General features: G+C 48.3%; 1 pseudogene; it reads right to left on the minus strand.

The window, feature by feature from the left end:
• Positions 1–23,733: 23,733 nt before the first annotated feature.
• On the minus strand, positions 23,734–24,828 carry LOC149345743 (uncharacterized; annotated as a pseudogene).
• Positions 24,829–144,179: the final 119,351 nt, after the last annotated feature.

Genomic DNA, 144,179 nt, shown 5'->3' on the forward strand with positions numbered 1-144,179 from the left:
CAATTTTGATCTATCTCCTAGACCATTGAGACCACGCGGCAGCTCCGCGGGCCGCAGACCTTTCGCGTTTTCCGCACACATGTATTATTATTATTTTTAATTTGTTAACCTTTGTATAACTTCTTGTGCTCAATTTTATATTCTCCATGCCATTTTTATTTTCATTTTTCTACATATTCCTTGTCATTTGTTATCTACTTACACCAACATCGACTCAACTCGATAATATCGGAATGATTTAACCTGCGCGTGCATCCAAGTCTCTACAACATGAACTGGTGGGCGAGTTGGTCTGACATATCTAGTGAAGCAGCGCAACGGCGCGGGACCGGGGGAAGAGGAAGACGAACACAGCGCTGAGCATCGGCTCCATCCGGGACGCACCTGGTGGCATCTGGTTCATCGGCTCGTCGGGGCGCGCGCCTTGCCATTGCCAGTGGTTCCAGTGGCCTCAACTTGGGCTCAGCAGCGCACTTTGGGCCGGGGCGTGCGACTCGTTGGGCATCCTCCGGAATGTGGACTCCATCCGCATTGTGCAGTTGGTTGGGCATCCCTCCAGGTTTTCTTGGGACGGGTCCTCGGAGGCTTGGGAGAGGCTGCTGCCGCGGGGGCTCGGTGGTGCTGTTGATGATGCGGCTGGTTCCGTGCCGCTGCCGTGTCCAGGCGCCCGGCTCGTTCCGGAACTGTGGAAGAAGCTTTCGATGATCCTTGCACAGCCTCACTTGTCGTTGCCATTCAGTCCTTAGAAATTTGCACATCATCATGCCGTCGCTAACAGAAGGCAAAAAGCCTCCAAACAACGCCAGCACTTCAGGAGGAAGGATCCGCTTTCGAATGCAGAAACCAAGCATTCGCGATTTGCATGACGCATTAGCAATGGCTGGGACGAAATGGGACGGTTCAACAACAGAGGACGAATAGATAGAGCCCCTTGTACAAGAAATAAAGTTGTACAACATGAACTGGTGGGCGAGTTGGTGTGACATATCTTAGTGAAGCAGCGCAACGGCACAGGACCAAGGGAGGAAGAGGACAGGCACGGAGCTGAACATCGGCTCCATCCGAGACGCAAATGGGAACGACAGGTGAGGCTGTGCAGGGATCATCTGGGGCTTCTTCTGCAGTTCAGCGGCGGGCCGGGTGTCTGGATGCGGCAGTGGCGCGGAATTGGCCGCATCATCAGTGGCACCACCGAGTTCTTGTGGCGGCAGCTTCTCCCAGGTCTCCGAGGGCTTGTCCCGGGAGGGCCTGGAGGGATGCCCGACCGGCTGCACAGTGTGGATGGAGTTTGCATTCCGGAGGATGTTCGGCGAGTCCTGCGCCTTGGCCCAAAGTGTGCTGTTGGGCCTGGGTTGGGGCCACCGGAACTGCTGGCGGTGGTGGGGCGCGTGTCCCGACGGGATGATGAGCCAGATGCCGGCGGGTGCGTTTCGGATGGAGTTGGTGTTCAGCGCTGTGTTTGTCCTCTTCTTCCCTTGGTCTTGTGCCGTTGCGCTGCTTCACTAGATATCCAAATCTCGAAACCACATGCACTGCGCCAAACTTTATCAATGTACTCTCACCATGTCATACTTGTTTGGCGCCACATTTAATCAGTAGTTTTTCTCTTTTTCTCTTTTCTCTTCCTGTGTGTGCGTTAACATTTTTTGTGTTACATTTTCTTTAAACATGTTTAGAGCTAATCTTTTTCTGCTCTTCCCTTCTTTTGTTTCGTTCCCCCAAATTCATCTTTGCCTTCCCATTACGCGCTCGGGCTAGCTCAGTATTTTAACCGACGGACGCTGTTTTTTCACGGGAAACTCACTGCGAGACACGGGTTTGGACAGCCTAGTATATTTATGGGAAAAGGGGAGCCAGATTGTCTGGTAGAAAGGCCCGACAGGAGAGCAAAGCGACGAAATGAAGCAAAAATACGCAGAGGGCACAGTCGCAAGTTGCCGTTGCAGCGGTTAACAAGTAAGTGTTGGCCGTCTCTCGAACGCGTCCCTTGCAAGCGTCTCAGGAGACCTGATACGGGCCGCCCGCTCGGACCAGGCGGCGTCTTGCGGGGGTGTGCGCGTATTGGGAGGGGGGGGGGGGAGGTAGCGGCTTCCGTGTGCGCCGAGAGCCGGGTTTAACGCTCTTTTTCCCCTTCTATCGCTGTGCTCTTCAGGCTCGTTCTTTGTTACTACTTTACCATTTCCACTTCCCCGTTTGTTTTTCTGGTTGTTGTTCAGCCGCGGCCCGTGTGAGACTTGTCGTGCTGCCTACTATACGGTCCCCTGCCGTAATTCTCAAGTTTGTTTAGAGGGCGGAGATTATACCTCCTCCCTTGTCCTGTGTCCTTATACTGACGAAACGGATTCATTGTAAGCCTGCCCTGACGAAGGGAATACCATTTCCGAAACTGTTGGCAAAATAAACGTTAAAAGAACAGTCGCGTTTGTCGTAATACTCTACCTAAACTAATAAACTGGGCCATTGGACCCCCTACTGAATACAATATATATATATATATATATATGTATATAACACTAGTTTCAAAAATATGGTTTTTGTGGCGAAGAGAAGTTTTTGCGGCGTAATAATACCGGTTTCGCGGACGTCAAAAAAAGACGAATCATTGTAGCTACAAAGCGAACAACTAAATTCGAATAGGTGTTTGTAGCCGGCCATTAGTAATAGTCATATCACATTCAGGGTTTTTAAGACGCGTTTACCCTCGCGGCTGTGGCTCCACTAATTTCGGCCATTTCTCGTGACAGTCGAATGCAGCGCGCTTGCGGAGGGCGTAGAGTGACGCTAATCATATGATACTCTAAGACGCACGTATAACGTGACATTCTCTGCCTCACCCGCGCAGGAACAGCGAATTGGCGAGCTGCTGCACGCGCTGGGTTGAGATGTGACAGCCTGTCTTAGGAATCTATCCGATTGGTCTCGAGAGATCATGTGACATTGTGACGTCGTAATCTGACTGAGATATTGTTTTGCGGTCAATCTGGACACCGTCGCAGGTGTGAATCAAAAAATGGCTGGTAGAGAGAGGTCGCGTAACTTGGAGACATCATCACTAGCTGCCATAGGCAGAACGAGAAGCAAGAAACAGAGGACTAAGTGCAGGAAAGAGAATATCAGCGCTCAGCCAATCGAATCTCATCTGCTGATTCAGCAGTATGATCGTAGTTGACCTCTTGACTGCTGATGAGTGTGTCAGGAGGAACTGGGAAACCCGTAACAAATGACACCAGCCCCAAAATAGCAACAATAGCGATCTCCAGTGCTTTCGCATTCCACTTTCAAGGTGTGTTAAGTGTTGCCGAATTTTTCTTTCTCGCTCACTCCTGTGCTTGATATTGTTGATAAAACGAAAAATGTCATTAGTCGCCGATATCTGTTGTGCTACATAAACTTTATCGAAGTATATTTGGAGAGAAGCGCGGGTCATAAAATATCGCAGGTGTTTTAGGCAAGCCCGGCACTTATTTCTAAACATAGGTTTTTTTTAGGTTAGCAAATGCTTCTGTGGCATATAATACACATTATAATACCTCTGGCATATAATATTGTCGCGAAGTTACGAGGACGGGAACGGGATTATTTACAAGACGGGATCGGGGACGTCACTGGATGGTCAGCGTCAAGCGGGCGCCACCACAGTCTCGCGCACACCGTGTTCATCTTCTTCTATCCACTGCACTGCAGTGCGGCAGCGCCGCAGCGCGGCGTAACACTTCGCCCGGGGCAGTCGAAGCTCGTCCTCGAGCGAGTTAGTCAGCGTTGTGATTGCAGCATTTAAGATGGGCGACGTGAACGACCTGGACCTTGCGAGAGCGGCGATTCCCTGGGCTGACTTTGGCGAGTGTGTAGTTAACGTCACTGAGGCGATCCAGAACAACAAAAGGGCCGCAGTACTTTGCGAGGAATTTCTGGTAGAGGCCCCGTCAACGCAGTGGCGTCCACAGCCTCACCGAACTCATACGTCACCGCAATGTGTCCGCTGTCGTAACGGCCCTTGGTGCGAGCTTGTGCACTGAGTGTTCGGAGGCCAGCTAGTCGTCGCGCTTCCTCCGCACGGCAAAGAGTCTGCGAAATGGACGGATCACGATTGTCAGAAAAGGAAAGAATCGTGTCCAGAAAGGTGCGTGGTATGCGCTCGTAGAGCAGAAAGAACGGGGAGCATCCAGTGACGTCGTGTGTTCTGGTGTTGTAAGCGTATGTTACAAATGGTAGCACGGTGTCCCAGTTATTATGGTCGGCCGCTACGTACATGGACAACATGTTCGTGAGGGTGCGCTTGATGCGCTCCGTCAGGCCATTCGTTTGCGGATGATAGGGTGTCGAATGACGATAGTCACAATTGCAGAGCCGTAGGAGTTCTTGCACAACATCGGCAATGAACTAGCGCCCACGGTCGCTGACTACGACACGAGGAGCTCCGTGGTGAAGGATCACCGAGTGTAGCAAAAAGGACGAGACGTCTGTTGCTTTGGCGGACACAAGAGCACCTGTCTCCACGCAGCGAGTCAAGTAGTCGACGCAAACTATAATCCAGCGTTGGCCCGTGGTAGACTTTGGAAGCGGTCCAAGCAAGTCGACCCCGATCTACTCAAAAGGGGAGTAAGGTGGTCTGATCGGTTTCAACAAGCCGGCGGTCGAGGCAGTGCGATGCTTAAAGCGTTGACACTGCAGACGGCCTGCAACGTACTGCTTAATTGTCTTGTAAAGTCCAGGCCAGTAAAAGCGTTGCCGCGTCCTGTGTAACGTGCGAGAAAACTCTTGATGTCCGGCAGAAATATCATCATGCATGGCATGCAGGAGAATGCCACGAAGACTGGCAGGGACAACCAAAACCAGACGTGCACCCTCCACGGAATAGTTCTTCTTTAGAGCACGCCCTCCGATATGACGAAAGGCGTTACAGGAGCAGACGTACTGGCGTGATCAAACAACGGCTGGAGGCTACGATCCTTGAGTTGTTCTTGCTTAAAAGTCGCAAGGGTAGGAAACTCGGTAGAGACAGGAGATAAAAAGTCATCGAAGTCCTCTACGCAACTTGCCGTGTCTGGCAGAGGGAAACGAGACAAACAGTCGGCATCAGCATGGTGGCGACCGCTCTTATACGCCACTGTAAGTAATATTCATGGAGGCGTAAGGCCCAGCGCGCGAGTCGACCGGAAGGATCGCCGAGGCAAACAAGCCAACACAACGAGTGATGGTCTGTAACAATCTTGAAGTGACGTCCGTGTAGATATGGTCGGAACTTTTGCACAGTAAAGACGACAGCTAGACAATCGACTTCCGTCACGGTGTAGCTGCCTTCCGATTTGGTCAAAGTGCGACTTGTGTATGCGACCACGTTCTGGGCGCCGTTTTGGAGTTGCATAAGCACTGCGCCGACGCCTTCACCGCTGGCGTCGGTATGGAGCTCTGTCGGCGCCGCCGGGTCGAAGTGGTGCAAAACAGGTGCAGAAGTGAGCAAAAACTTCAGCTGCTGGAAGGCAGACTCACAGGCAGGCGACCACACAAACGGGGCGTCTTTATGAAGGAGGGAAGTCAAGGGACGAGTGAGCTGGGTGATACCTTGGATGAAGCGGCGGAAATATGAGCAGAGGTCTGCCCATAAAGCTCCTAAGGGGTTTCAAGAGCATGGCTGTGGGAAATCCCGTACGGCAGCGATCTTTTGTGGGTCTGGCCGGATACCATCCTTGTCGACAAGAAACCCAAGGACAAGGGTTTGCCGTTCACCAAAGTTTCATTTCTTGGAGCTTAAGACCAGTCCAGCGCTTGCGAAGCAAGCCAGCACCATACCTAGTCTTTCGTTATGCTCGCGAAAGGTCTTTCCATAAATGATCACGTCTCGAGGTAACACATACAGACCTCCCACTTAAGCCCACGCAATATTGTGTCCATAAATCGCTCAAAACTAGCGGGGGCATTGCATAACCCAGAGGGCATGACATTAAATTCATACAGTCCATCAGGCGTGATAAAAGCTGTCTCCTCCATGTCCGATGGGTTCATGGGGATCTGCCAATACCCAGAGCGCAGGTCAACCGACGAGAAGTACGACGCAGATTGAAGACAGTCCATAGCATCATCAATACGCGGGAGCGGGTAGACGTCCTTCTTCGTCATAGCATTTAACCGACCGTAGTCTACGCAAAAGCGCCAGGAATTATCCTTTTTGCGTACCAGTATAACCGGAGCGGCCGATGGGCTTGACGATTCTCGGATGACGCCTTTCTGCAGCATATCCTGCACTTGCTCGTTGATTAGCTTTCGTTCAGCCTGGGGCACACGATAAGGCTTCTCTCTGATCGGATGAGCGGTACCGGTGTTGATGTGATGCTGCGTGCGAGAAAATGGCAGCGAAGGTGGAATGGCTGGCTGAGCGAAATCAAACACCGACGCATACTGGGTAAGAACAGTCTGTAAAGAGAGCCGTTCGGACGACGGAAGCGACTTGCTGATCATGCGCATGATATTGACGGAGAAGTCTTCTGCTCGACTGGAAGGCTCGCACTGAGACGCGGATCGGATAGTAAGAATGTCATGAGTATGAAACCGAGCGAGTTTAAGCCCCGATGGGATCAAAACAGGTTCTGACGGAGCATTTACTGTGTATAGTTGTGCGCAACCGTCGACTACGGCAACAATGGCTCGGGGCACCAGAACATTCTGTTTCGCGGCGTTGTGCACATCTGGCTCAACGAGCAAATCGAAAGTGCCGGTGCGGTTTTCCGAAGAGCGAACAGACACGAACATTGCTGCCATGGCTGGTAAAAGAACATCTTGCGTGACACTAAAGACCTCATCACTTACGTCGGATGAATCCTGCACAAAAGTAGATAGCATATTGCGCTGGAGAGAAATTTTTCCAGCTCCACAATCCAATGTGGCCCCGCATTCACGTAAAAAATCAATACCTAATATGACATCATGCGTGGCATGGAGTAATACGACAAATTTTGGTGGAAACTTCTCGCCAGCAATGGTGGCTGATACGAAGCAGATGCCAACTGGGCGCAAAGTTCCACCCCCAACACCACGAAAACTGGCACTCTGGTCCCATGCAAACATCACTTTGCTTCCAAGGCGCTTTTTGAAAGAAAGGCTCATCACCGACCCAGCGGCACCGGTGTCCACTAATGCGAGAGTGTTTAAGCCACCGACACACACAGACACTTTGTTCTTCAACATAATAACCGGCAGATGAATTGTTGATGACGACTGTTCCGCGACCTCACCTGTATCGGCCGCAGGAGCTAGTTTCCCGGCGGTGGTGGGGAAGGACGACGACGAGGCGATGGTGAACGGCCACATCGCGGAGACGGTGGTGTGAGGCTGCGGTCGGAAACTGGAGAATCGAGGCGGAAGAGTCGGTCTTGGCGTGGCTGCCAGTCACGAGGAGGTTTCCAGGACTGGGGGACACGGAAAGCCAGGGACGGCCGGGCCGAGGATTGTGTGAAGAAGCGGGGTGGTTGGGCGCGACGCCGACAGTTACGGGAAATGTGCCTAGGCCGACCACAACGGTAGAAAATTGGGGCCGCACGTCGAGAGTAGGAAACGGGGAAGTCACTCGGAGGGGGGTAGGAGTTCCGAGGCGCAGAATAGTGCTCTTGCTCGGAGCGGGGGTAGGACCGGTGCGTTGGAGGTTCAGAGACGCGACCTTGGTCGGTATTAGTGCGTGGACCATGGTAGGCCTGTCTGGCTCAGGAGACTTATGGTTCAAGGAGTGGAGGCTGGAGCGAGCATGCGTTGTATACGGGATCAGCGGCGTGGCGTTGAAATTGCTGGCTCAGCTCTTCATGGACGATGCGTCGGACGATTGAAGCAAGGTCGTCACTGCCAGCAAAGTCCACGCTGGCGACGATGGACACGTTGGAAAGACGGCAAAACTTGGGGGAAATGCGGTGGGTCTTTAGGGCCTCAAGCGTTCGGCAATGACGAATGACGTCGGACGAAGTGGCGAGGTCGTCCTTCGTTACCAGGAAATGATAGACGTCTTCAGCGATACTCTTCAGGAGGTGGCCGACTTTGTCGTCTTCAGTCCTGGTGCGGTTTACAGTGCAGCGCAGCTTTAGGATTTCCTCAATATACGTTGTACAAGTCTCATTAGGTCGTTGAGCTCGCTGGGCCAGTGTTTGTTCGGCTTTCTTCTTTTTCGACAGCGTGTCACCGAAACACTCCTTGAGCTCGTCGACAAAGCTGTTCCATGTAGCTAGTGCGTCCTCATGGTTCTCGAACCTTAAAATGCCGTTCCCGCAAGAAAGAAAACAACCTTCATGCGCTGCATCGACTTGTCCCAGCGGTTATATTTGCTAACACACTGGTAGTGCTTGAGCCACTCCTCGACGTCCTCGTCCGCAGCGCCAGAAAACATGCGGGGCCCGCGCTGAGGCGGCCAGAACCTGACCTGTTCGGAGCTGTCCCGGCTGGATGGTGGACCCGGCTCAGACGTGCTGGCAGGTGGTGGATTGTTGTCGTTGCGGGTAGCGATAATGGGAAATGCCGGTGGTAGCCCGGCCAAGCGTCGGCTGCTGCGAACGGAGATAGGGTCCAGGACACCTACTCCGCACCTCCACCAAGTGTCACGAAGTTGCGAGGACGGGAACGGGATTATTTACAAGTCGGGATTGGGGACGTCACTGGACGGTCAGCGTCAAGCGGGCGCCACCACAGTCTCGCGCACACTGTTCATTTTCGTCGTTCCACTGCACTGCAGTGGGGTGTAACATTAAGCTTCTGTGGCATATAATATTGGCGGTCCCACAAAAATTGTCGTTCAAGTTAACTAGTAACTTTATCATTTTGAATTAGAAAAAAATTTACCAATTTATGATAGGCGCCATGGTGCACTAAGTGATTTGTAGTTCGCATTGCTTTGAATTTATAAAATTGATTTTTATCCACAAATGAAAATTGCGTCACTGACCAAGTCTAAAGATGAAAAATGATGTTTCGGGTCCCATACGGGGCCCTTGTTCACAATAAGGCTGTCACAGAAGAAGGGATGGTTATATACGCTTCAGAATCTTCTGCAATCTTTTCACGTAAATATGATGTAGCGTGCCCTGATTATTGTTTAGCGTGTTGGCCGTTGTCTGGATGATTAGGGGTTCTAGATGCAGTCTTGCAGATAGGTTTCTTTCCGTCGCCAAGATTTCCACCTCATCCCAGCCTATCTCGTGGCCAGTGGACAGCACGTGCTCTGCAACTGCATTTTTTGCTGCGCGCTTGTTTCTGACGTCGCCCTGGTGCTCCTTCATGCGCCGCTGGAAGTTCCCGGTTTCCCCGATGTAGACGGAGGGGCAGTCGCTGCAAGGTATCCGATAAACAACGCCAGGGAACTTGGCACGTGGTAGCGGGTCCTTCACGTTGACCACATCGGCTCGCAGCTTGCTGGTTGGCACTTGTGCAATGTGCACTCGGCGTTTACGGAAAATCCTCGAAAGGGCCTCGCTGATCTGACGAACGTAGGGAATCGCAGGACGTTTTACCTTTTTTGTCAGCTGTTGTGCTCCTCGTGTGTAGGTGACTGTCATGGTGGCTTTCCTGATAAAATTTCTAGGGTAGTCGTTTCGCTCAAGATCGTTCTGTATAAGCTTCATCTCGTTGCCAAGGCTGACCGGGTCGGAACAGATGTTTTTAGCACGGTTGACAAGCGACGCAGAGACTGAACGCTTGTGAGCCGTAGGGTGAGCGGAATAAAAATCCAGGTTTCTCCCCGTGTGCTTTGCTTTTTGGAAGACACTGAAGGCTAAGCGATGCGCATCAAATTTTATCAGCAATGTCTCCAAGAAAGTCACCTACACACGAGGAGCACGACAGCTGACAAAAAAGATAAAACGTGCTGCAATTCCCTACGTGCGTCAGATCAGCGAGGCCCATACTAGGATTTTCCGTAAACACGTGCCAACCAGCAAGCTGCGAGCCGATGTGGTCAACGTGAAGGACCCGCTACCACGTGCCAAGTTCCCTGGCGTTGTTTATCGGATACCTTGCAGCGACTGCCCCTCCGTCTACATCGGAGAACCGGGAACTTCCTGCGGCGCATGAAGGAGCACCAGGGCGACGTCGGAAACAAGCGCGCAGCAAAAAATGTAGTTGCAGAGCACGTGCTGTCCACTGGCCACGAGATAGGCTGGGATGAGGTGGAAACCTTGGCGACGGAAAGAAACCTATCTGCAAGACTGCATCTAGAACCCCTAGTCATCCAGACAACGGCCAACACGCTAAACAAGAATCAGGGCACGCTACATTATATTTACGTGAAAAGATTGCAGAAGATTCTGAAGCGTATATAACCATCCCTTCTTCTGTGACAGCCTTATTGTGAACAAGGGCCCCGTATGGGACCCGAAACATCATTTTTCATCTTTAGACTTGGTCAGTGACCCAATTTCATTGGTCAATAAATCATGCTTCGCCCTGACCAGACGGTGTTCCGTCGAATCTTGGACTATGTAAATATTAATTTTTACCCATATGTGATAGGCGCCATGGTGAAATAAGTGATTTGTAGCTGGCCAGCCGTAATAACCGCATAATTTTATAATTTTCAGAAGGCCATCACCATTGCCACAGTGCTTAACCAATTTCGTTCATTTCTGGCGCAAACTTAAAACCTCGCGCATACAGTGCACGGTAAACTACATGCATTACACCAGTCCACATCTGCCGAGAGGCGGGCATGGCTCTCGGTGAAGAACGAGTACCATTGATAGAAGGCACCCGTGGACCTGACGGAGTAGTTGAGAAGTTCCCAGCATCCCTCTGCCCTTAGAATCTGTATTATTTCACGGCTCTCCGGACACACGTTGACCGCCCTAACGCTGGACCCTCGGAGCGGCTGCTTAAAGAAGCCTCGCATATTTCAGGTTAACTGCCGGATGGCCCGCATGGAATCCAGGGACAGCAGCAATTGCTGAAGTAATGGCTGCATCGTGACTTCTCCTCATGAGCTGTTCCATATGACGACGAACAACGCAGTTTTCACTCTCTATTTTCACGACGTGCGCGCCTGCTGTTGCCTTCACCTTTCTAGGGGTCCGTTTGTCTCCCCTGCCTTAGTTCCGAATGTATGCCGGGTCTCCCTGGGCAAAGCACCAGTTAGCGTCTTCCGGTGACTGGGCCTCTTTGCAGTTCTTGAACCTAGGCGGGAACACATTTCCAGTCTCGTGCGCACTCTGTGTCCGAGTAACATTCCTGATGGCCAGCACACCGAGGACAAATCCGTGTTTTTGTTAGTTACACAACACTGCCACCAGCGCCTTCGGGAAGTCACCTTCGGAGAGCCTTTGGAGGCCACCATGGCTCGTTCTCACAGCCCGGTGAGCTAAGCCGTTACTTTATGGGTGATAAGGTGGCGTTCGATGGTTTGTCCCACCGTTCCGCTCTGGAAACTGGCGGAATTTCCAACCACTAAAACACGTTACATGTTACAAACACAAGAATACGAGGGGGTACCCAAAAGAAACCGGACTAAATTTTTTGGTCGGCAAAGCTTCTGTGGTACCGCGTTTTGCAACTAGGAGCGCATAGAACGAACATTCCAGAGTCAGTAAGCCAAGTGCCGTCGTTGAAGGAGGTTAGACTGGTTTAGGCAGAGTTTTAGAGTGACGACTGTTTTGTGTGAATGTCGTTTTTGCAATGGGTGATTTTCGTGAACAGCGTGCGCCGGTAAAACTCTGATTTTTGCTCGAAAAAAGTTGAATGGAAACTTTTGAAATATTAAGAAAGACGTACAAGGACGATGCTAGGGGACACTTCAAGTGTTCCTGAATCGAATGCTGAATCAAAGCAACAATCATGCCAATGGAAAACTTCAAATTCACCTCGCCTCAAGAAAGCTCGCCAGATGAAACCAAACCTCAAAACAATGCTGATTTGTTTTTTCGACGTGAGAGGAGTCGTGCATTCAGAATTTGTTCCGCAGGGTCAGACAGTTAGCCAGGCTTTCTACTTGGATGTTTTGGAAAGATTGGGCAACAGTGTGCGGTGGAAGCGGCCAGATTTGTGGCGGTCGGGTGACTGGTTTTTCCATCATGGCAATGCCCCTGCTCACACAGCCCTGTCTCTACGACCATTTTGGACCAAAAATGGCATGACCCCTATTCCTCAACCCTCATACTCTCCCGACCTTGCCCCGTGCTACTTTCTTTGTTTCCTAGAAGGAAAAAATAGGTGAATGGAAAGCGTTTCGCTGATGTTGCTGAGGTAAAGAAAAAAAACGACGGAGGCACTCTCAAGCATCACAAAAGATGAATTTAAATAATATTTTGAAAAATGGAATGAAAGATTCGAGAAGTGTATTATTGCAAGTGGGGAATACTTTGAAGGAGATTGAAGGTCTGTGCTTAAAATGTGAACAAATAAGTTCAAACAAAAATAAGTCCGGTTTCTTTTGGGTACCCCCTCGTACAGTGCGGCACTTACCAAGCAGACTGAAAATCATGCGAAGGGCCTCGACTGTGGTGCCAGAGGTGGCGTAAGCTAGGGGGATGACCTTGATATATTAGCTATTGGAGTTTACAACGACAAACACAATCTTCTTTTAATTCAGCTCCGCAAAATCGACGTGCAACCTCACTTGAGTGTCTGACCAGGTCATAGGTGCTTGGCTAGTTGACATGGGGAGCACTTGAACGCAGCTTCGACACTCAGCCTCAACGCGTCGAATACCTTTATGGAAACTAGAACGCGCGACGATCTTTATCACAGAAGCATCTTGGTGCCCTGCGTGTAGCAATTTCAAACGTCTTCCCCTCGCTGCTGCGCGTGTCACCACGGTGGCCTTAGGGGAGGTGGTTCTGGCTAACGGACAGCTTGTGTCTTTTTTTATGTGTACTCCGGTAGCTGTCTGCCTTCCAAAGTCGATCGCCATGACCAACCCTGAAGGACGCACCTGCATGTGGTCGTGAGCATATTGTCAGCTTGTGTGAGTGCTTGCAACTTCTTTAGGGGAACGTGAGGCTGGTCCCAGCGGTGTAAGGCCAGTACATACTCCTCCGCATCCTCCTAGTCCTTGAACACCTGCATAGCGGGTCAGGGTAGGCGGCTTAAGGCAACTGCGACGACATGTGCTTGCCAACCTTGTACTTTATCTTGTGCACTGCAAGTAAGAAGGCTCATCTCTGTAATCATGCCGCTCCCATGAACGACGTCTGTCAGTCTATTTTGATTTAAGAGGGCCAGCAATGGCTGATAGTCTGCGATGAGCATGAACTTCTGCTCGAGAAGACAATCTCGACAAGGCTGGACATCGAAAACAAATCCAATAACCTTCAGCTCGGTGCGGGAGTAATTCTACCCTACAGTGCTGAAGGAGCGCGAGCGAAACCCGATGATGCAATGTTCATCATTTTTACGGTGGTGGAAAAGTACTGCCCTTTCACTACTCCACGAACAGCTGTTGTTCTTTTTTTTTTCGAAGTGCGTCAGCACAGGGGCTGAATACAGCGCCTTCTTGGCTAAGCACAACGCTTTTTCTTCCTTTGAACTGCAAACAAACTTAGACCCCTTTTTCAGTAGCCTGAACAGGGGTGCTAGCAGCATAGCCATGTCACGCCAAAACTTCTAAAACGTTACTGTGCCCAGAAACAAGCGCAGCTAGGTTACATTTTGGGGAGTGGGGATTAACCTGATGGCGTCAACGTTTCTTTCCCTGCGCAATAGAGGACGTTCGCATAGATGCCGTGAACCAGGCTTGACACCGCCGACTTGCCGATTCGACACTTGACAGTAAGCAGCTTGATACAGTTCTTACGGAGGCGCTCAGTAACCTCCCCGAGATTATGTTGATCATTGTGAATTTGAGCAATCACGACGTCATCTAGGTACGTTTGTAACTCAGACAAACCTTGCAGAACCCTGTCTGTACGCCTCTGAAATATGGCCGGTTCCGACGCATTTCCAAAGCGTTTGAAACAAGAAATCCTTTTCTGGATGTTGATAACGGCCAACTTGCGGGAATCAGCGTCTACTGCAATCTGATTGTACGCATCACGCAAGCCCAAGAAGCTGAATCGCTGGCGTCTTCCAAACTGAAATCAAATATCATCGATAACTGGCAGAGGGTAATGTCCCATTTCACATACTTTGCTCACTGTAACCATAAAATCCCCAAATATGCGGACTCGTCCATCTTCAGAACTGGCACCATAGAAGTGGCTCACTCTGCATGAATAACTGGGGATGCTATGCTAGCTGCCACAAGTCTGCCCAGTTCGTCTGAAACTTTATCGCGGATTGCGTAAGGTGCTGTTATCGCCTTTCAAATCTTTGGCCGTGTCCCAGGCCTGAGGTGCAGGTGCACTGGTGAACCTTCCATGCTTCCCAAGACCTTTGTGAATAATTCTACGGCAGGCACAAAAAGGCTGGACTGACGGTAAGATTCCCGGGTGGGCAGCAATTGGTCGTGCCCAACACGGCACCCACTTTCCGAGGCAGCAAGAGCCAGGAGGAAGCCATCAGGACTGCGGTTGCTTTAAAAAGAGCGAAAACTGTCCAGGTCTCGTCACCCGGATCTACAGGAGCCGTTCATCCACAACCCTACCGGTTCTTCGCTCGTGCTTCGCTCCTCGCGACGTTCGAGCCGCCACGCTCCCATCAGCCTTTTTCCTGTTTTCCGAACGTGAAGCAGCTGCAATTAATGCAGGGGCGCTTGTGTCTTCACAATAATCTATCTTTACCAGCAACCGTTTCTGTAGGTTCTTCGAAGGGATGCCGCATACGATGTGGACCTTCAACAACCTGTTTATCATTAATCCGAAGGTGCAATTCAGAGCAGTGCTTAGTATTTCGAAAATGAACGCCTGAACTGGTTTGCCTTCTTACTGTTGAGAATGAAAGCTTGAAGCTTTCGTAAATCTCTTTCGGTGTAGGGTCCCTTCACTTCCTTAGCTCGTCCACTGCTAATTGATCGCTATTCGAGTTCGGCATCTTTGGGGTGACTTCCCCACAATGGATGTCAATGATTCTTCACACAGACGCGGCGACTAGCAGGGCTCATTTCTTGGCATCGTCGGTGTTTTCGCTGGCCTCGGAATAGGCTTCACCTTTTACGAAGTGCAATTGTCACTTATCTTTCCCTTCGTCGAGCTCTGACAGATGGTGGCCTATGGCTCCGCAAGGTAGAAGGCCTGGATGCTATTGACAGGCGTTTTTTTTTTATTCGAGATGTTTGCCATGAGGCAAATGTAAGTGCCCGGTGAATCCTCGTCTCCGCTCCAGCAAAACGGCCCGGCGGCAGCGCCGGGTCCGAACAAATCTAGGCAAGCAATCGAGGCAAAATGACAACGTTTATTCAGTGGCTTGGGGTTTTATAGCCAAGGCAGAAGAAGGATGAAGGAAAGAGGGCTGCCGACAGGTGGGCGTGGTTCTTGGCAAAAAAACTACCTGTGGTTTGTTTAATATGTCACAGCGAATGGTTGAGTTCAAAATCGAAGGTAATATTTCGGGTCGTTAGTGGGCCAAATTTTGGGAGCACTCTGATCAAATTTCATGATAACCAATTTGATGCCAAAGTCAGGTTTCTCTGGACATCGAATTTGGTCGAAATCGAAGGTCAAATTCGGTGGTTGGCCAAATTTTGGACTATTACGGCCACATTTGGAGACTACCATTGTGTCGAGCACATTCGAATTAGCCTGGATATTGATTTTGGTCAGAATCGATGAAGGTCAATTTTGTGGGTGGGCCAAATTTGCGATCACCTGGGTTAAATATTGACTACCATTATTCGACCACATTCAATTTAGCCTGGACATTTATTTCGGTCCAAATTGATGAAGGTCAAGTTTTGAGGGTGAGGTGGGCAAATTCGGGAGTGGGAAGGCCATTGCATTGGCCATATTCGAATTATGCTTCCGCATCTGACTTAAGGCTTTTGCTGTCAGATCGCTAAGTCCGAAGGACACTTCAATGTCATATATCACATCGGACTGAAACTCCAGTTTTGCATTGAATAGAGCTACCGCTCTAAAAACGATTGCTAGTGATAGAGGCCACACGTGACCCTGACGAAGCAGTTCAGATCTTTGGTAGCAGAGGCCCTAAAGGAGCAGCTACTTGAAGAAGCCGCAGAAACAGCCTGAAGGAACAGCAGTGTCGTCCGAAACAAAGAGCAGAGGTTTTGCTACAGGCACACATTCAACACCCAAACGAGGCCGTGACACTGTGTGTCGAAGAAATGTAACGCGTTTTTTGACTCGTAGATTCCCGCATTAGCGACAAGGAAGTATGCGTTTGTAATGCGAAGTATTAAGAAGCCTCTTTGCGCCGGTATGGTCCGAAATCCACCGATTACCGCTGTAGAATTCATCCCGAAAGCGTCCACCGAGAGTGGACCGTGGATGCAAACGCTGGCCAGTACGGCTGGCAGCTACACGTCCTCTCCAACAGCCTTCCTGATACTCTGTTAAAGACCAACGGGAATCTTGTTGAAAGGTTGTTCGGGGGAAGCTTCGCCAACCTCTTCACGAACGGACATCATTCGTGAAGAAGTCCACGAGGCTTTCATTAAATGAATTTAAGTGCACAAGAATACGCACACAAGCAGAGGAAACGCACAGGACAGGAGCTAACTTCATCTGATTTATTCGGAGGCAAGAGAGCAAAAATATATACATGAAAGGAGACATGCGCAGTAAAGAAACGCAACGTCAGCTTCACAATACGTGCTCAAGATACCTGTACTCTGCCTGCAAAAGGTTAACAGACGCGTGACTCACACAGTCACGCCCTCTCTTCCTGATATACGAGGTCTGTTAGAAAAGTATCCGACTTATTTTTTTTTGCGAACACCTCATGGATATGAAGCAAGCGCGCTTACAGCAGTCGACCTTGAACCCTCGTGCGGATGCACGAATTTTTTCCCGCCTGCCGATAGCGTCAGTCGCTGGGAAGCAGCGTTTGAGTGAGGCAGTGCGCAGTGCTCTCATCGGTTTTTTGTTGCAAGGAAAGTGGCGGAGCGAGAGGAGCAGCGCTAATACCTCAAATTTTGCCAGAAACTTGGCGATAGCCAAGTAGAAACCATTCGAAATGTTCAGACGGCTTTCGGTGATGATGCCGTGAGGTGCACACAGATTAAGCAGTGGTGCAACTGGTTTAAAGACGGCCGCACATCCGTGGAGAGAGAGCCACGCTCCGGTTGGCCATCAACATGCCGAAATGACCAGGTAATTGCCAAAGTGAACGCTGTGGTGATGCGGGACTGTTGTGTGACTATCCGAGAAATTGCGGAAGAGGTGGTCATCAGCAATTTTTCTGCACATTCCATTATCACCGAAGATTTGGCCATGGAGAGAGTTGCGGCGAAATTCGTGCCGAAGCTGCTGACGGTGGAGAAAAAGCAGCTTCGTGTTGAAGTCTCACAGGAGATGCTGGATTCCACAAACAGTTACCCTGACTTCACCGACGCCGTAATCACTAGAGACGAGTCTTGGGTGTACGGGTACGACCCGGAAACCAAATCCCAGTCGTCACAGAGGACGCATTCCACGTCACCAAGACCAAAGAAGGCCCTCCAAGTGCGCAGCAATGTCAAAGTGATGCTGACTGCTTTTTTGACTCCCTCTGTGTGGCACACCACGAGTACGCACCCCACAGGGTCAAAGAATCACTAAAGAGTACTACAGGGATGTCCTCCATCGCCTACGTGGTGCTGTGCGGCGCAAGAGACCGGAATTGAGGTCAACAAGAAATTGGCGCATCCCTCGCGGCATTGCTCCTGCACATTCCTCGCACTTGATTCCGACTTTTCTGGCGAAAAACCAGACTCCTGTAGTTCAACAGGCTCCTTACTCTCCTGATATGTCCCCCTACGACTTCTGGCTGTTTCCTAAAATCAAAAGGTAATTGAAAGGAGCGCGATTTCAGAAATGAAAGGACATTATGGCTGCAACGACAGCACAGATAAACTCCATTCCAAAAGAGGCCTTTTCGGAATACTTCCAACAACGGCAGCACCGCTGGGAGATGTATGTGGAGCCCCAAGGAGACTACTTTGAAGGTTATTAGGTTTCGAACGCTCCAGCTATGCCAGTTTTTTTTCTTCGGCCAAAGGTCGGATACTTTTCTAACAGACCTCGTAAAAGGCTTCTAATAGTTCACGTTCCGTCCTATCACCGCCTGTGCCAAGTGTCTTTATCTCCTTCAGCCGCGGCTCGCAGGCTTTGAAGTTCGCAGTGCTCTGCCAAATGTGTCCCTCCACCCCTTAACGCCTGCAAATGTTCCCCCGCTCGGTCATTGACACACCGACCGGTCTGGCCTATGTAAGCTCTCCCGCGGGTCAATGGTATCTCGTATACGACACCGGAACAGCAGTCGATATACTTCTTTAAGTGCTTCTTCCTGCAGCCACTCTTCTTTTCCGCGCACGAAATGCCTGAGCAAAGTTGGGCGAGTTTCTTCGCGGCGGAAAACACCACAGGAACGCTGTGTCGGTCTGCCATTTTTTTTACATAATGGGCTTTTGATGGGATGATGGGATGGGATGGAATGGGATGGGAAGGGATGATGGGATGGCAGATGGGACATGATGGGATGGCTTCCGGCTTTTTGACATCCCTTGGTCAGGAGCCTCGACCGCAAAGCCCCACGTCATCAATTACATCTTCAATGATCCCTGCAAAACGTAACTGACCCACCTTCTTCGAGATCATTGTAGCTGCGCTTGGCGCTTTATCTCGCAGATTCTTAGCCAGCTCTAAAATGAGCGTGGCCGAGAGCGGCAGTGACTCCTTTCGACGACCGTCCAGCACGTTGTTTGTTGTTACCGCCGTCTCCGAGTCATCGAGTAATTTGTTGTCGCGAGTCAGCGAAATAATTTCTTCTAGGAGCCTTTACGCTGTCTTTCTGACTCCCGAATTGGCGGCACCACCACACAACACAATCATTGTCTTTCGGTACGATTTGAACACGCGGCACTTTTTCTGTCGTGAATGGCGGTGGTTGAGTCGAATAACCTTCCAAATTTGTAACTATACGCGTTTGCTGAAAAAATTGCTAATTTTCAGATAATAATATATTGGAGATGGCGACAGCAATGTATTCACTGTTGATAATTTATTATGATAGTTTCTGCTCTCTGTTCACAGGGCAAGTTTCTGCTCAACCTGCTCAGCCTGCTCAGCGGAGGGTTTTTGCTACTTAGTAGCGTGATTTAAATTATGAATATCTTAAAGGCATTGAGCTTGAAATATAAGAAGCTGTAACAATATGAAAAAAACTATTTCGCCAGCTCCAGAACATGAACACTAGGAAACAAAATATGCCTAAATATTTATGGCAGTCTGCTTTGTTTTCTTGCTTGATTTACTGTGAAAGCACCTGTAGTCACTCTATCATTGTGTCGATAAACTTTGGTAATATCATCATGATAGAAATGAAGAATATACCTTCCTCGAGGGGCTCTGTTTTAGGCCGAGTGGCCATAAGATTCTCGGGAGGTTTCCAATGCTCGGCGGTCGTCAATTTCAGCGTCTGTTTTCGGAATAACTACCTTGTTTTCCTTTTTCATTGCTTTCAGTGCAATCCCTGGTTCCCGCAGCGACCACGATGCCCGAACGGATGCCTCTGCCATCCTAGAGCTACTAACATCAACATCGGCGTCTGCCTGAACCCTCGCGAGATGTTGCCTTACGGGTTCATTGAGCCGCTGATAGGCAATCCAGTATTACCAAGGACGCCATCTCCTGAAACTGTCCGTCGCTACCAACGACGTCAATAAATTTATCCTGTGATTGAGACTCTAAACCTTTGTATGCTTAGGGTTTCGGAGAACTCCGGTAATGATATTATTCCTTGTAATTTGTGTATGCTAATAAACTGGTAGTGGAATATAAAAAAATTCAGGGGGCACTTTGACTGTCTAAAGCGCGTAGAGGTGGTGGTGGTGGTGAGAACTTTTATTTGGTAAAATAGAGTTTGGCCGCCACAGAGTGGCCCCGCGTCATGGTCGGCGTCCCTAGCCCGGGACACCGCATGACGAGGCCTCGTCTCTCGCCCGTTTCACCAGAACCCTTTGGGACTCAAGCGAGGAGCAGTTGAGGAGGGCAGTCTCCCATGCCTCTCTGGAAGGGGTAGTGGAAGGGGGGAGGTGAGGATTTTAAGTACATGCCCACACCATGTGGAAGATATTTATTTCTTTATTTAAATATCCTAAAGGCCCAAGTGGGCATTACATAGGGGGGGGGGGGGGGGGAGGGGGAGGGCACGAAAACAACACAATACAGATTATTGGCACACAGTAGTTAACAAATACAAAGAATAACTATATATACAAATCGCAAGTACACAGCGTTGCAGTCGCTGAAAGATACATATGTAGAGCGTATCAGACTTAATGCTTCGACGATACTGAAAATATTGCCACGTATCATTGTAGTGTTTGTTCGTTCACGCTAAAGGCTGGGGGCTGCAGAGGCTGCGTGGGTGTCGGCGTCACACCCAAGGCCTGTTGATCCTCGTCCCGGAGGACGTCAGTGAGCGATGAAAGCTATGGCTGCGTTCCTGTTGGCAGCAATCGTCGGAGATCTTCTCACACAACTTCACGTATAACCTCCCGCAGGTTATCGCTGTTCGCGGTGTCCAGGCAGCTCGCGGACAAAAAGCGCTGCTGGCGGTCATACTGGCGGGCTCTGGCATCAAGTGTTTTTTCCATGGTGGATGCCTCTTCGACGAATTCCGCGACGGTTGTCGGTGGGTTCCGTACGAGGCCCGCAAAAAGTTGCTCTTTAACTCCTCGCATAAGCAGCTTCACCTTTTCGTCTTCCTTCATGCTCGAGTCGGCACGCCGGAAGAGACGCTTCATCTCCTCAGTATACACTGCAACGGTCTCGTTTGGATGTTGTATGCGAGACTGCAGCAGCTGCTGGGCTCTCTCCTTTCGCACGACGTTCGTGAAGACCTTCAGAAGCTGCTCCTTGAAGGTTTGCCAGTTCGTGAGGCTAGCTTCCTCATTCTCCAACCAGATTCTTGCTGGTCCCTCCAAGGCGAAGAAGACGTACCTAAGTTCCGTAGCATCATCCCAGTTGTTGAAGACAACCACACGGTCGAACTGTTCCAGCCATTCTTCGGGGTCGGCGCCAGGCGAAGCGTCGAAGGTTGGTGGCACTCGGGGCTGCTGAAGAAAGATTGGAGTCGTCGTCTGGGGCAAGCTCATGGTAGACGTTTCTGCTGGCTTTCGCTTCCGGGTAGGGTCCGGCAGAATCCCGAACTCAGGTGCGTCCCCTTGCAGGCGTCGGCTTGCGCGGTGGACTGGACTCAGGTCCTGCGGTAGATTACTCAGAGGGCTGGAGTCACGACTTGTAGGGGGTGTCCGGAACATGGAAGGCTACCCCGCACCTCCACCAGATGTCACGTTGTAGTGACGGCAGTCCAGCGGTCAGGAAGACACCAGAAATATTTGCAAACGAAGCTCTTTATTTGGGCCGACTTGCGCCCGCAAAAGAACTCAATCACGCGGTGGCGGCGTAAGCAACAAGCGTGCTCGTCAATCGTCGATCTACGAATGCCCGCTGCTCGCGGCATCGTTCAATTTAAAGTCGGCAAGGAAACTTCGAGATAACAGATCGAGATCATCTACAGTAATCTAGAAACAAGTAGATGCAGCTTTCCATGGCTGTGAACAATCGAGATTAGTCCGGTCGATTTTCGTGTCACGAACAAAAGTGATAACAACCCTTTCCTGCAGCCTTGAGCGTTACCACGGAGCAGACAAGACCAAATACGTAGTCTTCTTCAAAAGTACAGCGATTGCTTCTCATCAGCATCGGGCTTCCAGGTATCATTGCAGGTATGCAATGATACCTGGATGAATGATGCCAGGTATCATTGTAGTGTTTGTTCGTTCACGCTCAAGGCTGCAGGAACAGGACAGTACATCTTCTTGTTGTCCCCAAGAATCTTTGGCAAGAAATTATGCAGGCATGACATGATGAGCCGACTGCGGGCATCTCGGGATTGCTCGCACGTTGCACCGCATCCAGGAGAAGTACTATTGGCCGCGGCTAGCTGCCGACGTTTCCCATTATGTGAAAACGTGCCGTGAGTGTCAGCGACGCAAAACGCCTCCGATTAGACCAGCCGGACTCCTGAACCCCATACTACCTCCAACTAAGCCCTTTCAACAAATAGGAATGGACCTCCTCGGCCCCTTTCCGACTTCATCATCAGGTAACAAGTGGATCATCGTGGCCACCGACTACATGACCCGATACGCCGAAGCAAAAGCGTTGCCTAATGGTACCGCAACAGGAGTCGCAAAATGTTTTGTCGAACAAATTCTCCTGCGACACGGCGTCCCCGAAGTGCTCATCACAGACAGAGGGACGGCATTTACAGCGGAGCTGACGCAAGCCATTTTAAACTACAGCCAGACAAGCCATAGAGGACAACTGCCTATCATCCACAAACCAACGGACTCACAGAGCGACTGAAGAAGACGATCGCAGACATGCTCTCCATGTACTATCGCGCTCAATATGAGTTGCAACGCGCGGTCATCGACCGGGGCTCGTTCCGTGGTGTGCCTCCTCCAAACAGTCGCTCGGAATTCTGGGAGAAACTTTTTCCTGAGCGGGGGTGCTGTTGTTTCTTAGAACAGCAGTTTCTCCCAGAATTCCGAGCAACTGTTTGGAGGAGGGACACCACGGAACGAGCCCCGGTCGATGACCGCGCGTTGCAACTCATATTGAGCGCGATAGTACATCTACGCCGAACACAAGACGTGGGATTTCATTCTGCCCTGCGTGATCTCCGCTTATAATACTGCCGTCCAGGAGACAACCAGGTTTATCCCATTCCAGCTGGTATACGGCAGGAAGCCCACGACAACTCTCGACGCAATGCTCCCGCACGTTTCTGACGAAGACAACCTCGACGTCGCCGCCTGCCTTCATCGCGCCGAGGAAGCCCGAAGCCTTGCGCGGCTTCGCATTCAAGACCAGCAGCACACCGACGCCCGACGCTACAATCTGCGCCGACGAGACACGCATTACAAGCAAGGTGATCGTGTTTGGATATGGACGCCAGTTCGCCGCCGTGGATTGAGTGAAAAGTTGCTGCGACGCTACTTTGGCCCGTACAGGGTTCTGCGTCTCATCGGTGACCTCGACTATGAAGTCATCCCCGAAGGCACGACAGCATCTCGGAAGTCGTACGCCCGGAAGTCGTACATGTCGTATGCCTGAAGCCATATTATGAACGCTAAAGGACTCGAAGTTTTCATTCTCCGTGTTTATTTTCATTCTAAAGCATCGAGATGATGCTTCTTTGGAAGGGGGGTAATGCCAGGTATCATCGTAGTGTTTGTTCGTTCACGCTCAAGGCTGCAGGAAAGGGTTGTTATCACTTTTGTTCGTGACGCGAGAAGCGACCGGACTAATCTCGATTGTTCACAGCCATGAACAGCTGCATCTACGTGTTTCTAGATTACTCTAGATGATCTAGACCTGTTATCTCGAAGTTTCCTTGCCGGCTTTAAATTGAACGATGCCGCGTGCAGCGGGCATTCGTAGATCGACGATTGACGAGCACGTTTGTTGCTTACGCCGCCACCGAGTGATTCAGTTCTTTTGCGGGCGCAAGTCAGCCCAAATAAAGAGCTTCGTTTGCAAGTATTTATGGTGTCTTCCTGGCCGCTGGACTGCCGTCACTACAACGTGTCAATATCACGGTGAGTTTTGTAGGCCAAGGTGCGCTGAAAGTTTTGTTTGGAAATGTGATAATTCAGTTTCAGCAACTATGTCAGCCGCTAACGAGTTCCACTCCGCAGGTCTCCCCACAGTGCAGGCACCGCCCATCCGTGTTAGGATCGTAATGTTTTATGACTGCAGGACAGAGTAGAGTACCTGTCTGCAGGAGCCTTAAAGTTCGCTCCTCCGTTTTACTCAGCCCCTTTGCAGGGGCCGGGAAGAGGCGGCGGTTGTCGCTATAATGCGTTATTATTTCCTTGAATCGCAGCAGCGGCTGGTTAGTCTCCGAGTCAGAAGAGCTGGGATGAGGAGCCCGGTGAATAAGCGATCGGGCAGCCGCCCCAGCGGCCTCATTACCTCGTAAGCCCTGGTGGCCAGGAGCCCAAATGATTCTTTTCGGTGTTGGATCAGTGGCAGTCCGTCTTAGAATACAAGCAGCTAAGGGAGAGATGTCCCCTTCCAAGTAATGATGACATGCTTCTCGGGCGTCCGTGATAATGATTCTCGAATTGGCGTGGGCGGCAGCAAGCGCTATCGCTGCTTCCTCGGCTCGCATTGAATTCGGGGCTCAAAAGGAGAGTCCATCAACGTGGATTTCCTGGTGAACGACAGCGGCCGTGTAAAATCCCGTCGGCGATGGTCGTGCTACGTCTACATAATATACACCGGGTCGGGAGCCGTGTTGTCTCTCAAGAGCCCGAGCCTGCGCTTGTCTGTTTTCGTGCATGTCGGTGTCCATGTTACGGGGGAGCTGGAAGACCCAGAGCATATGGCGCCACAGTACTGGGATACGCTCCGCCTCCTCTGGAGTGCAGTCGTGTTGGATGTGTAAGAGGTTTAGCAGGCGGCGCCCAGGGGCCGTCTGCATGAGCCGCGTGTATTGGTTCACGAGGTGGGCCTCCCGCAGCTCCTGGTAGGAGTTTACCACCCCCAATGCCTTGAGTTTGGCATTAGAGGTAGTCAGCGGGAGATCCAGGGCTCGCTTAGTTGCCTTGCGGATGATGGCGTCTATTCGCGCCTCGTCTTGCTTAGTAGTGCGGAAATATGGCACGGCGTAGAGTATCCGGCTAGCCACGAAGGCATAGGCGAGCCGAAGCGCGTCCCAGCCCCGCATTCCGCCCCGCTTGTTGGAAACGCGGCGGATCATGCGCCCTACCTGTTCGCCTACCCTCTTGAGTTTCACAATGGTGGAGTCCAGGCTGAGTCTGTGGTGAATGAAAAGGCCCAGAATACTGAGTTCCTCCACCTCTCTAACAGGACCCCCTGACAGAGAGATGTGAATTGCTGTCCTATGTTTTGGGTTCGCTCTGACATGCAGAAGCTCTGATTTCGCTGGAGCACATTGGAGCCCACAGTCAAAGCATACGAATCGACTATGGAAACGGCCTGCTGAAGGCGGTCCTCCAAGTCCCCAAGGCTCCCCTCAGTGGTCCAAACTGTAATTTCATATCCATATATATCGTGTTGAATGCCTTCCACTAAGGCCAGTTGGCTTGCGAGGCGCATCATAGCTATGCTGAACAGCAGCGGTGTTCCATCATGTACGGGCCGTATTCCTCGCCCTCAATCCGAAGAAAGGCCTAGCGATTAGTCAAAAAATCTCTTACATACACGAAGGCCCTAGCCCCACACTCGGTAGAGCTCAAGTTGGCCAGGATGCTTCCGTGTTTAACATTGTCGAAAGCCCTTTTCGGATCAAGAGCGAGGATGGCTTTGTCATTGTGTTGCATAGTTGTAGGCCGTATTACATCCCTGTGCAGCTGGAGAAGGACGTACTTTGCAGAGATGTGGGGGCGAAACCCGAACATGGTTACTGCAAAGAAGCCCTTACTCTCCAGGTATGGAGAGAGGCCATCCCGTACCATCGTCTCCATAAGCTTGCCTGCACATGAGGTCAGTGATATGGGCCTCAGGTTGACCGTATTCACGACCTTACATGTTTTAGGGATAAATGTCACAAGTGACGTTTTCCACTCGGGAGGGAGTGGACGCCCGCCCCAGATCTGGTTGATGTATTCTAATAAATGGAGGTAGGCTGAGTCCAGCAGGTTCGCCAACAGGTTCACTGTTATGTGATCCCGTCCCGGAGCCGTACCCCGGCGCATTTTTGCTAAGGCCGCCTTAAGGTCGTGCAACCCAAAAGGGGCATCAAGTGTTTCATTAGGCCAGCCAGAGTACATGTACTCAGGCCCAGGAGGGTCCTCCGTACGACAGAGATATCTATCGCACAGAATGTCCGCAAGTTGCGCCGTCGTACCTTGATACCCATGCAGAGCCCGCCGGAGCTGCTTTTGCGTCTCCCCTCTCGCTTCAGAGGGGTCGATTAGACTGCGAAAGAGACGCCAGGTCCCCTTCGAGCTCATCTGACGAGCTGCAGCGTCGCATCGTGCTATCCAATTTGAACTTGAGAGTTCGGCAGCATACGCTGCAGCCTGCTCTGTGAGTTTGGCTATGCGGGCGCGTAGTTTGCGAGTAGTTTTCTTAAGGAAGGTAACAGCAGCGCAAAAAGACGGGGACACAAGAGACACACAACCAACAGGACTGGTGCTGAACTAACTACTGAAATTTTATTGAAAACGGCAGAGCTTTAAATACGAACAGGCCATCACAGTTCCAAGAAGAAATGACTCGCCAAAAGATTATATAATGCAAGCATCAAAACCACTCAGATGGATATCACATAACCCGATAATCACTAGAAGGCATGTGCAACTAGTTAAAAAACCAGATGAATCATGAAAAACAACAGAACAGGATGTAATCTCGTGTCAAAGACTGATACACGGAAGTCAGTAGCGTGGCAAACGCCGTGTCAAACGCGTGAAAGTAAAACAACGAAATAACACCCCAGGGGCCCCCGGCAACCACAGAAGTGAAACCTTAAAAGAAAAAAAAAACGTAGTGAGAACAGCGACAAGGAAGTGAGAGAAAGCAGTAAGGAAAAACGTAAGGAACGGGTACCTGTTATCCGGTGTGCATTGACAGTTTTTATTTCAAAGGAATGTTCTGTGGGAAGGCGAAACACCTTTTTTTTGCTCTTTCTTTCGTACTCCTTTTCGTGCTGACATTTCCATTTGGGGCAGTAAACAGCTCTATGCGAAAGAGAATAATTTTTTCTGGTGTCTTGATGCTGTAAATGCTGATGAGTTGAGTTTAATGGCGCATAAGCGACTGAGGCTATCATCATGGAAGATCATGGAAGACAGTTGGGCTAGTTGGTGTGAATTCGTTAGTGACTGCGACATTGCAACTAGCGTGGAAAGCACAAGGACACCGACAAAAAGGAACCGACGGGACAGCACGCTAGACTTCAACTGACGTTTAATGCACACATAACAAATTTTTACACTTCTATTCAGCGCATGCTCAGGAGACTGTACCCCCGCCCCCTTCTCTTTATCACGAAGCCGGTTGTCATAACAAAGTGTAAACACTTAAACCAAATTGACGCGCAAGTTTTTTGACAAATACATTATCTCTTTTTTCGTGAGGGCTACTGAGGGTGTGCTCACGCACTTGTCCCCTGCCTTATCAATGCAAAAAGCTTCAAATATCTCCCTATCACCCTGCCTATGAAGCCGCCCCAGCACTCTCGTGTCACTAAAGAGTGGAACGCATTTTTCTTCATTACCGCCTGTTCTTTTTACTATGCATTTGCGGCAATGTGCGGCCAAATGGCCCCCCGCCATCAGAGCTGCGACTGTAGTCCGGTGTTTTCGTAACCTTTCGTTCAGGCACTGGCCTGTTTGGCCAATATAACATTTACCACAGGTCAGTGGGATAAGATACACTACACCGATGGTGCAGTTCACAAACCGCGTGGCGTGTTTTGTTGCGCAGGTTTTTGCCTGGTAAGCATTGTTGACCATTCGGCACATCCTAGACAGCTTTTGTGGGGCTGTCAAAACGACAGGGATGCCGCACTTTCCCGCGGCCTTTTTGAGGCGATGGGACAAGTTGTGCATGTAGGGCACAGGCACCGGACGTCCCCCCAGGCTGTCACTGCAGCAGCCTGCTGTCTTGCGACCATGTCGGAGCTCTTTAATAAGGCTCTCAGCGACAGACGCGAGTATGCTGTCAGGGAAGCCAGCGCTACGCAGACGGAGGACCTGCTGCTCAACACTCACGTTCACTTTGTGATCACAAGACTTCTGAAGAGCGGCTCTTAGGCAGTTCAGTGCTATCCCTCATTTTACGGTTCTCGAATGGGCCGAATTATAGCTAAGAACAGGCTTTTTTGAACGAGGGAAGTATGTCCAGCATAGTGAGCTACTACTAAAGCTAATGCTGAGGTCAAGGTAACGTAAGCAACCCTCATCAGGAACCTCACGAGTAAAACTCAGACCCTTACCACATTCTTGGAAAACACTAAAAACACTCTGCACAATGTCATCTCTTCCATCAGGCGTCACACTTTTTAAAACAACAAGATAATCATCAACATATCTAAAAATTTTGGCAACACAAGTCTTGTCCAGGCGCGAAAAAATTTCTTTGTCAATAGACGCTAAAAACAAGTCGCTTAAAACCGGTGCAATACGCGAACCAATACATATGCCTTGCTTCTGCAAGTAAGAAGCATTGTCAAACTGAACAAGTGTAGAAGAAAGGTAAAAGCTAAGCAATTCTAAAAAATTATCTGCTGAAATCCCAGATGAATTTTGGAAGACAGTCACACCCAGCGCTTCAATTCGCTCTCTGACAGCTGTGCAGAGTTGTGTCTGTGGTATAGAGTAAAAAAGATCTACTACGTCAACGGAAAAGGCATAAAACGCATCACAGGTTTTTTCTTGTCTCGAAAGGAAGTCTATTACCTGATTGGAGTTCCGAATTAAAAACGGGTCATCCGGAGTCAACAAGTTAAGGTGTTTTTGTAGAAACTTGGAAAGCTCTCCCTGCCAGCAGTGTTTTTCAGTAACTATTGCCCTAAGAGGTATCCCTTCCTTATGGGTCTTAGCAGAAAAAAATAAGCTCAACCTATCCCTTTCCGAGCCCCCAATACTTTTTCCGAGTTTTTCAAGGTTCATGTCTTGGCATAGGGCTGACGCTCTTTTCTTCACTTTAGAAGGATGGCTCATAACGCGGACGAAATTCTTGCTTACAGCTGCGGCTGCTTTCTCACCAAACACTGACCTTGGCATAACAACAAAACCGCCCTCTTTATCAGAAACAAGCAAAGTCAGTGAATTACTCTTTAAGAACTCTACCGTATTTTTGACCGCTAATTTTTTTGCAGATTTTAAGGGACCTGAAGGAAGACAGTCGACGCCATCTGACACACACCTACACTTTTCTTCACTGCTAGCACGGTTCGCTATGTTCCTTACAATACCTAGAAGAGAAGCAGGGTTCTCTTCGGGCTCAACGCAAAATTTTGGACCAAGTTTTAACACTTCTTCGACCTTATTAGGTAGCTTCTCCAGACCAATACAAGTTACCGGTGCAGCCCTAGCAGGCAATTTTTTGCTACAGTTCCTCCAAGTAGTTAAGCTCGGCAAGCACTGCTTCCACAAAAATTCGCAAACATTTGAAGCCTCACGAGTTCTCGTCCTAAGCACAGCCTCACAGTCCCGATGTACACTCACTTGCGACGAGGTGACGACACGTAGGCACACATGCAAGTGCCTCACTTGTCGCCATAGTTCTGACCGCATAATTTTGACGATGCGTCTTGCATGTTGAACGGAAGGGGCGCATGGAGCAAACAAGGCTTGAACCTCCAAGGGAACCAGACGGTTGTTGAGCGCAAAGGTAAGAATCCTGGCACGGCACGTTGCGATGGCGATCAGGTTCACATAGGTCGTTGACGGGTCACGAAGAAGGAAGTTGGGAAGGACAGGGCCCAATGGGGCGGGGGTACAGTCTCCTGAGCATGCGCTGAATAGAAGTGTAAAAATTTGTTATGTGTGCATTAAAACGTCAGTTGAAGTCTAGCGTGCTGTCCCGTCGGTTCCTTTTTGTCGGTGTCCTTGTGCTAGAAAGGAGTATGATCATGGAAGACAGTTGGGCTAGTTGGTGTGAATTCGTTAGTGACTGCGACTGCGTTAGTGACTGCGTTAGTGACTCGTTAGTGACTGCGAATGAGGCTATCATGCGCCAAGCTCAGGGTATAAAAAATTGTTTTATATAAATGTTATACAAAAGTCTAAATGAACGGCGGTGTAAAGGGCCTAAAAAGTTAATTCGTGCAACGTAGTAAAAATATAAGACAAAATTTGAGAAGTGACTTAGTAAATGCTGATGATGTAAAGACATCGCCCAGTCTGGCCAAAATACACGGCGCCACAAGAAAACGGGATCTGATATACCCCGGCTACATAGCAAGGAATCGCTCGGGAAACATGACGTACCTGGCACCCATCCTTCTCTCCTGCTTGGATCTGCGTAACTTGCGTGCACATCGTGGTTTCTAGGTGGTAAAAATACGCAGTCAATGCCGTACCTGCCTGCGATGTGGTCATCTTTCAGCAAAATGATCATGTGTGCTTGTTCGTTGGGCGGAGATCGGTTAAACTCTTACTAAAGTTCTCTTCGGGCTATTGAACGGAATTCAAATTAAAAGCACACAGAAAAAAGCACCCAATCATTTCAAATTACAAATGGAATTAAAAACTAATAATTGGTCTGCAATAATGCTGCCGCTAAAAATACAAGATGCCAACAATAAAAAAAAGCCGTCCATCCCGCGACAGCGAGCGTATTTCGATCTTGGATTCTGAGCCTTGTTTTTCATCGCCTACATGGTACAAGGGGAGAAAAACACTCCGCCCACGGGCATATCACGTTGCGGTGCATTGATTCCGCGTACAGGCAGCGAGTGCGCAGACGGCGTTTTATTTGCGCCATCTATCGCTCTGCACTTAGCGGGTCCGTTTGGAGGCGGAATTGTTTATGGGCCACAGCTGCCCTAGTCCGGCGCCAATTTATTCATTCCGACGAAAAATGCAAATTAGAAATCCAGAAACGGTACTCCTACAGTGGAGCAATATTTCATGTCACCTAGGGAAGGACTGGTATTACTTTTCCTTTCTTTCATGTCAACACCTGGGCATGCGTCAAAGTACTCGACGAAGCATGCTGTTTATTAAGTAGCATCAAATGATCGATCTATTTTAGCACTTTTCGACCGAAGTTGGAGAAAGTGCAGGTCAGAGAGATCCCACAAAATCTTTCACTCAATTCGTTCGGCGGCGCTCAACCCGGAACTTCGGAACTTCGCTGTGAGTGACCGTCGAGCTTAACGCAAAACAAGGAGTTATCAAAGAAGGCTATTACTATCGCAATTAAGAACTGCGAGTGAAGAAAGGTAGGCTAAATATTTTTTTTCTCACCAGAACGTTTCCTTGCGCAGAACGCCACGATATATGGTACTGCATAGGCGAGTTATTCGGCATTTCCTTTCCCTCCAGAATATACACGTTCCTCAAATTCGCTATCATCTGCAAGCCCACAGAAAATATATTCTCTTCCACTGAAAATGCTGTTGAGTCGGTTGGGAGTGTGCAAAGAAGCCACGTTTGAAATGATCGCTTGGAAAAGCGCGTTTTGGCACCTTTGGTTGACTGGTCATATCCTTGTCATATCCTCTTTATTCTGCTCTACATTCGCTCAACAACATCCAATAATGCTGAATTCCATGGCGGCGTCAAACTTATCCTGGTCCCGGCCAATCTTGTTATACTCTGTCGAACACGTTGAATTGCTTCAGACGAAAATGAATGAGTTGCCAGTTCCCCTTAAGTTCCTTGCTTTGAAAAACCACCAAATAGAGTGTGAGCGTTACTTATCCTACGGTGATACGTGCGAGAATTCAAAAATAAAGGAGTTTCCTTTATTAGCCCCGCAGGTACTTTTATTTGTACCGTACTTTGCCAAAATGCGCAAAGACCACCAACAATGGATTATTAAATTATCTGAACGACCAGACATCAACTTGTTTATTTCTTCAGAGTCGCAGCATGAAGAAACTCTGCGTCTGTTTTCAACTCGTCTATGCCAGGTTTTCAGCGTTGGTCCGGAGAACATCAGCGCGCCCCAAGACCAGTTTCGGAGGTGCGCGTCCCGTAATGTAGTTCCTGCTTTAACGCTTCTCCCCCGTGATCGGGCCTCAGAAAAGAAATTGCCGAAAGGGCACACATATCGAGCATGCATTTCTGTCGTTAAAACGCTGCCACTTGAATACAAAGAGCTAGCCAAAAACATTGACGCGATGGCGCTGATAGATGCTTACAGAACTTTGAACAATACAATCGAGATCGTAAAATCTTGGGAGTCCTTGGGAGCAGTGTACGCGAAGACTTTAGATTTTGTAGTTCTTCCTGTGAAAAGTATTTCCCTACATTACGGCTTCACTTTTCAATACACGTACTATTCTCCCTCACATTTCTGTTTTTTCACCCGCCGCTACAGCGCCGTAAAAATAACCTTTATTGACTCCTGGCAATCGCTGCTCTGGCTTCTGCTGTCTCTCGTGGCTTGCGCAACTGTAGTGGTTTTCTTTCTGCGCACTCGGTGGCACCTGATGCCAAACCGAGTGGTTTATCCACACCCACTAGAACTTATTTTTTTCTTTCTGTGCACGTTTCTGGGGAGGAGCCCGACAATCGCTGTATCTAATGCGACTGCCTACCGCAGTGTCGCCGTAGCGTTCTGGACTCTCGGTATGATGTTTCTTGCCAATTACGTACAGACAAGCATCACCGCCATTCGCACTGTACCAGCCACATCCCATCCCATTAGGACTTTTGCGGCACTGGAGCCCTATATGAAGAGCTGTTCTCTGGAGCCTTGTGTGATCGATCCTTCGTCAGTTACTATGCTATCCATAGAGGCAGATGGAGAGCTCCTAAGTTACATGAAGTCAATCATGGACACTTTCACACATTGCAATGGAACAGTTTCTACTTCCGACGAGGCGCAGTATTGCTACGAACATGCAAAACGAGGGACGCATGTCGTATTTTCTACTGCGTGCACCGATGAAGAGGTTTCACTTGCCGCCGAATGGGACCTCGTTGCAAGCGAGAATCTCTGCAGCATTGCTCAAGTGTCCCCCATTCATTTTTTGCATCCGCTGAGGTACGTACTGGTTTTTTGCCTCGTGTGGCAATGTGTGACTGTGCGCCTGCCCCCTTCTCTTGTCGGCTCTCCTGGCCAGTGCAGGGCAGCCAACCGGAACAGCCTTCAGGCTGACATTCCTGCTTTCGCTCTTCCTCTCTATCTCTGTATGTGCTCAGTGAGGATGTTATCCATCTCTCAGATTGGCCATGCATGCCCGAATGTTTACGCACTCAAAGTCGTGAACAAAACGAGCACTTGTTTTGAAAAAAAAACAGGATGGTACATTTAAGGTGCACCCGAAGGGTATGTTGCAATAGCGTTAATGGGTTGACGCAATTATGCGCGGAATTGCTCGTTCTCTACTCTAAAATTATTGATCGCTGGAATCTCTCACGCCACTCATGGCACAGTGGTGCAACGGGTAAGCGATGCAACACTGCCCCCGCAACTTCGGTTTTTCAAACGCGTGGGGCTGGAGAAACCCCAGTTGCTCTCTCTTCGCGAGCAGCTTCTCGTGACCGGTCGTAATTTAACTGCCTCGTGCTATAGCTGTAAGTTTGCCTAAATTCCAGTAGGAAGCTTGAAAAAAAACAGCGTAAAACTACCGGTAGTTTTCCGTCTACATCACAAAACTACCGGTAGGCAGGCTACGGTCTCGTCACAAGGTCACATGACCTAGGTGACCCACTTTCGTTGCTTATGTGGGCATTTTACAATTACACTGCCCCGCCGCCACTGACTACGACGATGCCGGGTTTTAGGCTCAGCGGGAGCCTTACCGCTGCTGCGTAAGAAAAGTAGAGCTGTTGGGACTGTACAGATATTTGGCCCACATTAACCTTGTCGTTCTTCACGCATTCCACATTTTGTAGTCGTAAGTGTCTGCGTGGCGAAGCGGGGCTGTCAAGCGCAGTTCCAGGTGTATATAAAAATAATAGGCATTGAAACATTTACGGAGTATCTTTGTAGAATCTAGCAGCCATTATTCTATTTCAATATTTTTTATCCATTGCGTTTTTCTATTTTCTTTCCCGTGTGTAAGTGCTCCCTTCACTGATGCCGTTCGGCATTGAGGCATTCTAAATAAATAAACCAATATATAGCACTTCTCTGCACACTTTTTAAAGTTGAATGTTTATTGCTTGCAATTCATGAAACTTACATGTATACACTGATTGATCATAAGAAAAGAGGTCCCAGACCAATAAACTGTAATGGGACCTCCTTTAACAAAGTGGATAAACTAATGAATAGCTACATTGAGTTTAGGCATATTAGGTAAATATTATGACATATTGGACACATTACGCTTAAAGAGGCATAATAAACTTAATATACGGTGAGGAAGTACGTGTGACATGTTTCATCGAATGAACCGAGTCATTACTGCACCCAGTAGTGAATAAAATGTGCCCTCTATAAGAGAACATTTTTAAATAACACAATTAAAAGCCATGGAAAGCTTGTGCCACTAGTAAGTTTTCAAGCTTAAAACCTGACCAAACACCTTTGGACTGAGGGAATTTTCACAGCGAAGCGTGACGCCCTGCAGTCTTTTGCTGAACCCCAGTTACGTCAGATTCTCAGAACTTCGCACGAACACCGTTGTGCAACGATATTCATCAGCATTCCTTTTCTGTTTATCAGAAATTGTGCAATGGCAGCCTTTTCTAAAAACATATGCCGTAGTTTTCTGCAGGACACTATGAGTCCACCTGGCTCTTTTTTGTAACTCCTCATCGTAAGAACAAGGGTATTTTGTACCCTTGGTCCCGAAACGAACGCGCTCATAAAAACTACTTCGGAATTCTTTAGTTCGTGTCCATTAAAGTTTCCAGCGTTCAATCCCGTGAGTACGAGGCGAAAATTTCCCAGAATAATGTTACAGCAGTCGGCCTACTCATGGGTCTTGTTGCAGCCGGTGAATAACCTGCCTGTTGCGCATGTCACCCTTTATAGGTCTCAAATATTTAAGCCCGAACTCACGGCCATATTTAAGACAGCGCAGAATCTTCACCTCAGACGCTCGGTGCACGCGTTTTCCCCCAGGCCAAATGCCTATTTTCTGCCGTTTTAAAGCGCACCTCTTAGGCGCCCGTTTCTGCGTTTCGCGGCGTCGCCGTCGTCCGTTGTATCCAGCAGACACCCTTTAAGCTGCGAAATCAATGGAGAGGCATCTTGGAAAGGCGATTGGATTGTAAAACATTTACTGCGTACAGAGCAGGTTGCGGAGACACGTGCTAGATGGCCGCTAGCCCATGGCTAGCGGCGACCTCGTTGGCCCGCTCGATTGCCCGCACTTGGATCTTGGGGTCCGCGCTGACTCAGCAGGGCCTCCCACCGCTCGAGAGAAGGGAGCTGTATCAATTCCGCCGGTGGCGGATCTTTTGCGCAGTTCCACAGAATGTGGTCGTATGTGGCCCTTTCACCACATTTATGGCGGTTTGGGTCGTACTGGCCAGAGTACATGAGGGCAAGCAGTGCCAGATTGAGAAGGGAGCGTGTTTGCAGACGGCGCCAGGTAACTTCCTGCGCTTTTGTGAACGATTTGTGGGGAGGGGGATATGCGCGCCTCCCCAGCCTAAAGTGATGGATGATGCCATGAAATGAGATTAACCCGCCACTCATGAAATTCGGGTCGGAGGGCGCGCTCACTGCCCGGTCAACGAAACCTCGGGCTTGCGCGTGAGCCGCCTCGTTCCCCGGATTAGAAGAGTGGGCCGGGACATAGATCAATTCAACTTCTGTAATCCGAAGGAGGTTGTTCTGAAGTATGCGGAGTGAGGTAGATGTGATACGGCCCCTCACGAAATTGCGAATGGCTGTTTTGGAGTCGCTGATGTTATCAGCAGGCGTGTCCGCTATAGCTAAGGCTATTGCTACTCCCTCCGCCGTCTCGGAGGAGGTGGTTTCTATCGACGCGGCAGCCAACGGGGCGCCGTTCCCGTTCACCGCGACCACTGCAAACGCTTTTCTCGGGGTTTGTCGGTATTCAGCTGCGTCCACGTACGCGCCCGGCAACCGGCGCAGCTGTGCGTAGCAACCGTGACGTCACAAAGTCGCAGTAGAAGGAGCGTGCGGGCGTCGGCGGTGGCAGTTGCACCACCGCTCCTACGCCAGCCGTCTCGTTGCAGTCGAGTGAGTGACACGCGTGGCTCCGAAGCGGTCCAGTGATTCCGCGCTAAGCGGTTCGGGGATTCAGCAGTGGGTGGACCACAAGTCTTTCGCCAAGGGAAAGAAGGGAAAACTTTATTTACACTAATGGTTTTTCCTGCGGTTTGGGGGCATCTTCAGAGACGTCTTGGTTCTACCCCCTGGAGCCTTCTCTGTCGAAGTCGTCCGCCTCTAATCAGTGGTCGGTTACCCTCAGTCCAGGGCTCCGCTGGCCACTGCCGCCCGTTGAGCTCGCTGTACCAGATCTTGTTGGTCTTCACAGCGATCGCTGGGCAGCAGAGTCTCCCACTGCTCCGCACTCGAGTTTTGTATTTTGGGGCCCACGTGTATGTTTTGGCAAGCCCATGTGATGTGGTATAGAGTAGGTTTTTCGTCGCACCAGGGACATTTGTCCGTGTATATCGTAGGGTGCATTTTGTTTATTATATGTAGATTTGGGAAAGAGCCTGTTTGTAATTGTCTCCAAGTGACCGCTTCCTCTTTGCTGAGAGATTTGTGCGGTGGGGGATATCGCATTCTTCTGCCTCTATAGTTTTGTAGTATGGCCGAGTATTCCCTGGGTGCTAGCGCAAGTTCCGAGGTCTCGTCGGATGCTCGGAAAGTAATGTATCCTCGAGCTATCCGGTCGGCCTCTTGGTTCCCTGCCACCCCCGTGTGCCCCGGTACCCACACAATTTTGTGTGGGAACTTGTCGTTTTGTTCTTCCTGGTTTTTAATTCTGTCGCTCGCTGCGAGGAGTATACGGAGCGCGTGACGACCTTCCCTGCCATTCATGTAATTTCGGCAGGCTGTTTGAGAGTCCGTGAGTATTGTTAGTCACCGCCCGGTTCTATAGCCCTCCGCCACCGCTAGAGCAATGGCTACTTCCTCGGACTCTGCAGCTGTGCAGCCTCGGAGAGACGCGCTGGTCATTTCGCGTAAAGACGAATCGACCACCGCCGCTACAGCGATTTTGGTATCTCCTCCTCTCCAAGACGCGTCTGTATACACGGTGGTGGCTTGAGGACCGTATGTTTTCTCAATGAATTCGGCCCTCGCTTCTCTTCTGCCTCGATGGATGTTGGCATCCATGTTTTTTTTTTTTGGTATTGGAGCTACCTTGAGGGTCTTGCGAAGCTCGTCGGGGATCGTCGCCGTCCTCGACATTTCTCGCATCTGCTCGCGGTATCCGAGCCTCTTCAGGAGCGCTCTTCCAGTCGTTGTTTGCAACAGCCTGAGTTTTTGCGACTCAAGCTGCGCCTCTCGTAGCTCCTCAAAGGTGTTATGTAATCCCAGGGCCATGCGTTTTTCTGTAGACGTGTTGCGTGGTAGTCGGAGCGCTGTCTTATACGGTTTGCGTAGCAGGGCATCCACTTGTTGTATTTCGTTTTTGTTGAGGCACTGGTAGCGTAGGCTGTACGTGATTCGACTAACTACTAGGCTTCTGACTAGTTTTAGTGCGTCCTCTTCACGCATGCCATGTCGCCTTTTTGTGCTGCGGGTGATCATGCGTGCGACTTGTAGCGTTGTTGCTTTCAGTAGGGTAAAAGTGTGAGTACTGCGCTAGTTGGATTGAACCCACATGCCCAAAATTCTTATTGTTGTCTTTTCGGGTATTGGCGTCCCTTCTAGGTAGACGTTGAGTTTTAGGTACTCGTTGGTTGGGACGGTCTGGTTTTGCTTGCCTCTCCAGACTCTCTGCAGTTCCGATTTCTCGGTCGAGCATGCGAGTGCTCTTTCTGCGAGGTTTTGCTCTACACAAGAGGCCGCTTGCTGTAGCCTTTCTTTCTTCCCTCCGAGACAGCCCGCGTTTGTCCAGACTGTTATATCGTCAGCATACATTGCATGCCTGATGCCTTCGATGTTCTCTAGTTTTCGAGCTAGGCCTATCATAGCTATGTTGAAAAGCGCACTTTAGAATTTCCAAAGTGTCTTCGGTATTTTTATGAGGAAAGGAAATCCGCAGTATCTTCCTCCCAGAGCTGCGAAAGCATTAGAGCGGAGCTTGGAAAGCAGAGGGTAAAATTTGTATATTGGTTTTTGAGGAAAGGAAATGCGCAATATTTGTCTCACACATCTTGGTGGACACCTAAACCAGAGGGTGGTGGTGGTGAAACTTTGTTTCCTGCGGATGTAGAGGAGCGACCCGAAGTCGCCCCCCGCTTAAAGGCGGACGATATCCCTTGGGCAGCGGCGGCGTCTTCAGCCAGCTGGAGGAGCTTCATCTGTGTCGCCGGGTCGGGGCTGAGCAATAGAGCCTCCCAATGACCAGAGTCGGTAATGAACTGACTCGCGGGTAGGGACTGATGGGAGTTCCAGATCACATGATTTAGATCGGCTTAGCTATCACAATGTTTGCATTTGTCTGAGTAGAGTTCTTCCGAATAGAAGCTACATAATCGGGGTTTTGGATAGGTGTTAGTTTGAAATTTACGCCAGGTTTTGGCCTGTTGTTTGGAGAGCGTTTTATCTGCTGGGGGGAATCTGAGTGTTGCAAGCCTGTAGTGCTGGAGGATTTCTCTGTAAGAAAACAACCTGTCCTTGCCATAGTATAGGGCGGGAGAGCTGCACGAACCAGCTCAGTGGGACAGTTCTCGAGCTAGGTTATGAGCCGCCTCAATACCAGCAAGGGAGGCATGAGCAGGCGTCAGGATTAGGCGAATGCGCCGCGTGGGCTGATAATTTAGCAGAATCCGTGCTGCTTGTGGGGAGATTCTTCCACGATACGTAACTACACGTTTGGGAAAATGAACCAGAGGGAAGGCGCATAGCTGCCCTGTTGGAACAGTCGACACCTCAATCTTGCTTTAATCTACGGGGCGGTACTGATAGATGTGCGCTGCATGCTGTGCGCTGTGACCTGCCAGAGTCACAGGGTGGGTGGGGACTTTAATGTTGATATAGAGACAAGCGGGATTTTCTTACCACTTATGCGGGAGAACATCTCGTTCCTCTCGCTCATAATGGCTCCCAGCAGGGTGCCGAACCAGAACCGGAACCGGAACCGAACCGAAAACCGGCACCGAACCTAAATTTTTGCGCGCAACCGGAACCGAATCGGACCCGAATTTTTTCCGCCATCTTGGAATTGAACCTGAACCGGAACGGATCGAAGGAACCGTTCCGAACCGGTTCGGGGCACGGTTCCGGCCGACTTTTGCTGCCAACTTACCTTGACTTTTTTTTAATATTGTGTATAACGCGCTGTTCTCCTTCATTTCAAAAGCCCCACCGCACACTGCAAACATTAGAATCATTTTGCAAAACTGTCTCTTGCAAAAAAATGAAAAGAAGAAATAAAAACATATTGCCTCATGCATCGCACCAATCTTCGTTGTTGGGCTGTTGTTTCATCGCGAACACGGGTGGCCGCTATACTGCACAACTGTGCCTCCTATGGAAGAGATCCACCATTTGTGTTCTCCTACGCAGTGAAATGACAGCGTCTAATGCGGAAGTTGAATAAATGTGAAAATAAATATCATACTCATGCACAACTAGAAAACGAAATGATGAATCTGCTCCAAAAAAAAAACGTCATGCAAATCAGTCTTATTTGCCTCTTGTTGGACGCCGTCGTAATGAGTCGCATTGTACTTGCATGGCAGCCGTATACGTTGCTGCGCCAGCACACGCAGTTTGTTAGACGTAGACGTCAAAATGATAAGTCGACGGTGATTTGAGAAGGCCGCCTTGGGCAGCAATTCGCTTGTCCGTTCTTGAGTTGCAACTGAACCTATAGCTCGAAAATAATTCCTTGAGTGGATTTCCCACTTCGTCTTCTATTTCTTTTGTCCCTAGAGTGATATGCTTCTTCTATTTCCCTTGGCAAGTTAAATTATGTCATGAGTTAAGCTCTGATGTTCCAATGTGAATGCTATGTGGAGCAAGGCACTGCGTGGAATTGTTGACGGCAGTATTAAAACACAAACTCAGTTTGGTGAGCTGTCGTGTCGTGTCGGCCTGTCGTGTCGGCCCTTAAATAAAAGAATGACTTACAAAGGCATGCGCATCAGTTACGGCGCGTAGACCAAAGACAATCCACAAAGCGGATGTCCAGTGATGTCCCTTCGTCGCAAGTCACATTTGAAAAAACTGATTAAGTGCCATGTTTAAGCGGATGCTGAAACTTCACGAATCTAGCGGCGACTATTTTAGCAAAGAAGATCAGCTCTGTCTAAAAGATCAAGACCGGGACGGCATAAAAAAAATGGTAACCGAATTGGCGCCACCTGAAAAAGCCACTGTTGAACTACAAACGGAACAACTAACAGTAGGTGATTTCTACGGCGTCCGGCTTAAATTCCGATTACAGGTGTCCAAACTTCACACCTCGGTAGTGAGCAACATAACAGACGCCATAAAAAGACGCGAGAAGCTTTTGTTGGCGAGCGACCTGTTTTGTGCCGCCATTTATCTCGATCATTACGTTGACCAGCGAGGAAAGTTGCCGAGAAAAACAGCATTTGGTCACCACATGGAAGCGGCTTCGTACGATCGGCGGCGATCAGGTACCGCTACAGGCGGCAGCAGAATCTCCCTCTAGGAGCTTACAAACAGAGGGTGAGCTTGAAGGGTTTCTTATGGAAAGGGAAGAACACTGCCTGTAAGGACTTGGAGAGGGCGACAGTTCTCTCAGAATCGAAGACTTACGCAGCCTGCTCGACGCATTTGAAATTGTGCCCAGAATAAGCAGACTCGAGTGTTGTGGAATTTCGGGAGGGCAAGAAAGTTGCGGCGCCCAGAGCTGTATGCAACCGCTACAGTAGCGCTTGCTATGCCAGCTACATAAGTCAGCGCAAAGAGAACATTTTCTGGGCTAAAGTACACCCTTTCTTATCATGGAACCCGGATGACTCCAACACCATCATCATCTTCAGCCTGACTACGCCCACTGCAGGGCAAAGACCTCTCCCATGTCTCTCCAAGTAACCCTGTCCTTTGCGAGTCGCGGCCCTCCTATCCCTGCAAACTTCTTAATCTAATCCGCTCACCAAACTTTCTGCCGCCCACTGCTAAGCTTGCCTTCTGTTGGAATCCAGTTCGTTACCCTTAAGGGGCAGCGGTTATCTTGCCTTCGCATTACATGCCCTGCACAAGAACATTTACAATCCTTTATTAAGGCGGAAGCCTTTAATGCCTCATTGTTGTAAGCAGGGGTTGTCGACAGTAATGTCACGCTTTTCAATTGGTCTAAATGGTCGTGACGTCACAGTGCGCGAATTTCAAACGGGGCCAATTGTACTTTGGCTAGTAACCATGCAACCAATTAAAGGGATCGTATAGTGATGTTCCAAGTAAGTGGGACTGAGTTTAGTGAATTGCTTACTTAACCAATTAGCCTAATTAATCTTTTTTTCTCAAGAAGTCCTGCCATGGGGAGATTGGGGAGAGCATTGCAGCCCAATCAAACAGATTATGCGCGAATGGCTATCCGGCTCACCTCATTTCAAGGGCAGCGGAGAAATTGCTTAGGCAGGTGAAGCATGGGGCTCGGCCGAGTGCAAGAAACGAAAATAAAATTAAAAGACCGGCAGTGGTTCCAAATGCGCACAGCATGTCCCATGGGCTCAAAAAAGTTGCAGGCAGATATGGTGTTGACGTCGTGTTTTCTGCCCCGAAGAAATCAGGCAGGATGTGCAAACAGGTAAGGCAGAGGCAGGGGGGAAACAAAAGGGCTTGTCAGGTGCGCCATGTTTCCCCTTATGTAACTTGCGAGGTAGGGGTAGTATACCAAATTCCCTTCTCGTGTGGCGCCACATATATTGGCCAAACAGGAAGATGCATCAACAAGCGACTCATGGAAAATGAGAACACCAGAAAAAAAAGACCCCCTGTCACACTTGGCGGTCCACTGAAGAAAGTGCAAATGTAAACATGAAAAAGATTACGAATAAAGAAAATCAGAAGGAGACCCTCTCGCTAAATGTTGCAAGAAATGCAAATGTACCTCCGACTATAAGACCACCGACATCGTGTTCCGCCATAGTGATAAGATGACGCGAGAAGTTATTGAAGCTTTTCTTATACGTGAGAAGGGCGCAACGTGCATTAGTTGCCCATCGGTAGCCCTTTCCGAAGGGGAGATTGTGTATCTGGCGTCCCATGTGGCATGAGTTGACTATAGTGGCGATTAATCTTTCCTAACTCTGTCTATATATTTGTGTGTTTTTTCAATAAACCCAGTTGTTAGTCAGCGCCTGTTTTTCTTTACTCCTCAATTTCCACGTCCCGTCTTTGTTGCGCTGTTTCAAAAATGAATACGTACCAACTTTCCCGAATTTCTGCTTTACTCAATGTAGCCTAATTAACCTTTCTAGTCAGACCAGATAAATAAATAAAACCGAGTAGGGAATTGGCCGAGCTCGGGAATCGAACCCCGGTATCCGGAGTGCGAGACGAGCACGCTACCACTACGCCATGCAAGCTCAATTGTTTGGAATGAACAAAGCGCGTCTAGTGAATACGGTGTCTTCGTTCATTTCCATCTTCCTCCCTTCCCGTTACGACGAGGTTTAGGAGTCCACCGAGATATGAGAGACAGATACATTTCCTTTCCTCAAAAACCAATTTATCGACGAGCAAGGCATAGAGCCGAACGGGCGATGGCGTTCAATGGACTCCCTGGCAGCGTTGCAAGACGCTGTCGCGTTCCGCTCTTAGAGGCGAAGCTTAACACCTTAACCACACATCAGTGACACAAGCAGCAACACCACGCTAAGGCTTTCGCCTCACCGCACTTTAGGTCAACAAAGTTCCCCCTGATTTTTTTACTAGTATGTCATTAACCCGCGTTTGTTCCCTCACCCCTCCACCCGCTTTCGATCTCTTAACGTTACACCTATAATTTTTCTTTCCATAGCTCGCTGCGTTGTTCTTAACTTAAGCTGAACCCTCTTGGTTAGCCTCCAGGTTTCTGACCCACAGGCTGGTACCTGTAAGATGCGGCTCTTGTATACTTTTCTCTGAGGGTTATCGGTAAACTGCAATTCATGATCTGAGAGAACCTGCCATATGAGCTCCACCCCACTCTTATTCTTCTAGTTATTTTCCTCTCATCATCCGGATCAGCGGTCACTACCTGCCCTAAGTGTAGACATGTTTCGTTACTACTTCCAGCACCTCGCTACCAATTGCGAACTGCTGTTTCCTTGCTAGACTGTTGAACATCTCTTTGCTTTCCGGCATGCTAATTTTCTGCTCCACAGTTCTGCTCTGCCTGTCTAAGTCAATGATCATGCTTTGCAGTTCATCCTTTGAGTGACTTAGCAAGACAGTGTCATCAGTGAATTGCAGATTGCTTAGGCATTCTCTATTAACTCTTATTTGGAACTGTTCCCGATTCAGGCTTCGGAATACCTCCCGTAAACAGGCCGTGAATGGCATTGGCGAGATCGTGTCTCCCTGCCTGACATTCTTCCTTATTGGAATTTCATTGCTGACTTTATGGGGAACTATGGTAGCCGTGCAGTCGTTAAAGCTATCTTCCAGTATTTACACATAACACTCTTCTACAGCCTGACTGCGTAATGCCTGCATGGCAGCCGAGGTTTCCACCAAGTCAAATGTTTTCTCCTGATCATTGAAGGCTATATACAGTGCGTGACTCCAACAATCCTTGAGAATGTCCTCTTCCTTCGGTCGTTTTTATGCTAGCAGATAAAAATTAGCAGCATCTACTGACTACAATCTAAAATATTTGCGAGCAGCCATGATGTCATGTCATGCTTATTGTGAATTACACAACTAAACGTCGCCGTCTGGCCCCAAAGCGGTGCCAGAAGAAGGTACAGGGCGCACCTGTGCAGGCACTCATGGCGCGCAACAAGACTGCAGCCGCAAGACGTCGCGGCCAGAGGAGGAGCGACATAGTGGTGTTGTCCGGCAAATGCGAAATTGACCCCCACCGCAAGTCGTGGCGGAGGGGATTGTTTGCAGCGCCTTTCGACACATGCTTAAGCGCTGTCCCCTCCCGACCTCCCTTTGTGCAACGTCTTTTGGAGCTGCGAGCACTCCTCGTAGGCCTTCTCATTAGCAACACACTCGATGCAACCACCACCCTTCAGCTCTTGCAAAAACAGACCAAACAGGTCGCTGCACTTATCAGGCGGGTGGCAGCACGCAATCATGGGCTGTCTGAACGGGAGACCCTCAATATGACAAATGCACTAATCATTAGCCGCATTATATACCACCTCCCATACCACATACTCACTCAGCGGCAAACACAACAGGCAGACATCCTAATACGCACGGCTGTCACCTCCGCCCTACGTCTTCCACGGACGGTTAGCACGAAACGTCTCCTGCCACAGGTACCCACAATACAGTGACCGAATTAATAGAGGCTCAACGCACCAACCAGTTAGTCCGCCTGAGTCGCACAGAAACAGGACGACGCCTACTGCGACAGCTACGTCTCAATCCACCCATTCCCACCCCAACAAGTCCTACACCTTACATGATCTCTCTGCGCACTCAGGATCACATATATCAGAAGCCCCTACCGCGCAATATGAGCGCTAGTCTCCATCAGGGTAGGGGGCAGGCACGAGTGAGCTATTACACGAAAACATACAGCAACCGCTCCGATATCCTTTATGTCGACGCGGCACAAAATTCGAAACCAGGATATTTCACGGCAGTCGCAGCCTATGAAGACGGCACAGTGGGGGCCGCCGCCACTATCCGGTCTAATTCGCCTGCAGAAGCGGAAGGAGCCGCCATCGCACTTGCTCTGGCCCACTCCACCATTGACAAAAACGTAACCGAAATTTGCACAGATTCCCAGGCCGCGTACCGCCACTACCTAAAGGGCGTGGCGACGACGGCAACACATCGTATTCTTGCCACAGTCACCTCTCTCGACCGAATGGTTACTCTGTCGTGGGTCCCTGGGCATGCCTCGATCCCCGCTAATGAGCGCGTTCATGCGCTGGCCCGAGAACTCTCCTCCCGGACCCCGGATGATCAGGCGCCCAACCCTGCGAAAGAGGCTACATCGGTCCTGCATACATATCATCAAATTACAACATTCTACAAACTCAGCCGTATGACACTGCCACCACCCCACAGTACCTTGTCGCCCTCATCCAGCGCCACATGGCGACAATTACAGACAGGCTGTTTTATTTCCCCGCACCGTCTCTCATGCTTTCACCCCACCTTTCCTCCTGATTGTACCACCTGTGGCGTGCCCAGATCTACACTTTTCCACTACCTTTGGGAATGTCCTTCCCCAAAGGCAGTACCCCCCATCCCCAATCCCACGTATTCTTCCTGGGAGGCTGCTTTACGGACCGCTCAGCCCGCCGGCCAGAAATGGCTGGTGGATCGGGCTTTACGTGAAGCGCAAGCCCGTGGACTCCTGGACCAGTAGGGGACCACCCTGGAAGAATTTTTTTTTGTGTAATAAAGTTGTTTCCATCCATCCATCCACTCCTCGTATGAAGCTTTTAGTTTCGAACCTCGCAACAGTATAGCGGCTGGGTCACAGGTTTGCCCTGCATGAGTCTCCTGCCACTGGCCAAAGCTGACAGTAAAAAGGGTCTGTATAAAAAGAGTGTCCTTCCAGCTTACGAAATAAACTTGAAAAAAAAACCTGCCGTGAGGTAGGTTTTTTTTAAGGCCCTCCAGCCAGCCTTAAAAAAAATGGCACTGCTTTAGCTCTGGTTAGCCCTGGAGGATTGCGAAAGCAACGAGGACAGAGAGAGGCGATGGTGAGCGCGCGGCAGCGGCGGTGGCCCCGGCACGCTAGCTATGCGCCACTACTGCGCATGCGCAACTGGCGAATGCTGCGGCGGCACATCTGAGTCACTTTCGCAGCGACGGCGGCGGCGCGCCAGCTGTGCCTCGTGTGACGTTACTGCTCGCGCATGCGCAGTATGGCCTCCCGTCAACTCCGCGAAATGGCTCGGCGACTCGCGTAGTGTTGCTTTCGCAACAAAAGAACAGCAAAAAAGGCATAACAGGGTGTGCAATCAAACTAGACGAAAAGCGTGCGAATGATAAAAGGTCAACAGCTTAGCAGGCATAGGAATGAGCATTCTGCTCGGCCTTGTAGTGGAATAGCAATAGTTTGTAAGGATCTCTAAACGAGGTAGCCTCGTATAGGACAGTGCACACAAGTTCTTGAAAAGAAGGTAATGTCATTATCTAGAGCTGTGAAGCGCGAGGAAATTAAGTAATTTTGTTTCTGAGAAAAATCGGGAGAGAGTACGCGAGTTCTGCAAGTGCCTTTGTGAAAAGGAACGTTCGCTGACGATGTATTTAGGCGCCCATGACGACCAATTAAAACTGCCTGCTCAGTTGTACCACGACATGCACAGTTTCGAACATCGGCGCTTGGTGCGAGCAAAAGAATAGTCAACGCCTGTTATGTGTCTTTATTCTTGATAGCCACGGAAAGAAACGAAAATGGATGTGATACAACGGTTGATGGATTACTGCGCTGCAAGTACTGTAGTCAGCGAACATTCTATTTGCACCGAGCTCCCTGCGTGTCTCGTGCGCTCGGTTTTGATTTTGTGAGGAAAAAAGGGCCGCATTTCTTCACTCTCTAGAACATCAGAAAAGGATATATTCTCCACTTGAGAGACGAGCCTGACTTCCCCCTTGCCACTAAACACTTGATTGTGCCAACTGAAATGATAATTAATAAATCTGGGACAACTAGCCACCTGATTAAAAATATTGTATAGGAAACGGCGTCCAACCCGCGAACTGCTTGGCTTTCTTCTGCCTTTTCTGTACCTTTTCTTTTGTATTTAAAGTTTCACATATTTACGAGTTTTTTAAGCTATTCACTGGGTTCCCCTCTGTGTAAGCGTTTCTAATATTCAAATAGACCTCAGAAAAAAACATCCGCAATAAAAATTTAGCCCTTGTTTCCTGCTTCGAAAAGACACGTGAAAAAAAAAAAACATCCTTCCTGCATGGATTGCGCTGTTTTCTTAATCCAGCGTCGTACACTAGCACTGATTATTTGTCTAATTGTCATCTTGTATTAAACCAAAGATTTCCCCGTGGAAGTTCCCCAGAATGAAACATTTCTAGAACAACTAAAGTAAAAGGAAAAAATTAAATTGATGTGGAACTTTAAGTAAACAGGGTAAGGTAAAATTTTTTATTTGGATTCCACAATTTACCGCTTTTCTCTGAACAAGGTCCACTGTCTCAATGCTATGAGAACGTTCTTTTGACACAAAAAATGACATTTTTATAAATATAGGCGGTTGCGATCCACGCCCATTTTACACATACTAAATCTAACGTAAAAAATCTGGAGAGAATACAGAGAAGAGCTGTCAGGTTTATCTTTAATAAATATGCAAGGTCTGACTCCCCCACCACTTTAATGGAGATTAATAAAATTGAACTACTTGAACATCGGCGAAGAAAGCTTAGGTTAGAATTTATTTCTCTCTTATTACATAACAAACTTGGTTTGGATCCCTCATCATACTTAACGCCGGCACCAACCAGACAAACTCGTCAACACCATCCCAGTTCTCTAACCCCTATATTCGCTAGAACAGACACTTACAAGTTTTCGTTTTTTCCACGCACAATAACAGATTGGAATGAGCTAGTTAAACCATTATCCCAAGAGTTTTAACCAATTATTTTTTCTTTATTGTGTTGTTCTTTTTTGAAATGTTGCGTTTTTTTTTTGTCTCTTGATTGACTTTGTTCACCCACCCTGCTTGGACTCAGTGTCCGCAGTATTTTGTAAATAAAATATATGTGAAACGGAGATATTCTGTGTTGGAAAAAAAGAAAACAGGTACATTGATTTTCTTCAGGCTCAGAATGATTATTTCTGGTAATGTGGTACCACGTAAAGGGTGCCTATCGTTTTGTTTTGATCCAAATTCAGCTCTAGACACTATGCGACGACCCTGGAGTGCACTTACTCGATTTGATTCGGTATGATTTCACGAGCAGTATAGATTTCTTTTTGGCTCTGGGCGTCGAATTGAACAGCTTCTGCAATGACTAGCACCGAAGAATTTGTGCTAGAGGCACTGAATCTGCACTAGCCATCCGATGCTTCCCACCATGCTGTATAATTCTGGCAGTGCCGCCCGAGACAGGACTTGGCGTCTGTGGGGCGGCTAGCTAGAGCCTACTACAAATTCTTGTTCTTCAAATCTCTCGCTCTCAGTAGCACATACAGTCGAGATGCAGGTACTTATTGATCGCAGGTATACACTGGTTGAGGAAGAAGAAGAAATGCCTCTATGGGAAGAATGAAAACGCAAATGAGTATCCAGTGGTTTTGTTTGGGAGCGTGCTACAAAATATGCTAATTTGCATTTAGACGCTGAAAATATCCAGGATGAGTGCAATGGTTACTTTTAATGATTACTGCAACACCCAAAGGGACATTTTTATGTCATTTGGTCTTTCACGTTGGTAATACAAGGTGCAGTGGCAGTTGACGGCTGAATGGCAATGACCACCTCGCGGAAAGTTTTAAGAGGACATTATTTATTCTCGTTGATTTATTCTATTAAACATTTATTCTCGTTCAGTAAAGAGTAATAAAAAGCAACTACAATAATACCAGACTCACTGCTGTAACCGTAGTAGATCCTGAGAAAAAGGGTCTCGAATATCATATGAAATACACGGCAGGTATTACCCTTTCCCCTCAAGTGCCCGAAAAGCGTAGCAGGAAGCATTATTTTAACTTGCTTTTGGCGCGTGACAGCATTAGGCGGTTATGTGCCAAAGAAAATAATCACAAATATGCGTTTCCCCTCCGGCTGTAATTTTCGGTCACTCATTATAAACGTTGCGCTGCGGTCTGTACAATCAAGTGGGCCCCGTCACATCCGACTTCAAAAACCAATGAACAGACTGCGTCTGAACATTTAACTTTTTTAATAGGCTGGAACGAAAATTAAAACACAGCATTTTTTAAAAATGTCCAGTAAAAAAAGCACCCTAAGTTTTTTTTTTTCGAACCTGTTTCAACCCATTTGAACCGGTTCCGGCCAGGTCAAACGGGTTCGAACCGGAACGGATTGTGTTTCCTGAGCCGAAACCGAACCCGAACCCGAAAGGCGTGAAACCGAACCTGAACCAAACCCGAAAAAAATCCGGTTTGACACCCTGGCTCCCACAGCTGTGACAACCTCACGAAATACTTGCGCAGACCTCGTCTTTGAGAACCAGGCAATGGTGCAGCAAGTCGAGCATATATCCATCTATTTCTCCGTCCACAAAGCTTCATTCAGGACAATCAAGAACTGTTAGTGGAGTGTTTCTTGAAGGAATATGTGTGAAAATAAAAAGTTACCTGTAAGTGTACAGACATGTCTTGGGCGAATTTTTTGCCTCAATTTATCGAAAAGCGGAAACAGCTGATGAGCTGCGCACCAATTTCGCATTAGGAAGTAACCTAATCGTCGGGAATTTTTGATTCCGCTGACCCCTAAAGATTGGCCGGTGCTCTTTAATCTTGCCGAAATTTGTGTTGTGGCATTAGTTCACTATATTCGCAGAGCAGAGAAATACAGGAACTATTTCGGAAGATTACACATGCTGACCAATACGCTCTAACATGAGGGTTATAATCAACTTCCTCCGACCGAAAACATACTATGTATATGGACCTATTTTGAGGGTAATATTCTAAGACCGATGTTTCATCACGTGTTACATGTCTCAAGTTGGCCGCCGCGGTGGCTCAGTGGTTATGGTGCTCGGCTGCTGACCCAAAAAACGCGGGTTCGATCCCGGCCCCGGCTGCTGGAATTTCTTTGGAGGAGAAATTCTAGAGGCCCGTGTGCTGTGCAATGTCAGTGCACGTTAAAGAACCCCAGGTGGTCGAAATTTCCGGAGCCCTCCACTACGGCGTCTCTCATAGCCTTAGTCGCTTTGGGACGTTAAACCGCATAAACCATAAACCATGTCTCAAGTTGAGCGATCCGTTCGTTGAATGGGATCATGAGTTCTCATCTTCATTTATGATAAATGAAATTTTGATGGCATGTAGGTTGAGATTTTCAATGTTAGCCCAGAATTTTCGCGGACTCATGTGTTGACGTTCAATGGGTGACGAAGTGCACAACATTTGATATGTCACTCTTTCAATTTTGCCGACATGCTCTTTTCCCCACAGAACGTAAGCAATGGTACAGACGTCCTAACTACTAATTTAATTTTCAGGCTTGGAAATTAATTTTCAGGAAGACCCAATTGTTGTAGCCATGACTGTAGCGCAGGGAGAGAAGTTCGGAAAAGCTAGTTGATAACACTGAGTAGAGTATCCTCAGTGAAATAATGAATATTGTCACGGAACCAGGAGGGTCTAAAAAAAAGGCAGGCCCACAGAGTTTGGCGAGGCGAACGGCTCAACGTCAGCTGCTCAATCGTTTACATCAGCTACGTCGCCGCGAGGACACGCGCGCTCCATAACAACGGAAAGACGAATAATGCATTGTGTCAACGGCCCCCGTCCAAAATGAGCATCGTCCCGATGCTTTTAAAGGTGCGCCTTAAACCAAATTGGCAGGCAAACGTACGAGTCTTTCTGCGCACAAAAAAGAAAAGCCGAACTCTACCGGTCGTAATAAGGGTTGAGGCGGACCAAATGAAGCGCCTCAGGGAGGACGAATCGTCGGGACTTTTGCAAGCCATTAGGGACGACCTCGTAGTTTGGGTCCCCACTGGTCTTATCACTCGGTAAAAGCCAAAATATCGGCCGAGTAGCTTTTCGCTGAGCCCTCCCCGGCGAATGGCATACCGGACCCACAGAGTCTCCAGCTGTGTACCGAGCACCACGACGTCGGACGTTATAGCGTAGAGCTTCCCGGCATTGTTTGTTCTGAATCCACACCCTGGTCAGTTGACGGGCCTCTTCGGCGAGGTGAAGAAAGGTGGGAACATCAGCATGCGAGGCTGCCGATAGTGCGGCGAGCAAGCTGTCTCTGTGCCCACAGGCCGGTCTGCAGGTTGGATCGCAGCGTCACTTCTTGCTGCGGATGGCTCTTCGGCAGGTTGCATGGTTTCGGTCAGCGGTTCCAGGCCGGCAAAGCGACGACGCCGGCGGGGCTCCAGTTGCGGCTGCGCCGTTTTGTAGCTGGGATCGTTACCCGGCTCCTCCACCACAATGTCACGGCTATAATCTCACAGCCGAGGCGTTCTAGCCGGCTCAACAGGCCAGCGGCGAGCGGTTCAAACTGCGAGCAGGAAGAAGCGTCCAACGGGGCAAAACACTACAACTTGCTCTTGTTTCTTTCTCTGCCTTGCTCTTCCTACCCCTTCTTCAAGCCCGTAACAATATCGTTAATTTTGTGTAGAAATATCTTTCTTTCCGCAATACTTCCTGTACAGTTACCTGTGTTCAAGCTCTTGTGTAGCCTCTCGTCAAAGAGGAGGAGATTTTATTGCATTCCCAAGGACTCTGAAACTTGCCTCCACCTAAATGTGTACTGTGTATTATCTTTGCGATAAGTGTTTTAATATCTCTGTTTACTCGCAGATACCAACACCGTCGACTTCTTCTGATCATCGCAGAACATGGTCTTGGTGGACGCTTCCGACAAGGTGTCCTTCATCGGAGCAACGATCAAGAAGGCGGAGAGGAGCAGTTTCATCTCTACTACGCTACGTACTTCGTTGGCTGCGCGGTATCATGTGCGGCACTGGTTGCGGAGCTCCTCATATACACGGACACTGCGTTTTTCCCGCTCCGTGTTTTCCGTAGTCTGGCACATCGTGCAGATGTGCAGCCTTATACACAGTAGAATCGCTCCAGTAAGTCACCCTTTGATGCGAGGTGCTCATTGCAAACTCCAGGATATTGATGTGGATTCAAAACACTGACTCGCATAGGAAGAGCAGTTCACCAAAACCGAGACTGAGGCTGTCTTTGCAGCCGCGAATCGCTTTAGTGCTTGATTCTCACAATTCACTGCATGTCTTCTCACTGTGTGATGATCGAACTGGTAGTTGCTTAAATGGTCGAAAAGCATTTGACGACCACTCGGTGTGGATGTGTCACCGGACCAGGTCACACAGGCTATGGTGCTGCGTTGTGGTGATTGTAATTTTGTATCGTTTCTATATATTTTTGTGATGAAGTTTCATTGCTTTTCATATTCTGCTTCGACTCTCTCAAATCAGAAGATTGTTTCCACAAGAGTTGTCTGGTATCGCTAATGCAAATCATGAATACCTTTTGCGCCTTCGAGCCGCTATTCTCTTTAGACTTTTGTGTTGCATGCAAGTTCACGCTTAGTTAATTTGCGCTCTCTGTCCACTATTAATCATTCCGAGTGAGTGAACTTTGCGCTCGGCATAACTTTTCAGCCTTTTATTATTCCACATTATCCCCGCGGTTTATATCGCGCGGACGTGTCTGGCTGCAGTCTTGGAGGAAGTGTTCCAGGACAGGGCGTGCGGATGCCCCTACGACCTCATCGCACTCTGTCGGGTTGAAGCCGTCCTTTATCGGCAGCTACCGTCAGACATCTTTCAATTCTCTAAAAACCAACATGCCAATCACTCCGCCCACACGCCACCACTTCATAGCTTGTGCGCACGTCTCCAGACCCTCATCACACTGTCTGAGAATGCGCGAGCCTCCCCTAACCAACCTCCGCCACCCCACTGCAGCTTCGTGGGAACGCAAGAGGCCCACATTGGAACGTAAACAACCCTTAATAAAGCCTACTCTGCCTTCCTCTATATTTTTCCTCTCTTGCAACCATCGCACTTCAGCATACTTTCATCAACACCCGCAATCCCTCTCACATGAAGAGCATTGCTATTTCTGCATTATCAGTGAAGACAATCATCCTAGATGCACCAGACGCTGTGATGTATATTTTCCAGATATTATTATATAGCTACCAAAGATTACAACCTCTTCTTCCGATTTCACTTCCTTGTTCATCGACCCCGGCCGCAGTGGTCGAATTTCGATGGAGGTGAAATTCTAGAGGCCCGTGTACTGTGCGATGTCAGTGCAAGTTAAAGAACCCCTGGTGCTCGAAATTTCTGGAGCCGTTCACTACGGCGTCTTTCATAGCCTGGGTAACTTTGGGCTGTTAAACGGCATAAACCAACCAACCACCTAAGGACACTGGGATGATCTACTTATCTCTACTTTCATTATGCTGAGACTAAAAGATGGGCACATGTCCTATTTACATGGCTTTCAACTGGTCTTTCCTTTTTCTACGGAAGCCATGATAGCAGCCCACATTTTAATTAGTGCGGTAATTTCTTCGAGCGCAAAGTGACTAACTAGAATACCCTAAATTTCCACCTATGCGTCTTTATACTTGCTGCACGCTATTCGGGGTCATGTAAACATTGCAGCCTCATGATGTCGAGATTGATATGTACTGTAGGCCACCTACGGCTTCTGTTCTGCCTGAACAGAAAAGGAAACAGCGGCGGTAGCTCAAAGCTTATAACGAAGAAGTGAGACACACTTCTGCACTTTTACAATAAGAATACTTATAACCACGCAGGAAATGTTTCAAGTTCAACTACAAACCCGGCCGGGCAAGCTCTTTTTGAAGCAAAGAACAAGTAATGGTGTTCAGCGGTAGCATTCTGGAATATATTCTGCCAATAGCTCCCTATAACTCTAGGCTTGAATGAAGAACTTGCCGCGATAGCCAAGATTAATCTCGAAACAAAATCTTACACATGAAAAGCGCGTCATGCACAGGAAAGTTAAGAACGCTGATAATTGAAGCATTTCTTAGATTCGACCCTTTTTCTCGTTAATTTTCCCACTGGCTGCCGGTTCAGCATCACACTGCTCAAAATTGTAGTAGGGACGCAGTGTTGTCTCGGACAATGTCTGCAGGAGCTCCGGATGATGCCGTAGCTGTTTGTGACAGGAGTTGAAACAATAGCTACATTTACCGCTTCTCGTGACTGGCGCCGCTGTTGAACTGCTCTTTGGGCGGGGCAATTGCAAACGTCTGAGAGCCAGAAAAGACACCTCTGGAGGTCTCAGTGCCTTGAAGAAGGCGGTCTTGCAGGTGAAGGGAATCTGGCAAGCTAGAAAGAAGAAAGCTGAAGTTTCTCCGTTCGCCATGCAAGCGCCATGCACACTTTCAAGCCGCCATCGACGACAGCATGAACAGCTGTGGCCACTCCTGTTTACTTCGTGATGACAATGCTTGCGCTGAGGGCCCCAAGTGCTTCCCTTATTCCTTCGAACATGTTTGGCTCACAACTCAAATGCACCGAACCCCCATGTGCTCGCTGAGGCGTGCACACAATTGCGATGCGCTGGCCAGCGAAACTCCTCTATAAACGTTTTGTAGCGACATCTGTCACGAAGGCCGTACTTCATAGACCCCGGTGCCGGTCCAGCTACTGACAAGGGGATGTTTGCTGTTTTCGGTGCCGAAGCGGAGGCAATGTGGCTTCCAAATCGGAAGCATACCTTGGACACCACAGCGCTCCTGTATTTCGGCTTGCATTGCTGGAACACCTCATCACTCAAGCAAGCATTGTGGGATCACGGTGTAGCAGAGGCCAATGTGAAAATACTGAAGCTATCTATAACGGCTGCACAGCTACTACAGTCGTCCAAAAAGTCAGCAATAAAATTCCAATACAGAATGACGTCAGGCAGGGATACACGATCTCGCCAATGATATTCGCTGCCTCTTTACAGGGGGTATTCAGAGGCATGGATTGGTAACAGTTGGTGACAAGATTTATTGAAGAATACCTTAGTATTATGCGGTTAGCTGACGGCATTGCCTTGCTAAGTCATTCAGGACATGAACTGCAAAGCACGATCAATGACTTACAGAGGCAGATCAGAACGGTTCGTATAAAAATTAATAATAGTATCGGAAGGGAATAGCGGTTTAGAATTGCTAACGAGATGCAGTAAGTGGTAACGGTGTACGTCTGCTTAGGGCAGTTAGTGACCGCTGATTATGATCACGAGAGTGAAACTACTAGAAGGATAAGAACGGCGCAGAGCGCATTTTGCAGGTTCTCATTGAATATGAAAGGCAGCTTACCAATATCCCTCAGCAGAAAAGCATACTGCAGCTGACTCTTACTGCTACTCACCAGTCGGGCAGAGACGTGGAGGAAAAGAGAAAGCGTTAAACTTAAGGGCCATGCAGCAAGGTATGGAAACGAAAATGATAGGTGTAACGTTAAGAGACAGGAAGAGGGCAGAGTGGGTCAGGAAACAAACGTGGGTAAATGACATCCTACTCGAAATCAAGGGGAAGAAATGGGCCTGGGGAGGGCATGTAATGCGAAAGCAAGATAACCGGCGCTTCTTAACGGTAACAGATGGATTACAAGCGAAGGAAAGCAAGCAGGAGGTGGCAGAAGGATAGGTGAGCGGATGAGATTAAGAGGTTTTCAGGGTTAGGATGACCCAGCTAGCTTAGTACAGGGTTTATTGGAGAGATATGGAAGAGGCTCTTGCCCTAAAGGGGGCGTAGTCAGGCTGATGATGATAATGTCCTCGACGGGCAACACGATCTTGTCGTGATGTAATGCCAGAACGGATGCTTCCTGATGTCCTTCGCACACAATTCCTGCTCTGTGGGTGCGCTCAGCAGAAAAACGGTGGTTTTCGCTTTTTAACCGTTTTTCTTTAGGTGCCTGGTAACAGCGGTTCTTTGCAAAAGTGGACAGCGTTGAAGCCTTTGGAATACCGCGAGTTTTTGAGTCCTGAAATATTTTCTTCTGGTAAGCGCAGAGCAGAAATATGACGCCGTCACAAAAAGACATCAAATATTTCGTAGAGTTTGAAGTGCACCATTGAGTGTCACAGAAAAAAACAAAGAATGAAACAAATGGAATGGAGAAAGGATCATTCCAATGTTCACGAGCACTTCATTGGGCTAACTGTAACAAACCGTTGAACCTTGCAAGTTTGCTGAAAACGCGGGGACATTTGACTGGCTTTATATCCGAATCAAAAACGCTTAAAAGTAGTTCAAAAACTGTTGTACGCATTCTTCAGCGAAAAATGGTGTGGTGCCTCAAATGTGTGAGAATGGAGCCGCGTGCTGTTTTTTCCAGAACTGCTCTTTCTTGCAGTGCTCAAAGGCGTGTGCACTTTGTATCATAAAGAAATTTAAGGGGCCCTTATCATTACGCGTTTATAGCGCGTTAGCATTTGTTAACTATGTGAACTATGTAGTAATTTTCACAGCCCCGGAGGTATTGGCCAGATTTCGTTTATTTTTTCTGAAAGCTGCCGCTTTTTTTCGGTCTATCGGGCTGCCTAGTAAGATATGGCATTTATGTGAACTTGCTCAGCAGAACCACATAGTAGAGAGGAGGCTCAGTTATGATTTTGTAGCTATTCATTTACGACGAGAAAAGAGCGTTCACTTGTAGGTATTTCATCACATCTAGATGTGAATTGCTCGTCGTGATCATTGTTTTATTTTTCGTGCACATTATTTGGTCATTCCTTTTTATTTTCATATTTGTTCAGTGACCGCTAGTTTTCATTTTTGCTGAGTGTTAGTCATTATACAAAGGCATTTCTTCAATCTCGCTTCTACCAGAGGGTTCTTCCTGTTGCACTACCTTCCGCTTTTCCCTCCTGTCCCCTGCAAGTGGGCTCCACTTCGCTTCCTGCCAACCGTTACAGGTGGCTGCTCTGTGAAAACAGCATTACACACTGGTGCTCTCAGTGGAGTTTCTATTGTTAATGCATTTAAATCAAACTGTGGGGCCGAACGTCCCAACTCAACATGTCGTGAGATATCCTGCAGTGGAGGTCTGCAAAATAACCTAAGCTATCAACGGTTGCTTCACACCCAGCACAAGACGGGCGTTTAAAACTTTGACTCACAATAATGGAGCCACGGTAGCGATGGTGAACCCTGTGATGTGCAGAACACCGTCTACACCCAGCACCGATTAGTAGAGGAAGGAATTTGAAGAGACTGAAGGCCAGCACGGAGCTCAATTAAGGCCCCTTATTTTGGGGCGAAACATAGTTTTAGATCGGTAAATCTACTCAATGCAAAACTCAAGTTTAATAGTAGTTTAGATGAGACAGTGAGATGAACCTCGGACTCAGCAGTTCAGAGACACAGCCATAATTAAGGTGCTGAAGAATGCTTTGACTTTGGCCGATGCGATGGATCCCCCAGATTAGCCTTAGAATTGCCAGCGTTGACCCAGCCCGCCCTTAAAATAGGCCAACGCCACCTCCAAAAATTCATCGCCATCGATTTGAACCAAAATCGATATCCTGGCCTATTTTACCAGGGGCACCAAAAGGTGGCTCCAAAATTTGGTCGTGGTTCCACCCCCACACACGAAATTTGACCTTCACGGGTCAAATTGGCTGCCATCACCAAACTTGGCGATTTCAGTGTACGTCCTCTTATTCTAAAAGACAGCGGAAACACGGCTGGCGTAATTTACAACGTCGACATCGCCATCCCTGACGCCGACTTGCCCATCTTAATCAAGCCGGCAACCAACAGCATTTCCATAATGCAAGTTCAGCGCCTTGGAAGGTCTACATGCATCAAGCTGACGTTCAAGGGTGACTGCATTCCATCATACGTGAAGGTGGGGCACTTTCGTCACCCAGTTCGTCCATTCGTACCTAAGCCGCTACAGTGTAGGAAATGTATGAGGATTGGCCATGTGAGCGGCGTCTGTCACAACTCCATCGTGTGCCCAAGATGCTCTGAGCCACACAGCGGCGACAGTTGCCGCGCGACTGCCTTGAAGTGCGTCAACTGTCGTGGCCCTCACGACTCTTCCTCGAAAGACTGCCCTCGCCTAAAGACCGAGAGGGCGGTACTGAAGCAAATGGTGCGTGACCATTCCCCCCACAGAGAAGCCGCTGCAAAGGTGCGACGACGTCGTTCGCGCCGCCGCCGAAGGTCGTTGAAGGAAACAAATACCTTCGAAGAGAAGACCCCAAGCGGCACGGCAGTTTGTCCGCCTCCACCAACAACAGATCAGGAAAGCCCGGCGACCGGTGACTCACGACCTGCTGCCTCTGATACCATGTGGCCACCACTACCAAAGCCTAGAGCGCGCACTGCGTCAGGTACGTTGCCGCACCCCATGTCTGCGACACCTACGACTGATCTGGGCAAAAGGCATGATTCCGACCATGGCCAAGTTATGCAAGGGATTCCAATCCTCACGTCACTAATGAATGTCATGCGTGATCTGCTGTCCAGCTTACGTACACCAGTAGCACACAACGCTTTGCAAGTACTGGACGCGCTGCAGCCAGTTCTTGCAGCTCTACAATAGAAGACACCATGGCTCCCCCGGAACTATCTTTTCGGAAGAAAGTCAAGCAAGCTTTTATTTTTCAATGGAATTCCCGTGGGCTCCAGTCCCGGATTTCTGACACAGCCGCTTCCCATTCTGGTGATCTGTGAACCGAATCTGCCCAACAGTTAGCGATTATCCCCGCCCTTTCACAGAGGGCCCGTGGCCCAACCTCGGCCCACGGCCACAACAGCCGACTACCTTCCAAGGCTCCCAAAGCACTGTTTTGTACAAGGGTACAGTCTTGCTTGCTAGATTGTGACTGTCTCTTGTCCCTTCTCTCTTCCCTTTTTATCCCCTCATTCCCTTCCCCAGTGCAGGGTAGCCAACCGGAAACCTTTCTGGTTAACATCCCTGCCTTTCTCCCTCTCTTTATCCCTCTCTCTCTCACGGGTTGGGGCCAAATACATCCAGGCTAAGGTGTTCATAGGCAACACGATGGTGACCTCGAAACTTGATCGTATTTCTAAATTTGGCCCACTTGCGAAATTTGCCCACCATCTATTTCGACCAATATTCATATCCCACCTAATTTGACTTTGGGGACCACAATGGCGATCTATAAAAGTGTCCTGGGCCACTCCCAAAATTTCGCCAACTCCCCGGAGTTTGACGTTCATTAATTAAAACCAATATATATATATCCAGGCTAAGTTCACCTTGAGCAACACAATGATTACCTCCAAATTTGACTTGTACCAATCCCAAAAATTTCACTCACCTCCAAATTTCCCCGTCATCGATTTGGACTAAAATTAAGGTCAAGGCTAATTTAAACGTGGCTAACAGTAGGGTGGCCTTCTGATATAACCTTTGTCACGTCCACAGTTTGGCCATCCTGAAAATTTGACCTTCAACGATTTGAACCAATCTTGATGTCGACTAATTTCACCATGGCCAACACAACGGTGACCTTTGATATGACCTAGCGTGTGACATTTATTTGGTCTCTAGTTGCCTGGAAGATGAAAAACAATGAACGGTTATCAGTCTTATGTGATGTCAGCAGTCATACGATAACTTGTACGATACGATACGTTATGTGATACGATACGATACGTTAAACCCCGATAAACCAAACCGATAACTGCATGATGTGATTTCGCATAAAAGAAGATAAGAACAAAGGATAGCTATCAATCTTGTGTTGAGGTCAGCAATCGTCCGATACGCCACCGAGCATCGGCGCTCGGCAGCTATGGATGAGGATGCGAGCACGTCGTCTCGTGAGGATCGGAATGCTGTTGAAAGGGAGCGCAGTAAAGGTACTGCGGAATGAGGTCATCCCGCAGACCAAGCTTTTAAGTCACCAAGCAAGCATTTCCAAACCTAACTTTATGTCATCACTTGTGCTAGGCACACTAAACATTTTGAATTCAAGGTTACCTGGGAAATACCCGTCCCACTTGCACTTTTTCCAAAATGTAACAATGCATCTTGGAGATATCAGTCTAATATCTCTTTTCCCTCTCTTTCTTTCTGCCTTTCCCTGTAATTTTGCCCTTCCACAAACGTGATGTCGTCGGAAAAGAGTGAAACGCTCTGCAGGTGCACTTCAGGTGCTGCATTTACGTCGGGCACAGAGCAAAGTTTCCATTCTAGAGAGTCGAAAAGCAGCCATATCTTTTTTGTTGGCCTAAGAATTGCTCACAAGGATAGCAACCAGCATCGCTTCACCTGCAGCCGTGGCAGCCAATACCACCGCCATGCTACATGCAGTTTCAAAGCTTCGAGGTGTGGATAGAGGAAATCTGACTTGCAAACTCTGAGCAGCCGGGTATGGCTGGAATCGAAAGTACTGCCCAGCACCCGATGTTCTCTCAGATAGAGATGTTGATTCTTATACCTGCACAAAAAGGCTTAGCAAGCAGCCCAGTCTGAATCTTCAGGGAAACTTCGAATGCCACTAGCACTACCTTCTTAAATTTATTAAATTGTGCAGCGTTAAAGGCAAAAGAATAAAGATCACCACTACAGCAACACACCAATCTGCATCTTGTTAACTCTGGATCATTCTGGTTCCAAGTTTCTTGAAGGGAGGCATGAAATGCTCCGAACCTATAGACAAGGAGCCTGTTTTTGCTCAAGGATTTCTTATGAACATATATAATCTAAACTTAGACATAAACTAGGCTGCTTTCAACATATATGAAGCTACCAATCATGCATGTTAACCTTTTCTCTCTTTTATTACAAGGAAAATTAAGAATGAAAACATAGGACGCCTACAGAAAAACTTACTTTTTTCTGCTGACAAAAGGCGCTTCTCTGCCTCAATGTGAAGACATCAATATAATTAAAAGCTACAACTACCACAACACAGAAAAAGGTCCAATGATTCCTCGATTCAGCCGCTTAAATTTAAAGCTGCTAAGGAATTCATCGCTTGGCTTCAGCTTGCGAAGCAACAAATGTAACAAACACTTTAACACGTTTTCTTAAAGAAGTCCAACAGCCAGCAGACTCGTCTGCTGAGAGGCGTATTGTGCGGCGGAAGGACTCGCAACACTGAAGAGATATGTTGCCTGTCGCTTCTGTATTTAATTTAAAGTGGGCACTTGGCCTCGCATAATAAGTAGCCCTTCAATTCTACACTATTTAGAGGAGCATTATTAATTCAGTGCAGTTGAGGTTCCTGGAAATCGCTAACATACCACAAGATTTCAAAAGCGCTCCAAGCAACCATGTTGTCTAAAGCACGTAACTATACCTGGCCTCATCGCGTGCACAGCGGTTGCAAGGTATGTCCCATAATAATTGGCTTCTGCACTAGGTGGTTGTCGCAGAGAGTGGATCTATCAGGCTGACATGAACTAAATTTCAAACTTACCGCCAGCACTCCAGCAGTCCTCTCATAAACTTTGTCAGCGCGTAGACGACGGTGCCAAGGTACTCTTGCAGTCACAGGTGAAAGCTCGAACAAAGACCGCTAGCTTGCCGCAAACACAGCCAGTCTGGCCGCACTGCGCTCGTATCCGTCTTTTTGTTCGTCACATATATTTGCATTTCACAAGGTACCATTACCAAAAAGTTCACGTAGTACGAACAGCGTGGCCTCGGCGCCTCGGCAGCGGCTGAGAAACGCGTCTCAGGTAGCGCGAGTGCCGTAGGCGACGTAGAGGGCGAGCGTTTAGACCCGGTTTCAATGTTACAAAATATTTATATATTAGTAAATATAAACCACATACGTGACATGGTCTAAAACACCAGCCCATCCGCAATTCTGTTGTTTCGGTTCTGTCTCTTTAGCGTGTGTTGGTGACGGTACGGATACATGCACGGAAACATATCTCTCAACTTGCTTCTTCTAAATGGCTTGTACAAAGCTATTACAGCTTTCGCTATAAAATGACTATGAAGTGTCACCTCCACGATTTCAATACCGGACAAGCGGAGACTCGGGTCCAAGCTAAGGTGCAATGCGAGGACATGAACCGCAGGCCTTGAAGCGCTTATCGACGGCCGCGCGGGTACAGGCTTCGTAGAACCTTTATGCCTTTATGCATTTATGCGTTGTTAGGAGAAAATTGTCTGTTCGCGGCTGAGCTTACGAAAATGACGACCACTTCGGGAGCTCCAAATAAATTCTCTGTCAACACCGCCTCAGTGTCCGACTTAGGAACGTTAGCTACGGGAGAGTAAAGCGTTTAAATCGGCGTGGTCACGTGGAGAAGACCAAATCTAACATTCCTTCTTAGACCGAAGCAGCGCCATCTGCCTCAAGGATTTTGCACTACTATTGCGATTTACAGCCACCTTCACCATATTCGGAATACTTCCTTATTATATAAGTTAATAAATTTTATAAACATGTGCGCACGACGAATCGTCTGACTGAATCCGGGACCCCCTGCGACGAAGGACTCGGCCGCAATGGCTATGTGAGGATCCTGGGAATGCAAGATTTGGGCGCACAAATGTGGTCGTTGCGAATCCAACGCATAATTTGGGCTTGATCTCAATCAGCAATTTTATCCTCAGGAACATGCAAATTCATTTCACACCACTTCGAACTTTCTGCATCAAACAGGTGCCCTCCAAATTTTATGCAAATGGTAGTACCGGGTGGGTCCCACTACGACGGTCGCTATACTGGCACATACGTTTACAACGGATCGAAAGTATAGGCATGAATTGAGCCTCTATGTGCCCACAATTTCTATGAGATATAGTGTGGTGGCGTGGTCACTGTTTTGGTCATATTGACCCTCACTGCAGACAGGCGCGTCCTTGACAAATGTAAGTAGTAAGAGCTAACGCTGTTAAAATACGCGCTGTTGGTGTCCGCCATATTGTACCGTGAGGGAGAAGCAGTGCTAACGATTAGCGGACACACTTGTACTGCGACCTTAAGATTGCTCCGGGAGTGTTCTCAAGATGTGATCTTAGGACCAGACTTCTTCCTGAGCATCGTGGTATCATTGACGTTCAGACGAAGACAATCAGGCTTTCGGCAGATAAAGCCATTCCTCCAACCACGGCCCCAGAATAAACTGAGTCCTCACTCGTTAATGTACAACATCCAAGCTGATTGTGTGCAGTCTACGACGTTGAAGCCGTTGAAGCCGTTTCACGGCACGCCAATTTTCACTGAGCAGAGGCGCGTGTACGGGAAAAAAAAAAAACCTTCCTGGACACCACAAGCACGCACCTACCTTGCCTATATTACATTAATTGTGACGCAGTTATATCACATATGAAGCATTAAGGCGACCGTACAGCCAAGACACTGGACATAAGAAAAAACTGACCACACATTTCACTGTGTTTTATTTACTGCAAAATCACTGCCAGGATAGACATCTTACCGCTAATTAATAAGACCTAATAAACCATTGGAAAGAAAGAAGAAGATAGCTAAAGCAACGATAAACAAAGCTAAACAAAGAGTGACAAGAGCAGGCATGGCTATTGACGACAGATAACAAAATAACGTGCCATACAGGGTTCCACAGCAACCACAACCAGTGGAGGAACGACAGCCTAAGAAAAATATAAGAAAAAACTGGCCACCCATTTCTTCTTTATTCGAGATGTTGGCCATTAGGCATAAAGAAAAAGGGAAAGAAAGTTAGAAGAAGGAGTGTAAACAAGCCTCGCTTAAAAAGCGGCAAAAGTTCTCGATAAAGCGATTATCATGAGCCCACTTGCGACAGTCGCCTGCAACGTCCCATCGCAGGCCTGCCTGCCTTCCTTAGGAAGCGTCGTCGCACAGAAGCTGTAGCCGGGCAAGTCCCCAGCAAGTGCTTTTCGACACACTGGTCTGGCGCAGCACCACAATGGGGAAGGGTTGAAATGCGGGCCAGTTGGTACATTGTAAACTGAGAAAAAACCAGTCACACAAGACGACGGACAAGAAGAGTGTACACACCACAACGACTGGACTAACAACTGAAGTTTATTGGAAAATACATGGTCCGAGCAAGGCCAGCAGAGCATGCGCAACATGATTCTGATTGTATAAGCACAACTTCGGTGCGCTTACTTGAAAAAGAATTTGCTTTTTTAGATCGTCCACGATAGTTTAGATTTCTTGTCTTTGTCTCTTTTGCGCAGTGATTAGTGATGATGCTGTTGCGCATGCTCTGCTGGCCTTGCTCGGACCATGTATTTTCCAATAAACTTCAGTTGTTAGTCCAGTCGTTGTGGTGTGTACACTCTTCTTGTCCGTCGTCTTGTGTGACTGGTTTTTTCTCAGTTTACCACAATGGGGACACTTGTCGTCACTTCTAAACGTTTGTCACGCCACCGATGAGGCACAGAAGAAGTCAGAGCCGCTCCTGCCCGAATCCGGCGCACAGATACCTCCTCCCCCGAGTGAGACTCCGGGGGAGAGGGTACGAACACGGAGGAATTAGAACGCGTGTTCGCTGACGCAAAGCCTGTTTCTTGGAAACATGGGACAGGAACGAATCTGCGGGAAGAGAGGAAAGTGGCGGGATGTCTTCTGTGTGAAGGTGTGTCATTGCATCCACACGTATATTATGCAGATCCTGGGTATGGCCGCGAATCCAACGTACACGCACAGCAGAGGGGTAGTTAGGCGCACATTGTAAGTAACACAATGCTTTGACCACACATTTTCCTGTGTTTATTTACTACAAAATCACTGCCAGAATACACATATTACCTCTAATTAATAAAACCTAATAAACCATTGGAAAGAAAGAAGAAGACAGCTGAAGAAACGCTAAACAAAGAGTGACTAGAGCAATCATGGCTATCGACGAATGATAACAAAATGCCATGCCATACAATAGTCCACAGCAACCACAATTAGTGAAGGAAAGACAGCACAAATTACACTGTCACATCTCACAGGAGCCAAACGGGACGCAACAATTTCGCACATGAACGAAGTACTCCTCGTGTCACCATTTCGTTCGCCATTCCAAGCATGCTGACCATGCTGGTGTGCGGGCCCATTATCGGTGATATTGAGCTCTCTGCAGCGCAAAATCATCCCTTCCAGTGATCACCTTTGAGAAAGTATTGATCTGCTGAGATTAAATCAATGCGTTTTGTAAGTGTGAAACACCGTAGAATTAACCAACTAGCTTTGCGGCATTGAAGGGACATTTCCCGAGGACTGCTTGTCGAGTTTTCGAGGTATGTTCTGCTGATTGCAATGCGGCGTACGGTCGGCTGAGGTTGACATACTTCCAGCAGTCTTCTAAGCGTTGTTGCGAGGTACGGGCTGCGGACAAGGTAAAGGCTAGGAATTGGGTCTTTGTTAAAAGAATTTGACCCAAAAGAAAAGAGCGCCCCAGGCCCTTGGAAAGTACAGGCCGGCTCCCGAGCAGCTGCTCTCTTCCGCTGCTGGAGGAAGAATCTATTTTTTCGTTGACGGTCGAGTTTTCGAACAGCGTGGTCACGTGACCCAGCCGCGGTCCTCGGAAGAAAGCGTCCTTGGGGGCCGAATGCAGACCACCCCGAGTTCCGATGCGAGAGGAGAGTGGACAGCCGTGACCCTCATAAACATGTCAAGTTCGAGAGGGGTGTGTCTTCGGCTGAACATGAGCCCCGCGTCCGCGACGAGGCCGGCGCCCTGCGGCGCGGAGGGTAGGCCGGAACGCTCGCGGCACAAACAGTTTCCGGAGTTCGCAGGCCCACACAAGGGCGTCCGCAGAATTTTTTGCAGGGGGGGGCCCCATTGGTTGTTGGCGCCGGAGGGGGGGGGGTATGTTCGTAGCAAAAAGGCACTATTTGCAGAGTAAATTTATTTATTTATATACAAATAAAATAAATAAGTAAAATACACACATGAAAGAAAAATTACAAACAGCAAATTAAAGCGAGGCTAGGAGAGATACATTGGAGTTTATCAACGAAGAAACAATTAAAATTAATAAAAATGCAAAAAGATACTATCACTTCGTGGAGAAGAGTGCTCAGTCTTGCTGCATACGGGTTCTCGACACACCCGGATTGATGACCAGCACACAGCACAATATGTTCACAAACACGCAACGACAGTCACTCAGTCAGTCTTCCTTGAACAGAAACTGTAGACGCCTCGGATTTTTCTGGGCGAATTGCGTGATGACACTGGTGATAAATTCATTTCTGTGCTTCATTACACGCTCTCGGTGCACACTCATCATACAAAGGCCGTCCAGTCTGTCGTTTGTCATCGTTGAGCGTAGCCACGTTTTCACTCTCCTCATTGTACTGAAGGAGCGTTCGACCGTACAGGTAGTAACTGGCAAAGCCAGAGCCACCTCAATGGCTTTTGCAACACCAGGGAAGAATGTCTTGGCCTGATGTAGAAGCTCGCAGTAAGTTATTTCTGATGGGTCCCCAGTTTTGTTGCACCACATCTCGTGCCAAGAGATGGCCTCTTCCTTGAAGTTGTCGATGCCGTAAAAGCACTGGAGTTCTTCGGCGAGAACAGCGAACTCAACACGGCTCAAGTGCTTCATTTTTGATGGATGCAGCTGGAGAAGTTTGAAGCTCCTCTCATTGCTTTCAGAAAAGCGCCGAGCTAAAGAAGCAGTGAGGGAGTCCAAGTACGGCACATATATTGCCACACGGTAGTATTCCTCTGGCGACTGAATCCCGTAGTTGTCTCGGTGGGCCTGACGAGAGACTTGTCTTGGTACAGATATCACCACATTTAAGTGATTGGCTGCCTCCCTTGCTGCATTCATGATGTTAGAGAACTCCTCTACAGCGTTTGTCCGGTGGCCGCGAAAAATACGTTGTAGCTCAGTGATGTGGCCATCCACAGAATGGAAGTCCATGGATACACCTTGCAGAATGTTCGTAGCTGGTTCGAGCCGAGCGCTGTACTTCGCTACAATATGCAAGCAGACGATGAAAGATGAGCTTGTTGTTGCGCAGTAGAGGATGTGAGCTCGTTGTCTAGTTGCAGCGTTCGAGCATGATTCCGTGGACGCGAGCTGCTCGAGTGCTTCGACTATGGCCACGTAATGCTGAGAGAAGATCCTAATAGACTTGTACTTTGCAGACCATCTTGTCTCACACAGCATCGGAATGTTGGGCACCAATTTTCTCCGGAGCACGCTCTCGCGGAAGAAGTTTATGGTTTGTTTGATTATCCCAATTGTGTTTCGAATTTCAGAGACGTCGTTCAAATCGTTGATGACGAGATTTAGTTTGTGACTTGCACAGTGGAAAAATAGTGCATTCGGGAACTGTTTTTGTATAATTTTGTTCACTCCAGCTTCTTTTCCAGCCATTGTAGAGCATCCATCGTACCCCTGTCCAACGAGGTTCGAAAGAATCAGTCCGACATTCGTCAAAAGCTTCAAGATTGCCGCGGCGATGCAAGCGGAGTTTAATTGCTCCAGCTCTACAAATCCCAAAAACTGCTCTCGAACGCACACTTCGACTTCCGCCTTGTCAATAAAGCGAACGCCTATAGACATCTGCTCTTTTCCTGAAATATCTGCAGTTTCGTCAGCAAGAACGGAAAAAGCAAACGCTTTGTTAGTTTCGGTAACTATCTGCTCTCTCAGGATGTCGCCACAGATTGTGATGATCTCGTTCTGGACGCGGACAGAAGTGTACTTGGCATTGCCAGCAGAAGAAGCGAAGTGCTCCTGAAGTAGAGTATCTCCAGCTTCTACACGAAAGTCAAGCAGATCATTGAAGACTCCACTATCGGACTGCTTGCCGCGAATCGGCAAGTCATGCGTCGCGCAAAAGACAATGGTGGAAACTATTGGAAATAGTTTCTCACGGTTCCTTTCAACTTGCGCGTGCAGTGCTCTGTTCAGCTGCTGTACAACGGGTAGCTGCTTGCCTTTCATCACATCCATAAAGTTCTGTGAGGCCGTCATTGCCTCCTGGTGCCATTGGGATTTTACGTGATCCCTGCACGCCTCGTGCATTTTTCTGTAGTTACTGAAAGCGCGCACGATAAAACTACCTTGAGTACCCCGGTGAACACGCGGAGGAAAAATGACGCAAAAACGACAAAAGGCGCCTTTCGCTGTCGCTGAGTACGCAAGCCAGGGGGCGTAATCTCCCAGCCACTGATGTCGAAAAGGCCTCTTTCCAGGTGTTACATCCTTCTTAAAATCATATGTGACATTTGGCGACCATGGCTTAGTAAGAAGACGTAACTTCAAAAAGTCCGGTATGCCAGTGAGTTTAGCTTTGCCTAGAAACTCTCCTAAGTCATATTCTTGAGGCAAGTTATTTGTTTTCTTGATGTTGTCTCCGGACTTCGATCCCAAGCAAGGAGAAAGGGAATCGTTTCGGCTTACTGCGTGACCGGAGCTCGCTGGTGGAGTTCCTTCCATGGAGACGACGACGCCGGCTACTGTCCGGTGATGAAAGGTTGCATCGCTCTGGTCAAATCCGGACTTGAATCCCAAGAAAGGAGAAATGGAATCATCTCGGCCTGCTGCATCACCTGAACTCACTGTTGACAGAGTCCCTTCCATGGAGTCGACGACATCAGCTACTGTCCGGTGATAAAAGCTTGCATCACTCTGTTCAAATGCTACACCGTTGTCACATGTCACACCAGAATCTGCAGGGGCGCATTTGGATAATGCTTCGTCAGACAACCGCTGACGCTTGAAGAAGCGTCGAATATCCATCATTCGGGACCGCGCGAGACAAAGCTGGCTATGGAGTTCCTCGGGGTTGGTAGTGTTAAAAATATGTACACATTGATTGGAAAAACGGTTGAATGCGTACGTTGAAAACAAAAAATGACTATGTATGCAGCGAAAACTTATTTACAAGATAAATGCACGCTCGCAGCTTCATACACCTCGCTCCATCTTGCTCGCGCATCCGCACAGTCGAGTATTTGCACACACACTACTCGCCGCTCGTCGTTTTCTCGTCCGCTGTCTTGGTTGTTCTCAGCTTCGTTGACAACCGGCCACTAAAAACACCGAAGCACAAACAAAGAGGCGCGCACACGCAAGGAACGCCGCGCGACTTCCGAGGGGAAGGGACACTCGCCACTCCGGTAGGAAAATTTGTTTTGTGTGTTTTTATGAGGTTCAGAGCCCCAAAACGACTCAGGCTATGAGGGACGGACGGTCTCTTTACCATGCACTGACATCGCACAGTACATGGGCGCTGTTGGGATTTGAGGCTCAGCCAGAGGTGACAGGCGAGCCAGGCAGGCGCCATCGGGCTGCCTTGACCAAAGGCGCTGGTTTCCGGAGAAGACGCAAGGAACGCTGGTGTGGGGGCGCCTCTGGAGACTGCGTCGCCGTGAACAAAAGCAGCTAATCCCCTTTGCCGAAAATTCTGAAAGCGGCGCTTGTACCGAACTGCGCTCTCCCGTGGATCGGAGGAGACAGCGAGCGGCGGCGGCGCCAACTCATCGCCCGCTTGCCCCTGAGCAGTCCGACAAAGCGGGGATGGACACGGCTGATTTGTCCCTCCCTCCTGAAGAATTCATCGGTGGCCGGGGTGTGCACTGTCTGCCTCCGTGTCGTTATCTCTCTAGAGATCAAAGAAACAGGCACACATCTCAAGACGGCTCGAAACACATGCTCGCCGGTGCCGCTGTATGTCTGCAACGACGCGTCCCCGGACGCGGCACTTTGCAGATGTGACCCAAAGCGTGGAAGCAGGGCCGCTTTTACTCTTTTGGCTGAGCGCACCGCCGCCCCTGACGTGCGGCCATCACTCACGGTTCGAGTGAGTGATTTTCCAGGGGGGTGCAGCCGCCCCCCCTTGCCCCCCCCTCCGGACGCCCAGTGGCCCACACGCCAGCAGTATCTTGCCACGCAACAGACTCCTCCTCCCGATGAAGTCCTTCGCCGAGGTTGCGTCCCCAGATGCAGGGTCGGACAGAAGGCGCTCCAAACGGCAACAGAGCAAACGCATGTGCTCACTTTGCACACACAAACACACACGCATTCGCGGAAACCCCTGGCTGACGGTGCCCAAGCGACGAACGACTGCCAGACGCCGACTGCCAATACACTGCCAACACACAACAAAACGACACAACGACTGCACACAACAAAAGCAACGCAGAGGTCTAAGACGATGCTTTAACGCCGTCTCATATTCTCGCAGCTTAGAATCCTCTACTCAGACCGGCCACATTTCGGTTCTTTACTGTTATTTTAAATCTCGCTTTTCGAGAAGCAAATGCCCTATTTCTAGCAGGTCGACTAAGTCTCATCCCGATTGCACCTGCAGGTCTTGAGACAACACAGCTCTGATATTTTTGCATGTCGAGGCCTTTTTGTGGGCTTGCTGCGACTTTCACCTTTAGACGACAACTTCCTGGCCTTTTTTGGGGGTTTGTTCTCTGACCTATGCGCCCGCGTCGAACGCTGAGAGCCTGGTTTCTGACACGCAATGCGGTTCTTTTCTTTAGGCTTTATAACAACCCCATCTTTCTTTACATCAGTGACAGGTAGCCCTGCTAGCTCAAGGTTGAAGTTGAGATGCTCCGAGACGCATTTGTTTTATTTGTTTGTGCTCCGGCAGTGGTGCGCTCATCTCTTCTCTTTGCTGCGAGCCTCCCGCGTGCGCCTCGGGACCAACAACTGACTCCTTAGGTTTCCCACACTCACTGAGGGTGCCCTTCTCTCCAGGTTGACGAGCAACTATCTCTGACGTCGCAGCTACGCACCAACTCCACGCAAACGACCGCCGGACGTTTCACTGCCTCTGGGTTAAGCGACTAGTACCTCTGAGGATTGTCCTGTTGCGCCTTTTCGCACAGTTTACGACTATCTTCTTCTTGTGCATGTTCTTGGCACTCTGTTTTCTCACTCTCCGCTTTTGTCGAAGTTACGGATCCTTCATTCTTGACTGCGTCTTGGAGCATCTCAACTTCAAGCTGCAATCTTTTCAACTCCCGCTCCTGTTCCTCTATTTCCCCCTTCTGTTGCTTTGCCGCTACCCGTTGCACTTCTATTCTTTTCCGCTCATTTTCCTTCTGCACTCGGCATATCTTTTCCTAAGCGTCCGTTATCTAGTCCTCTTCAAACTCCACCTCTTGAATTGGATGGCGAATCTCAGGGGTGCTATGCCGGAAGGCCCGAGTTTGGCGCTCGCCCGAGTTTCATCCGAGTTCGCGATGACGGCAGTCAGTGAACGAAGATAGCGCGGAACGTGCCCACGCAGCGGAGAATAAAATGTAGAGATAAAGCCAGGTAAAGGCGATACAAGCGCACCCTGCGCGCCTCTTTCACACTTCAAACACAATACACTGCGCAATACCAGGCCGCAGCGCTACCTGAAGTTATCAGCGCCATATCAGCAATCGCGAAATCGTGACTTCTCTGCTATCTATCTGCACACTCGCCGCTAGCTGTTTGACACGCCTTTTCGGGCGCGTCAAAGGCGTGCATAAGGCGTGTCTTCTCTTTCAGGCTCTATCTGTCTCTCCATTTCCGAAGACGAACAGTGCGCACTAGGTGGACTCTTGTACCAACCCTTTCTCTTCTCTCGAATACGTTAAAAGGCAACAGATAATATTATAAACGTTTTGTTCATTTCCAAATGTATTTTTAAAATCTGAATCCAATGAAGCGGTGTTGAAAAGCATAGCTTTAGGAAATTAACAAAGATTTGACATTTTCTGCCGCTAGTGGCGATAGTGAGGCCATTGCTTGCAGCGTGGCTTGCATACGAACTAGAGCGGCAGCCCACCTTGCCGAAAACGAGAGAGCTCCTGCGTTGACACGCCGCCGGTAGCGCTACCTTCGACTGGAATGACTGGGCAACTACTACACGCTGATTCTGTCCTATTTTTCGGCCATTGCGATAATATATTTTATTCTGTCGTATATCAAAATATAACAGTCATGCATCTTCCGGCTTGCATAATACACAAAAGCAAAAAACTGAATGCACTGCATCCCCGCGTCACTGCTGCTCTCTGCAGTGACCTCAGGTGGAGTTCTCCGCTGCTACGGCCGCTGCCGCACCCTGCTATGGCCAACCATTGCTTTTAGTACGCTTTTGGCGAATCTCAGCGGTAGAAATTGGCCGTGCGAGCGGCTGTGATGCGGTGTGAGAAAAAAGTTGCTGTCTGGCTGTATTCAATGATTCATTACGTATGCCTGTTGTGTGTGACGCCTCTTTAGTGCACTGCGGATGCGAAGATCGTGCTACCCAGCGACACAACTCATCCTATGTCGTCAGACGCCATGTCAGACGCTGACTAAAAGCTGTGAAGGTGGTGGCGCGCGTATCTGCGTAGTATTTGTTTACGTCGCGCACTTCAAGGTTTTGAGGACTGGTTTTGTCACTAACGTCGATCGCCGTTGTATACCGCAGTGACATCTCAATAATATCGTTCGGGCAGGTGAGGGATCCTATTTGTAATAATGGAATCGGACTTATAACAGAGAAAGGTGTTACGGTTGTGAAGTACGCAGTGCTTGCGTGCTGGAAATTACAAACTCTTTATTGCACTGGGTCTGGAGCAGCGACTGTTTGTCGATCCCGGATGTTTTGACACATTGATGCTGAGCTTTATCACCGATGAAAGGGCGGCCAAGCCAAACACCTGGGATGTGATGTTGGAGTAGGACGTGCTCCAAGCACCGTTTCATCGTCGTGCTCCGTGTTTGACGCCTAGCAAGCGGGTGTGACGCGCCGTCAGCGTTGTGCTGTGTTTTAAGTGGTTGCAGCAGGCTATAATGTTGTGCAATCTTGGTATGCGAGCGAAGAAATCGGCGGCTGTCGCCACGTTGCGTGTCCTTCGCAGAGGAGCTTAGATTAATCAGCGAAGACGTCCGTTTTGCCTGTTTTACTTCGATGGTCAACATCGTCGATGTCTGTCAGCAATCAGCACAGCCGCGCAGCATACCTGTAGCCGGCAGGGATGTTGGGAGTGGCCCACCCATAGCGCGTACGCCTATAATTTATGTACGGCACGCCGGGGGCGTGACCAATGGTTTTGATTGACAGGTGAACTCGGAGCTAAACTCGTGAACGGTGAAGTGCCCCGAATTCATCTCGGGACTGTCATGGCGGCAGCAGCAGCAGCCTGGGTCATCGCTTCCTCTGACGGCAAATGTCAGTACGGCTGGCTGGACCCGTTTACTGCCATGGCCGACGGCGAATTCCAGCGACATTTTCGCCTCTCCAAAACATCGGTACGATAGTTGTGTAAAGAGTTAGGCGACGACCCACGCCTGCGGAGAGTGCGTACCGGGCCTCATTCGCATTCGGCCGAAGAGCAAGTCCTCTGCGCCCTCCGGTTCTTGGCAATCGGGAGCTTCCATGGGAGCGTCGGCGCTGACCGCTTTATTGGACGCCACCAAAGCAATGTCAGCCGCTGTGTCAGGGACGTCTCTGACGCGCTTATCGACGCGGCTGTGCAGAAGCGGTGGCTCGGTTTCCCCACAACTGCGGCCGAGCGTGCGTATGTTAAGGAGCATTTCCTTCTGCGCGGCGGCATCACAGACGTCGTGGGATGCGTCCACGGGACCTACATTGGCGTAAAGGCCCCTTCGAAGTCCAGCCCTGACATGGTGAAGGGCAACTATTTCACGAGGAAGGCACATTATGCATTGAACACAATGGTTGTAAGAATGCTCTGTTTTTGCTTTCATGCATGTCATGGTTAATAGAATGTTCTCCCATTGATTAGTGATAGTGGTCCGTGTACTGTGCAGTGTCAGTGGAGGTTAAGGAACACCATATGGTCGAAGTTATTGGCAGCCCTTCACCATGGCATGCCTCATCGCTTGAGTTACTTTGGGGCATTAAACCTCAAAAACCGCTTCCGTTTATCAGTAACTGAGCAGTTTTACACACAGTGAAGATAATTTTTTGTTTTACCTCATGTTTGCGCATGTAATAAGTGCATGGAGTTTTCCAGCTATTTCATGCATGCATTTAATGGGTTTTTAAACGGTAGCTTTTGTGTCACTTGGCAGATTGCATTCTTATGCAATATTCATAGTCGCAATAAACGTTTCACTTTGGCTGAAGTGGAAAAGCTCCTGCCGGAAGCACTGGCGTCTGTAAGCCAGGAAAACTGGCAAAACTGTTGTGTTCATGTGGAGCAAGTTGAGGCTGAAGCATGGCAACGCGATATGATTGTTGACGCTGAAATTGAACCGGTTGTCTTCAGCATTTTGACTCGTGCAACTCCTCCTCTGATGAGTCCAGCACTGATTCCAGTGATGAAGATTTGAGTGATTTGATTTGAGTGATTCCAGTGATGAAGATTTGAGGTTTTCGTTTTATCAAATAGTGTTGTTCGATGGCTCCACATTTTTTTTTCAATTTTGGAGCACTTGAATGATTGTGTGTTGGTGTACATCCCTGCACGTGTCCTTTAATTTGTATGCACTGTAATCCATGCCACTGGCTGTTTCCAGAATAAACCATTTCTCCCAAACACTGCGGGGTCAGCATTCTTTATTGTCCTGTCTCATTTATTGTTTGCTCTTTCGAAATATATTTTTCCTAGCGTTGTACAACTTTTTCTGCATTCTTAGTTGACGCTCCCACAGTTTGGAACTTTTTTTACCTTGCTGCATGAAAATCTTGCCTGAGCAGCTTCTGCTCTTCTAGGAGAGCAGGGAAATCGAGCCAAGCTGACTCTTGAGGTAGTACTATTTTCTGTCACTGTGTGAATCAACACTATGTTCAAAATTGAACACTTAACACGGGAAAACAGGCCTTATCGAGGTGGTGTGTGTAAAAATAATTTGACCAATCGGTTTAAATATACTGCTCTTTTGCCGCATATAATAGCCAAGTTATAGAACTCTCTTCAATGACAAAGGAAAACGCGCTTTGCTTAAGAACGAGAGATATCTTAACAAAAACAAAAGAATTGCAGATATGCACAAAAATGTGACACATATACAGTGAGAAAATAGGCGATTAAGAAGTCTAGAACATGCTTTCTGCGCTCATGCATGATAAACCAGCATTCTAAATTAACAGACATCTTGCTTCTGAACTTTGCGATCAGTAAAAAATGACTGTTGTCGCCAAGTCCTTTGGGCTATTCTACAGCACAGTGCCAAAGTCGGTCCCAGACTATTTTGGCGAAGACTGGATCAGCCGCTAACCGGTTGCACAGAACAATTCATAAGATGCCAGGTACCTTAAGAGAGGCTAAAAAAAAAGTGGGCTCCTCGGCAACGGCGAAATCGAAAGTTGCAGACGGCCACTTTTTAATGGGGCAACTGCAGAGCACTCACCACGGTGCTAATTAATTAAACCCGACGAATGAATGTCATCTTCCGCACAAACCTCTCGCCTGCATCTAAAAACTATGGTCACAGTGCTGCAGAATCGGGAAGAAAACCGACACTGCTGACCAAAAGCCGGTGCGAGCTCATTGACAACGAATTTCGGACAGCTCACATTAACGCGGTATGCATCAAATGAACAGATGCATGCAGTTCATTTCAGAACACGGAATAATATTAAAACGATTGTGAACAAAACGAGTTTTCTCATTCAGGTCACGCGAAATTCAACTTGCGATGAAAAAAAAAAATCTGCGAAAAAATAAGTTTGACCATGCGAGATTTGAACCCACGCACTCCCATTGCCTGTCGGCTCTCCGGAGCGACGCGTTAGACCACACGGCCACAGAACAGCGCGGAGTAATACACCTCTCTTTATTTTTTTTTTGCGGACTACTTCCGTAGCCTTCACAGCGTTGCACATGTGCCTCGTCGCCATTGGCAAGTCAGCTGATGACGGGACCGTAGCGTTGGTAGCATGGAGGAAGGAAAAAGAGAGGAGAGGCCCTTTCCACACAACACTATGGGAGAAAAATGTGGAGGAAATCACGTGGTTTTTTTCGCGATCGGGAGGCCATCTTGTCCGGGCAGCTTAGCAACGGCGTCGTAGTTGCTGCTTGCAAGCCGGGCGGTAGCAGACGACCGCGGCGTAGCAGTTGCGGTGCGGCGTACTTTTCTCAACTGCTCGAGTTTGTTTTTGATCGTGCTCGCAAGCTTGCGTTGGCGCCGTTCACTCATATCTCAGGCGGAATTCGCTGCAAAGCTCTCGTTGTTGCGTGCATTCATTTCAGCGTGCTCGACCACGATCGCACGGGCATTTCGTCAACTGCGTCACTGCTCGGAGCCGTCGGGAGACCGCCGCTGCTTACTGAGGAGCACTCGCGCTGTTCGTTTACCAGTGATTCAATACGCCGTGCGCTAGAGAGGTCGTCGGCGTATTGCGCGGACGTTTCGCGTCCTGTGCGTGCAGTGTGCGTGTGCCATTCACGCTCCCGTTTCCATCGGCAGTGAAACCTCGTTGCTATTAGGCGTGCTCTTGCAACGCTCTAGTGATCGTTACTGGTGTTAGTGTAACTATTTTCGTTTTTCGCGATTGAGCTTGTGTGAGCAGCGGGGGCCATGACATCGGTGGAGGGCGATATTTTAAAGGAAGCCGCTGCGCTCTCTTTGCATGCTTGCACGCCCCTGTTATACGCCGCCGGTAAAAATGAAAAGAAAGAGACCCTGCGCTTAAACAATACCTTAGAGATTTTTTTTCTTTAATAAAGGCGAAGGGTTAGTTTTGTTCACTGCAATATCTACATAAAGATACGAATGCACACAGGATGCCGAGAACTTCATTTGTAAAAAACATTTATTTTCTCACAAAAAACAACTCGCACGAAAAAAGGTGGCTATTTACAATATCTTCACATCATATACAACAACATAAAAGCTTCTGCTCTATAACAAAGTCATCAACTGCAAACAAATGACATTTGTCAAAACTTCAACCCCATACGCAAACCTGCGCTCGGCTGCAGATCCTTTAAAAAAAAAAAGCACTTTTTATTTTCGCGATACCTTCGTTTGAGGAGAATGCAAAGGATTAAAAAGTAAAGTGACGTAAAAAGGTCTGTTAATAATGGGGTGAACTGTGCCTAGAATTAAAAGGAGTGCCATACGCCGTGCGACGGTGAAGAATGGGCACTCTTATTTTCGTTTCCACATTTCGTTTCCACATTTATTTTCGTTTCCATTATTTTCGTTTCCAATAAATAAATAAAACATGTGCCCCCCTCGAACAAAATTTCTGGCTACACCACTGCTCGTGTGGAATTCGCGCGGCTACGGGCCCGCGTTTCTCGCGTGTGCTTAGTTGTCCTTCGCCCACCGCAGTAATTGAAAGCGACAGTCACTTCCCGTGCTTACAAGAGTTGAGGAACAGGGAGGAGATTTTCGATACCGCACGAATGCCCTTCCCGGGCATCGGTGGCCGTCGTGTGGTTTCGCGCGACGAGGGGCCCACGTTTCTCGCGTGTCCTTCACCTCACCCGGTGAAGGCTAATTTCGAGCGCTGAGCTAAACAAGCAAGTATACTAGTTTCATCGAATGCAGCCTTCAACTTCAGAGTCCCAGGGATGGCCGTTGCCAAAGGGGGGCCACCGCAAGATGGGCCACCGCAATAATTGAAAGCGAAGGTCACTTCCCGCGCTTGCAAGAGCTGAGATTAGTATTTTTCTCGGCTGCTACTAATTGTGACCAGGGCCGAGCAGTTGGAGACGGCGCGGAGACGACGCAGTACGAAGCAGTAACTGAAAGTAGCCGCCTGTCTCACACGGGTATTTCCGCTTTATTAACTTTTCCGCTGACGAACACCGGCATAGGGCGCCCTAAACCGGCCGGTAAGCAGCCAAGCGCCACCAGCGCGGGGATCTGCCCCTGCGGTTGATTGTAAAACATTTTATTCGCCGGGAAGAGCTTGGCAAGAGGTCGCGTTAAGTGGTCGAGAGTACATAGCCCTCGACGACTTTGTCAGCCCACTCCACCGCCAAAACTTGCGTTCTGGGGTCAGAGCTAGCCAGCACGGTCTCCCACCGCTCGAGAGAAGGAGCTGTAACTAGATCACCCGGAGGTGGCTCTATTTTGCAGTACCACAGGATGTGATCGTAGGTAGCACGGTGGCCACAGTGTTTGCAGTTTGGGTTGTAAAGATCTGGATAAATGTGCGCGAGGAGTGATGGGGTGCGTATCGATCTCGTCTGTAGACGACGCCACGTAACCTCTTGTTCTTTAGTAAGTCTTTTGTCTGGAGGGGGGAAAATTCTCCTCTCTAGTTTAAAATGATTGGTGAGATCATGATATGTGATCATGGAGTCCTTCGTGAAATTCAGGGAGCCAGACTCATCCACTGCCCGGTCGACGAAACCTCGGGCTTTATTGTGGGCTGCCTCGTTCCCCGGATTCCCCGAATGGGCTGGGACCCATATCAATTCGGAATAATTTGGTGAGAATTTGGTTGCGTTAAGGATTCTAAGGGAGGTGTTTGTAATTCGCCCTTTAGCGAAATTATTGATACCCATTTTGGAATCGCTGAAGATGATGCTCCCTTGGGTATGCGCTAGGGCGAGGGCTATAGCCGCCTCTTCTGCCGTTTCAGAGGATTTCGTTTTGATTGTCCCCGAGACGATGTGGTCACCATTCTCGTTCACAACCACAATTGCAAAGGCATTGGTATTTTTGTATTCTGCCGCATCTACATAAAGTGTTCCAGCGCACTGTCTGTATTTGTTATGTAAGGCTTTGGCTCTTGCTTGTCTTCTACCCTCATGGTGTAGGGGGTGCATGTTTTTGGGGAGTGGTTTGATTAGTAGGGCCGTCCTATAGTCGCGGGGTAAATCTACTTTAGCATCGTTATTCGTAGGTTGAAAGTTAATTCCGAGCTTGGTAAGAATACTCCTGCCAGTTCTGGAATTGGCTAATCGCGCTGTTTGAGCCATTAAATGGGCTTCTTTCAGTTCATTGTAGGTGTTATGTATTCCTAACCTCATAAGCCTTTCAGTTGAGGCATTTAGTGGGAGTCCTAACGCAGCCTTATAGGCCTGCCGTATCATACTATCCAATTTGTCCTTTTCTGCTTTCGAAAATTTGAGATAAGGGGTGGCATAGAGTATCCTGCTTAGCGCAAAGGCCTGCACTAGTCGGCATAAATCTCTTTCCCTCACCCCTTGTCTGCGGTTAGCTATGCGGCGGATTAATCGCGCCGTCGCTTCTACCGTGCGTTTTAGCTTAGTGAGTGTGTCAGTATTCTTTCCATTTGTTTGTAAATACAACCCCAGTATCCTCATGGTCTGTACCTCTTTGACAGATCGTCCATTAACATAGACGTTTATTTGCGGGGTAGCATGCTCCTTCGTTGGCTTTGAAACGCGCGCGCAGTAGTCGAGGGCGGGACTTATGCGATGACGTCAGCCCGGACAAGATGGCGCCGAGCTGGTTTCCGGCTTCACAAAATGTCACGTGACGGCCTCTCCTCTCTTTTTCCTTCCTCCATGGTTGGTAGCGTTCCCTCGCGGTACAAAGCAAAATTTAATAATGCATGAATCACTCTAAAGAGCTTTAAATCCAAATCTTGCACACTATAAAATGCTTATAAAGATGTACTAAGTGCATTATAAATTTCAACAAACCTTGTTTGTCTAATTGCACACGCAATGCACTTGGTGGAGCGACACACAAATGAAAAGTGCACCGGCGGTTGGCTCACGTGACCCGTTCTTTGTAGACCGCCCAAGAAGTCCATGAGGTGGCGCCGATGTGATGATAAAGCACGGAATATATCCAGATAACCCAATGAAGTTGGAGGCGTGACGGGGGTGGGATTTTGTCTTGCTGCCATTAGTTCACTCATCCGAGGGCGTCGCCAGAGCTCGGGAAGATTCCGAGTGTCAGCAAACTCGGGCCTTCCAGCATAGCACCCCTGGTTTCCTCATACGTTGGTTTACCTCTAAACCAAGTTCAGCTGCCAACAGCAGCAATTCGTCTTTACTCAATTTCTGTACATCCATTGTTGGCGACAGCCGACTACAAAATCTCCAAACTAATCACACACCCAGTGGCGATTAAATGCAGCAGATTCCTCCGATAGAACCCAGTTCTAGATCATCGGGCAATACGTAGTCGCTTCAGCACTCACCCAACCAGGAGCCCTCGATGGCCACCGTGACTTCCGAAGTCAGGAACTGCCAAGTCCGCCGATCCCAGATCGTCGAGGTTGCCTTTGAGCGGCTGTCTTCACGCCTGGCCTTCACGCTGCGCTGCGACGAAGGTGACTCCCTGAGCCACGTAGCGGAGCTCAGTTGATCCCGGATCCTCAAAGGCGCTCTCTCGTCAGCAGTTGTTCACCAGCCTTGTCATTATCCCGCCCCTGCCAACCAGTTTGTTGCGAGGTACGGGATGCGGACTCAGTGAAGGCTAGGAATTGGGAGATTATTAAAAGAATTTGACCCAATAGAAATGAGGGCCCCAGGCCCTTGGAAAGTACAGGCTGGCTCCCCGAGCAGCTGCTCTCTTCCGCTGCTGGAGGAAGAATATCTTTTTCCGATGACTGTCGCGTTTTCGAACAGCGTGGTCACGTGACCAAGCCGCGGTCCTCGGAAGAAAGCGTCCTTGGGGGCCGAATGCAGGCCACACCGAGTTCCGAAGCGAGAGGAGAGGGGACAGCCGTGACCCTCATAAACATGTCAAGTTCAAGAGGGGTGTGTCTTCGGCTGAACATGAGCCCCGCGTCCGCGACGAGGCCGGCACCCTGCGGCGCGGATGTTAGGCCGGAACGCTCGCGGCACAAACAGTTTCCGGAGTTCGCGGGCCCACAAGCCAGCAGTATCTTGCCACGCAACAGCGTCCGCTTGGGATGCACTCCCCTTTGAACTTTGAAAATGCAACGGGTACAGTTCATCACTGGTCGGAAAATAAAAAGTTCCCAAGGACGCGACAATGCGACAGCATTAAGAGGTATGCATGCGTTTCGCGGAAGTGACGTCATTTCCGGTACGGCGATCATCGCTTACCTCCAGCCAATGGTCGAATGTTATGACTGACGATGCATTTGGCCCTATAGCGCTTCTAATACTATCGAAAAAAGAAATTCGATCTTGTCAGCGAATGTGAGACTGCTACATAAATTAATGCGACTCCTTTCTCCTCATGAAATCACGCTCTCAACACTAAGCACCGGTAAGCAAAGCAACTTTCCGCCTTTCTTCTCCTCTCTCTCTTACAAAGCCTCCCACAGAACCACACTCTTTCTAATGAAGCTATCTGCTTCTTCTGCTACTCCCTCCTCTACATCTCGTACAGAGTTCATGTCTAGTTCCCTCCGCCAGCCTCTGTGTCGTTCAAGCACGATTGGACCCCTTTACGCCCCCACATAAGACGACGGTAACATGTCGCACTTGTTTCTACGTTGTGCTTCGATAAGAATGTCAAGCCAGTGATTTACTTCCACGAAAGGCACAAAGAAAACGTGTATTTCGCAGGCTGCGGGCACCGCAGACAGGCACAACAGTGCTTAAGTGGTGCGGAAATGTACGCTTTGTAAACATTTAGACAAAACAATTAGTATTACTATAGTAACGTCTCCTGTATACATGTCGCTGCCGCCTCTCGGTACCCCAACCCCTGGGTGCCAGAATACGCAGCTGATTCTGGGGATGAGCTCATTCATGAGCTGGCTTGCGGGCAACGAAGACCGGCTCCATCGGGGCAGTGAGTGCGCGGCGGGAATACAAAGAAGCTTCTGGGTGTACATTTCCCCTACGGAGACCACTTCGGCGTGACCACCACCTCATGCACCTTCTGTCTCATAGCGGTCTCATCCTCCCGCCGATAGCGTCACATGTTTCTGGCTGTGACTGAGCAACTTACTGTAATAACCGAAAATCAACTCCAAACCAAATGTTACACCCGAAAAGCACGTCAAGGTCGCAAATGTCAAGAAGAACGCGGAAAATTCAAGCATTTGTGAGATTCGACCCCCTTTCTCGTCACTGCGCGCACTTGTTGCTGGTTCAGGAACGCACCGCTCCAACTTGTAGTACGGACGCAGTGTTGTCTCGAACAGTCTCTGAAGGAGTTGGTCTTAAGCTCGGGCGAGGCGATAGCTCTTACTCACGGGAGTCGAAGCAAAAGCGAGATTTAACGGTTCTCGTGACTCGATGCGGTGTCTAGCTGCTTTTTGGGCGGAGCAATAATCCAGGCTGCACAAAAGGCACAAGAAACCAGCCCTACGCGCACACTTCAGGCACTCGTTGTAGTATCCAGAGAGGGTAACGATGCCACCCTCTTTCCGCCCGAAGGCGTCTCTCAGTTTGGCGTACAACGTGTTCCAGGGTGTCGAACCGGAACTGAACCCGAACCCGAAACCGGAACCGAACCCGAATTTTCGCCCGGAACCGGAACCGAACCAAACCCATATTTTTTTCGCCATCTTGGAACTGAACCCGAACCGGAACGATTCAAAGGAACCGTTCCGAACCGGTTCGCGACCCGGTTCAGCCCGACTTTTTTTGCATCCCGGCATACGTCTTGTTTTCCGGCAAAATGAGATGATCTGTCGCATAGATTTACCCACCCGTAGCTGTTTGCGCTGCGAAGTGCGAAAATGGTACCCAGTATACGACAGCAAACTTACAGGAGGTCTGGTGCCTGGGAAGAAGCCTAATATACGCTTCTGTAATGTACTACCGCCAATTATAAACATTTGTACGTCAGGATTATGTGAAATCTTGAGTTATTACTCCTCCCTTTTATATATTTGCGTAAATCTTTAACCAAAATGTTAGGACTGCTCTAACTCAATATAGTAATATAGACGCCAAGTTTTGCTTGCGCGCTTTCTTCTTTCAAACAATGCGTTAGGCGTTGGTGTACATGGGGCACTGCGTGGTAGTCACCAACTCGTAATAAATAATTTATATTTCAATTTCTTCTTGACCCTGCTTCGGTTTCACCAGCTTAACGATGGCTGTGACGTGTAGTGAAAATAAGGTCGCGTTAGGTGCTATAAAACGGCAATATAACTGCAGATACGTCGTTCGTTGTAATTATATGTCTTGAAGTCGGCGGATTTAAGTGCTACAGTGAGTCAAAACAACGTATCAGCGTTTGTATTAGTTTTCCCGTGCCTCACATGACATAATCTTGAACCCACGTCACAGCCATCATTCGGTTGATGAAACCGAAACAGAATGGGAGAAAAAATTATTTTCTAAATTATTGAGTGGCAGTACGCGAATACCACACGGTGATCCATGTATTCTAATATCTATGGCGTCATTTGAAAGGAGAAAACACGCAATAAAACTGGGTGTCTATAGGCATTTTAGTACCGATCAAGAATGCCTTTCTTTTCTTTGCGTCATTTCCCACAAATAGACGAAATATTAGCGCAGGACCCAACAATGTTGTGATGGTGGTTTTTGAGGAAAGGAAATGGCGCAGTCTGTCTCACTTCTTGATGGACACCTGAACCGCGCCGTAAGAGAGGGAGGAAGGTGGGAGTGAAAAAAAAAAGAGAAACAGGCACAGTAGGGGTGGGCTCCGGAATAATTTCTACCGGCTGGGGATCCTTAAAGGGCAACTGCATAGGTTTTAGAAATCGACGAGCTTAAAAGGGTCGAATGTGTGAAACTTCCAGGTAAAGTATGCGAAGTCTTTTTGGCCTAGCATTTGAAACGGGGATGTAACCACCAATTAAAATTGCGACGGCCTTCAAGCTTCTCCGCAGCGCAAAACTCTAAATGGGGGACGCATTATGACGTCACCGAAAGTATCCGTACATTTCCATTGCATAAACGCCTGCTTTCAAGGAAAAAAACCAACGCCACCGAAGTCAAAGCCGAACGTTGTTTGGCAGCGTCCAACGGGGCCCGGCAGGGCGTGGCTGACGGCAGCAGTAATTTGAAATCATACCTTCCGTGACATCATATTGAACTTCGCAGCACTCCACTGTTGCTTTGAGAAGAAGTGCAAACTTTAATCGTCGATTACGTCACTATTTTAAATGGCAGTGCAAAAAATTTAGCACGCTTTACCTACAGCCTATATAGATTTGAATCCTTGAGTATCGCGAAATTAAAAAAAAAAAGTGCTGCAGTTGCCCTTTAACGTGCACTGACATCGCGCAGCACACGGTGCCTTTTGCGTTTCGCCTCCATCGAAACGTGGCCGCCGGGGCCGAGTTCGAACCGGGAACACCGAATAAGTAACCGAGCGCCCTAGCCACTGAGCAACTGCAGCGGGTAGTGCAACATTTACTTTTGTAGGTGCTCATTGTCTTATACAGGAAGTTCTAAATAAAACCCCTCACGTTGGGCCTGTAGGGCAATAAAGAAAAAAAATGGCTCAATGGCTGTGGAGCTCGCCTGCTGATTCCAAAAATGCAAAAACCAGCGTGCACTGTCGCTCGTCGAAAATCCCCAGCTGGTCTCCGTTAACCTGGAGCTCTCCACTACACCGTCTGTCATATAGCACCAATGTCAACTCGACGCATTAAACCCGAGATATTACTACTAGTATTACCAGAAGAAGGATGTACAAATTAGTGCAGCTTCTATTTTTTTTAGAATCCGCATATTCTTGTTTGCGCGCGACGGAAATAAGCAACAAAAGTAGGGTTGACGGCAACGGTGGAGATGTACTAATAAGAAAAAATTAAATACCGGTTACACAAAAGGGCAATGCGGAAACGCATGCGCTCGCTGGCATGCGATAGTGATTACGCCCAGAAAGATGCTACTGCGATGAAATGTAACTGCGATGTAGTGATTTCGTTATGCCGATTCGCTGAAATCGTTCTGCCTCTAAGAAAAAATTGATGCCAGTCGCCAGCGCACGGCTCCATCGCGCGGCTCCATCCGCTGTTCTCGCACTGCTCGATCTTGAATTCTCTGTCTGGCAACTTATATCTACTTCTCACAGTCGTACTTCCCGTTCTTAGTGTCTGCCACGACAGGTTTATGATTGTTAGCGTTTTTTTCGTAGTACGCTTGGGCGACTGTGGAGCCTTCACAACAATCTGCCTCGGCTATATCGGGTACAGGTGGGTGATGGGGGGTGGGGAGGTGTGTGAAAGTTTTTGAAGGTGCGTTTTTACCAGCGAATGCCCTGATGTGCGCCCACCGGAGTGTGCATCAAGGATGGAGGCTGCACACACGCAGCGCGGTTACTTTTGGGAAAGCACGCTATACTGCGCAGTAAAAAGAACAACTAAAAGAGTATGCATAGCGTAACCTCTGACTCCGAGCAGGATTCGTACTAATGGCGGCGCAACAGAAAACTCTGTTTACAGATGCTTTAGGCTATTCGGCTATCTTGTAGGCTTCTTTTTATGGTTGTTGCATGGAATATTTGGAACCTTTCTGACCCTCCTCATGCCATACTTGACCGCGTCGAATTCAGCTATCTCGGCATAAGGCCTGATGCCACCATAACTCCCTGCCTCCGCCCGCACATGAAAATTCCATATGGTGCACACGTCAGGAAAGGGGAACCAGTCAGGAGGTTGAACTTGCGCACCATATTCCTCCTGCGTTAAAGTGCACTGTTGTCTTAACAGCGACCTCGTGGAACACGGCGGTTGCGCTTCCTATGAACACGAAGAGAAAAAACCAGTCACACAAGACGACGGACAAGAAGAGTGTACACACCACAACGACTGGACTAACAACTGAAGTTTATTGGAAAATACATGGTCCGAGCAAGGCCAGCAGAGCATGCGCAACCGCATCATCACTAATCACTGCGCAAAAGAGACAAAGACAAGAAATCTAAACTATCGTGGACGATCTAAAAAAGCGAATTCTTTTTCAAGTAGGCGCACCGAAGTTGTGCTTATACAATCAGAGCCTAACAAACCGATATGATATGCCTTGGCATATCATATCGGTTTGTTAGGCTCTGATTGTATAAGCACAACTTCGGTGCGCCTACTTGAAAAAGAATTCGCTTTTTTAGATCGTCCACGATAGTTTAGATTTCTTGTCTTTGTCTCTTTTGCGCAGTGATTAGTGATGATGCGGTTGCGCATGCTCTGCTGGCCTTGCTCGGACCATGTATTTTCCAATAAACTTCAGTTGTTAGTCCAGTCGTTGTGGTGTGTACACTCTTCTTGTCCGTCGTCTTGTGTGACTGGTTTTTTCTCAGTTTACAATGTACCAACTGGCCCGCATTTCAACCCTTCTGAACACGAAGAGTTCGCACGGAATTCCGGAGTTTTTCATCGCAGACATAAATGTTAATAGTGAAATGTATGATGTCAATGGCTTTTTTAAGAGACTGCTTAAGTATGTCCCAAAAGAATACAGCATCACGACAAAAATGTCATTTTACTGCTGAAATTGTTTCTCGTTGCTCGCACAGGTAGAAATGCACTGACCACGGCACAAACGCCCCTTTGGCGCGAAGGTACATCCTAACATGTAAGGTCCATGTCGGAAGGGTGAAAAAAGGTTTTTGTGGCCGATTCAAACTACAGTCGAGTCCACTTATAACGAACCTGACGGTCACGCGAGTTCCATTCGTTATATGTGATGTTCGTAGCAAGTGGATTCTTCGTACAGCAGCCAAAATTCTAAGGCTGCTAAAAGTGGCAATTATTTCTTATAAAGCTCCGTTATGCGTACTTATGCAAAGCAGAGCTTATCGCGATCTTTCCAGGCTATATCGGGCGGCCATTTAATCCTCGTCGAGACCTTGCTGCCAACTGTCAAATTCAGGGACGGGGTATAACTAATCATGGATGAAGAGTGCATGGCAACTGGTGGCAGGTCGGCCACATAAATGAGATTCCTGGCAGTAGGGAAAGCTCCCACTTGGTGTTCAACTTCTCCGTCAGAACAGGCGCTTCTGCGATTTTGTGGTCCGCAGGAACTTATTTATCCGAGGAAACATCCGGTCGGCCTTGGATCAATGAACCGTTGCCAGAAATCTGCAAGCATCTGGTCACGCGTGTTTTCGAGCTTCTTCTGTCGTTCCTGGGCTGATCCAGCGACGAAGTAGCGCAGCGCTTGTGGCGCAGAACGCATCCGTTGCACTGTCCGCTATATGACAATGCGTTCAATCGGTAGCGGCGCAAAAGATGGAGACGACTGAGTAGGCTATGCATACCACGTGAATGGCATAGCCAGCATGGGTTTCAGAATTATCTAATCCCTGCTGTTAGTTTATCCGCGACCATGGCCAGTAGCTTCGCTTTTGACGATGCCCCTTTCTCACGCGCAGCGCGCTTCTTCTACTCGGGATGCTTTGCCGAGCTGGCGAACGCGTAGGCAATGATTGCCCTCGTTGGCCATCGACGCGAGTTTGCCCGGCGGTTACTTACTATTTCAATAGAGAATTATAGCATATCGTTACCGTGTTCACTTTAGCGCTTACAATGTTACCGGACGCCGGACTTTCCAGTTAGCGCGGCGCACAGCAGCGCCGCCTTTTAATTCCATTTCTGGTTTGACATCTTCTTTCCGAAGCGGTGTGTTGAAGGTTGAGAGGCTTGGTTTTGTTTATGGGGTATAACGTCCCAAAGCGACTGAGGCTATGAGAGACGCCGTAGTGAAGGGCTCCGGAAATTTCGAGCACCTGGGGTTCTTTTACGTGCACTGACATCGCACAGTACACGGGCCTCTAGAATTTCGCCCCAATAGAAATTCAACCGCCGCGGCCGGGATCGAACCCGCGTCTTTCGGGTCAGCAGTCGAGCACCATAACCACTGAGCCACCGCGGCGGCTGAGGATGAGACGCGCTATTTCATCTGCGGGCTTAGCGGAAGAACGACCTCTACAACCTCAGGTTAGTCAACCACACCACCTCGTTCGCTATAACCGAGTGATGTGGCCAGAGTTCGCTGTATCTACGACGAATTTCCGTTGCCCTTGTGCATATTTTCGCGGTGGCATCACACCCGGTCGTAATAAGTGAGCGTTCGTTATATCTGCGGCCATTAAAGTGGGCTCCACAATACAAATGCTGACTCCGCTTTAATACACTAGTATCCAGAAAGTCCAGGTAAGGCTGTAGATGTACAGGTAGAGGAAGTAATGACCGATCGCAACATTTGTCATCTGCCTTGTGGAGTGGCCGTACAGGTAACTAAAAATTCAGGGGGCACTTTGACTGTATAAAGTGCGTAGAGGCGAAAGCGTTCGCCGCACCACTTTCGCTGCTTCTGTGGCACTGGTGGCGTCACATATAATTGAATACTAATTACTAAGTGATGACAAATCACTAATTATTGTTTAATTACTTATTAATGCCTGAATACTAATTAACTGCTAATTAATGACGCTTAAGCTTCGCCTTTAGGAGTGGAACGCGACAGCGTGTTGTAGTGCTACCAGGGAGTCCACGGAACGCCACCACCCGTTCGGCGCGATGCCTTGCCCTTTTAACGCAACGCTTTTTGAGGAAAGGAAATGGCGCAGTAATTCTCTGTCATCTCGGTGGACACCTGAACCGCACCGTAGAGGAAGGGAGGAAGTGGGAGTGAAAGGATACAAAGAGGGCCCGTAATGAAGAAAATGAAAATTGTATTTGAGGAAATTAAACTACGCAGTAACTGTCTCCCATATCTCGGTGGACACCCGTCAAAATTCAGGGGGGGGGGGGCACTTTTTTGATCGAAAGTGTGGTGACTGATGTGTGGTTAAGATGTTAAGCTACGACTATAAGAGTGGAACGCGACAGCGACTTGCAACACTGCCAGGGAGTCCATAGAACGCCATCGCCCATTCGGTTCTACGCCTCGCTCGTCGGTAAATTGGTTTTTGAGGAAAGGAAATGTGTCTCTCATATCTCGGTGGACACCTAAACCTCGCCGGAAGCTAAGGGAGGAGGATGGGAGTGAGCGAAGATACCGTATTCACTAGACGCGCCTTTGTTCATTCCAATCCTGCGAGCTGGCATGGCGGAGTGGATAGCATGCTCGTCTCGCACGCCGAAGACCGGGGTTCGATTCCCGTGCTCGACGAATTTCCTACTCGCTTTTATTTATTTATATGGCCTGACTAGAAAAGTTCATTTGGCTAATTGGGTAATTAAGCAATTAACTAAGCTCAGTCCCACTTACTTGGAGCATCACTATACGATCCCTTCAATTGGTTGCATGGTTACTAGCCAAAGTACAATTGGCCCCGTGTGAAATTCGCGTACTGTGACGTCACGACCGTTTCGACCAATTGAAAAGCGTGACATTTCTGTCGACAACTGTTGCTTACAACGATGAGACATTAAAGGCTTTCGCCTTAAAAGGGAACAGTGAGAAAACCGAATGAGTCAGCACTCGCGAGCACGTCCAGAAAAGACAGGCGAGCACTTAGTCACCTACCTATTAAGCACAGCTGCCATAAAGGGGTTGTTTGTAGTTTTGAAAACAAATGCTTGAAACAAGTTGGTGCACAAAAGGTGCACGCCAGATTAACCACTCTTTATCACTCTATCAAGGGCGCAAAAACTTCTGTTGACGCAAAGGTTGCCTTTGATAGCGCCCCAGGAAAAGTCCCAAACATTCTATCACAAACAAATTTCTTACTTTATTGTAGTGAGAAGCCACGATTAGCTGATAGGGGCTTGGGATATATAACGTGAGTGACAAAGGCGATGTCGAATAGGTGATTTCAATGAAATATGTTTGATAAGTTCTGGATGTGAGGGAGAGCCAGTGCTCCTAGGAGGCTCTCGCTGGGTGGGGGCAGGCAGTGGAGGGATTCTCGAACATTTTCTTACCATGTAGTAAAGGAGGGGGGCGGGGGACTGCAAGTCGGTTTCGGGGTGACGGAAAGGTATATGTCTGTATGTATACGTGCTGATATATGACAGCTTCTTTTCTCAGTAGTGCCCGGGAACGTAGAGGGTGCGTGCGGCGGCAATTTTGGGGCCCGGTAAGTACACTGCGTACGAGAAAATCCCAACTGACTAAAGCTTCAAGGGAGACCTATTACTTGTGTTACGGGGTCTCCCAAACTGCTCAAGCAGGAGAGTCTTGTAGATGCAAAATCCATCTGCTTTTCGTCTTGCACCTCATAAGGTGGATTATAGCGTATATACATAGCCGATTTTTTTTACATTTTGAGTTCATTTCACTTTGCGGCTCTTGCGGTAAATTCGTCTTTTTGCTGCGGACAATAAATAAAATGGGTAAAGTTAAAACATCTCGCATTATACAATTTTTTCATGCTCAAGTAAAGCAGTAAACACGACAAAAGGAAGACGGGAGACGACATGAGCGCTGACTAACAACTAGTTATTTCATTCTGGGAAAAGTATATAAAGGCGCCGGACACAGGGAACAACCCCCAAAAGCAGAACGAAGGTTAAAACTTAATAACCATACTGCGCATGCACATCACAGTCGAGTAGTGACGTCTTTTTCAACGAAATTCGAAGAGTATCTTCCATAGTAGACGGCACTCCCCTATCTCCTGGACCTCACACACTGCCAAGAGAGCCTGACTCCTTATCTACCAAACTGATACATGGTGAAGCAACACACTCATCCGCTTCCTTCCTGATCCCATTAGTCTCGACCAACTCCCTACAAATGCAAGCAGGGTTATTAACCAGGACACTTGTCTTACCTACTGGGGGAAGCAATCGTTGCACTCGCTGCAATGCAAAGCCAAGTTGTACGACACCGCTACTTTTTTCAGCCATCTGTGATGTTCGAACAAATACTCATTGCTTCCCCACTTAGAAAGACAAGTCTCCTGTTTAATCACGCTGATTGAATTTGTAGGGAGATGGTGGAGGCCTTTATGTTCAGGAAGGAAGCAGATGAGCGTGCTGCTTCACCATCCATCAATTTCGTAGATAAGGAGTCAGGTTTTCTTGGCAACTGCGTAAGGTCCAGGAGATAGGGGAGTGCCGTCTACTATGGAATATAGTCTTCGAATTTCGTTCAAAAAGATGTCATGGCTCGACTATGATGTGCATGCGCAGTATGGTTTTTTAGTTTTAATCTTTGCTCTTCTGTTTTTTGGATTGTTCACTGTGTCCTGCGTCTTCATATACTTTTCCCAGAATGTAATAACTAGTTGTTAGTCAGCGTATGTGTCGTCTCCAGACTTCCTTATGTCCTGTTTACTGCGCTGCTTAAGCATGACCCCAAGCAGCGCAGATAACTGGCCCAATATTGGAAATGTATTGGCGAAGGCCGGCCCTACAAAGGACCACAGTGAAGCCATCACTCTCCAATACTAGTCCGATTACCTGCGCTGCTTGGGAACCCTTACCAACTAGCCCAGTTTTATGTTCTCGTGAACAAATCTTTGAATTTTTTTATTTTGTATAGCGATATGCAAGAAAAAAGAAAACGCATAGCAAGGTTGACTGAAACCCATTTACGTTCTAATTTTTTTTTGTCCTGAACCCGTTTGAACCGGTTCGAGACGGTCCGAATCGGTTCGAACCGGAACGGAATGGCCCTCTGGAGCCGAACCCGGAACTGAACCCGAAAGGCGTGAACCCGAACCCGAACCGAACCCGAAATAATGGCGGTTCGACACCCTGGTTGTTACGGTATTGCGTCAGTTTCAGCGCCCCATCTACTTCAGCGTGCACACAGCCGTCTGCACTGACACAGATCTTAATTTCTTTGTTGTCGAGAGCCTTCTCAAGCTCTTCGAGTATGTCTAGAGGGTTTGGTGCGACGGACACAGCGAGTCGTGATGTCATCTCGCTTCGGAAGTAAACTGACAATGGCATAATGCCCAGGCTCCACACAGTCAATGTCATGAAACGCGTTAGCCTACCTGGGCGGGGTCTGTGGTCTGCACATCTCGTGTCCATTGGAGCCGATGATGCGAGGAAGGAAGCAATCAGAAAGAACGCATTGTCCATCAGTGAGTCTACTCGACAAAGACGCTGGTCGAGGTAGTCACCGAGACTAAGTGCCAGCCACACGGCCACCATGGCAAACGTCAGATCTAGAAAAGCCACCTCGGAATGTCTCAGTACCTCGAAGAAGGTTATTTCTCCTACTCTGTTGTCTTTCCAGACATATAATGTCTCGTATTAGAAGCGAACCGGGCGAGGGAGAAGGAAGAGAGACGAAGTTTCATCGTTCGCCTTTGCCAGCACCATGCAGAGGTCGACTGCGCCGTCGATGAGAGCCCGAAATGCTGCGTCCATTCCTGTGTACATCTTGATCTCTACGGTTGCGTTCAGGGCAACTAGCGCATCCCTTATTCCTTCAAGCACGTCTGGCGCACAACTCAGGGGCACCGAACTTGTGTGTACTTGCTTAGGGGTGCAGGCGATTAAGATGCGCTGCCCAGCGAACTTCGCCACAAACGTCTTGTCGAAAGATCGGTCGGGAAAGCCATACTTCATAGACACCACAGTCGCTCCAGCTAACAACAAGCGGATGTTAGCATCTTTCGGCGGCGGAACAGAGGCGGTGTGGCTTCCAAGTGGGAAGCCTACCATGGACAGTACGCTGCTCCTGGATTTAGGCTAGGTTTCATCGATGTACAACACGATCCAGTCAGTAATGTACACCCAGAAAGGGTGCTTCGGGATGCACTTCGCCCACAACGCCTGCTCTGCAGGGTCGCTAAGGAGAAAAACTGTAGTTCTGACATTGTTAGCCGTGTTTTGTTTCAGCATCTGGTAAAATCGGTTCCTTGGAGAGGTCCATAGCGTTGTCGCCTTTGCAATAACTCGATATATAGGGGACTGAAATGTTTGCTTTTGGTTACCGCAAATCAGAAACACCTCGTCGTCACGAAATGACATCCAGTATTCCATCGAGGTTGAAGTGCGTCCTCCAAGATCTTGCCGGCCCGTGATGGAGGTTTTAGTCAATACGGAAGTCATTGTTGCTAGCAGAGAGAAGATGACCGTTACGAGGAGATGCATAGTGCCCATCCCTTCGAGGTCAAAAAAGTATTAGCTGGAACGAATGGTTTGTTTTATAGGACGGCTGCTTTCAAAGAATTTGCACTCCAAGAAAACAGCGGCTGTGAGATTAGAATCTGTTAGCTAGCCTGGCCTTTTTCTATTCCATTCACAGATTGCGGACTCGAAGAGAAGATCGGCGGTTTTTCTTTCATCAATTCTATTTGCAGACAAGGATGCTCTGATGAAATCAAGAAGCCTATAAAATCGCTTTACCGCCAGTTCTTGCGGGTGCCTTCCTGGCTGTGAAAAAGTGCATTCTGAAGAGGGGCGGCGGTAATGCTTGCGCCGAAGCACTGAAAAAAAAACACGAAAAGGTAGAAAAAAGCCAGCCATCAATGCTTACAGCAAAGTGAGGAGGGCAGAAATACCCTTCGCTTTGTCGGAGTTCAGCTGGAGAGAAGGAATAGCTTTGAAATACTTAAGGGAAATAAATAGCGCACAAGAGAAGACGGGACAAGCGAGGAGACACAGACAAGCTTTGAAAGCTTTGAAAGCCGTATGCATTTAGAAAACGGTCCCCGCAGTAACCCGCGGCCGTTCTGCTAGTCGATACGGGATTATATGCTTCAGGCGCTAGGAGCTTTGAGCGCTCATTTGAATGCAGCTTTCAGCCTAACTGGATCAATACTGGGATAAGTCGGCGACCGCCACCGCGTCAGAAATTCTATCGTGACACGTACAATCGACAACTTTATTTGTTATGGTTGCGCTTCGTATAAACAAAGAAACTCTCGTGCGAAAACTATTGCTCAAGTGCAAAAAAACTTGTTGCACTATATAGCAACGTATACTTATCACGTGTTTCTTCCTCTGAGCCGAAACTGTGATGCGAAAGTGTAACTAGTGCCAGGCACTACCCGGAATGATACGGTCGCGCACCGTCCCTCTAAAGGGCACTCGCTCTTCGCTGTCGCGCAAGCATACATCACCGCTTCGTCACCACGGGTCACGGATGTCGTCTGCTTCTATGATGCTTTTATTTTATAGCGGAGGCTACGCACAGGTTCACCAGTCCTGCAATAAATTGGGAGCTGCTGGTTACTGCGCGACGCTCTAGCATTTTGATGACGCGGAGGTAAAAAAAATTGGAAGGGGCACTCAAGCTCTGTCTGAAGGGTATGAAACGACAGTTTAACGAGTTAAGGTCCATATAATGCAGAACTGGTTATTTTCTACCTAACGACCGTAGATCCCGAGGAGTTCGAATACCACTCCTGGCGCAGTGGTGGAGCGGTTAAGTGATGCGCAGCTGCCATGAGATGGCACGCACTGCCACCAGTGGTGATTGTGTGCTTGTGTGGGGCTTGTGTGCAACATCTAGCGACCAATCATTCTTTTAAGTGGCACATGCCACGATGTGCAGTTTTCGGCGGGAGGTTGTGATGACGCCATAAGGTTACATGACCTTGGTGGCCCACTTGCCTTCCATGTTGCTTTTCTGATATTTTTTTGTTAATTTTAAGAAGAAGGTGGTGGCCCGGTGTGCAAGTGGCCCAAGCGATATACGGCTCACACTGTGTGCGACTGGCAAGATAACCGGCCAACCCAGAAAGAGGCTAACAAGGAAAGCAGCTTACAAAGTAGGCTGCTAACGTTTCTGATAAGAAGTAGGCTGCTAACCAGCGGCTCGTCGCGTATGAGGCTCAGAATGACTGGCCAGGAATCTAAAGGGCTCACAGCAGCAGCTGTTCACCGTTATTTGAACCCTGAATTATTTTACCTACACGGCTGTTTGCAGAAAAAAGCGATCCTGGGATATATGCCATCTAACAGATTGGTTGCACGTGGCGAAACCACTACATGCTCTCATCAGCTCGGGAGCCACGACCGCCCAAACAACACAACAAAGACTCACTAGTTAGGAATAGAACTCTGGTAAAGCGCTTGCCATACGGACACTACCACTACGCCACACAGCTATAGCAATCGAAAGCAGCCAATAAGGCTGGAAGAGATTACACGTTTCCTTAGAGCATTAGTGCCTTACTTCACATTCGGTAAGCTCTGTGGATGTTTCAGTGTAATGCAGTGGCTTCCAATGGACACTTTAAAGCCGCCGCTATGGACAGGGAAGCAGTAACTAATTCCATTTTGCTAGCTGTAACTGAAATGGGAAACAAATAATGAATCACAACGGTATACGGACCCATGTCAGCATCTGCGTCAAATGCGCTGATGCATTCGGAAGTCGGAATCTTAGCGATATTGCAGGCTTCAGGGAATCAGATCTGAGTGATATCCCTGTAATTCGGCGATGCTGTTCAGGCCGTCTGCAAGGACTATACGCGAGTCTTGGCATTTCTCGGCAATAGCACCGCACAATAGCTCTTCGAACACTTGAACGTCCAGGCTGCGGCTGAAGTCCGTATTGTTACCACCGCTTGATCTGCAGCCGCGTTCACAATCTTCGTCGTCAGCACCTCCAGGTTCGCTTTGCCCTACGTTGAAACCTGCAGTTTACCCATCTTCGCCATGAGCACTATTGTCCCTATATTCCTGAACAGTGTTGTCGCGATGTTCGCAGACATGCTTCGCACCATGGAGGAAGGAAAAAAATTACCGACGATTACGTTACTTCCTAATGCGAAATTTGAGCGCAGCAAATAAGCTGTTTCACCTTTTCGATAGTGAGTCAACCCCAGCTGCGGAGTTGGTTTCAGGGACAACGCCGCCGATGCCGACACAAACAATATGATACCCTCGCTTCCGCAGCGCTAAGAACCAGGTGTAGCCGTGGGAAGGTGGTCACGTATTCGTCGACGTGCCGGGGCCTACGTGAAATAACCGGCGCGTCGGCAACTGAAGAGCACCCTATCCGCCACACAAGAACAGGGGGGGGGACCCTTTCCTCCTCTTTCTGCATTGCGGCGACGGTGTTCTATGCAGTCACGTTATCTTGACTCTCTAGCGGCGTCAGCGGCATCCAGCGGTATCAGTCGGTCGCTGCTAGCGCTGGGGGGATGAAAGGGGGGCGGAGCTGGTTACGAGGCCGACGACAACGCCGACGACGACGCGAAACCCAGGAACGGACGCCAAAGAGCTGCGCTCTAAAAAACTAGGATGGAGCATGACGTCACGCGCTCAGCCTCTGCAAGCCATCCTTCTCTGACGCCGCTGCCGAGGGCCCTTTTGCGCACGGACTCACGGGAAATAAGCCCTCCACAGTTACCAGACTGCCAACCAACGGTGCCTTTTAGTGAACGTCCGTGCTCCGATGTAGCGCAGAAGCGTCTTGCATCTTTAGCGGAAAGCGTACCGAGCTCGAGGTTGTCTGAAGGCTCCGCGTCTCAACACTTCTGTTGATTATACTCCAGTTTTTTGGTGCACTGTAGAAAACATCAGGTAAACTTTTCATCAAAGGGTTCGTCGGTGGGCACTGCGCGTTTGAATTAACGTCGCTGTACGCTATACGTGTACGGTACGGTACTCAAGCACCGACGTGATGAGGCGTGTTCCCGGCCTTGCTAGAAGTAGAAATTGCGCATGCCCGCTTTGAATGTCGCTAGAATTCAAAATTTTTCACCGCGGCGTGCGACCACGACCTCGTCACTTTTCAACTGTGGTTCATAAAGAGAATGGAAGGGAATTCCAATAAAACTTCGGTTGGGCCTAGTTGGAACATGATGTTGTGAATGTGTAGGTTGCGCAACCATGGGACGAACCACGAAAAAAAAACACACAGAGACACGCACAAGGGAATTCCTTTCGTCGTTATACACACATACGGACCGTTTATTTCAGCGTATGCTATAATCGGAGAACTCGAGAATAGGCGAAGAAAAAGAGCCTCTAAAAAAGGGCGCAGTGGCTTCCAGAGCGCTCACGGCGGACGGACGTGTTTAACGAGCGCTCCGGCGCGCTGCGCAAGATTCTATTTCTCGGGCAGGACGAGTTCGGCCCGCCCAAGGGCCCGCCGTCCTCCGCTATTCTCGAGACACAAGTCGCGCCGAACGCTCGCGCGCATACGCGGTTCCGGCGTGAAATGCAGCAGTAGAGTATTTCTCTCTCTCTTGCTGTCGATAGAGAGTGCCGACGGCTTTACGTCTGCCCCTGCGCGGGGTCTCCCGGCCCTCGGCGTCAGCTTCTTTGTCGGTTTCGGAGCCGATGCTCGGAGTTGTCGCGGTCAGTGTGTCGAACCGGCATTTTTTCGGGTTCGGTTCGGGTTCGGGTTCACGCCTTTCGGGTTCAGTTCCGGGTTCGGCTCCAGAGGGCCATTCCGTTCCGATTCGAACCGGTTCGGACCGTCTCGAACCGGTTCAAACGGGTTCAAACGGGTTCAGGACAAAAAAATTATAACGCCGATGGGTTTCAGTCAATTTTGCTATGCGTTTTCTTTTTTCGTGCACATCACTGTACAAAATAACAAATCTAAAGATTTGTTTAGGAGAACATAATACTGGGCTAGTTGGTAAGGGAAAAAGGACAAAATGAAGTCTGGAGAATACACAGACGCTGACTAACAACTGGTTGTTACCTTCTTGGAAAAGTACGAGGGGGTACCCAAAAGAAACCGGACTAATTTTTTGAATCGGCACAGCTTCTCTGGTACCGCGTTTTGCCGCTAGGAGTGCATAGAACGAACATTCCAGAGTCAGTAAGCCGAGTGCCGTCGCTGAAAAAGATCAGACTAGTTTAGGTAGAGTTTTAGAGTGACGACTGTTTTGTCTGAGTGTCGTTTTTGCAATGGCTGATTTTCGAGAGCAGCGTGCGGCGGTGAAATTCTGATTTTTTCTCGGAAAAAGTGTAACGGAAACGCTTGAAATATTCAGAAAGACGTTCAAGGACGATGCTATGGGGACAACGCAAGTGTTCCTGAATTAAATCCTGAATCAAAGCAACAGTCATGCCAATGGAAAACATCAAATTCACCTCGCCTCAAGAAAGCTCGTCAGGTGAAACGAAACCTCAAAACAATGCTGATTTGTTTTTTCGACGTGAGAAGATTCATCCATTCAGAATTTGTTCCGCAGGATCAGAAAGTTAAAGAGGCTTTCTGCTTGGATGTATTGAAAAGATTGGGCAACACTGTTCGATGGAAGCGACCTGATTTGTGGCAGACGGGTGACTGGTTTTTCCACCATGGCAATGCCCCTGCTCACACAGGCCTGTCTCTACGACAAATTCGGACCAAAAATGGCATGACCTCAGTTTCTCAACCCTCATACTCACCCTACCTTGCCACGTGCTACTTTCTTTGTTTCGTAGAATGAAAAGACAGGTGAGTGAGTGAGTGAAGAAACTTTATTTCCGCCAGAAGAAGACCCGTGCCCCTCCGGGTCCGCACGCAGGCGTCCGGGGAGGGACAGCGTCGCAGCTGGAAGACTAGCAACGGTATAGTCGCGCAGCTTCTGCTGCCAGGCGGGTAGCGTATCGTTGTATGCTAAGGTCGGCACTTCTGAGTATGGTCTCCCATTCCTCTGCATTATTGATTCTGCCATATCCTGGGGCACTGGGGCATCTCCATAGTATGTATTCATCTTTTGTGATGCTTGACAGTCCCTCCGTCGTTTTTTTCTTCACCTCAGCAACATCAGCGGAACGCTTTCCATTCACCTGTCTTCATAGTATGTGTTCGAGTGTAGCGGTATGCCCGAGGTGTTCTGCGGGCATACCGCTACACTCGAACACATACTATGAAGACAGGTGAATGGAAAGCGTTCCGCTGATGTTGCTGAGGTGAAGAAAAAAACGACGGAGGGACTGTCAAGCATCACAAAAGATGAATTTAAACAATGTTTTGAAAAATGGAATGAAAGATTCGACAAACGTATCATTGTAAGTGGAGAGTACTTTGAAGGATATTGAAGGTCTGTGCTAAAAATGTGCACAAATAAGTTCAAACAAAAATAAGTCCGGTTTCTTTTGGGTATCCCCTCGTATATGAAGGTGCAGGACACAGTGAACAATCCAAAAAAACAGAAGAGCAAAGATTAAAACTAAAAAAACCATACTGCGCATGCACATTATAGTCGTGTGATGACATCTTTTTCAATGCCGCCGCGGTGGCTCAGTGGCTATGGTGCTCGGCTGCTGACCCAAAAGACGCGGGTTCGATCCCGGCCGCGGCGGCTAGAATTTCTTTGGAGGAGAAATTCTAGAGGCCCGTGTACTGTGCGATGTCAGTGCACGTTAAAGAACCCCAGGTGGTCGAAATTTCCGGAGCCCTTCACTACGGCGTCTCTCATAGCCTTAGTCGCTTTGGGACGTTAAACCCCGCAAAACCAAACCAAACCAAACATCTTTTTCAACGAAATTCGAAGACTATATTTCATAGTAGACGGCACTCCCCTATCTTCTGGACCTCACACAGTTGCCAAGAAAGCCTGGCTCCTTATCAACTAAATTCATGTGTGGTGAAGCAACACGCTCATCTGCTTCCATCCTGATCATAAAGGCCTCCACCATCGCATTAAAAATTCAATCAGGGTGATTAAACAGGAAATTTGTATTTCTAAGTGGAGAAGCAATGAGTATTTGTTCGAACATCACAGATGGGTGAAAAAAGTAGCTGTGTCGTACAACTTGGCTTTGCATTGGAGCGAGTGCTACGATTGCTTCCCCCAGTAGATAAGACAAGTGTCCTGGTTAATAACGCTGTTTGCATTTGTAGGGAGCTGGTCGAGGCCAATGGGATCAGAAAAGAAACCAATGAGTGTTGCTTCACCATCAATTTGGTAGATAAGGAGTCAGGCTTTCTTGGCGTTGTGTGAGGTCCAGGATATAGGGGAGAGACGTCTGCTGTGGAAGATACTCTTTGAATTTCGTTAAAAAGACGTCAGGATGTGATGTGCATGCGCATTATGATTTCTAAGTTTTAACCTTTGTTCTGTTTTTTGGGGTTGTTTCATGTGTCCTGCGCCTCTATATACTTATCCCAGAATAAAATAACCAGTTGTTAGTCAGCGCTCGTGTCGTCTCCCATCTTCCTTTTGTCGTGTTTACTGCGTTACATGAGCATGAAAAAATTGTTTAATGTGAGATGTTCTCACTTTACCTATTTTATTTATTGTCCGCAGCAAAAAGACGAATTTACGGCAAGAGCCGCAAAATGAAATGAACTCGAAATTAATGGAAATCGGCTTTGTATATACGCTATAATCCACATTATGAGGTGTATGACGATAAGCCGATGGATTTTGCATCTACAAGACCCTCCTGCTTCAGCAGTTTGGGAGACCCCGTAGCGCGAGTAATAGGTCTCCCTTGAAGCTTTAGTCAGTTGGGACTTTATCGTACGCAGTTTACTTACGAGGCACCAAAATTTCCGCCGCACGTGCCCTCTACGTTCTCGCGCACTACTGAGAAACGAAACTTTCATGTGTTGGCACGTATACATATATAGGCATACACCTTTCCGTCACCCCGAAACCGACTTGCCAGTCCCCCCTCCTTTACTGCATGGTAAGAAAATGTTCTAGAATCCCTCCACCGCCCATCCCCCACCCAACGAGAGCCTCGTGGGAGCAGTGGCTCTCCCTAACATCCAGAACTTATCAAACATATTTTATTTAAACCACCTATTCGACATCGCCTTTGTGACTCACGTTATATATCCCGAGCCCCTATAGCTCTGTAGCTTCAAAAACTCAGCTAATCGTGGCTTCTCACTATAGTAAAGTAAGGAATTTGTTTGTAATAGAATGTTTGGGACTTTTCCTGGGGCGCTATGAAAGGCAACCTTTTCGTAACAGAATTTTTTGCACCCTTAATAGAGTGATAAAGAGTGGTTAATCTGGCGTGCACCATTTGTCCACCAACTTGTTTCATCAAATGTTTAGGGGAATCCCCCAAGGTGGAGTAGATTTGTAATAAGGGAGTAATTACTAACTGGCATCCACCCGAGCGCCGCCATACGGCTACAAAGGAAAGCTATACAGCTTTCTCAGAAACTTCGTAGTTAAAGAAAAATTCGTCCTGGTCCGGGGTTCGAACCCAGGACCACCGCTACACCGGAGCAGTCGCTCTACCAATTGAGCTAACCAGGACGGCAAGCTTATGGTAGGACGAGAGCGAATTGATCAATAACTCGAAGTGGGAACTGTGTTTGGTCAAATGTTTAGGGGAATCCCCCAAGGTGGAGTAGATTTAGCGGTGTAGCGGTGGTCTTGGGTTCGAACCCCGGACCAGGACGAATTTTTCTTTAACTACGAAGTTTCTGAGAAAGCTGTATAGCTTTCCTTTGTAGCCGTATGGCTGCGCTCGGGTGGATGCCAATGAGTAATTACTCCCTTATTACAACTTGTTTCAGGCATTTATTTTCAAAACCACAAACAACCCCTTTCTGGCAGCTGTGCTTGATAGGTGAATAAGTGCTCGCCTGTCTTTTCTGGACATTCTCGGGAGTGCTGATTCATTCGGTTTTCTCACTCTTCGTTTTTACTTACCTGTACGGCCTCTCCACAGGGCAGATGACAAATGTTGCAATCGGGCATTACTTCCTCTACCCATACATATACAGCCTTACCTAGACTTTCTCTATACAAGTGTAGACGTGCAGGCTAGTTGGTGAACCATGATTTCTTTAAAACAGCGTTAAAGACAGGGACACAGATAGAAAAGACACACACAGCGCTGACTTACAACTAAATTTATTCATGGAAAAATACATGTATATATACATAAGGCAAGATGCGCGAAGGCGGCAAACTGGTAAAATGCGCCAAAAAATTGAAAAAAACCTAATGACGTGTCGCGCGCATTGCCAAGTACGCCCGTTCTTTATCAGATAGCGCAAGAGAAGGGGTGCTGACACAAAGGTCACCCAGAGCTGATATCCTTTGGGCCTCAATTATTTCCCTCGTGGTTCGGTCCTTGCTTCTTTTGAAAGTTCGGCACCTATGAAACATGGGTTTACACACTTCCTGATTTCCCTTTGTGCATTCAGAGCAGTGAAGCGGCAGGTTGCGGTCATTGGAGGTAACCAAATCATTTTTATGTTCTCTTAATCTGTCGTTGAGGCAACGCCCTGTTTGTCCGACGTATATTTTTCCACAAGATAGGGGAAGTTCATAAACTATCCCTTCAGTACAATCAACATACCTGTTTTGATGCTTTTTCTTGCATGCAACCATAGGCTTTGTCACTGGACAACTCATGCGACTAAGGCTGGAAAGCTTACACGGGGCGGAAAAGGCTACGCGAATGTCTAAACGCTGCGCTAGCTTCTTTAAGTTGTGCGAGAATGTATGCATATAGGGAATTACTGCCGTTTTTTTCTGCTTCCGTGATGGCACTGTGTCGGGGCTATGTTCGCCTTTTTGTTCGTTCTTGAGCAAGGCCTCTGCGACAGATATCTGTAGATGCTTCGGGTAGCCTGCTGACGTTAGCCTGAACGACTGCCGAGCGAAACTGTAGTCTTGTAAGTGCTCACAAGATTTTTTCAGGGCGTTCTTGAAACATGAATTAACAATAGCTCTCTTAACCAGTTTGGAATGCGCTGATTGAAATTGAAGTAGTGGCTTTTTAGATCGGGGTTCATATGCCCAACACACGTGGTTGTCAGTAAATACTATCTTTAGATCTAAAAAGCGAATTGTTCCATCTTCCGGAAGTTCGTGCGTCAGAGTTAGTGGTTTAAGACCCACACGAAAAATGGTGAGTGTATTAAAAACATCATGCTCGTAAAATCCACAGCTGATGTTAAAAATCACTAAAACGTCATCTACAAACCTAAAAACTTTAAAAACATTGGTTCCTTCAAGACTATCGCGCAGTAGTCGGTCATATTTGGCTAAAAGTAAATCGCAAAGAATGGGAGCAATGCAGGAACCAATGCAAATTCCTTCTTTTTGGAGATAAAAGCTGTCTTCCCACTTCGCGAAAGTTGAATTTAGATAAAAAGTTAAAAGTTCTAAAAAAGCACCAACCGATATTCCTGCAGAATTCTGGAAAGCCACCACTCCAAGTTGATCAATGCACTCCTCAATGCACTCTAACAATTTATCTTTAGGGAGGGAATAATATAAGTTCTTAATGTCAATGGATATAGCACTCAGTCGCTTATCGTTACAGGAGTTCAGAACTCCTGGTTCAGAACTCCTGGAGAACTCCTTTCTCTATACTGGTGTATTAAAGCAAAGTCAGCGGATGTACAGTGGAGCCCACATTAATTTCCGCAGATATAACGAACGCTCGCTTACTGCGAGTGGGTGTCGTGCTACTATGAAAATATGCATAAGGGCAACGGAAATTCGTCGCAGATACAGCGAACAACTCTGGCCACCCCACTCGGTTATAGCGAACGAGGTAGCGTGGTGAACTACCCCGAGGTTGTAGAGGTCGTCCTTCAGCTTAGCACGCAGATGAAATAGCGCCCCTCAACCTTCACGACGCCGGCCCGGAAAGACATATCAACCCAGAAATGGAATTAAAAGGCGGCACTGCTGTGCGCAGCGCTAACCGGAAAGACCGGCGTCCGGTAACACTGTAAACGCTAAAAAAAGAACGGTAACGATATGCTGTAATTTTCTATTGAAATAATAAGTAACCGCCGGCCAAACCCACGTCGATGGCCAAAGAGGGCAATCATTTCCTACGCGTTCGCCGGCTCGGCAAAGCATCCCGAATGGAAGAAGCGCGGTGCGCGTGAGAAAGGGGCATCGTCGAAAGCGAAGCTACTGACCATGGTCGCGGATCAACTCACAACAGGGATTAGATAATTCTGAAATCCTTGCTGGCCATGCTAGTCACGTGGTATGCATATGCATAGCATGTGCGGGCGGAGGCAGGGAGTTATGGTGGCATGCCTTATGCCGTGATCGCTGAAATCAACGCGGTCAAGTAAGGCATGAGGAAGGTCAGAGAGGTTCCAAATATTTCATGCAACAACCATAAAAAAAAATCCTACAAGATAGCCGACTAGCCTAAAGCATCTGTAAACACAGTTTTCTGTTGCGCCGTCATTAGTAGGAATCCCGCTCGGAGTCAAAGGTTAGACTATTCATACTCTTTTAGTTATTCATTTTACTGCGTTAGCAGGATAGCTTGCTTTCCCCAAAATAACCGCGCTGCGTGCGTGCAGCCTCCATCCTTGATTCACACTCCTGTGCGCGTACTGTTTCGTGCCTGTCTAATCTAGGATGACTCTAGTAACTGAGGACTTCTTTTAGTTGGGGATTATTGAACGTTTATTACAGTCTGGGCTACATAGGTCTGATTAGGAGGAATACAAGGCTGGGTCTGCTGCGTAGCTGTTCAAGTGGGGACGCCGTGGAATCCGAGTCGTCTGCCACTTGTATATAAGAGGGTGAGGAGGACGGCGGCCGTCGGGCCCGTGCGCTCGGCGGCTCGGCGCATCGCCTGCGGGGTTGGCTGGCTGCTTCTCCGACAGCGGAGGAAGCGGAGGGTGCGTTGCCGGTACAGCTGGCGCCATCTACAAGAGCGTCTTGTAACATCCTCCCTTTTTTGTAGCTTGCCGTCATCCAACCAGGTAATCGTGAAGTCGCTTTGGGAGCATTCTTGTTCTTTGAGGTCGTGCCGGCGTGCGAGTCACATCAGGGCGCTGCTGGGTTTCTTGCTGTTCAGTGTCATTGGTTTGGTTGTCTCCCGTTTCAGCATTTCCTTCTTCGGACTCAAGCTCTCTCTGTTGTTGTTCCTTGTTGCTGGTTGCACTCTTTGGTGGGCTTCTTATAAACACGCGGTTCCTTCTCAGAACGCTGTCTCCCACGTTGACTTTGTGGGGACGCCTTCGTCCCCTGCGTTCACTTCCCCGCACTGCACCCCACTGTTGTTAGCTGCCCCCGAAAAGCCCTCCCTTTAGTTTGGTTACTCTAGCTAACAGGGGAGGGCGCTCGCGTCGCAGCGACAGCAGCGCCACGGATGGCGTGTTTGGCCGCTCGCGCGCGGGGGAAGGCTAGGTCTCTTCTGCTCGGCATCGGGAAGCGTGTTGGACGTTCACGCGCAAAGCTCCGCTCTTGGCCGCGGGCGTCCTCGTGTGGAAACGTCTTCCCCTCAGCTCGTTCCGTCGGGCCTCGGAGTTTATCCCTTTGCCCTACCGTGGGCGGACGTTCGCTCGTAGCCGTGCTGGTGAGTCGGACATCCTAGATTCCTCAGTGTATTTTGTTGCTAGCTGGCGTTATTGTTGCTATAGCAATAAATGCCTTCTTTGTGTCAGCCAGTGTGTCGTTCCTTTGTTCCCGCAGAGCAAGGCCCGCCGTGGTCGGCGTGCGCTCAGTAGCGTACGCGACCACGGGGTGGGGTAAGCGCGGTTTTGAACTGTGTCAGCCGCGCTTAAACGGGGAATACGCAGTTATCTCCCCCATTTTAAACCCCACAACTTCATACGATCTGTCATCAACTCTTTTTGTCACGGTTCCTTTAGACCATGGTCCGCTTCTAATCGGTCGGATAGTCACATCTTGTCCTTCTTTCAGTGTTGGCAGGTCCTTGGCATGTTTGTCATGATAAAAGATTGTTCGTTGTTTTCTTGCCTGCCTCTTGCCGGTCACGTTTATCGTTTCGGGTTCCAGCAGCTTTGCTGTGGTCGGCAGTGTCGTTCTGGTGCGGCGACCCATGAGCAGTTGTGCCGGGCTGGCGTTTAATCCTTGCAGGGGGGTATTTCGAAAATCTAGGAATGCCAACTGCGGTTCTGACTTGCTTTCTTCCGCTTTTTTCAATAGCATTTCTGCCGTTTTTACCGCTGATTCGGCCATTCCATTCGAACGTGGATAACCTGGACTTGACGTTTTGTGTTCGAAGTTCCAGCTTTTAGCAAACCTTTCAAACTCCTCGCTCGCAAACTGGGGTCCGTTGTCGCTCACCAGAATTCTTGGAATCCCGTATCTAGCAAAGTGAGCTTTCAGCTTGAGGATCACTTGGGTTGAAGTTGTCGTCTTCAGCTGATCTACTTCCCAAAAGTTGCTGAGATAGTCGACTGTAACGAGAAAGTTTTTCCCCTTATGCTCGAAGATGTCGCATCCGACTCTTTCCCACGGATAACTCGGTTCCGGATGAGGGATGAGTGTCTCTCGTTGTTGGGAATGCGCATGCTTCTGACACACTTCGCACCTTGCGATGTAATCCTTCAGTTCTGTGTTCATCCTGGGCCAGAATACACACTCGCGAGCACGCCTAAGACAGCTCTCAATTCCCATGTGCGATGCGTGAAGTTTCTCTTTGATCTCACGGCGCAGAGACAATGGGATGAGCAGTCGTAATCCCTTATAGATGAGGTCCTCCTCCACTGTGAGTTCATCTCTGAATGGGTAGTAGACGCGCATGTCTCGCGACACTTGGTGCTTTTCTTGTGGCCATCCTGACAATATGATTGACTTTAGCTTTTTCAGGAAGTCATCTTTCTCCGTCGCTTTGCGAATTTTTTCCAAGGTTTCCTTGCGCACTGGCAGGTAGTTCACAACGTTGATGCTTTCTAGTTCACTGTCACCGTCACGGTTGGGAAGGAATGCCCTCGACATCGTGTCAGCTAGAAGTAGTTCTTTCCCTGGTCTGTGCTCGATGTTGATGTTATACCTTTGCGTTTGCAGTATCATACCTTGCAGTCGTCTTGGCACTTGATCGAGTCTTTTTTTCATGATGGACTGAAGAGGCTTGTGATCACTGATGATCGTTGTAGCTGTTCCGAAGGTGTACTGATGGAATTTCTGCAATGCAAATACGATCGCTAGCATTTCCTTCTCGATCTGGGCATAGCGACTTTCTGTCGGTGTTAGTGCTCTGCTGGCGATAGATACAGGTTTTCCTTCTTGGATGAGAGCCGCTCCAAGTCCGAGGTCGCTGGCGTCACATTGGATTTCAACTGGCTTTCGCGCGTCGAAGTATGCTAGAATAGGAGCTCTTGTCACTGCATCTTTTGCCTTCTGGAACGCTTGTTCTTGTTCATCTCCCCAGTGCCATGGTGTGTCTTTCACTGTGAGCTTCCTCAGTGGTTCCAACACTCGTGAAATTCCGGGCAGGAATCTGGACAGGTAATTGATCATTCCGCAAAACCGCTGTACGCCTTGGACATCAGTTGGTCGAGGCATTTCTTGAATTGCCTTTGTTTTCTCTGCATCCACTTTCAGTCCTTCCTTTGTCAGAACGTGTCCCATGAAGACTGTTGTGCTCATGCGAAGTTGCGTCTTGTTCTTGTTCAGACGTATACCAGTCTGTCTGCATCTCTGCATTAGGTTTTCGAGCTTTCTATCGTGATCTTCAAGAGCATCCTTTTCAGTTTCACCAACTCCATAGACGAGGATGTCGTCTGCTATGCACAGAACTCCGTTTAGTCCTTCAAGTGCCATTTGCAGTCTCTTCTGAAATATTTCACTGCTGACCGCTAACCCAAATGGTAGGCGCAGCCATCGATATCGGCCGTTGGGCGTTTGAAATGTGGTCTTTAGACGACTCTTCATCGAGGCAGCATTGCCAGTACCCTTCTCGTAGGTCTAGTTTTGAAAAGATCTTGGATTTTGCAAGCTCTGGCAAGACGTCGTCGAGAATGGGCAATGTGTGGCGCTCTCGTTCTAACGCTTCATTTAGCGCTTGTGGGTCAATGCACACTCTCATGTCGCCATTTTTCTTCATCGCCACGACCATTCGGCTCACCCACTCGGTTGGCTCGGTGACACTTTTGATTACTCGATCCTCTTCTCTCCATGCTTTGCAAGGTTTCTTCAAGCTGTGGTTTTATGCTGACAGGCACTCTGCAGCTTGTTATCGCTTTCGGGACTGCATCCTGTTTTGTTACCAGATGTACTGTTCCCGGAAGCGTCCCTAGTGCTTCTCCAAAGACGTCTGGGAATTTTTCCACTATGCGCTTTGTGAAGTCTTCCTCTGGAGCGTTAACTGTAGCTACCAGATCATAATCGATTGTTATGAGACCCATGGTTTCTGCTGTCTTCCTTCCAATGAGAGGTGTGAGCTCATCAGCAACAACTACGAATTCCAGGACATGCTTCTTTCCATTTTTGGCAGTGACCTCAAGCTGGGCTTTGCCTTTGGAGTAAACTGTGCTTCCGTTCCATGTCCGCAGTGTCGTTGCGCTCGCTCTCAGCTGCTGTGGCTGGACGTATTTGGCTGTAATCACATCAACTGCCGCTCCACTGTCTACTTGAAACTTTACTTTGTTTCCGTTCACTTCCAAGAGCGTGTAGACTGAGCTGGGCTTTTCGCTCTTAACTGTCAAAATGTCCCCTTCGTCGCTATCGACCTCCAGACTAGCCACTGCCCTGCTGCCTTTGAACACTGCTGCGAAGTGGTTTCGCTTTCTGCACTTAACGCACACTTGTTTCCAAGCTGGGCAGGCTGTTCTTTTGCGTTCGTGGCTCCTTCCGCAGTACTTGCATTTCGGAAGATTCGCCATCAACGGAGGTTTCCTTTCTTCTTTTAGACTTTTACTGACATAGTTGCGACGGTGCTGCTTTTTCACAGCGTGAACTTCGCTGTTGCTTGCAGCTGATCCCTCTTTAAATGCTTTCATTTGCTGTTTTGTAGCCTCATGAGCAAGACACACTTTGACAACTCTCTCGAGGGTTGGGTCATCGAGCTTTAGATCTAATGTCCGCTCGCGCTCTCTCGTCGTAAATTCCACAGACGATCTCGTCGCGGATCAATTTGTCTCGTTCGTTCCCGAACCCGCAGTCGCGCGCTTTCAATTTCAGGTCGGTCAGAAAGTCATCGAACTGCTCTTCCTGTTGCTGCATTCGTGAGCGGAAGACGTATCGCGAGTACAGTTCGTTATGCTTCGGTTGGAAATGCGCGTCGAGAAGGCTTATCACATGCGTGTTGTCAAATTCTGGGTGTGGTCTTGCTCCTGTTGGTTTCCCGAAGTCCAAAGTGTTATATATGTCAAGAAGCGTGGAGCCTCCGACGGTCAAAAGAAGTGCTACTTGCCGGTCGGACGGTGCTTTCGCTGTGTTGGTTGCTTTGAGGTACAGCGTGAAGCTCTGCTTGAAGGCTCTCCATTGTTCCGCTGCGTTGCCAATGGTTTCGAATTTCGCAGGTGGTGGAATCTTCTCCATGTTGAGGCGTTGGCGGTAATTTTACACTTCTGACACCATGTTTCGTGCCTGTCTAATCTAGGATGACTCTAGTAACTGAGGACTTCTTTTAGTTGGGGATTATTGAACGTTTATTACAGTCTGGGCTACATAGGTCTGATTAGGAGGAATACATGGCTGGGTCTGCTGCGTAGCTGTTCAAGTGGGGACGCCGTGGAATCCGAGTCGTCTGCCACTTGTATATAAGAGGATGAGGAGGACGGCGGCCGTCGGGCCCGTGCGCTCGGCGGCTCGGCGCATCGCCTGCGGGGTTGGCTGGCTGCTTCTCCGACAGCGGAGGAAGCGGAGGGTGCGTTGCCGGTACAGCTGGCGCCATCTACAAGAGCGTCTTGTAACACGTACATCAGAGCAATCACTGGTAAAAATGCACCTTAAAAAACTTTCACCCATCTCTCCACCCCTCATCACCCACCTGTACCCGATATAGCCGAGGCAGATTGTTGTGAAGGCTCAACGTATTTAGTCGCCCAAGCGTTCTACGAAAAAAACGCCAAAAAAGCATCAGCCTGTCGTGTCAGACACTAAGAACGGCAAATATGACTGTGAGAAGTAGATATAAATCGCCAGACAGAGAATTCAAGATCGAGCAGCGCGAGAAGAGCGGATGGAGCCGCGCGCTGGCGACTGGCAGCAATTCTTTCTTAGACGCAGAACGATTTCAGCGAATTGGCATAACGAAATCACTTCACCGTAGCTACATTTCATCGCAGTAGCATCTTTCTGGGCGGAATCACTAGCGCATGCCAGCGAGCTCGTGTATTTCCGCATTGTCCTTTTGTGTAATCGTTATTTATTTTTTTTCCTTATTAGTACATCTCCCCCGTTGCCAAGAACCCGCCTTTCGTTTCTTATTTCCGTCGCGTGCAAACAAGAATATGCGGATTCTAAAAGAAAAAGAAGCTGCACCAATTTATACATCCTTCTTTTGGTAATACTAGCGTGTGTCCTGTGTCAGTCTTTCTTGTGTACGTCTTATTGCAGTGCTATTACCATTTCTGTCTCAAACTAGTAGTAATATCTCGTGTTTAACGTTTCAAGTAGACATTTGGGCTACATGACAGACGATGTAGTGGAGGGCTCCAGATTAACGGAGACCAGCTGGCGACGTCACACTGGTTTTTGTATTCTTGGAGTCAGCAGCCGAGCTTCACAGCCATTGAGCCATTTTTTTTTCTTTATTGCCCTACATACCCACCGTGAAGGGTTTTATTTAGAACTTGCTGTCTCAGACAATGAGCGCCTACAAAAGTAAATGTTGCACTACCTACTGCGGTTGTTCAGTGGTTAGGGCGCTCGGTTATTTATTCGGTGTACCCGGGTTCGAACTCGGCTCCGGCGACCACGTTTTGTTGGAGGCGAAACGCAAAAGGCACCGTGGGCTGCGCGATGTCAGTGCACGTTAAAGGGCAACTGCGCCACTTTTTGAGAATTTCGCGATACTCAAGGATTCAAATATATAGAGGCTGTAGGTAAAGCATGCTAAGTTTTTTTGCACTACCATTTAAAATAGTGACATAATCGACAATTAAATTTTGCACTTTTCCTTAAAGCAACAGTGGAGTGCTGCGAAGTTCAATATGATGTCACGGAAGGTATGATTTCAAATTACTGCTGCCGTCAGCCACGGCCTGCCGTGCCTCGTTGGACGCTGCCAAACAACGTTCGGCGGGCTTTGACTTCGGTGGTGTTGGTTTTTTTCTTTCAAAGGCATTGGAAATGTACGGATACTTTCGATGACGTCATCATGCGTCCCCCCTTAGCGTTGTGCGCTGCGGAGAAGCTTGAAGGCCGTCGCAATTTTAATTGGTGATTACGTCACCGTTTCAAATGCTAGGCCAAAAGGACTTCGCATACTTTACCTGGAAGTTTCACAAATTAACCCTTTTAAGCTCGCCAATTCCTAAAACCTATGCAGTTGCCCTTTAAGGATCCCCAGCAGGTAGAAATTATTCCGGAGCCCACCCCTACTGTGCCTGTTTCTCTTTTTTCTTTCACTCCCACCTTCCTCCCTCTCTTATTGCGCGGTTAAGGTGCCCATCAAGAAGTGAGACAGAATGCGCCCTTTAATTCCTTTTCTCAAAAACCACCATCACAACACTGTTGTGTCCTCGCGCTAATATTTCGTCTATCTGTGGGAAATGACGCAAAGGAAAGGAAGGCATTCTCAATCGGTACTAAAATGCCTATAGACACCCAGTTTTATTGCGTGTTTTCTCCTTTCAAATGACGCCATAGATATTAGACTGCATAGATGACCGTGTGGTATTCGGCTACTGCCGCTTAATAATTTAGAAAAGAATTTGTTCTTCCATGCTGTGTCGGTTTCATCAACCGAATGATGGCTGTTACGTGAGTTCAACATTAGTTCACCTGAGGCACGGGAAAAATAATACAAACGCTGATACGTTGTTTTGACTCACTGTTGCACTTAAATCAGCCGGCTTCAAGACCTATCATTACAACGAACGACGTATCAGCAGTTATTCTGCCGTTTTATCGCCCCTAACGCGACCTAATTTCCACTACACGTCACACCCATCGTTTTGTTGGTGAAACTGAAACAGGGTCAAAAAGAAATTCAAATATAAATTATTTATTATGTGTTGGTGAATACCACGCGGTGCTCCATGTACAGCAACATCTAACACATTGTTTGAAAGAAGAAAGCCCGCAAGCAAAAGTTTGGTGTCTATAGTACTTTATTGAGTTAGAGGAGTCCTAATACTTTGATTAAAGATTTAAGCAAATATGTAAAAGGGGAGGAGTACTAATTCAAAATTTCACATAAACCTGAAGTACAGTACGGTGCATTGTTAAAGGGAACATGCGATCGCGTGTGCTCTGCGCTTCACAAAGCCCTGCCGCCTGGATGCGGCGCGAATAGGCGACATCAGGCGCATGCACGGAGTCACCAGCCGTCATGCTTACTGCGCATGCGTCTTGTGCGGACAATTCCCGCAACTTCTCGGCAGGAGCACTCCGCGAAGCGCGGAGGCCACGCGATCGCGTGTTCCCTTTAACAGTGGACCGTACTGTACGAGTGTTTAGAATTGGCGGTAGTACATTACAGAAGGGTCAGTTAGGCTTCTTCCCAGGCACCACATCTCCTGCAAGTTTGCTGCCGCATACACTCGGTACAATTTTCGCACTTCCCAGCGCAGACAGCTACGGGTGGGTAAATCTATGCGATAGATCGTCTCATTTGGTCAGAAAACAAGACGTATGCCGGAATGCAAAAAAACTGGGGCTGAACCGGGTCCCGAACCGGTTCGGAACGGTTCCTTTGAATCGTTCCGGTTCGGGTTCAGTTCCAAGATGGCGAAAAAAATATCGGTTCGGTTCGGTTCCGGTTCCGGGCGAAAATTCGGGTTCGGTTCCGGGTTCGGGTTCAGTTCCGGTTCGACACCCTGGTCGCGGTGCTGTGGGCTCACGCCGTTGCTCGAGTAGTGGCTGCGCTTGTCGGAACACGAGGGCAGATACCGTCCTAGATAATAATGCAGCTTTCGTTCTTGCGACCAGACAGGCGCTGCCATTAATGACAGTATAAAGAGTTTTCTTTTTGTGATTCTGACGAGGCCCCCGGGACGGCGTCTAAAAGTGCGCCGAGGCGAAAGCGTTTTCCGCACCACTGGCTGCCTCTAGGACACTGGTGACGTAACCACAGGATGACTTCACACATAATTTAGTAATAATCAATAAGTCATGACAAATTACTAATTAATGGATAATTACTAATTAATGACTAATTATTAAATAACTCCTAATTAATTTGAAAAGAAAAAACGTAGCGCAAAGAGACAAGGACACAGAAAGGCCGACAACACACGGCGCTAACTTCCATCACTGGTTTATTTCAGAAAGGAAAGGTGGTTTTATATCGACATCAAGACCAACACGCCATGAAACCAAGCGCTAGCAAAGCGTATCAGCCAGATATGCGAGCTCTTTTGCCAGCAATGAAACAGAGGGGGTACTAACACAATCATCTTTCAAAAGTGATATCCATTCCGCTTCTATGATTTCTCGGGTCAACCGGTTATTGTGCACTTTTAAAGCCGTGAATTGTTCAAGAAGCGGTATGCAGTGGCACCCACGGCCGTGGGCTGACAACCCTTTTCCACGCATATCATCCACGTCACGCCCATGCTCTCGAAGCCTATCATTCAGGCATCTGCCGGTTTGCCCTACATACTGCTTGCCACAGGAAAGAGGAATCTGATAAATGACACTTTCAATACAATTGACAAACTTTTTCCTATGTTTTTTCGTACAACCAACACCCTTTTTAGATTTCGAAATGCTTCGTACACAGATGACTCAACTTCTTAGGGGCCCAAAAAACCACTCTGGCTCCCCTACGTTGCGCTATTTTTTTGAGATCATGAGAAAACTTATGAAAATAAGGAATGACGGCAACTTTTCCTTTCTTACTCATGGCTTCTTGGTTATCCTGGCCTTTTTTATTGCAGACTTTCTTCAAAGCACCTTCCGCCACAGACACTAGGACATGGGAAGGGTATCCAGCATTCTCAAGTCTCTTACACTGCTGAGAAAAACTTTCATGCACGAGGTGCGGAAAGACTTCTTCAAATAATTAAAAAATGAAAGGCTAGCAATAGATCTTTTTACGCGCTTAGGATGGGCTGAATGAAAAGGTAACAATGATTTTTCGCCACGAGGTTTGAACATCCGGCACGTCCGGTCATGATGCATTGTGATGCTGATGTCAAGGAATTGGACAACCCCGTTTTCAGGTAGTTCAAACGTTAGTTCAAGAGGACTAAAATGGTTACGAAAAAGAGTGACAACATTAAGAACGTCATCCATAAAGGAACTGTCATTACTGTTAAGTACAATCAGAAAGTCGTCAACGTACCTAAAAATCTTGATTACATTGGTATCTTTTACAATATCAGCAAATGACCTGTCCAACCGGGCTAAAGACAAGTCGCTGAGGATGGGTGCAATGCATGAACCTCTACAGATGCCATCTTTCTGAAGATAAGGTTTTTCATCCCATACTATGAACGTTGACTTGAGATATAATTTCAAAAGTTCTCGAGATGCCAGAAGCATTTTGAAAAGCAATCGGCCCTTGCTGGTCTTTACATTCTTCAATACAGGATAACAAAGCATCATGCGGAATGGAATAATACAGATCTTTTATGTCCACAGAGAAAGCGCATAGGCCTTGTCCCTCATGTGACTTGAAAAAATCTAGAACCAGCTCAGAATTACGGACTAGAAAGGGATCCTGAATGGAAAGCAGCTTTAGTTTTTCTTGTAGAAACATAGCAACCGATTTTTGCCAAATACCATTCTCCGATACAATAACTCGGAAAGGAACATCAGTTTAATAGGTTTTTGCATTGAAAAAAACGTGAAAAAAGTCCTTTTTTCAATCCGCGATTCTTTTCAAACCAGAACCTAGGGCTAACTTTTTGCAAAGTTTCTTCGCTTCAGCTTTTTCTTTAAACTGTTTACACTTCCACGGCACTTAAAAGCGGAGGACAGAGCTTCACATACTTTTTCATTAAACATACCAGACGGAAACACGGCAAACACTTCTTCTTTATCCGCAGGAAGGAGGCACAATGAATGCTGCTCGAGATACGACTTAACTCGATTTACAGGAAGCCTGGAAAGCTGCCACTTACATCCCAGCAAGATGTGTTCCGGCAGGCGTCGTTACCTGCAGAGTGGTTTTTCTTAAGAAGTTGAGTCATCTGGGTACGAAACATTTCAAAAAATCTAAAAAGTGTGTTCGTTGTACGAAAAAACATCGGAAAAAGTTTGTCAATTGTATTGAAAGTGTCATTTATCAGATTCCTCTTTCCTGTGGCAAGCAGTATGTACGGCAAACCGGCAGATGCCTGAATGGTAGGCTTCGAGAGCATGGGTGTGACGTAGATGATATGCGCGGAAAAGGGTTGTCAGCCCACGGCCGTGGGTGTCACTGCATACCGCTTCTTGAACAATGCATGGTTTTAAAAGTGCACAATAACCGGTTGACACCAGAAATCATAGAAGCGGAATGGATATCACTTTTGAAAGATGATTGTGTCAGTACCCCCTCTGCTTCACTGCTGGCAAAAGAGCTCGCATATCTGGCTGATACGCCTTGCTAGCGCATGGTTTGATGGCGTGTTGGTCTTGATGTCGATATAAAGCCGCCTTTCCTTTCTGAAATAAACCAGTGTTGGAAGTTCGCGCCGTGTGTTTTCTGCGTTTCTTTGTCCTTGTCTCTGGTTGGTTTATGGGGTTTAACGTCCCAAAGCGACTAAGGCTACGAGAGACGCCGTAGTGGAGGGGTCCGGAAATTTCGACCACCTGGGGTTCTTTAACTTGGTGCACTGACATCGCACAGTACACGGGCCTCTAGAATTTCTCCTCCAAAGAAATTCAGCCGCCGCGGCCGGAATCGAACCCGCGTCTTTCGGGTCAGCACCCGAGCACCATAACCACTGAGCCACCGCGGCGGCTGTCCTTGTCTCTTTGCGCTACGTTTTTACCTTTCAAATATGAACCAACAAGCCCAAGCATATACCGTTCTGCTAATTAATGACGCTTAAGCTTCGCCTTTAGGAGTGGAACGCGACAGCGTGTTGTAGCGTTGCTAGGGGGTCCATGGAATGGCACTACTCGTGCGGCGCAATGCCTCGCCCTTTGAACGCAACGTTTTCGAGGACAGGAAATGGCGCAGTAATTTTTTCATCTCGGTGGACACCTGAACCGTACCATACAGGAAGGGAGTGTGAGAGAGAGAGAGAGAAAACTTTATTCACAGCAATAATTTGGTGATATTCTTGGGTACTTCAGCCGCTCCAGGTGGCCGGCAGTTTGAGTCTGTCGGCGACCTCCTGCGCTCTTGCCGTGGCCCTGGACTGAACATGCGGGTCCGGGCTAGCGAGAAGAGCTTCCCATTTTTCAAGCGTGGGAGATGTGAGGAAGTCGGCGCGAAAGAAAAAAAAAAGAAAGAGTGGCCGTAATGAAGAGAATGAAAATTGTATTTAAGGAAAAGAAATTACGCAGTAACTTTCTCACATATCTCGATGGACAAACTCTCTTCCGTTTGTAGATGAATAGAGGAAGCGGAAGTGAAAGAAGAAAGAGGGCCCGCAATGAAGAAAATGAAAATTGTATTTGAGGGAAGAAAATTACGAAGTAACTGTCTCGCACTCACTCCTCGCGCGTGCGCAGTTGGGGCTCTCTGGGGCTCCGCGAAACCGCTCACACATAGCGTAATGTTGCTTCCGCAACAATATTCCGCCAGCTTTAGGTGCCCGGCCCCAAGGCTAAACGCCCAGAGATTCCAGCAAACCGGTGACCTGGCCAGTCGCGAAGTCATCCAAATTCACGTGCCAGTGGCGGAACACCGCGTGGTGCTCACAGCACCGACCACAAAACTTCGTCACCTTCTCCCGGGAAGAAGACGGCGCCCCACCGCCACCGCAGCGGCGGGGACACTCGCCACTTCCTGGCCCTCAAGAAAGATGGTAATGCCGGCGCCCGGGCACCCGGGGTGCCGCAACACAGCACACAGGAGATCAGCAGCTGGTGTTCGTGGTGGTTGAAACATTTATTGCCAAGGAATGCAGAGGGGGCAAACCCTGCCTCCCCTTGCGTGGTACGAGGAAACCCTTAGGGGGTTGCCCTTAAAGGGCAAAGGACAGTCCTTGGAGGGCTATCCGCTTCAAGGCGTCGGTAATTATCCGGCGCTGGTCAGCAGCAGCGGAGCTGGCCAGGAGAGTCTCCCAGTATGACTCCGCCGTGGTTGGGGATGGAGGGTGTGGGAAGGTGCGGCATTTCAGAAGGATATGAATAAAGTATCCCGGTTTACCGCAGAGCTTACAGGAGGAAAAGAACTGATCGGGCATGAAGAAGAATAGGGTAAGGAGCAGTACGGGTCTGGAGTCGGCGCCAGTAGCAGGCCTGGGTTAGGGTTAGAGAGGGAGCCGGTGGTGCGTAAACGCGCCGGTATCTCGGTAGTGGGTAAGGATATCTCTGAAGGTAAGCAGACGATCCTGGGATGGCGGAGGGGACCAACTCCAGCCCGGAAAGTGAGACCGCGGCCGAGGGAGTGGAGCTCCTCGTTACCCGGGAGGCCTGCGTGTGCGCGGGTCCAGAAAAGGGTTACAGGGCGGGTGGGGTGCCAGAAGCGTAGAAGCCGAGCCCCGGTGCGGGATATCAAGCCTTTAGCGAATTTGGACAGGGCGGATTTTGAGTCGGACAGAATCTTGGTGGCAGAGGTGGAGATGAGAGCGAGCGCAATGGCTGCTTACTCTGCAATTTCTGATGAGTCTGTGGTGATGGAGCCTAATGCGAGTAATCGGGCCTGATTGTTAGCGACGGCGAGGACCATGAGAGAGCCCGACGAGTACGCTGCCACGTCTACATAGGGTACCTCGGAACTGTCGCCGTAAAGCTTGTGCAGGGGTTTGGCGCGGGCTGCCCTGCGTTCTCCGTCGTGCTCCGGGTGGATGTTCTTAGGGATGGGATGGATGATGAGATGGGAGCTTAGGTCTGGAAGTGGGGGGCCTCCTCGGTAGGATGGATGATCGGGGCGATGCCTAGCTGACAGAGCTGAGTGCGGCCTGCCGCGGTACCCGACAGGCGAGTCAGCTGTGCTGTTAGAGTGGCTTCTGCCAGCTCCTCAAATATGTTGTGGGTACCGAGGTTGAGGAGCCGGGCAGTGGAGGTGCTGGGGGATAGGCGGAAGAGAGCCTTCGTGCAGCTCCTGAGGAGCGCGTTGATGCGTTCCCGCTCCTTCTGCTTTAGGGGAGGTAGGGGGATGAGCACGCCATGCGGCTCGTGATGTAGGCTTGGGTGAGGCGCAGAGTGTTCCGCTCTCGCAGACCTGAGCGCCGGTTCGCCACGCGTCGGATTAGACGGGTGACTTGCTGAGTTTGGGTCTGGAGGGCTTGGATGGTGTCGCCGTGCGCGTCGTGGGAGTGAAGGACAAGGCCCAGGATGCGAATCTTTGAGACGAGGGGAAAGGGATGATTCCCTAGTTTAAGTGATAAGGGAGGGTTGGCGGGGTCGTGCGGCCTGGGGCGGTAAAGGAAGAGTTCCGATTTTGAAGGGGAGCAGGCTAGGCCGCGCGCGCGAACGTTTGAGTCTATGATCTTGAGGGCCAATTGTAGGTTGCGTTCAAATTCAAATTCAAATTCAAAGTTATTTAGCATCAACAATGATGTTACAGAACTCGTGATGCAACGGGGTGCTAGCAAAATGCCTGTAACGGCTTGACAAAGGCTAGCACCCCGTTCACAGAGCAATACGGCAGTGGACGAAAAGTGATAGCGATATAAAGAAAAGCAATATATATATGGAGACGGCTTTACATAATCATAAAAACACGTTAAGTGATAGGGCTAAAATTGCAGGTTCATAATTGTAAGTGTTAATGTCGTGAGTAATTACACATACACTGATTGATAGATCACTTGGAGGTGTTATCAGAAGAGTTAAGAGCGTGTGGTAGTGTGTACATCAGCATTTGGTGGCCATAGTTAGTACGGGTGTGAGGAATCTTCCATGTCTGACTGCTTCGTGTGCTATATGCTTTCGCAAATGGAGACAGGGTCGCAAGGTTCTCAAGGAAAGGGTCATTATTTAGATGAAAGGCATGATGACGTTTTAAGAGACGTGCATTGAACAGGTTCGGTAATGGTTGTAATCTAAAGTCATCAAAAAGAGGTTTTGTGTGGGCGTCATTGGGTTCATTTGAAATAATTCTTACAGCTTTTTTCTGCAGTCGATAGATTTTGGACAAGTTTGTGTACGTTGTTGTGCCCCATATCAAGTAGCAATACGATAATGTGGATGTGAATAGGGAGTTATACAAAAGTAATTTAATGTGCTTAGGAAGAAAGTTACGAAAACGTGCAAGAATACCAACTATTCGGGATAGTTTGGAGTGAACGAGGTCAGTATGTGCGTTCCACTGCATATTCTCATGAAAAAGGACACCTAAGGTTTTTATTACTGGTACCACCTCTATGACTGAAAGACCAAGTTGCAGGACAATATTTGAATTAACTGGTTTATTTTTAGGGCGAAAAAGAACTGATTTTGTCTTCGAGACGTTTATAGTTAAGGAATTATTTAGACACCAAGTGTTCAATACATCAAGCACTGCATTCGCTTTCTTTACAAGCAGGGGTAAACTGTGATGGGAGAAAAATAAGCTTGTGTCATCGGCATAAATAATAAATGATGTATTTAAATCTATGTTAACAAGGTGATTAATATATAGGTTGAAAAGTAGTCACCCGAGAATACTTCCCTGCGGAACGCCATGTAGCAATGGTTTGAAGCTGGAGCAAGAGTTATTTATGTGCACCCTTTGTTGGCGGTATTGTAGGTAGGATTTAATAAGAGAAAGGAAACAGCCTCTGAAACCATAATATTCTAATTTTGTTAATAGTGTAACATGATTTATTTTGTCAAATGCCTTTGAATAGTCTATGAAAATTCCAAGTGAATACAATTGGTGTTCAAAGGCGTTACGAATGATTTCTTTTTGCACTACCAAGGCGCTTTCTGTAGAGCGTTTTTTCGTGAACCCAAACTGATACGGTGTCATAATCTGATGTTTTGTTAAAAATTAGCTCATTCGTACGTGTATTAGCTTCTCAACGACCTTGGAGAATACAGGGAGTATTGAAATTGGCCTGTAGTTAGACATGTTACATTTCTCACCACCTTTAAATATGGCAGTAACTTTGGCGACTTGGAGCCGGCGAGGAAATTGGCCGCATGAAAATATTTGATTAATGATGTACTCTAAAACAGGGGCTATAATAGTAGCAGCATGTTTAAGTGGCCGAATCTCCAAACCATCTACATCAGTACTGGTAGTATTGTTTAGAGATGAGATTGTAGACACAACCTCATCTGCAGTTACTGGGAATAAAAATGCAGTCTCTTCTGTTGGTTGGTGCATAAAGTTCATGCAGCTTGGGTCATGATGAGTATTTCCCACAGATGTGAAGAAATCATTAAAAGCTTTAGCTAATTCTTCTCCTGCAATAGTTGTGCCATTCATACATATCTCCATCGGACTATCAATTGCACCAGTGTGTCGATTTAGGAGTGTGTTTAATCTTTTCCAAATTATTTCCGGAGTTTTCTTCGTGTCCTGCATGAAAAGGTTTTCAAACTCCTCTTTTTTAATTCTCCGTAATAGGCTGTTTGTCCTGTTTCTGTGTTTTTAGAAGTCACCTAAATCGTTTTCGTTTCTGCATTTTAAAAACTTTTTAAAAACGTTTTAAAAACATGTCACCATCCCTGCCTCGATTGGCCCAGGCAGTGATGTCCTCAGCATAGAAGCTGAAATGTATGTCGGGAACTTTGGCGTTTTGCTGAGGGAGTTGGAGAAGGGCTATGTTGAAGAGGATGGGAGACAGCACAGCACCCTGAGGCGTTCCCCCTGCTCCCAGTGAGACACCGGGTAGCTGCTGATCGCCCAAGGTGAGTGTGGCTGTGCGTTTGGAGAGGAAGTCGCGGACGTAATTCTACATCCGCGTACCTACGACTAGGGCGTGAAGGCCTTGTAGGACGGCTGCGTGGGTAACGTTGTCGAAAGCTGTTGTCAGGCGGACACCGAGGATAGCCTTGGTGTCGCCCGCGGGGGAGTCAAGGATGTCGTGTTTGAGTTGTAGAAAGACGTCCTGGGTGGTTAAGCCTGGGCGGAAACCAAACATGCACGAAGGTATGAGGTTGTTATTCTCCAGATATCGGCTGAGCCGGGTGTGGAGAACGTGCTCCATGAGCTTGCCCACACACGAAGTAAGGGAGATAGGACGAAGGTTAACGAGAAGTGGTTTGCCGGATTTGGGAATAAAGACTACTTTGGCGTCTTTCCACTGAGGTGGGAGGGCGCCGCGCATCCAGCATTCATTGAAGTAGTCGGTTAGGGCTTAGACGGAGGGGGAATCGATGTTGCGGTTTGCGGTTGCCTTGTTGTGCACTCCGTCGGGGCCAGGAGCTGAGGACGTGTTCAGGCGCTGAAGTTCTGCCCTGGCTTCCGCCTCGGTGATCGGTCGGTCGAGGATGTCTGTGGGTGAGCCTGTGTAGTCAGGGTGGTCGGCGGAGGCTTATGCGGGGAAGTATAGATCACGAAGCTCCTCGAGGAGTCCCTGCGGGGAGGCCTCGGATGTGTGTATGAGCTTCATGAGGTTGTGTTGCTGGTGTGTATTGGACTGAGTCGAATCAGTGAGATGGCGGAATAGGTTCCAGGTCCTAGGCAGGCTCATGTTGCCATCCAACCTGTTGTAGAGGGATTCCCAATTTTGGCGAGATAGGGTCGCGGCATGCGTCTCAATCTCCTTGATGAGCCGGGCCAGCCGGCGTTTCAGTGTTCGATTCCAGCGCTGACGCCGCCACCTCCGCTCAGGACCCGCCTTGGCCTCCCATAGGTGCATGAGATGGGAATCCATTGCGCCTGCAGGGCAGTAATCTGGGAGGGGGCGAGTCACGGCGCGGACGTCACGCTGGAGTTGGTTGGTCCAAGTAGCTATGTCTGATATGGTGTTTAGAGTACGAGCTGCTCGGGAGGTGCGGAATGAGTCCTATTTCGTGATGGTAGCACCACGAGGGGGTCTGCGTGTTTGGCCTGACTGTAGGAGAATCCCGATAAAATGTAGTGATCACTACCCAGATTCTCCTTGGTGTTATACCACGCAGCGTGGCGGAGGCGGTGGGTGAAGGTGAGGTCGGGAGTAGTGTCTGCGCAGACGCTGTTCCCAATGCGAGTAGGGGTGGTGGGGTCTGTGAGAAGGGAGAAGCCGGCCTGTTTAGCTGCGAGCTATACCCTGCGTTCTTTTGGGGTGTCGGTTGTGTAGTCCTAGGCCGTATGTGGGGAGTTGAAGTCCCCTACAATTAGGAGGGGGCATTTGTGTGCGGCCCGCTTCACAAGCGTGAATAGCCAGTCGAAGTCGTGCCGCAGGCACTTCGGGTGGCTGTATACGTTGAGGATGAAGAGACTGCTATCCCGAGTGTGCTGCGGTACGAGTTCGATGAGGAGATGATCTATTTCAGGGAGGTCAAAGGGGTGGGAGATGGCAGTGTACCATCCCGACGGGGTGTAGGAGAAATGGGGACGATGGGCAGGTAGCTGGGTAGCTAGGTAAGGGGGTTGGAGCGCTCTTGCAGCGCGAGCACGTCGCGGCCGTCTGTGCGAGCTAGGAACTGGTGAACCAGTCCCCGCTTGGAACCAAAGCCTCGAAAGTTCCACTGCCAAATGGCGACACTAGTGGTGGCCTCGCGATCACTGATGGTATCGTTTGTCGTGCAGGAGTTAAAGAGGTTGTGGAGCTGGGCCTTCTTTTTAGGCCGTGCGGCGGCACAAGCTGTCGCGTGGCGAGCCTCTTGCTCCTTAAATCATTCGTCAATTTGGCGAGCGAATTCGTCCAGACAGGTAGTGAGCCTGGAGAATTCATTAGTGGAGGCCTGCATGGCTGTCTGCACCGTGTCCTGAATTCTGGCTTCCATGAATTGTTCGAATTTGGTAGGTAGGACTGGGGGTAATCTCGGCAAATGTTGCCGTGGTCAAGGAGGTAGATGGAGTTGCAGCCCGCTTCTTGGCTTCTTGGCTGGTGGTTCGCGGGTAGGGAGAAGTGGCGGTGGAAGAGTAGGGAGAGGTGGCGTTGGAAGAGTGAAGGTAGGAGCGGCCAGGGCCGCTCTGCCCGGGGTAGAGGTTTTGGCCTGCTGCTGAACACTTAGCTGGGGGGGGGGGGGGGGGGAGGTTGGTGGCTTGGAGGCAGGCGAACTGCGCGCGGACACGCAACAGCTCTTCACAGAGGGGGTTGGCGAAGTTCAGGGAGACTACGCCTGCCCATCTCACCTTATTTGTGGTGCAGCGGCCGGGTGTTTGGGCAGCTGGTCTCGGGGAGACTGGATGTGGAGGTGACCTGGTTCCGGTCCAGGAGCGGGACCGCGCGTTGGGCTTGATAGCGCAAGGCGGCTGCTTCGGTGCGGCAGGCTGCAGCAACGGGAAGGACTATGGGGTGAGCTGCGGGGCCTGGGGCTTGCGGGTCGTGGAGCGGCTGCGGTGTTGGGATGGAGCCTTACGGGTAGAAGTCTGGCTGGCGTTTGCCTCGGTCGCTCGCTTGGCATCCGAATACCTGTTTTTGACGAGGTATGGAAGGGCGGAAGCACGCCTGGCACGTTCTGTCTGCCGCCAGGTGTGCTTTACCGAAGATCTTGCATCTTGAGTTGACAGTTGACAGCCGTGCTGTGCGGACGTGCGTTTTTGGTGCTCTTCGGATCACGCGTGGAGACCGGGACCGGACAGACTGAGACTGCGAGAGCGTCTGCGTAAAGTAGATGAGTACTTTCCTTTAATAGTTTTAAAAGTGCGTTTAGTTTTTTAGGCTGTTAGGGGAAGTGCAGGTTAAGGAATAGAATTTAGGTCAGTGACCTAATTTCGGCCGGGACTATTTGGCCAACAGTTGTCTCAGTGTTTTTTTTGTGCGTTAACTTTTAGAGAGATAGCTATTTTTTTCCAAGTGATTGATCGGCATTTGCGGTAGCCAGACTTTTATTTGATTTTGCACGTGTTTTCAAGTGTTTTCGTCTTGAGCGTGTAGATATCTGGGCATTTGGTGCAAGCAATAATCGAGTGTTGCTACGATGGTTAAGTTACTGAAGGTTAGATGTATGGAGTGTGAGGAATCGGTGAATTTAAAAGAAACGCGGTTCGATTCAGTGGAGGAGGCCGAAGGCGCAGATTTTATGTGCAAATTCTGCGTATTAGGTGCACGCCTGGACAGGGCTGAACAGGCGAACAGCGAACTAGTGCTAAGGATGGATGCTCTAGAAACAGAGTTACAGATAGAGAGGGCAGAGAAGCGTAAGCTTCAAGAACAGCTATCTCAGATCGAGTCAAAAATGGCTGACACCGCCATTGGAAGCCACAATGGCGGGCATTCCAGCGCCAGCCACGTGGATGGGGCTTGCACTGGCATGGACAGCGAGGGGCCAGTAGGTCAGACATGTTCAGGCAGGAACAGCTATGCACAGGTGGCAGCTGGGAATTCGAGAGGCGGTACTGAGAAGGGGTCCGGGCTACTTCCAGGAAATGAGGGCACAGTCGCTGATAAGAGGCAGCGAGATCCGGAAGTTAGGAGGGAGTGGCAGAGTACCCTAGTGCTTATCGCTGGTGACTCAAACATGGGGCGCTGCAAAAGAGCTATTCTGGACCGGGTGAAGGGTGATAGGCGGGTAGCAGTCGGGGTGTTTCCAGGAAAGACAATGGACGATGTCCTGACAGCGACTAAAAGTGAACTTTCCGAGAAGGCTGCAAGGCGTAACTTGGTAGTGGTAGCGGCGGGGCTAAATGATGTCCTGAATGGTAACGCCGCACAAGTAGGGAAAACATTAGCTGAGGGAGTTGACGGTATAAGGGCGATAGCACAGCAAGCGCAGATCGTGGTGTGTACAGTGCCTGAGGTACAAGGAAGGAATGCAGAGGTTGCTAAAGACGTCGTGAATCTTAATCGCGAGATAAGGCAGTTAGGCCTCGAGAAAGGCTTTGAGGTGGTAGAAATAAACAAGGAAGTGCACAGGGCAGGTTCGGGCAGAGACTTTGGACGAGATGGCATCCATTTCAGTGGAAGGGTAGGAGAAGAGATAGGCAGGCGCCTGGGAGGCCGAGCGGTAGCTTTTTTAGGGGGTCCACGGTGGCTCAGGGCGTAGGTGTAGGTAGAAGCGATGTAAATGTAACAATGGCGGCTGATCCCAACAAAATGGCCACTAGGAGGCCCAGAAAGAAAACTACGAAAAAGAAATTTAACGCCAGGATCAGTTACATAAACATGCAAGGGGGTAGAAAGAGAGCGAAATGGCTAGAAATAGAACAGCAGTTAAAGGACGAAGCAGTAGGTGTGTACGCTCTATGCGAGACACATCTGAGGGATCTAGAAGATCCACCTTTCATCGATGGCTATGTCTGGGAAGGGTGCAACAGAACAACAACGGAGAAGAAGGGAGGAGGAGTAGGTATGCTGATACATCAAGGAACAAATTGGCAAAGAATAAAATCAACTTGCAAAGAACATGTCTGGGTATCAGGTACAATTGCTGGCAAAAGGACATGGCTAGGGGTAGTTTATTTAGGGACCGGGGACAAATGCAGGCAAGAAAACAAGGATCTAGTTAAGTGCCTCAATGACGATATAAAGCAGATTGGAGACGGTGTCGATATTATTTTGCTTGGAGACATGAACGGCCACATCGAGGATCTGGATGGATACACAGATTGTAACGGGAAGTTAATGCTAGACTTGTGTGAGCGGCACAACTTAGTTATTGTCAATAGAGAAACTAAATGTGAGGGACAAATCACGTGGGAATCCCGTAACAGGCAAACAACCATTGACTACTGTCTAATGTCGCAGGGCATCTATAGCAAGCTCGCAATAATGGAAATAGACGAAGAGGGGAAGGACAGCCTAGGAAGTGATCATAAACGTATTAGTCTACAGTTGGGAGCCCTAGTCAAAAGAGAAATGCAACGAAGTCCAAAAGACAACGCAAAATTAAATGATGAACAAATAGCGCTAATATCAGCCGATATAGAAGAAATAATTGAGAAACGCCACATGGAAAATTGGGATTATAATCAGTTGGAACTGCTCATCGCTACAAAAATGAAACAAGTGAAAGGAGTTAACCGCTGGAGAGGAAAGAGGAAGCCACGAAGCTGGTGGAATATGGAAATTAAGGAGGCCATCGAACAACGACGGGTGGCTTCAAGGGAACACAGAGAAGCAAAGAGGGCGCAGTTATCTGTAGAAGAAATAGGAAAAAAATGGGAATCTTATCGACAAAAGAAACAGCAAGTTCAGGTCCTAGTCCAGGCTAAAATAAAGCAGTCCTCTGATAAATGGCTGGCTGAAGTTCGCGAGGCAAATAAAGGGGGGCCAAGAAAATTCTGGAACCATATAAGCTGGTTGGGAAAAACAAATCAAAGAAAGCAGGAACAGATTATAGATGCTGAGGGAAAATGTTTGGAGGGAGACGATGCTGTGGACTACATTACGTCATTTATAGCTGCGTCTTTTAGCGACGCCAATGGGGTAATCTCCCCAAGTGAGGCGGCAACACAGGACAGCACAAAAGAGAACAGCTTAGAACTGACTAGTCTTAACTGGGAAAAGGCGGAAGCGAATATTCCTAAAACCACATCCGCAGGGATAGACGAAATTCCAATTAAGCTGATTAATGAACTTGGCCCAAGAAGCAAGGACGCGCTGATAAAAGCATTGGAGGCAGTCATAACAAATCAGCAAATTCCGCACAGCTGGAGACAGAGTAAAATGAATTTGATTTATAAAGGGAAAGGAGATAAGATGAACATAAAATCCTTCCGTCCGATTACGATAACATCTGTTATGTACAGGCTGGCAATGCAGGCGGTGAAATTAAAAATGCAGTCATGGGTAGAAGGGAATAGGATACTCGGAGAACTTCAGAATGGGTTCAGAAGGGGTAGGCGGTTAGATGATAGCCTGTTCGTGCTTACCCAATGCATAGAAATAGCTAAGGCGGAAAATAGACCTCTGTTTATAGCCTTTCTAGACATAAGCGGTGCATACGATAACGTGAACAGGGAACTCCTGTGGAGCATATTGAAAGATTTAGGTATTGGTGATGAGGTAATTGATTTTCTACAGGAAATCTACCGAGATAATGAAGTTGAAATTACATGGGAAGGGAAAAAAAGTACCACAACTGTAGGGGTGCACAAAGGATTAAGGCAAGGTTGCCCTCTATCACCGCTGCTGTTCATGCTTTACGTGATAAATATGGAAAGAAGGCTAGAAGAAAGTAATCTGGGTTATAATCTATCGTACAGATTAGGCGGAAATGTAGTTGAGCAGCGACTCCCGGGTTTAATGTATGCGGACGATATTGTACTGTTAGCAGATAGCCAGGAAGATTTACAAACTTTGGTTAATTGCTGTGGAGACGAAGGAGACGCTCTAGGATTCAGTTTTAGCGCAACTAAATCAGGTGTGATGATTTTTAACGATACAACTGATCAGGTGCTTACAATACAAGGCCACGAAATACCCAAAGTGGCCGAATACAAATACCTCGGGATATGGCTAAACGAAGGGCAGATATACACGGAAAAGCATGAACAGGCTCTTAGGGCAAAAGGACGAAGAGACGCCGGGATAATGAAACATAGGGCATTATGGGGGTACAACAAATATGAAGTACTAAGAGGTATTTGGAAAGGAATAATGGTGCCGGGACTTACTTTCGGCAATGAGGTTCTGTGCTTAAGGGCAGAAGTTCAGTCGAGATTAGACGTAAATCAGAGAGCTGTTGGAAGATTAGCACTAGGTGCCCACGGCAAAACCACAAACGAGGCAGTACAAGGGGATATGGGCTGGGCATCGTTCGAGGCACGGGAAGCTAAGAGTAAAATACTATATGAAGAACGCCTGAGGAAATTGGACGATAACAGATGGGCAGCTAAGGTATTTAAATATTTATACAGAAAGAACGTTGACTCACAGTGGCGGAAAAGAACTAGAAAACTAACCAGTAAGTATGCCGGTCATGAGGACGGAGAAAGAAAGAGCATTAAACGACAGGTTAAAAACGCGGAAGTTAAAAATTGGATGAATTCAATGGAAAAGAAACATAGTGTAGAACTATATCGATTCTGGAAAAGGCAGATCAGGAAAGAATTTTTCTATGATAACTCAAGAGGCAGTGCCCTACTTTTTGAAGCTAGATCAGGGTGTCTTAGAACGCGCAGCTACAAAAAGAAATTTAACGAAGAAGATGACACATGTGCAGTGTGTGGTAGATCTGTGGAAACAATTGAACACCTCATAATCAAATGTGATGGTATCCATCCGGATGTCGATGCAGGCACAGTCACTCTTTCTGAGGCCCTAGGGTTTAAAGATAACAATGGTCATGTAAATAAATCTGCAGTGGAAGTCAGCAAAAAGCGATTGGAGGATTGGTGGCTGAAAAGCAGAGATGTGGCATAAGGTTAGAATAGTAGGAAACCGTAGGCAAAGTTGATGGAGACTATTAATGAGAATTGCCAACACAGTAAACAAAAAAAATAATAAATAAAGAAAAGCTGAGCATGGTGGCAATTGCCACCACCCCGTTTCAAAGGGGGCGCTCCTATCCATCCATCCATCCATCCATGCATTGCGGCGTGCAGGAGTGGTCCTCGGGGGGTTCTATTTGGTCGCAGCCGAGGCAGCGGCCTTGGTTGGGGTCCGGGCACACATCCACACTGTGGCCGAGTGCGCCGCAGTGAAGACAGTGCTCAGTGTTCTTTTTAAACAAGTAGCACCCATAGAGAACTTAAGAGCAATCGATGTGCTTAGGCACCCAGTCTTTTTCGAAGAGAATGATGATCGACTCTGTCGAGCCCATCTGTCTAAAGTGGAAAATGGGAGGGTTCCGCTTGTGACTGCGACAGTCCTTGATATCTTCGTATAATTTTCATTGTTTTTACTTTTTGTCTTGTATTGCGTGTAGTATTTAACTGGCTGCCCTATCGTATTTAGTTCATTTTTGCCTCCCTTACTCAATGCCCGTTTGAGCCCTGTAAGGCATTTTGAATAAATAAATGAATAAATATATAATCGGCAAAGTGGTCCTGTTTCATAGCAGTGTTAAAAAGATAATTCATATTCAAAAAAGCCCTCTATTCTTTTTTATGTACGATATTATAAATATAATTTTGTTCATATTTTCTATGTCTCTATGTCCTAATACCATGTTTCCAGCCTCGCTGCTTGGAGACATTCACGTGTTCTACTTCATAATCTCTATTTATTTCTGTTTTGAATGCTCTATGCTTCCAATATTATGTTTATTTTGTGCACGGCTCTGCCCTGATGCAATAAATGTGTAGCACCGTCAGCACGTTTAACACCAACGCTCGACTGTGCTTCCTGCACTGATATTACAGCCCCTGAGCGCTGAGTCCGAGACGATGCTGCCCGGTGTGTTTGCGGCGGCTGGAGACAAATTGGGCTCTGCTTCCACCCTAGTATTGTCTCAGGCCCAGCGACCGACGCCCAGTGGCGCTAATGTCAGTGGCAGACACGCACTCGAGCTTTCGTGTTAATCGGGCTAACGGTAGTACTGCCCAGTCGCGCTCACTGTGTTAATTCCTTAAGCGGGCTGGTTATCAATATTTACAGTGACCTGTAAATAAACATGTATTATTAACATTATATTATTATTACTTTTAAATGCCGCAGTAAAAATTCTGTACATTTTGTGATTTGTGATGATTTTCTGTTTTTAAATACTCAGGGTACGCTTTGATTTACAGTGTGCCAACAGCGCATCAAGGACAGAGACGGAAACGAGTCAAAGACAAGTGCCCCGGAAAAAATCTTTTACTGGACTGTGTGCCTAATCGTAACCCCTGTTAGTCTTCCCTGTTGACAAGGGCCGGAGATAAGCGCTAGGCTTTTTCGGTCCGCTAAAAACGAATACGTACCAACTAGCCCAAAATTTCAATGTTACACATACGCTGGAATTGTGCTTTTATATGATGTGATAATCTTAGCAATTCGTACGGCGGTTTTTAAAAACATGGCTTGCGTTCTAGCGTTTGGCTTCATTCGCTCCTGTTTCCTTATGCACATTTGACAAAGGCAGACATCCCGGAAAACGCCCGGATAATTATTTTAGCCTCATTTTAATGTTACCATTTCTAACCATTGTGACACTGGTAATGCACTTGCACATGTCAGTGAAGTTTGTACTATTCAGGTCTTGCTTCTAAAACCTAGCGAAATGGCTTTCTTTGGGCCTGAATGTTCGTTAAAAGAAAAAAAAACTGGTAATGGCGCAAGAAACGAGGACACGGAAGGCACACAAAAGACAGGACTGACGCCAACTTTCAACTGGGGTTTTATTGCACCAAGCCTGCCTTTCTCTACTACAAACAACTCGTGTCAACTAATGCATCAACGTTGAACATATCAATCGGCAAATCATGCGAACACTGGAAACACAGCATCGCTGATTACTACGGAATCTACCATAAACAAAGCATAGGATGCCAACATCTTCTCTGGCCAAAAGAAGCAATAACAAAAACTACCAAAGAAAGGACAAGGCACTGGTTTATGACAAGTCTACACCAACAAATTGTGAAACGCGTGGTCAAAGCGATATAGAGCAAGAATCGAACGACGAAGTGATAAAACCGCGTGAAAAATGAAAGCAGATAACCAACAACAACTGGAAAAAGACATGACCAACAATATCGCGGGTATGAAGTCTAAAGATACAGCGCATGGCGTCAAGTGAAAAAACTGAAGGTCATGCCTAAAGAACAGTTGTCATAGCGTCAAAGATTCTAAAAATTGCAAAACACCTAAAGAAAGGTCGAAATAAGAGCACGAAACCAAAATAAATCTGCGATCTACAAAAAACCTTCTAGAAATGTCGTCTCGGCGCTGCTAAGAATAATGTAAAGCTTGCTAACGCATTTGTTTCAAGCTTTCCCGATAAAATATGCTTCAACAATCATTCTCAGTTCTATCTTTTCCCCTCTTCAAAAATATAGTTTTCTCGAATTCGGGACGGCAATTTGAACAGCTTTTACAGTGATCAACTAGGAAGCTCCTTTCATTATTGCGCAAGTTTCGGCAACGTTCGCTTGCACGTTCATTGAAAGAATGACCTGTTTGCCCGATCTAAGCGAGGCCACAGCAATGCGGTATCTCATAAACCACTTGTGTCCTGCACTGCGTGAACTTTCTTTGGTGTTTTATGGTGCGTGTGGGTCGCTGAGCGAGGACCCTTTCCTTGTGCGCAGTTCATCGGACGTTATTCAGCATCTTGTGGCTTTGCCCACCCACAAGTACATCGCGTTCTCCATTGACATAGAAGAACTGTACTATTCGGATCCTCACCAAGGACTCCTAAGAGCGGTCAGGGATAAAACCCTGTCAAGAGGAGAAGTCCGCTTCCAGAATGCCGCAGGAATAAGCACTGACAATTTCATTACACTATTGGAATTCGACTTGAAATCCACCTCCATTTCCTACGAGGGAAAGTCCAGAAGAAAGAAATCTGCATCGGCTCTTCTGTTGCACCCGTCCTTTGCTACATCTTTTTTTCAGTGGTAGGAGCGGACATCAGCAGAAATAGCAGTGATCCTGATGTTTCTATACACAGGTATGTCGGCGATTTCTTGGTGATTCTGAAGGATATTACGGAACAGGATTTAAACGCTGCCGTCACGAGGACTGTGTCCCTTTTCTCAAGCCACGGCCAGGGTCTCACGTTTACCAAGGAGGTCCCTACGGACGGCCAGCCCCAGTTTTTTGATATAAAGGTAACGTTTCCGGAGAATGGTCTTTGTTGCCTGTACAACCCGCATTCTAAGAAAGGCTTGCTAGGATTTGACAGCGCTCATTCAACGCTTGTGAAACGCGCGATTGTCTCTAACTCCCTGCAATCTGCCTTAAACAAATCTTTCCCACATGTTGTCAACGAGCTTTCGCAAACAAGTTGAAAGACTAAAACAGGCAGGCTATCCGCAAAGTCTAATTTTGGCGGTTTTCGAAATGCTTTTGCAGAAATTCACGATATTCACTGGCATCAGGGAGCCGGTATCGCATACATCAGTGTCAGTAATACCGTATATTCACAAGGCGTCGCACAATGTTAGGAAAATAGCGAGCAGACACAATTTTCAAGTTGTATTCTCCGCGCCTTGTAAGCTTTCAAAACTTTGTACCATGACCAACCAAGAAAAGCGACCGGCATGCACCATAAAACACCAAAGAAAAATCACGCAATGCAGGATACAAGTGGTGTATGAGATACCGCTTAGTTGTGGCCTCGTTTACATCGGGCAAACAGGGCGTTGTTTGAATAAGATTGCAAGCGAACATTGCCGAAACTTTCGCAACAATGAAAGAAGCTTCCTAGTTAATCACTACTAAAACTATTCAAATTGCCCTCCCGAATTCGAGAAAACTAGACTTTTGAAGAGTGGAGAGTGGACAAGATAGAACTGAGAATGATTGTTGAAGCATATTTTATCTAGAAAGCTTGAAACAAATGCGTTAGCAGGCCTTCATTATTCTAAGCAGCGCCGAGACGACATATCTAGAAGGTTTTTTTTGTAGATCGCAGATTTACCGTGGTTTTGTGCTCTTATTTCGTCCTTTCTTTTCGTGTTTTGTAATTTTTAGAGTCTTTGATGCTAAGATGACTGTTTTTTCACTCGACGCCAGGCACTGTATCTTCAGTCTTCATCCCCAGACTTCATCCTCGCGATATTGTTTGTCATGTCTTTTCCGGGTTGTTGTTGGTCATCTGCTCTCATTTTTCACGCGGTTTTATCACTTAGTAGTTCGATTCTCGGTCTTTATCGCTTTTACCACGTGTTTCACAATTTGTTGGTGTAGACTTGTCATAAACCAGTGCCTTGTACTTTCTTTGGTAGTTTTTGTTATTGCTTCTTATGGCCAGAAAAGATGTTGGCATCCTATGCTTTGTTTAGGGTAGATTCCGTAGTAATCAGCGATGCTGTGTTTGCAGTGTTCGCATGATTTGCCGATTGATATGTTCAACGTTGATGCATTAGTTGACACGGGTTGTTTGTAGTAGAGAAAGGCAGGCTTGGTGCAATAAAACCCCAGTTGAAAGTTGGCGTCAGTCCTGTCTTTTGTGCGCCTTCCGTGTCCTCGTTTTTTGCTCCATTACCAGTTTTTTTTCGTTTAATATGAACCAACTCGCCCAAACTAGAGTTTTGCTTGACCATATTCGTTAATTCACAGATACATTTATTTAAAGACACAAAAAGCAGGCATAACAAAGATCTTTCAAGGCAGCAGTAAGAGAGAGAAAATACATTCACTTCGCGAATCGCTCCCAAACTAGATTCTGGAAATTATTTTTTACTCAATTGTAGACATGCCTGTACGTTAATGAGTGAGAATTCAAGGAAACTATATTTCTGTAGAAAAAATTCCGAGCCCAATAAGGTAGTTGAAGCTTAACAATCTTGAATATTCAGCTTGCGTTACATTCTCTACTTAATTGGGCTGTCAGCCTCGGGGCTCTTTCATGCAATTTTGAAACAGAGCTCACTTTCCCAGCAGGAGTTAAAAAGCCTTTTGGCCTCGTATTTCAAAGCACTTGCTAGGAGGAAATAAACAGTAGAGCTAGCCCCTTACCATAACTACGTCAACTTCTACCCTACAGTGAGGGCGGACAGGGACCGCCCTATCTCCGGACGCTGTCCACCACGTCCAGCACCTGTCATCAGTTTGTGAAAAATATTACGTGTGCATCACATTTTCGCGTCGATTCGAGAAAGCGTTCCAGTTATTGGCTGGTATATAATGCATCCAACTGTATGCATGTGGGCGACACATATCGAACCGAAAGTTCTTTTTTATAAAGAGTACATGAAGCCAAACAAGAAAAAACTCGTCGATGGCAAATCTTAATGCTGAATTCCTAGCGCGTTGGCTACCGCCTGCGCAGCTGACTATCGATCCAATCTGGGCAGAAAACTGGCATTCAAAAGAGCGCACAAAGCCCCTATAATAGGGTAAAAAGAACAGCAGTTGAGAACAATGGGTCGTTTTCCTCGGCGTCCTGTATTCCTCCGCTTATCCGTCAGGACAATAAACGAAAAGAACTTGTTGACGTTCGCAGCCAGATGCATAAAAAAATTAATTTCAAAAATTCGTCATGAATTTTCGAGAATTTAGCGCCGAAGACAAGACGGGACGAGAAGAGAGACGACAACAAGAGCTTTCTTGCTGCCATCTCTCTTCTCGTCCTGTCTTGTGCGCTAAATTCTTGGCAATGCAAAACTAGTTAGACCCGCTTCATGCATTGACTAACTTTATAAATTCTTGAGAAAAACAACGCTTGCAGACAAAGGACCAGAACGAGAAGGACACACAACTGTCCTTCTCGTTCTGGTCCTTTGTCTGCAAGCGCTGTTTTTCTCAAGATGTATCCCAACCAACTCGCCCAGCAACACACCTTGCTTTACAAATTCGTCTGGAGGTTGGATTTTTTTAGGTAATCAGAAAAATTTTAAAAAGTGCACTAATTTGTACCACGGATGAATTCTGTGGGCCGGTCACTACAGCCTTAAGCTGCATCCGGCTACAGCGCTTGCATTACGTACATTCATATTGACTCAGAAATTAATTATGAGCGAGTGAAAGCCGGCTGCCATTTCAAAATACGTTCGCCTTTCAAAGCCTTCCCGCTGTCCGGCGGAACCCGAACAAAGCTAAGGTAATTACTTTGTGCGCGCACCATTCTTCCAAAAGCACCGATGTCGTTTTCTTTTCAATTATTTTCATTTATTTTTGCACGTTATTGTCGCCGACACAACCTCATGCCCTCTCCACAATACGCTACTTCACAGCCAGGTCGGGGGTCGCATTAGCACGGGAAAAAGTGATTTGCATTTCTCCAATTAGAATAGATGAAAGGAGAATGGCCGCGGTTCTTTTCGACTGCAAATTCTTTGAAGCGACCCGTCAGAGGCAGGAAAACACGCTTTGCACTTGACAGTGCGACCTCGAAGATATGCTCACTATGCATCCCCTCATTTCGGTCATGTTCTCTTTGTTAGCAACAGCGACCTGCGGACTGTCTACAACCTCCATCACGGTTCGGCATGATCCTGTTGGACACTCTTCTACCTCGATGGAATATTGGATGTCATTTCGTGACGACGTCGCGTTTCTGCTTTGCGCTAACCAGAAGAAAAAAATCGAGCAGCCCATACCTCGAGTTTTTCCAAAGGCAACAACGTTCTGGACTTTTCCAAGCAACCGATTTTACCAGATGCTGAAACAGAACACGGCTAACAATGTAAGAACGACAGTTTTTCTGCTGACCACCCCTGGACAGCAGCCGCTGTGTGCGAAACGCATCCGGAAGCATCCTTTTTGGGTGTACATTACCGACTGGATCGTGCTGCCCGTCGATGACACCGAGCCGAAATACAGGAACGCCATAGTGTCCCAGGTAGGCTTCCGATTGGGCAGCCATGTTGCCTCCGCACCCACACCGAAAGAAGGAAACATTCGCTGGTCATTGGCTGGCGCGACAGCCTTGTCTAAGAAATATGGCTTTCCCGACAGACGTCGCGACAAGACATTTGCGGCTGAGTTCGCAGGGCAGCGCATCGTAATTGCGTGCACGCCAACACGAGCGCACAGAAATCTGGCTCAACATAACTGTGCGCCAGGTGTGTTTGAAGGAATTAGGGATGCGCTCATCGCCCTCAATGCAACCGTAGAGATCAAAAGGTACACAGGAATGGACGCAGCATTTCGGGCTCTCATCGACGGCACCGTGGACCTGTACATGGAACTCGCCAAGGCGAACGAAGAAACTCCGGCATTCGTCGTCTTCCCGCGTCCGCTTCGCTTCACGTACGAGACCTTTTACGTGTGGAAAGACAACAGCGTAGCAGAAATAACCTTCTTCGAGGTACTGAGACATTCCGAGGTGGCTTTTCTAGCTCTGACGTTTGCCATGGTGGCCGTGTGGCTGGCACTTAGTCTTAGTGACTACCTCGAGCAGCGTCTTTGTCGAGTAGACTCACTGATGGACAAGGCGCTCTTTCTGATTGCTTCTTTCCTCGCATCTTCGGCGCCAATGGACACGAGGCACACAGAACAAAGAAACCGGCCAGGTAGGCTAGCGCGTATCATAACGTTGACTGCGTGGAGCCTTGGCATTATGCCGTTGTCAGTTTACTTCCGAAGCGAGCTGACATCGCGACTCGCTGTGGCGGTCGCACCAAACCCTCTAGACACACTTGAAGAGCTTGAGGTGGCTCTCGACAAGAAAAAGATAAAGATCTGCGTCAATGCAGATGGGTGCGTGCACGCAGAAGTCGATGGTTCATTAAAATTGGCACGATACAGTAACAACACGCTGTACACCAAGTTGAGACGCGCCTTCGGGCGGAAACACGGAGGCATTGCTGTACCTTCTACATTCCACGGCGAGTGCCTCAACTGCGCACGTAGGCCTGGATTCTTGTGCCTTTTGTGTGGCCTGGAGTACTGCTCCGCCCAAAGGGCAGCTAGAGAGTACGTCGAGTCACGAGAACCGTTAAATCTCGCCTTTGCTTCGACTCCCGTGAGTAAGAGCTATCGCCTCGCCCGAGCTTACGATCAACTCTTGCAGAGACTTTTCGAGACAACACTGCGTCCATACTACAAGTTGGAGCGGTGCAATGCTGAACCAGCAGCAATTGGGCGCAGTCAGTACAAAGGGGGTCTAATCTCCCAAATGCTCGAATTATCAGCGTTCTTCGTCGCTTTCGTGTCTTTAACGTGCTTTTCGAGCGCAACATTGTGTTTCGAATTGATTCTCGGTCGTCGCAGTAAATTCCTCATTCACAGCTAGACTTACACGATACTATCGACAGAAGAATCTCACCATTGCTGTCGCTGATTGCGATGCTTTGCACGTTGCTCGTGACAGAGCTCGCGGAGCCATGTTTCTTGCTGAGCTACCAACGAAGCCAGCTTGGTTCTAAGTCCTCTCATTGTAATAGTGCAAGAATGTGGCTAACTTCTACATTTTCGGTTTTTGGTCATCGCTGTGTTTTTTGTTTTAAAAGCCGAACTGCAGCCGTAGGTCGGCCTGCCTGAATATCAATCTACACTTCATAAGCATGCGATAACAATGGCGCGAGAACAATGGTGGCACTGAATTATTCCCCTGAATCTTTGATACACTTAATATTCCCCTATTCGATCTACCCAGGAATCCTCTTATTACTTTACTCACTGGGCGTGGTAGATTTCCGTTCTATTTTAAAAAATCTGGCCTCTCTCCATCTTCAACTTGCCCCTGTAGAATGATATGTGAAGACGTCCGTCACTACTTCCGGGCTTGTTACCTTACTGCTTCTTTAGTTTCTAATCTAACTTGTGTCCTTCGCCTCTGACCATGATCTTCAGAGTTTAAATGACGGCTCCCCAACTTATATTCAAGGGACAACTTACAGCAGCTGCCTTCACTTGGCTTTCGTTTCTCGATGCCTTATCAGGAACGTGCGGTGGTTTTCGGATATTGAAACCCGCGGCAGTGACCACATCCCTACATATCTGACCATTACTGGCCTTTCCACATGCACCTCTGCCACACGCATGCGACACATCGATTGTTCCGTGTTTCACGCCCTTATGGAAGATGCTTGCTGAGAAGGTTCTTTCGCTAGTTTCGAAAGGAAAATTAGGGAGGCCATGGAGAACGCAACACGGTTATTCACCCCAATTAAAAAGTACACGGAATTCGATATGGAATTGCAGCGCCTGCGATCACTGCGACGGAGCGTAGGTACCGGCGCACAAAGTCGAGCCTTGACCTCAGAGATGCGGTGGTCTATTTTCACCGATTCCAAAGCTGCCCTCCAAGGCTTACCAGCTGCTCTTCGCCGTGAATCCCATGGTGGCAGAAATTCGACAACTACATCACTCTGCCATGAATGCAGGACACGACATTATCTACCAATGGCCACCGGGGCACAGCGGCATAGCAGGCAATCACCGCGCGGATGAGGTCGCGCGAACTGCTCACGACGACGGCGATTTTGTGTCGATCCCTATTTCGACATCAGACGCAGCGGGCAGGCTTCGCGCCCTTGCGCGGGACATCACGCTTGCCGCGTGGATTTCAGGCCAGTTTTGAAATTCACGATGAAAATTCTTGGACCAAGATCTGAAGCTCCGGCTTCCATCGGGCCTACCACGACGAGAAGAAACTGCTGTGTCGCCTGAGGCTGGTGTAGCTTTCACCAACCATTACTCATTCTAAATCGGTATGGCTGATAGCCCTGCATGTGCCATCGGCGGGCATGACGTGACTGTAACCCACATTCTTTGTGACTGCCCTGCCTACAGCGCCGAAAGGCAGTCTCTCAGCCATGCGCTAGAGCGCCTAGTTTCAGGCCCACTGACGGAAATGAAGATTCTCGGCCACTGGCCGCGGCGATCATCGGCCGTGAAGGCCTCCAAGGCACTGCTCCACTTCTTGGGAACTTCTGGCCTGCATGATAGGCTGTGACTTCAACGAACACTGACTTTTTAGAGTGACTTCAATTTTCTGCTACTCTCCTTTCTCTTTCTTTTTTTATTCCCTGACTCCTTTCCCCCCGTTCAGGGTAGCAAACCGATTATTCTTCCGGTTAACCTCCCTGCCTTTCCTCTTCTACCTCCTCCTCCCCCTCCTCCCTTTAAAATCTCTTTGCTCATCCGACATCACATTGTCTACTTACCCCTCCCTTCTCCGAGACCCTGCTGCTTGTGTGCTTCTCCTTCAAATGGTTCACCTCATAAGTAATACAATTCCTTATTATTCACGCTGATTTCTATCTTTCCTCTGATTTCTCTTTCCCAAGCTCTGCATATAGAAAGGCTCGGTGCTCTTTTGTTGAGCATAGGCGCTTTCGTAGTGGCCTGTATACTGTGCTTTGACTGCGTCACTGTGACTGGGTCCTTCTCTGTATTGTGACTTTGGTTTTGTCTTGTTTTGTTTTGATTATGTTTTTACTTTTCTGATTTTCGTTGTGGCCGGCACTCGGTGCTTTGTTTTGACTGTTACTGTGACCATGAATACAGTGTGACTGGTTTTCTCATTTTTTTTATTTATTTCGCAGAGTGCACGCTGTGCTTTGGCTGTCTGCCTGTGACTGTAACAGTGACTGTGACATGCCTTTTGTTTCCTCTTCTTTTGAGTTTTTTTTGCTTTTTTTTCCTTTAAATTATTTTTTTTTCTTTTTTTGAACATTTACTTCTTTTTCATTCATCTTGAACCGGCGTTAAGCCTGGCAAAGCGTTGCTGGTCCGGGCACCCTCTCTCTTTCTTTTATGTTTTTTTTAACGTTTTTTTAGAGGAGCAATAAAAGGGTAAAAGGGATGCCCGCACATTCCAAGACACTGTGGTAGAGGGTCCGGGGACCTGAGCAAAAGTTCGACGAGTGTTGGCGGAGTGACTTGCATGTCGTTTTTCTGGGAATGGTAAGGTACCTGTCTGTAGGAGCCAATATACGACTGCTTCCAGCCGAAATAGAGTGCGGAGAGAAGGACCGATGTGGAGGGGAGGCTATGCGGCGGTGTTCACGGCGCCAGCGTAAGTAGTCCACATTGGATTAATGCAGGCTCCAAAGCTGCCCCGCATTCTGATCCGAACCATTACCCTTCCTCCCGAAGTAACCAGTTTTCATTTGTCGCAGGAGCGCGCTTGTGTGAGCTGAATCTCAGGGACAGCTGAGCATGCTAATACCCGAACAATGCAGTATCAGGGACATGAGAAAAGAGCGCGACCAGTTGCCATGGTAGTCTTGGTAGAGGCTGCAGCCGTACTTGAAAGAGGCAGAGGCTGGCGAGAAGGAATTAGGTATACAGCCTGCATGAGATTAAGCAGAGGCTGTAGCAGACGATGTAAGTAGCGTCGGAGAAAGTGTAGGGTTTGTAGAGGTCGCCCAGGAGGCGACGGCGGCGACGTTAAGTAGAATGCTGCCGGAGAGATGATAGCGGCAGAGCGGCGGCGGCAGCGTCCAGCCGTGGCCAAGGTTGTTGTTCATCTCGTTGAATGGCGCGCTCCCACACAGAGGGATCGGCCAAGAGGGGTGCATAGAGAGTACGGGCATCCCGAGCTTTCTCTATAGTGCGTGCTGACTGCTTCATCTTCCCTGCGTGTGCTGAAACGGTGGTGCCCTACGTTCAGTGGGAGCTTACGTAAGAAATATAGCGGACGAAAGACGGAGTAGCGTTTCTGCTTTGCAGAGCTTATGATTACGCCTGGGAGGTCATTAGGAACAAAGAGGCGCTGGCATTCCTGCAGCTGTTTAAAAAAAACATTCGCTCACAAAACGGCAATTCTGTATTTTATTTTACGATTACTGATGAGCTGTGGCCGTTAAACTTTTGAGGTTTTGAGAAAAGAAGAAGGCAGAACACTGACCAATAAATTGACTTGCAAATGACTTTTCGCGTCCCGTGCGGGAGCCTTGTTCACAAAGAGGTACAGACTTAAAAGGCTGGCTATTTGCGTTTGAAAATGTGCCCTAGACAGCGGGCGAACGCACTAGGAGTGACCCATCAGCGCGACAGTGTGTGTTTCGTTGTCTGAATGATTAAAGATTCTCTGGCGATTCTTTTCTTTTTAAAATGCGTGCTCTGCTCCAATCAATGTCATTATCTCTGCTTTCAGAATGTTCGGCGAGTGCATTTGACGAAACTTTCTTGTTTGCAACATCATTGCGGTGTTGTTTCAAACTTTTAACCCTTTTTTGTTCCAAGTGTTATGCATCCCAAGCGGTTCAATATGAGCGCACCATGCACTGCATCCTCCGACCAGTAGATGCGTCGAAAATTCTACTAGCGGTAATCGGGAAATATTCCCAAATAAGTTCAGCGGGCGCTTGCCGGTTAATAGTACTCTGGCTCACTGTAGAAGGAAGACCTGATTTTATCTCATGGCATCATGGATATCCCATGGGAGATCACCGTTGGAGAGGAGTTTGTGCTGCAATGTGCCTAACCCTGCTTTTGATGGCCTCGTATAGCAGCAAGATCCTTTCGCTTGAAATGCTGGGCTCAGTGGTGACACCACTGGTAGATGTAAAAAAAATATGTTCAGTTTTGTTTGTGCCTTGTAATTTTAGCGCGAGATGGAGCAGTATAACTAAAGTTTTCTTTTCTTCTCTGGATATGATTGTTGTCAACATATATCTAGTGCGATATTTTATTATCACTCGACGATCTCTCTGATTGGTCTTGTCACTTTCCGTTTTCACGCTGTGTGTTGGTTCAACTGCCTTTCCTCTCTTTGCAGCTTGTGTTTAGATTCCACTATATGTACAACGTTCCGAACCTGTGTAGCATTCATTTTTCGGGAAATAAAACCGGTGCAGAAGTTCGCCTATTTCTTCTTACCTTAATGTCTTGACTGCATGTTCGCCTAAATGCGTCCCGTAATATAACTGCACGACAATTATTTTAATAAAAGCCGGGTGGACTGATGCTTATGGTTTCCAGGAAGGGCTTTCATTTTCTCTCGGCAGTCGCTGATACAGAACACGCGCCTGTCCGCACTGCATATCGCCACAAGGTTTCCAGGAATGACAGACACGGTAGTAGAGGGCAGAAGGCAGCCTTGCTGAAGTGCACTGAGGACTGTGTGACATACCGGAGTCGTGGTTCGGAGAGTGGCTTCGTCCGTCTAGAACGTGATAGACTTTGAGCATCATTAACAGCTTGATGCCGAGGAAGAAATGCTGACCTACGGTCACGCTTCTGGAACACTACCGAAGAAATATGAAGGTCGCAAGACAAGTATCCGCTAATCGTTAGTCATGCGGCGCATAGTCCTAATGGCAAACCATAGTGAACTACAGCGCTACGTATATTTGGACGACCATAGTAGACTACAGCGCTACGTATTTTTGGACGACCAAAAGTGGCCGTCATTTTCGTAAGCTGGGCCGCGAATGGTCCATATACGCTTACCAATGGATAAATGTATAGAGACATAAAGGAACCACGAAGACTGCAACATCGCGACCATCGATAGGCAGTTCAAAGTCGGCAGTTCATGTCCTCGCATTGCACTTTGCCTTGATATTGAGTCTCCGCTTGTCGGGTATTAAGGCGGAAGCCTTTGATGTCTCATCGTTGTAAGCAGCAGTTGTCGACAGAAAATGTCACGCTTTTCAATTGGTGGAAACGGTCGTGACGTCACAGTGCGGGAATTTCAAACGGGGCCAATTGTACTTTGGCTAGTGACCATGCAACCACTTGAAGGGATCGTAATGCTCCAATTAAGTAGGACTGAGCTTAGTTAATTGCTTAATTACCCAATTAGCCTAATTAGCTTTACTAGTCAGGTCATATAAATAAATAAAACCGATTAAGAAATTGGTCGAGCTCAGGAATCGAACCCCGGTCTTCGGCGTGAGAGACGAGCATGCTATCCACTCCGCCATGCCAGCTCGATGGTTTGGAATGAACAAAGGCGCGTCTAGTGAATACGGTGTCTTCACTCACTCTCATCCTCCTCCATTCCCTTCCGGCGAGGTTTAGGTGTCCAACTAATGAGAGACAGATACATTTCCTTTCCTCAAAAACCAATTTACTGACGAGCGAGGCGTAGAACCGAATGGGCGATGGCGTTCTATGGACTCCTTGGCAGCGTTGCAAGACGCTGTCGTGTTCCACTCTTAGGGGCATCAGTGACCACACTTTAGGTCAAAAAAGTGCCCCCCCCCCCCTGAATTTTGTGAGACAGTTACTGCGTAATTTCCTTTCCTCAAATACAATTTTCATTTTCTTCATTACGGCTCCTCTTTATCTATCTTCTTTCACTCCCACTTCCTCCCTTCCTCTACGGTGCGGTTCGTGTCCACCGAGATGACAGAGAATTACTGCGCCATTTCCTTTCCTCAAAAAGCGTTGCGTTCAAAGGGCAAGGCATCGCGCTGAACGGGTGGTGTTCTGTGGACTCCCTGGCAGCGCTACAACGCGCTGTCGCGTACCACTCTTAAAGGCGAAGCTTAAGCGTCATGAATTAGCAGTAAATTAGTATTAAGGCATTAATCGGTAATTAACCATTAATTAGTGATTTGTCATCACTTAGTAATTAGTACTCAATTATATGTGACGCCACCGGCGCCACAGAAACAGCGAAGGTGGTGCGGAAAACGCTTCCGCCTCTACCCACTTTAGACAGTCAAAGTGCCCCCTGAATTTTTGGGGTCATGGAGGGCACAATTCGTTGTCCTTTACAGCAAAAGCTGTAATACCTGTAATAGTTTTGTACAAGCCATTTAGTAGATGAAATTTAAGAGGTACGATGGCAGCCGTGCAACGCAATAGGTGTACACCACCGTCACGTATCTCAAGCGAGATTGAGGTGTCCACTGAACTATAGAGCCAGTCATATGCGCCGATTCTACCCTCATCAATCGGAAGGGGACACTTAAGCTCCACCTTAAAGGTATGATGCGATAGCGTAGTGGGTTAAATCCTATTGTAAACGGCGCGAAAAGACAGAACATGCACGACAATACGAGCGCTGACTTTCAGCTTGCATGCACATGAATACTTATACCCTTTCCCGCCAAAAAAAAACCTACAAGAAACATTCACACATCCCTGGCAGTCCTCATACTCCTCTTGGTGCAGTGGTGCAGCGGTTAAGCGATGCGCCACTGCCCTGCGCTGCTGCGCTGGAAGGTGCTGCCACCGGTGGGGCTTGTGCGGCCTACCTTGTTCTTCCTAAACGACCAATCATTAACTTACCTGCCACCAGCCATGGTGCAGTTTGCTCACTATCCGGTGGCCAGGTTGTGATGACGCCTCAAGGTCACGTGACTTCGATGACCCACCTGTCTCCTATGTTGAACTCTGGGCGCCACCTGCCAGTCATGCTCGTAATTTTTCCTTCACAACCCCAACACCGGATTTTCTGGAGAAAGGGGTCTTTAACGCTATCACGTTAAAATAAGTTAAGGAATCGAGCTCGCTGCCTCGATGTGGACCAAGTGGTTCTCGTAGTGACGAAGCTTCTGCGAAAACTTGAAGAAAAATGTGCTGAGCATGACAAACGGACAAACAGCGTTCCCTGAACCGAACCAGTGTTCCCCCAGCACAGCAGGCCCAACGTTGGGAGCCAGATGTAGGATTATAATAGAGGGTAATTACGTTCTCCCTGCTGAACCAAGGCTGACACAGTTCAAAACCACTAGACCCCAGTCCGTGATCGCGCGCACTAGCAAGCGTACGCCGACCACGGCAGGCCTTGCTCTAAAGGGGGCCAAAAAATAACACCCTGGATAACAGCAACAAGGCATATATTGCTACAGCAACAATATGCGCCAGCTAGCAACCAAATACGCTAAGGAGTCGAGGTCGTCCGACTCACCAGCAAGGATGCGAGCGAATGTTAGCACACGCTAGGGCAGGGGAGAAGCTCCTAGGCCGGACTAGCGGGGCTAGCGGGAGAACGTTCCCACATGGCTTCACCCCGCTTGCGGAGATTGGAGATCCGCGTCGACACGTCTGTACGTTACGAATAACCGAGCCGAAGAGGAAGAGCCAGCCCCCGCGTGCGCGCGCAGCAACACGAACGCGTCGCAGCGCCTGAGCCGCTGCGATGCCCTTGCTTTTTCTTGTTAGTTAAGGTAACTACAAAAGACACCACGCAGAAGCAAACCGAAGGGGACGGAGCGGGACGAGTCCCAACAATGTACTGGCACAGTTACTCTAGTATAATTACTTTTATGTCGCAAAAGGAGCAAAGCTGTCATTCTGAACAACCGCTCGAACTAAAAAACGACTCGTTGGACCAAGCAAAGCGTTGAATATATTCTGAAATAAAATCCTCATTTTGCAGATTCCCTGACATTTTAGCCTTTGGCATTCAGATAAGACGGAAGAGGCAAAAGGAAACGGCATACCTGGCAGCTGCATTACCACACACAGCTGAGATGCTGTGCTCACGTTCACGAACAAGCCAAAATATTAATTTGATCATTAAATAAATCTAGAGGCTACAGCATTAAGTCTTCTACACATGTGTGATATTATAAGCGTAGAAGTTTCTACAATATCATGTCTTGGCAAGGTTTGAAGCCCAGCCGCAACTCAATTTCCAGTAACACCTCATACATTAAAACTGCTCATGCACTGGCTTTCATATACGTAGCCTGCTGTCGATCTGTTCTTCGCTAAAACGCTACAAAAAAGAGCTCACACCTTGTTTTTAACAGCGACACTCCACTCAAGTTGACTCGCAGTTCATAACAGTCGAAATTCATGAGCCGGTTCCTAACCTATTCGGCTTTCAACGCCTTCCAGCATTCCAATCCGAT

This window comes from Amblyomma mixtum, chromosome 4 (assembly GCF_055824585.1).
Source record: "Amblyomma mixtum isolate Tamu chromosome 4, ASM5582458v1, whole genome shotgun sequence".
NCBI classification, from domain to species: domain Eukaryota; kingdom Metazoa; phylum Arthropoda; class Arachnida; order Ixodida; family Ixodidae; genus Amblyomma; species Amblyomma mixtum.